The sequence below is a fragment of the Phaenicophaeus curvirostris genome, chromosome 5, assembly GCF_032191515.1.
Source record: "Phaenicophaeus curvirostris isolate KB17595 chromosome 5, BPBGC_Pcur_1.0, whole genome shotgun sequence".
NCBI classification, from domain to species: Eukaryota; Metazoa; Chordata; class Aves; order Cuculiformes; family Cuculidae; genus Phaenicophaeus; species Phaenicophaeus curvirostris.
In genome coordinates, this window is record NC_091396.1 from 2,444,881 (window position 1) to 2,566,776 (window position 121,896).

The following is a 121,896-nucleotide window of genomic DNA, read 5'->3' on the forward strand; positions in this document are numbered from 1 at the left end:
CCTTCCCTAGCTTTGTTGCCCGTCTCTGGACACGCTCCAGCCCCTCCATGTCCTTTTTGGAGTGAGAAGCCCAAAACTCAGCACAGGATTCAAGATGTGGCCTCACTCATGTTTTGGCTTGGGCTGGTTCTACTGGGTCCACAACGGATAGACTAGAACTGACCTCCTTTTCTATTTTGAGGTGGTTATAGAGACGTCGTAGAAAGGAAATTGCTTAAACTCATCCTGATGATGCCTTGCTCTCCTGTGACGTTGGGTTGCATTTTGGTTACATACCTTCACCCAATCAGATATTTAATTCTAGCATTTTGTGCACTTCAGCATGATCAGGAAACAAGAATGAGCGAGGGATTGGAATTGGGATTGGCAGCAGCACCTTCATTTATGTTCACGCTTTTATTTCCAGCCCCACTGGGGGATGGGGGGAAGAGGAGGCGTTGCTGCTTAGGTCCAGTGGAGATCATGGGAATGGCCTCAAGGTCTGTTGACTTGCGAAGGGTGATAATTTCAACTCCAAGTGATTGGTCTGGAGATGCTTATAGGACCAGGCAGCTGGACTGGTTCCAGCTGAGACACCGACAGCATCTTCTGCAGATTCAGAAACCAAACTTTCAGGCTTTATCAGGCATCTGTGAGAAAAGATTTTTTTTTTTAATTCTTTAGCATATTTTTTTTCTGGACTAATTCTAATGGTGATACCATCAGTCTAATTTCTCTGCTACACGTGTTCTTTAGGTCTCAGGTGACCCTTTTACATCTTCATGGGCTGCGACTCCCAAGGTCACTCTCGGATCTCTTCATAGAATCATGGAATGGTTTGGGTTAGAAGGGATCTTAAAGATCATCCAGTTCCACCCCCCTGCCATGGGCAGGGACACCTCCCACTGGATCAGGGTCTCCAAGCCCCATCCAGCCTGGCCTTGAACACCTCCAGGGATGGGGCAGCCGCAGCTTCCCTGGGCAACCTGGGCCAGGGCTTCACCACCCTCATTGTGAAGAATTTCTTTCTAATGTCTAATCTAAATATTACTCTTTCCAATTTAAAACCACCCTCCCCCCATCCTATCACTCCAGGCCCTTGTAAAAAGTCCTTCCCCAGCTTTCTTGTAGCTCCTCCAGGTACTGGAAGCTGCTCTAAGGTCTCCCTGGAGCCTTCTCTTCTCCAGCCTGAACAACCTCAACTCTCTCAGCCTGTCCTCCTAGCAGACGTGCTGCCCCACCACAGGGATGATGCTTTCCTCATCTGGGATGTTGTTTGGCAGCACAGAAGGGCCCTGAAACAATTTCTGAAGCTGCTGTATGGACTCCTGGTAGAAGAAGGGCAGTGAAGCGGCGCAGACAAGGGTTGACGTGAAACCCACGAAGATTCCCGGTGAAGCAGGCTGAACTGGGCTGGATCCAAAGACACTCAGGTATTTTTTGTAAGCAGACCCATGCAAATGGGCTCCGGTGTTGTGCTGGTCACCGAAAACAAGGGGAAAATCACAGAAGAGAAAGTTCCTCTGTTTTACATAAAACAAGTCATGGTTTAATGCAACAGAGGAGCACAGATCGGAGCGCGAAATAATAGAATTAAATGAATCAGACAAGTAAACCCACCACACCCATCCCAACTAGGATGTGTGCAATGGCGAGCAATTACTGTGATTAATCTCCTCATTGCCATTTACAAATTCAGCACCTGGCCAATCAGTTGCATAGCTGTCTAATTGGGCTGAGAACGATGCTTCAGGCAAGGGTTGGGGCTTCTCTGTGAGGTTTCTTCTCATTGACTGTTTTCTCAGTCGTGTCCTGGGATTCTTGAATTTCTACTGACCCTTCCTTGGCTTCTTACGCTTGGTCTGAGTAGCCCGCGCTCAGCGTTCAAACATCAGTCATCTGCAGTGAGTGGAAGAGCTCTGTCCCATCCGCGGAAACATTCCAGGTCAGGTTGGATGGAGCTCTGAGCAACGTGATCTGGTTGAAGATAGAATCATAGAATCACCAGGTTGGAAGAGACCCACCAGATCATCGAGTCCAACCATTCCCATCAATCACTAACCCATGTCCCTCAGCACCTCGGCCACCCGGCCCTTAAACCCCTCAGGGAAGGGGACTCAACCCCCTCCCTGGGCAGCGTCGGACACTGCCCGATCACCCTTTCTGTGAAAAATTTTTTCCTAATGTTCAGTCTGACCCTCCCCTGGTGGAGCTTGAGGCCATTCCCTCTCGTCCTGTCCCTGCTCATTGCAGGGGGGCTGGATTTAGATGACTTTTAAGGGTCCTTCCCACACTGAACCATTCTATGATTTAAGAAAAAGTCATCATTCCCACCAGTGGAGCTCATACTTGTACCCAAGCAACCTCCACAGGAGGTAGAGGGCACTTTTATTTGTAACACAGCTTGATGACGTGGGTGGACTCCCCAGGTACAGCTTGAGAATAATGTCTTTGTCTTGGGATCGGCGCAATGTGTAGGTGTAGCAGGACATTGTCATTTGTGTTAGCATCTTGAGTATCATCGAATCATAGAATGCTCTGGGTTGGAAGAGTCCATCCAGTCCAACCACCCTGCAGGAACAGGGGCATCCTGTGTCCGGTTCTGGAGCCCTCAGCACAGGGAGGACATGGAGTTGTTGGAGTGACTCCAGAGGAGGCCACGGAGATGATCCGAGGGCTGGAGAACCTCCTGTGTGAGGAAAGACTGAAAGTTGGGGTTGTTCAGCCTGGAGAAGAGAAGGCTCCGAGGAGACCTTATAGCGACCTTCCAGTACCCGAAGGGGCTACAAGAAAGCTGGGGAGGGTCTCTTGAGTGCAAGGACAGGATGAGGCGGAACGGTTTGAAGCTGAAAGAGGGCAGATGGAGATGAGATCTCTGTTTACAAGGGGGAAGGGCTTTAAATTGGAGAGGGGCAGTTTTAGACTAGACATAAGGAGGAATTTCTTCATGGTGAGGCCCTGGCACAGGTTGCCCAGAGAAGCTGTGGCTGCCCCATCCCCGGAGGTGTTCAAAGCCAGGTTGGATGGGGCTTGTGCAGCCTGATGCAGGGGGAGGTGTCCCTGCCCATGGCACAGGGGGTGGATTTATATGATCTTTAGGCCCTTCCAACTCAAACCCTTCTCTGATTCTGAAAAGCTGGAATATCTTAATTTTACGGTTCAATATCACGCAGCTGTCTACGCGCAGCACTTGTTACTATACAAGTCAACTTATCAGATCCGTTATCATCCAACTTGCATGACGGTATTTCAGGAAACAGCCTTAATTTTCCATGCACGTCACGAATTAGCCTGCGTAGAAGGTTTTGGTTTTTTTTGCTTTTCATCTTGCTGGTCACTGCTGGGTGTTTGCGGTTTGTTTTTGCTGGAGTGCATTTTAGTCGTCGTTTCCCTTGCCAACAGGCTTGTTTTCTCTGTTCCTATTTCGAGTAGTTAATTTTAGCGTTCAGCGCCGATATTTCTAACGCTGGTTGTTGGCACGGGGCTGAACGTTCTTCTGTTGGGAGCTGGGCTGAGTTTATCCAAAAACCTCATTTCAAATAGCGCCCCGGTCACAGAATCACAGAATCACAGAATAACCAGGTTGGAAGAGACCCACCGGATCACCAAGTCCAACCATTCCTATCAAACACTAAACCATATCCCTCAGCACCTCATCCACCCGTGCCTTAAACACCTCCAGGTCGATAAGGTGCTGGTCACAGGTAGATTTATGTCCTTGTTAATGTAACTGAAATGCTACAGGAATAATTGGAATGACACTTTGGTTGTTTTGCTTCCTCTAAGAAGGACATTGAGGTGCTGGAGCACATCCAGAGAAGGGACACGGAGCTGGTGGAGGGTCAGGAGCACGAGCCTTGTGGGAGGAGGCTGAGGGACCTGGGGTTGTTTAACTGGAGGAAAGGAGGCTGAGGGGAGACCTCATCACTGTCCACAACTGCCTGAAAGGAGAGGTTTTTCCCTCCCATTTTCCTCCTTCTTTCCCCTTGTTTCCCTTTTTCCTTCTTTTCCTCTCCCATTATTTTTCTTCGCTTTTTTCCTTCCCGCTTTTTTCCTCTCCCATTTTTTTCCTCTCCCATTTTTTTCCTCTCCCATTTTTTCCTCTCCCATTTTTTCCTCTCCCATTTTTTCCTCTCCCATTTTTTCCTCTCCCATTTTTTTCCTCTCCCATTTTTTTCCTCTCCCATTTTTTCCCTTCGCTTTTTCCCTTCGCTTTTTTTCCCCTTCGCTTTTTTTCCCCTTCGCTTTTTTTCCCCTTCCCTCTTTTTTCCCCTTCCCTCTTTTTTCCCCTTCCCTCTTTTTTCCCCTTCCCTCTTTTTTCCCCTTCCCTCTTTTTTCCCCTTCCCTCTTTTTTCCCCTTCCCTCTCTCTCTCTTTCTTTTTCTGTCGAGTCAGAATTCTGCAAAATGCTCCTTGTGTGTCTTCTTTGCCCTTCCTGGCTGAGCTCCTGCCTTAGATGGTGACCCCCCCTCAGCTTGAATCACCGGATTCCCGCGGTGGCTGGGGGTGATGATGCTTCTAAAACCACACATTTCCAGTAGAAAGTGACTCCAGATTAACCAGCTGACGTGTCTGGGGATCATGGAGGATCTTAAGGTCTTCCTGGAGAAGAGGAACAACATTGATTCAGACCTTGGGATGCTCGAATGGTGACATTTCTGGGATGCTGGAAGCGTTGTGCAGAGTTTCCTACCAGCACCACCGTGCTACGCAAAGAAAAATCACGTTGCGTGAACTAGATCTGTCCCAGGTCAGTGTTAGGGTTGCCATGGGGGAGCGATTCGCCTCCCAGCTTGCTTTTTAATTCTGTGTGGTTCCCTGAATACTATTTATAACACGGTTTTCCACTGGATGATTCTACGTCTGGAAATGTGAATGAAATGTTTGCCTTCCAAGAGGCAACGTCACCAAAGCCTTTGGTGTAGGAACTGCGGGATTGGCCAGGAGAGGGACAGTATAGGTAGGATGCGCTATGGAAATGTTTCCATAGAATACGTGGGGAATTGAGCGAATCATAGGATCACTGAGGTTGGAAAAGACCTCTAAGCTCATCCAGTCCAACCGTCAGCCCAGTCCCACCGTGCCTGCTGAACCCTGTCCCAAAGTGTCACAGCTACCTGCTTTTTGAACCCCTCCAGGAACGGAGACTCCACCACTGCCCTGGGCAGCCTCTTCCAATGCTTCACTGCTCTTTCAGTAAAGAATTTTCTCCTCATATCCAATCTAAACCTCCTCTGGTGCAACTCGAGGCCATTTCCTTTCATCCTATCCATTGTTCCTTGGGAGAAGAGCCCGGCACCCACCTCACCACAACCTCCTTTCAGGGAGCTGTAGAGATTCTTAAAATACATGGTGATCTGATGTAACCCCAGCCTAAATGCTGAACTAAAAATTGTGTTTCTTCTTCTTATCATTGACTTTTCTGAACAGAATGTGGACAACCTGATCCAGTGGAAGGTGTCACTGCCCACCCCAGAGGGGTTGGAACTGGATGAACTTCACAGTCCCTTCCAACTCGAACCGCTCTATGCTTCTATGAACTTAAAAAAACCTCTTACACAGAAGGAAATATGTGGCAGTGGAACTTCTCTCACTACCTAGGTAAAAATGTTATGGGTGAGCACCACAAACACATTTCTTATAACGATGATGCTATAGTATCTTGCGACACATGCAGTTGCCAAGGAATCTGGAACTGGGTCATTGCAGGGTAAGTAAAACAGATTAATTGTCTTTCAAAGCAATATTGCTCATGGATAACAGCTTCTTTCTAGATCTTGCCACTCATAAATCTCTAGTTTTCTGGCCATTAAATAGCTTAAAATAGAGCTGGAATTGATAATTGATAAGCTCGATGCATGAATCATTAAGAATATTAGGTGTGTTTTATGTTGATTTCGTTCCTTACCATCCCTATGCTAATTCCAATGGAGGGAGGGAATGGAAAAGGGTTAATTGAGGGAAAGTTTAGCTTGTCACAACTTACTGATACCAAAAGTCAGATAAATTAAAGAAAGAAAAGACAACCCAGCCACTTGTATCATTGGTTTCACAGGCAGAATGTTTCCCAAGTGAAGGATGAGATGCTGGCCTCTTCTCCCAAGGGACAGGGGACAGGACGAGAGGGAATGGCCTCAAGCTCCACCAGGGGAGGGTCAGGATGGACAGCAGGAAAAAATTTTTCACAGAAAGGGTGATTGGGCAGTGTCCGAGGCTGCCCAGGGAGGGGGTTGAGTCCCCTTCCCTGGAGGGGTTTAAGGGCCGGGTGGCCGAGGTGCTGAGGGACATGGGTTAGTGATTGATGGGAATGGTTGGACTCCATGATCCGGTGGGTCTCTTCCAACCTGGTGATTCTATGATTCTATGAATGTCAGATAAGCTGAGCTCAAGCTTGTGGATGATAAAACTTGGAAAACTGGCTAGCTTGCCACATTTCAGCTAATGCCTGTGGATTCCCAGGAGAGGTACAAGCCCCATGTAAAAGCAGAAAGGGTTTTAATGTGGCTCTGAGTTGTGGCTGGAGTGCGGACGCCTTAATCCAGTCCCTGAATTCAGAACCATCAGGACCTTGTTCCTCTCCAAGCCGTGCTGGGTTGGGTTGCATGGAGGTCCAAGCCAAGTTACATTAGGATGCTCAGAGGTCCAAGTTGTGTTGTGTTGGGATGCTCGGAAATTCAAGCTGGTTAGCATTGGGATGCTCAGAGGTCCAAGCCATGTTGTGTTGGGATGCTCAGAGGTCCAAGTCCTGTCGTGTTGGGTTGCACAGAGGTTCTGGGAACAGTCGCGCTCTTCCAGGGAAGAAAGCCAGGTGATACATCGATCTGTAACAGTTTATCTTGCTGTAAGAGCTCCCTGTGTTTGCATTAGGGCAATATGTTTATTCTAGGGTCAGATAAAAGTCCTAATAATGGGTCAAGGTAGCGTCATTTTCTGGTTTGAGTTCTCTAGGAGTGCTCTGTGCAGAATGAGTTTACTTATGAAGCAATTAATGTGTACTCTGGAAAATCATAGTATTGATTTAAGGTAAGAGATAACCGTAGACCGGTCTTCCCTGACTATCACTTCGTTGCCTGACAGCCTATGCGCTTCCTACTCAGCCTCCATCCATAGTTGTGTCCTCCTGTATCTGCTGATGCTGTTCAAATGGGTTTATTTGCAAGAGTGGTCTCACAGTTCATTGGTGGCGCTGACCTAAAACCCACTGGTGGCGTTGACCTAAAACCCACTGGTGGCGTTGACCTAAAACCCACTGAAGCTTTGGATTAAGCTGTCGGTTAGAAAAGCTGCTACAAGCTGCTTCCCATACCTCTGGATGATCCATGAATGGGCAGAAAATTGAGTTCTAGACAAATTGTAAGAAGATTGTGTGGACGTTTTCACATCTGTTTTGCTTCCCTGAATGACCTGGAGACTGAGTTTGAATAGCCAGGCAAATCTTCTTGCAGGAAGATCTCTTGTTCTTTGGTGCTTGTTCCAAAGATGAGGGTGAGCAGTGCCAGTGTTCCTGGGCTGATAAAGAAACCTATCCATGCTATAAAAGTCCATACTATAAAAGCAATTTCACCCTGTGAAGTGGAAAAATGACTTTCCATGATCAATAGCTAATAAATCTTCTATAAAAATAACATAATTAGGAAAAACAAGGGAAGCCATAATCAACACATCTGATCCAAAGTACTTTTCTAGAGTTTGCTTCCATATTTTTCTTATATTTCTTGCTCTGGGATCTGATTTTGAACTGATAAGAAGAGCAATTATAAGACTAAAGCTGAAAATCAGACTTGAATCACCCTTTATGCCAAATCCTACCCTGACCCTTTAAGAATTCTGAATTTGAGAGTACGTTCTCGATCTCCGAGCCAGACCTGGACAGTGACATTCATGCCATAGCTGGCTTAGTTGGCTTCTCCAAGTTTTTGTAGGTGTTCCAAGAGGAAACGGATTCTTTGAGCACTGCAGTGACTCTGGATGCGACTGGAAAAACCACAACGAGCATTTTTATGGTCAACAAATAGTTATGAATTTATTGAGTGGTAGAATACACAAGAAAAAAAACCACGTTCTTTTTGAGTTACTGAAATATTTTGTGTTCTTAAAGAAGGAAATAATCCAGAGCTGCCTTATCAGGAATGTGGGTTTGAAGTTTTAACAACTCTTAGAAGACATTTGAAATGTTAGGGCTTTGTTAGGAAGGCTTTTGTAGGAAAGCCTTGACTAGAAGGCCACAGCTAGGACATGGCAGCTTGTTACAGAAAGGATGTCTTCACCTGAATGAAGACCTAACATCCAGCCAGTGTGATCAGCCCCTGTAGCAAGGAGTGGTGGTGCCTGGAGATACATCCTGATGAGGTTCTGCTGGTGCTCTGAGCCTTCCAAGCCCTGTTTCAGTCAGCAGTTGGGATCTTAGACTCCTCAAATTCATGCTTGAAGAAAAATATCTCAATGCAAATACCCTAATTCCCATTGTGCCACTGCTTTGAAATGTGGGGCTAGGTTTCATATTACTTCACAAAGCTGGCACAGACCCATGGCCTTCAGTGGAGTTAATTTTTGCTGCCGAAGGTCTAAGCCACAGCTTTAACCTACTTTCCCCAGAGAGCAGGAGAAGTTCGTGCCTTGCGGGGGACTGAAACGCGCCGTTGAAGGGCACAGGGTCATCCCTATGCTGTCCCTGCTCTCAGAGCTGGGCGAAGGCGAGCTCAATGCAAGATCCACCTCACCACAAGATGTTTTGTGAGGTTGCCAGCCTCTATCATCCCCTTCAAGGCTGTGCTCTGCCCTTTCTTGGCTCGTATCTCCAGCGTGAGCTGTTGCCCAGGCAGATACAAGCAATGAATGGGAGAATAAGGAGCACTTGATTCCAAGTTTCTTCTCTCTCCACCCCTTTGGTACTTTTTCTCCTGCTCTGTCATGCATCCCTCCTCAGCCTGTTCCCTTCCCACATTTCCCCCATGTCTATTCTTCTCCCAAAACACATCCCCACCTCTCTCCTGCCCAGAGGCTTCTCTTTCCAGTTAACGCCTTTCCCAGCCAACTGCCTCTGAATATCCTTATCCTCCAGCTTTTACTCCAGTCCCCACTAAGCGACTGAAGAGAAGCAAAACTAATTCTTTCCTGCCTATTGTTTCATCATCTGCCCTGAAACAAACTCTGTGTTTCCAGCTCGTGGCCTCTCTCTGTTGCCAAGAGCTTGCGTAGCCTCTGATGTGGTTTAGCTGGGTTAAATAAACCCTGGCAGGCTCCCAGCGTGTTTTACAGGTTTTTTATTGTGTGTGTTTCTGTCTCATTACAGAGCAAATGAATGACCTTTATCAAAAGAGAAAGCATACAAGGTTTCACCTCATTATTCTCAAAGAAACTGGTTAGTTATGGTCCTAAGAAAACTGGGCAAAACTGCCCTTAAATGTCTGCATTTGACTATTTTGATGGCTAATTGTAAGCTGCAAAGGGATGTCCCTCAGTCATCAGTCACTGCGATTTGCCCAGCTGGGAGACAAAGCCAAGAAAGGTCACGTGAACTTTATATCCACCCAAGTGTGCAGTTTGACTGAAACTTCTGGAACATCTCCTGTAAACCTAATTTCACTTTAGTGCTACTTAATATTAGAACTGATTGCTCCAGACTTCCAGGGCTCTTTGTCAGGGAGCTGTTAGACCTGCTCCAGTTAAAGGATGGAGAACTTAACCATCAAGGCATGTACGAAACAGCTTGAATTCTGAGATAGAGGACTGGGATTTTTTTTTTTTTTTTGAGGAAGGGGAAGAAATTGTATGCACCAGAGAAGGCTTCGCCTGCAAAATTAGTCAACATCTTATTCTCACCAGACAAGATTTTTTGCACGTGTAAGTACAATAAGAAAAATACACTGCTAGTTACAAAGGGATGATGACCTATTCTTTGCCAACAGACCCTTTTACCTCGGAATAGCCAGGATAATGACACTTGGAAATTGGTTCTGACCATAACATTGCATAGGTTTTATTTCTGCATTTGAGCACCCAAATATTTGTCGTGAAAAGGGAGCTTCTTGAGAGTCTGAAAGAAGCAAGGAGATGGGGAAGTATCAAGATCTCTCCTGTTGCCCCATTTCTTCCCTTTGGTATCGTCTGCTAAGGTCTTAGGGGAAAAAACCTGCCCTTTTGCCTAAGAGCTGGTCTTTTCTTCTGCAGATCATTGCAGCGTGGTTGCTCTTCTTGAATGTTTCATGTTCCTTCAGGCATCACCAGTAGCAGCTGCTGTCTCCTAGGCCAGGCTGTCGTGTTGGCAGTGCTTGGGGTTTGTAGCAGAACAACAATCCTTCCAGCGGGCTGGTCAGTGGCAAAAAGGAAGCCAAGCTTCTAAAAAGCAAGACTGTTTACCTAGGCTGAGCTACTGTTTTCCTGCAGTTTCTCTAGGTGTTAAAAAACAGTTTCTCATGAAGAAAAGTAAGAGAGAAGAGGGGACAGCATTAAGGAGGAAGAGGCATCTGTGTTGAGAAAATGTTTACTCTGGAAATAAGAACTGGAGGAGTGAAAAAAATATGAACTGTTAGAAAAATAAGATGAATATTTAAAAGATTGTACCGGTGTTGCTACTGTGTGCTTGTGGTCCTCCTTGCTGGAGCAGAAACAGTGAGATACATTCAAGGAGTCAGAAAGAGGTGCACATATTAAGGCAGTCTTTGCAATGTTAACCACAATCGCAGGCTGGTCCGTTACTGCCTGCCTGGGAACTTCCAGCATCTAGAAGGACATTATTGTTTATGCTATTAGAAATCGTCTATAAAATTGGCTCGAAATGTGTTCAGACACCCCAGAGACGGTAGCTTTTCATCCTAATTGTTCCTAGTGATATGTGTATGTTGCCATCTTAGGGGTGGGCAAGAACGTCAGAATAAGCCCTTTACAAACCTTAAGGATTACGAAAGAGCTTAAGTTGCAGCCCTGCCTATGAATTTCCTATCTGTAGGCAAGAAACATTCTCATCTTATTCTCCAAAGAGGGAGGGAGGTGGCAGAAAACATTTGGAAGTGGCTGGAGTGGTCTCTGTGCATGAAGAACCTTGCTGATTTTGTGGGATCAAGGATTTTGGAGAGGATCGAGTTTCAGAGCTGAGCGAAGTAATGAGGCGTGCGAAGTCACTGCATGAGAACTCGAGTATCCCTTCTGGGTGTTTTGAGCGAGCAATGAGGCTGCTTTGGAAACCACGGTCCTTTATGATAAACTAACAGGTATATATCTTCGGTTATATTACAACCAAATCGAAAGCCCTTGATTTAGTTGGGGTCAGGTTGCCTGTTACAGAAGCACCTGGAAGTTGTTCAACCATATCTCCTGCTAAACCATTAACGGATTTTGCTCATTAAGCGTTGGGCAGAAAAATAAGAGTTTTAGACAACTTGTAAGAGGTTTCCTATCACCAGCACAGCCTGGTCAGTTGTGTTTTCGACTGCCTCCCTGAAGGAGCAGGGGGGGACAAGTCAAATGGTTGAGCAGCTACTCCTTTCGCAGGGAGAACTCATTTTCTTTGCTGATTGTTCCCACGAGAAGAGTAAACAGTGCCATTGCTCCTGGCCTCTGTGAAGCAGAAAGAGGCTTGGTTTCTGCCAGGCATGTGCAGACAGGCAGAACCGTGTGGTTTTGCAACGCGCTGCCTAACTGCTCTGCTGAAAAGGCCATTTGTGGTTACGCTGGAGCACTCGAGCAATTAGTAAGTTTTGCTTATGTGATTTGATCTTTTGTGTAATTTACTGACAACCATAATGCTACGCCAGACCTGTTGCTCATTAAAGAGAAAAACAGACCCTCTCCTAAAGGAGATATTGTGCTGTTTAAGCCCAAAGATCTTCCACAGACCCCTGGAAATAGGGGCTGGTTATAAAAATACAGCTATGTTAACCCTGCTGAGAGGTGGTTAGACATCAGTTGTGCAGGGTCAGTGTCACAGCTTTTACTAAAGTGATGCTAGGATTAGAAAAAGAAAGGAGGGAGAGAAAGGAGGGAGAGTCCGTGACAGTAAGGCTTTGGGTTGATGCCTCATCACGATACAGGTCCCAGCAGGGTGCGATTCCTGCAGGCAGAGCTGACGGGCATCGCAGCCCAAATGAGCTCCCTGGTGCGACAAGCATCATGGACCACATTATTTTTGCCTTGATAAGAAAATGAAACTCTGTGCTGAGCTCCTCTTTTACACAAATATGGGAAAGAGGAAAGAGGTGTAAGCTGATGGGCATGTCCTCGGATTGTAAATACTCGCTGAAGCCTAACAAGTCTTTCGTGCCTGTGAATCAGGCTTGTGGGGTTTAGGTAGAATCTTATGATGAGAAGGTCAAGGTTGGATTTTAATGCCCCTTTTTTAAACACCGCTCCTCTCCATCCTCTCCCAACCTTCTGCTTTGTGCAATACTGGCATTGTTTTTCATCTTCTGAAGCGCATTTTAAATCTGTCTGGATCACACAGGTTGCCTGAGCCCGTTCCAGTTCACAAGACCCTCCCCCCACTCCAACCGTGCATGTAGCTATAGACTGAAATCTGAGAGTAGAAGACGTATGTGTGATAAACCCCCCCTGCGCACCCCCCAATCCCTCCCTGGCACTCACACCACCCCGTTAAGACTCATGTTCATTTATGGAGGTAAGCATCCAGCCAGAGATCTCCAGATTTCTTTAGGGACCTGTGGAAAGAAAATGAAGAGATGTTTGTTTCACACCTGAATCTTCCCTCTGTTGTTTGTTTGTTGTTTTTTTTTTTTAACTGAATTTGAATATGAATTCTTAGGATGCATTCCTTGCCCAGAGAAGTCATGGATGCCCCATCCTTGGAGGTGCTCTAGGCCAGGTTGGATGGGGCTTTGAGCAGCTTGATCCAGTGGGAGGTGTTCCTGCCCATGGCGAGGGGTTGGAACTGGATGGGCTTTGAGGTCCCTTCTGACTCAAAACCGTTCTATTATTATGACACTGAGTGTCATTCCCCAGTACAGCAGATACAGCATGAAAATCTATCTATTTTGCTCTTTAGACCTCCAAAGTGACCAGCAGGAGCTTCACCTGATGTCCACCGTGATGCTCCCTCTGGCCCTGAATAACCGGCAGAGAAGAATTGACTGGGCTCACCACCTTGCACCTCTGAAGGTGCTTCCTCCCACCTCACCAGGAATTCTCATGTGCAATTTCCTATCTGCATCAGCTCCGCAAATATTATGTGACAGATCTGAGCTGGTTTGCGCTCAGAAGTCCTCCAACAAACAGAATATGGTCTGCAAGCTGGAAATGCAGCTTTATATGGTTTATGGGAGATGATCCGTCTATCGGGAGGGTAAGTAATTGCTGAGATGGTTTCTGAGAACTTGTGTAAGGACACGGGCACTGCGTGGTGGGACGCCAGTCTGAGTGTTGCATATGTTTTCCTGTGCTAACTGGATGAGAGCACCAAAGGAGGTTTTGAACCAGTTTTCAGCCCTTCTGCATGTTGGGGGCCAGTCTGCTTTAATTTTCACTTGCTTTGAATGGTTTGAAAGTGGAGATCCCTGCACCGCAGAATGCTTTCTCATGTTCCTTGTCATGAATTATTCCTCTTGAAGTAACTGAGACAGAAACATTAGCACAGAGTCTGCCTGACAAGGATTATTAGGCTACTCTGCAACTATGCCTAGAGGGAACAGCCCTTTGCTGCTGGCAGGGCTCAAATGGGAAACAGCACGGGCTGTAACCTGACTCATTCCCCTTTGATTCATCTCAATTTGCAGCCTGAAGATAGGTTCTTGAAAACAAGAATCACCAGCTGTCTGAATAGACTTCAAAAAGCTATTATTAAATATAGCGTGTTAAAAAGAACCCTATTAGATCAGGTTAGTTCCCATCTAAATGCTCACAAAGTACTTTGGTGCTTGGGTATAAGAGCTCTGGTTGCAGAAGCTGCTCTAGAGGACAGTTGTTTCTTCCCTATGATGTAGTGAAGCAGCTTCCCATCTGTTGTCACTTGGCGTTAGTTCACTAAATTGGCAGAGCCGTGTCATTTCTACTGTGGGTCAGCATTGCTGCAGATGTTCCTTGGACCATGATATGAAGGTCATTAACCTAGTGACACCAGATTACAACAGAGCAGCATGATATTTGACGGGTCTATCATGCCCTGGATTCCCTGTATCAGCAAAGGCAGTTGGTTGTGTAGCAATGAATTGCGAGCTGCGGATGGTATTAAAAGGACCTTACCCAACAATGTCTACAAATGCTTTTCCAAGAGGTTTCTCTTCATACTGGACTCCATACTTGGCACATAATGACTTCACCAAAGGTTTCACCTTCCAGAAATTGTGCCGTGGCATTGTTGGAAATAGGCTTGAATAGAGAAAGAGAAAACAAAGCTGAGAAAACTCCAGAGACTAAGCCCAAGGGATGAGCATCTCTCTCTGCCTCCTCTTTGGGGCTAATTAGGAATGCCTTCTCCTCAAGCTGTACCAGCAGAGAAAAGAAAGAGAGGCACGGAGAGGTATCTGTGCTTTACAGTCCTCTGTTTCAAGGAGTTTGTGAAAACTAAATGCAGTGATTTCCCATCTCTGGAAGTTCATGGAACAGCAGTGCAGGTAAAGAATAATTTCGGATCACCTTGCCCTGTGCTGTTCACTAGAGCTTTCTAAGTTGACTCCCAAACCAGACAGTTTTACCCTAAATGCTGTCTCCCCTATGTTTTGTGTTGTCACTGGCAGCAAACTGTCCATATGGCCCTGGTTTTAGTATATTTTCTGAAACCGAGTGCCCAGCAGTGTACAAAGCCCACACAGCCATCCCAAGCTATAAAACACTGAAGACAGGGAGAGATTTTTGAAATGGATACTCAAGGTTGAGTAGTTAGCTTAGGATATGAGTCCATAGCCATCATAACTAGGAGATCTGTACCACTGACTCCTAGTTTCTTACCAGTACTTAAAGGGAGCCTATGGGAAAGCTGGGGAGGGCTCTTTCTCAGGGAGTGCAGGGACAGGATGACAGGAACAGTTTTAAGACAAAAGAGGGGAGATTGAGATGAGTTCTTAAGAAGAAATGTTTTCCTGAGAGTGTGACAACCTGGTAATGGCCAACGATTCTGAGTCCATACTCACTGGTGCTCGATTTGAAAATTCAGGTGCCCGGTGAACCAGTCATTGAAAAAGGATTGCTCGATATTGCAAGTGGCTGCCACCTGCGACGGCGAGAAAGCAGCAGTCAAGATTGGTGAAATCTTACCCTAAAATGAGAAAGCAGCTCCTCTTGCCTGTGGCAGGAGGTGGTACATGTCTTGCTGCACTCCTGAGCTGCCAGAGTGCAGAAGATTGCTGAGATAGCTGGGAGCAGCAAGGGGAGCTTTAATCCTCCTCCAGAGCTTACTGCCAACTGCAGGGCTGACCGTGTCTCCACGGGTAAAGGGGATGATATAAGGAGGCAGTTTGTGGGCATTTGGTGACGAGATACATAGTCTAAGTATAGATTCCTAAATCTTAGCCTGTCCTGCTGAAGATCAACAACAACACCAAGATAGAAAACGGGGAGGAAAAATGCCTGGATGCAGAAAGCCTGCTTTTCCCATCCCACCTAGTTATTGCCCAGCTTGCCTTAAGTGCAAGATCTGAATATTCTGGCAATATTTCTTAGATCCTCTTGCTATTGAGGATGGTAAAATGAGGTAGGCTTTCTTAGAACCCTCTGACACTCTGCACTGACTAAGCTGTGAGTGCCAGGAAGTGACCACAGGGGATATATCCTCCTCACACGCATGCACCCCCAAGCGCATCATAAAACCGCATCAGTGCCAAAGAGGCTTACTGCTTCCTCTCTGTCATCCATGCATTTTCTGTCTCTCCCGTCCACCCGACAGATCTCTTTTACAATCCCCCTCCCCACAACTCTCACTCTCAGTCTACCAGTTCCAGTTGCATAAAGTACTTAAGCAAAAGCTTAAGGTGAAGCCCCAAACACCCCCATCACTTCAGCGAATCTATTCACGTGCTTAATTTAAACCAAATGCTTAGGTTTTTTCCTTTCAGCACATGGGAGTGCTTTCAGCACTTTATTTTTAACACTTTGGGGCTTTTAGGGATACAAATTGACTACCAGACTTTGAAATCCCACCTTTAAGGCCCCATTAATAACTACAAATACTGATTATACTAACGAACATGTGAGATAATTTCTTCTCCGGCTCAGCTATACTAAATTCAAATGGCCACTGTCAAAGATACTCTCATAATCCTCTAGGTCTTAACAGGACTTGGACCACTGTAAATAAGAGAGAGCCTTTCAGCAAGGTGGATTTGTCTGACCAGGCATTAAAAAGATCTAGGGAGCAGCTGGTTTTCATTTCAGCCCTTACTGCTAAAATATAAACTCTAGAAATATACTGAGCTCTCTCTTCAGCTTTGATTCTCACTGGGGCTCTTCTATTTGCTCACTTCTCTTCACCAACAAACTATGCCCAGGAAAGCCAAACCATGCTTCTTGAACCTGGTATTTCAAATCTGAAGGAACCTTTTGGTTGCCAAATTCTAGAAGCTTGGAGTTCCATGTCTTGCCTCAGCACTGCTGGCTCTGGGGAGAACATCTTTATGGGAAGAGTCATTGACACAGACGATGGAGTAGCACATGGGGATAGTGGTCATCCATCCACTCTTCCAGTAAATTTTGAGCCTGTTTTGGGGTAAGTCAGGGGTATTCTTTCCCCTCCCCGTTACCTGAGAGCTAAGCCAGTCTCTGTGCTTCTCCCCATCGATTTCCATTGGAATGTGATTCATCTGGGTGACCCACACAAACCAGTGACTCTCCAGAAACCTTCAAAAACAAGCAGGCAAGAAGTGTGACAATTAGTCTCGCAGTTCGAGGTAGGAGGTAAATAGAGGGGAGTTTACAGGGAGCAGAAAGAATTGTACAATCAATAGGTCGGAAAGGACCCACTGGATCGTTGAGTCCACCCATTCCCATCAGACACAACCTGTGAGGAAAGTACTTCTCCAATGTGTTGAAGGAAATATCTCTCTTTCTATGGAAACCAGAGAGTGAAGGATTTCTCTCCCACCTCTGGGACTAACCCTGTTATGATTAAATACAAGCAGGACATCCTACTGGTCTCTCTGTCTCCCTCTTCCTCAGGAGTGGGTTGATCTCACGCTACTTTTTGCCCTGCAGTAAATAATGATCCAATTCCTGAAAAAACACCAAGCCCTCATTTAAAAGTTCTCAGAACTGTTTTCATCTTTCCCATTTCTTGCTGGATATACATTTCAGACTCCAACTGCCCAAAAATATCATTTAGTAGAGGACAGGTACGGTTTGGATGATCTCAAAGGTCTTTTCCAACCAAATGATTTTATGAGTCATTGGTGTTCACTTTCTGGGTGTCAGGCTTAGTATGCTGGAGCTCCCACCTTCCCTTGGCTCCCTCAGTACCTTTGCCATAAATCTCAATTCTGTCCTGGCCTGGGTATCACTTCAGAGCAGCTTATTTATTGTTTCTGGTGTATAACTGCATTTTTAGTGCCTGTACAGTAGTTTGTACTCAAAGTGGTTACTCTACACTGAGACTCAGATGCATGTTGTCAAGGTAGTTATCAAGAAGCATCCTTGTTCTACTCTTTAGGTTTGTTTTCTCTAACAGCAGATCTCAATCTGCAATTTTGCCTTTCTTCTTGCATTTTTAGCTTAATCAAACACAGAAGCTTAAGAGATAACAGATCAGTTTTAAGTTTTTCAGCCTGACTTCAAACCAAAAAGGCTGTTTAATGCACTTACACCAATGTGTGTCTTTTGAATCTCCTGTTTCCCTCAGGTCCAAAGGGTTTTGAAACTATGAAAACCGAAGTCGTGAACGGTGATCTTAAATTTTAGGTAAAAGGTCTGATACTGTGAAGGTTTTCATGCATCTGCTGCTATTTTTTTTTTACTCAAAAAATGAATTTCTTTTTTTAGAACCTGTATTTCACTGTGATGAAATGTTCTCCTAAAATTAATGCTGACTGGGGGACTAAATGTCATCCTTTGGCACTTGCCAGTGTCCATGTTGTGCCATTTTTCACACTGGGAGAACTGGTGAGCATTCCACTGACTGGGAATCATGTACAGTGCTCAGAAGAGCTCATAAATCCCCTTCCTACAGGAAGAGGGTGGCCTTGAGGCACTCTGAAAAGGTCCAGCCTTGACCAAAGTGGAAAAAACGCATAAATCTGTTGGGATCAGGCAGCGTGTGAGAACAGGGAATGAGGAAACGGAGGAGAATCCTGGCTGGATCATCACAAGGGTTAGGGGAAGATGCTGAGCACCAGGACCAGCTCTGCTGGGGGGAAGTCAAAATGAGAGATGATGAGAGGAAAGTGAAGCAGTGGGAATAGCCAAGATAATGCACAGTGAGGTCAATGACTGCAGAGCTCAGCCTTGGTTCACCTGGCACTGGAAGGAGGGGAGAGCAGCACAGAGACCCTTTATCTCCTACCTGACAAAAGTGAGGAGAGATAAGGATCCCAGAACGCCATAGAATGGGATGTAGGTGATGAAGTAACGCATGTAGTAGCTGATGGCCCAGGCTAGGTCCTAGGGGAAGAGAGAAGACATTAGGTGTCACTTTGCCTATCTCATCTAACCTGTCCTTGCTGGGGAATTAATAGAGCAAAGTGAGATCCTTGCCCACTGGCCTCCCTCCCTACTCTTATGAGCCAGTCAGACCCCATAAAGATTGAGGGAACGTTTCACTCACCGCCCAGAACCTGCGCTTGATCATGGTCGAGATGATTTGGATTTGGAAATACACAGGGATGAGCAGAGGTGGGAAGACTGCAAAGCAAAGGGAAAGGTTTTGGCCATCAGAAGGGTGGAAAGGTGTGTGACATGAGAGTGCACAGTGATTTAGGACTGGCTGTAGGGAAAGTCTGCGTCGCACTGGTGAGAGAGGTGAGGTGCTTGTGATGGGGGGTTGTTGCCTTTCTGTGAAGAAAGGAGGCTTCGCTTCATACCCATTCATCTCGACTCAGTAAAGAGCATTGGCTGGCAACATGCATTTTTTCCATGTCAAGGAACCACTTGTGGGATTGGGGGTCAGGATGTAACACTGTGGAGCCTCTCACCCTGGTTGACCCCGTCTCAGTGGTTTGCCTTGCTCTACAGGACCATGCTGTCAATGTTCAAGATGCTTGGATATCTTTGAAAAGATATTGAACTGATTTTGGGACCTACACAGGGATTGATGTTCCTGAGAAAAGGAAGGATGAGTTGAGACTTAAGGAGTTGCTCTGCTAACACAGTAGGAGATGGAAAGGTCAACTGGCATTCAGGGGATAATGAAGAGTGCAGGGCAGATACTCACTGAGGAAGAAGTACTCATGCTGGTGGTTGTAAGGCAGGTACTTCAGCTTCTTCTTGCCATACTGTAGGACACAGAGAAGAAACCTCAGGGCTGGATTATGAGATTCATGTAAAAGAAGATTCTCTACCACGCTTTTTATATATTGACTGGAGAGTTCTGATTAAATTCCCACCACCAGGTACAAAGCGGTTCAGTATGGTTAAATATCTGGAACTGTGCTAGCTGTAAATTCCTTTCTAAAGTCTTCTGGCTTGATATTCAGATAATTTCTATTTACTGATGGCATTTTAATGCATCCTCCACCTTCTGCCATGCCTGTAGTCTAGAAACTGTGGCTGTGCTGAGAGCTGCTATTATCTCCATTATTACCAATACAAATGAGATCAGCATGAAGTCAGACCTTTGGTTAAGTGACTACACGAGATGCCAGTGCAAGACACTGGATCCTTGGGGAGGCTTCCATGCAAAAATGTCCCAACCATTCATCCTTTTTGACTTCTGCAACCATCAGCCCCCGCGAACTCCTGCCACTAGCAGGGTCTTATAAAAGCTCACTTTACCAAGAGTAGAAAAACTAGGGTGGTTCTTAGCTGTTACTCTGGTGAGTCACACAGACAGGCTTAAAGCTATGAAGTTGTGTTATTTGTTTGACATGTAAGTGAGAGGAAATAAAGTGCTGTCACTGAGAGCCATTCTGCACTGATTCCTGTGTTATTATGACCCACCTACAGAAAGCAGATGCAGAGAAGGTTCTCCAAACACAGGTTTGGACCTTGGGTTGTTGCATTTTAGCACATGACCATCTCTTTTCACTGAAAAGAGGAAGCCAAGAGCATGTGGTCTCCTAAACTCATCTCCTCACATCTAAAGCAATACATAAATGTCTTTTTGGAATTCCAGAAGTGTTCACACAAGAAGCCAATGCATGGAGAACCTGGATTCCTGCGAGCTTGCATTTTTGTTTCTAGCACAGCCACTTCCCGATGAAGGTAAGTATTGTAGCACCAATAAACTGGCTACATCATACACTCTGATGTCTACATTCTTAGATTTTTTCCTTGTAAGTAGAATCACAGCCTGCCTTTAAACCTAGTTATCAGGCACAATGGGTTGTACTCACACATTTAAGAGTGTGATACTGATTTACATCATCTAGATAATGGCTTTTCTATACCCCAGGAGGCGGCCTTCATTTCAGTTATATATAAGAACCTTTCTGCCTCTTGAACATTCTGTGTGTGCAAGATGTTCTCTACACACACCCATAAACCAGGATGTATGTGGTGGAGTCACCATCCCTAGAGAGGTTCAAAAACTGTGTGGCCATGGCACTTGGGGACTTTTCCAACCTTAATGATTCTATACACGTGTCTGGAGTTACTCTCCCAGCAGTGTAAAGCTGGCTGAGAAACCGTTAAATTTTTAATGTTGTATTCCCCTGTGCTATACTTGCTGCAGCTGTTTCTTTATAAGACCAAGGATGTTACGTAGTTTATGTCCTTTGTGTAGGTTTTTGCACACTGGATAGTAAATATTTTGGCTCTAGAAGGAACTAAAATGCCTGTCAGCTCATGTGCAGCTTGTCAGTACATGGGTAACATAAGGAAATAGTTCTAGGAGGCAAGTAATCCAGTGTACCAGCTGATGCACAGCTGGTAAGAATCTGGTCTTTGTACAGAATGTCTTTTGCAGGACTAGATGACGTCCAGTGCCTTGGTGAGGCACTAGAACAGGTTGCCCAGGGAAGTTGTGGCTGCCCCATCCCTGGAAGTGTTGAAGGCCAGGTTGGATGGGGCCTTGAGCAGCCTGGTCCAGTGGGAGGTGCCCTTGCCCATGGCAGGGGGGTTGGATTTAGATGATCTTTAAGGTCCCTTCCAACTCAAACCATTCGATGAGTGAAGATTTCTAGAGTGCAACCATTTGTGGTTAGGCTGTACCAGCAAATGGTTTCCATGCTCTTTTAGCTTAGCTTTGCACGCTTATACCCTCCAATCAAGTCAAAATCTCCATAGATTTTGTCTTAACTAGGAAAAAAAAACCCCACAAAACCCAAAATAAAACAGGAGAGAAATTCCATGCTTATGCAAGCAAGCAGTGTCCCATCAATGGCACGGCAAAGGCTCCAGTGGAGAGGACCTTGTACAGGTTGTCTGGAGCACAGCTGAACTAAAACTGGATGATATTTTCTTTGGAAATAGAAGATCAGTTTTGAGATGTTCTTGATGAAGCACTGAAGAACACCATATTTTCCCCTTATGTTGACACTTCCAAGCTAGTAGGATGCCTTTAACAGATTTCTACTTTCTTTCCAGTCCCATCTTCATTGCTTTTCCCAAGCTAGTCCAAAACGCTTTTTCCTGTGGTCAGTATAGGAAATGGATAGGGAATTATACAGTCAGTCTTGGTCTTCAGCCCAAGGTTTGAGAGGGCGTGATGGCAAAACCCCTGTCACACAACACGGACAGATGAAATCCCTGGACAAAGCATTTCCTTTTTCAGCATTCTTGGAAGTCTTGACTGTGTAATTCATGTCTACTGGTCCTAGCCAACTCCTGGGTTTGCACAAGCGTTCTCCAAAGCCTTTTAGGATAATGGTTTTCCACATTTCACCCATTTTACCTTACCTCAACAGGCTGTGTATCTCCAAGGACAAAAATATGCAGCATGTTCACATCTGGGTCCTTCTTGAATATGTTGGGCTTGGCATGGTGTTGGAAGTGACGATGGTTCCACCAGTTTGCAGAGGCACCCTGGGCAGACACAAGAAGTTAATGCATGGAACACAGTTCCTCCGAAGGTAAGTTTTACCCTTCATTTATATAAACCAAAACAGCGCAACTCTGATGATGGCCAAACTGTTCTTTGTTTTTGAAATAGCAATAAGCAAGTCTCTAAGCTTCGGTTGCTATGAGACTGCTGGTTCCAGAGGGAGGATGGTTTGCCCTTGCTAAGGATCATCCATATTGCAAGAACAGGGAATAAATATACTTCGAGTGAGTTGCATGTCACCGTGACTTGCCACATGTAATGCTGGTTACAGTAGTGGAACTGTAGAATCATTTAGGTTGGAAAAGGCCCTTAAGATCATTGAGTCCAACCATTAACCTAACACTAGCAAGTCCACCCCTAAACCCTCTAGCTGCCTTACTGATTGTTATACTGGTTTCCCTCTAATGCCTGTGAGGAACCAGGCAAGACAAAGCATTTGGGAGAACAGGTAAAGCTATGACCCACCCTCTGTGAGTTCCTGCTGTAAGTGGATGCTGAAATGAACGGGCTGCACTGGACCTTGTCCAGGACAGAAGTTCCGAAAGCATCTCAAATGGATGGGATATTTGTAAAATATTATACCTTACAGGAGTACATTGTGAAAATATGACAGAACGTTAAAGTAGGTGTATAAGTAATTTAATAAGCTTTGTCCTCGGCTGCTATAAATTGGTGTGGTTCCACTGAAGCTATGATTACAGCCTCTCATCTCTTATGGAATCATAGAATCTATGGTTAAGGTTGGAAAAGATCTCTAAGATCATCAAGTCCAACCATCAACACAATGTGCAATGGTCACTAACTTCTCCTCTAGGCATCTGTTCACTGTGGAAAGGCTTAGAACTTCAGTTTCCTATTTTGACATAATCAAAGTGACTGCTCCCACAGGACCCTGGGTCCATGACGTCCTTTACCTTCAGGTGTCCAATGACAAACTTGTGGACAATGTGGTTCCAGGAAGACTTCTTAAAGACAGACAGGTGTCCAAAATCATGTTGCAGCCACCCTGCCTGGGCCTGGGATGAAGAAAAATGAAGTAGTTAGGAAGCTGTTCGAAATCAGAGTTAAGAAATATTGATAGAAAGCAAGTTGTGAGCGTAAGGAAGACAGGCAATTGACTGAAGTGAGAAGGTGAAGACGTCTAGTTTGATTCTAGAGGGGAACGTAGAATCATAGCATCATTCAGGTAGGAAAAGACCCTTAAGAACATCAAATCCAGCTACCAACCTATCACTACCAAGTCCACCAACGGGTGGAAGGAAAGGTCAAAGAGGTGAGAAATAAGTGTGAACCACAATCAGCCATGGGTAGGGGTGGTCAAGAGGCACCACAGTGACAGGTATGTTGTGAATATTTTTCACTAGTATGAAAATTCTGTACTAGTAAATAATTTAATATGAAAAGTTCAGTGCATGCTGGCCTTCTCCTTCGTGGCCAGGGTAGCCAGTATGCTCTCTGCCTACTACTTCTCACCTGTGAAGTTGTAAGGATGCAGGAGAGGATGAGAGTTGTGATCCAGCCAGTACCAAAGTATAAAACCATTAACCAAGCCAAAACTTCCATTGCAATTATGTGGCCCAGGTAAAGAGAGAAGAACAAAGGATTTGCTCTGAATAAGTTCATGTCCTCTGCGGTCTTCCTCAGGGTCCGGAAATCCTCCACCAGCTGGGACTGCAAAACAGACATGCAAGACACGGTATGAAGCTTGTAAGTAAATCTGAATGAGTTGAAGGAATCATAGAATCCTTTAGGTTGGAAAAGACCTCTAAGATCATCCAGTACAACCATTAGCCCAACACAATCGTGCCTGCTAAACCATGTCCCCAGGTGCATGTCATAGAATCATAGAATCACTAGGTTGGGAAAGACCCATCGGATCATTGAGTCCAACCATTCCTATCAAATACTAAACCATGTCCCTCAGCACCTCGTCCACCCATCCCTTAAACACCTCCAGCAAAGGGTACTCCACCATTTCCCTGGGCAGCCTCTTCTGATGGTTGACCAAAAGGAAGGAAGGCTAGCTAGGTTCCATACTAAGGACCATGTCTGCTTCTTGCATTGGTTGGCAATGGTCCAGAAGTGCCTCCAAACTCCTCCCACATTCCAGCTTTTCATAGCACTTTCCTATGAATAAACATCCTGACTGGTCTGAGCCCACTTCCTGACCTTTTGCACCTTGAACTAGGAGAGTAATTCAAGCCTGTTGCTGTGAATCAGCAGCACTACCTGGCTCTGCTGAGAGTTACATCAGCTGATGGCTCTCGTTTGAATGAGCTTTACAATAATTAAAGAGGCAGCTGGAAAAAAAAGAGAGAATTCAGTCCTAGTACTTGATGCATAATTCTAGAGCTCTGATGATGAGCACCCAGCATCAGAGCACCCGTCGCCTATTTAATATGTGGGTCAGCTAACGTGCAATCATTCATGAAGAGCATTCCCGGGTTAACGCGGGTTAGCATTGTCTCTCCTATTGTGAGTGATACAGATATATCATAATCATGGCCAGTCACAAACAAAGGGATAGGACTGAGTTCCGTGGCAAGAGCCAGGCATGCCATGCACAGCGCCTGAATAATGAATGAACTGTCTGGGAGGGATGGAGAGCTGCCCCGAGGATGCCAAGAGGGTAGAAAAGGTATTTGCTGGGTTTCTCCTTAACACAGCCACCCAAATGAGATAACCAGTTCACCTCACCCACACGGACCTACTGCTCGTGCCATGCATGGCCCAAATGCAGCTGCTCTCCAGAGCTTTGCTGGTACTGGCCTCAGCAGGATAAGCCAGTTTGAGTCTCAAAGAGGTATTTCCCTAGGAGCTACTCTGCCAAAGGGAGGTGCAGAGCAAACAGTGAAAGCGATTCAGGTCTTGAGGTGGTTGGCAACTCGTTTGAAGTCTTTTCAGACTTCTTTGCCTACTCCCTTTCTTCCCCTGCCCCATAATAGGCAAGTGATGATGTGTATTCGAGCTTGGTCACCAGAGAAGGAATAGCAGGAGGGACACCATTCACAAGAGATGGTGCATGTCTCCCAGTCCACGTCTCAGTTTACGTTTTCCATCAGTAGGTGATCAATCACAGAATCGAGTCGTAGATTCACTGAAGTTGGAAAAGACTTCTAAGACCAAGTCCAGCTGTCAGCCCAACACCACCATGCCTACTAAACCACATCCCAAAGTGCCACGTCTACATGGTTTTTTTTTAAGTTCATCCTGGGCACCTGCTAGAAATGGGACATGACTACCATAGACAGAGCTGTTGGTGGCTCTGTGGGAAAGCAAAGGTTTGTTCAGCCAGTCTGAACGTGTCAGCTCCCTCCTCCACACATGCTCATCTATACTGGGATGTGTACGTTGTTTGAGAAAGGTGTTCAGACACTGAGCACATTTCTCCCTCTTTGAAGCTGCCTGTAGTGAAGAGACCTTTATAATCTACCTCCCTCTAACCTGGAGGACATCCCGACACATAAAAAAATGGTAGAACACAGCCATCATAAGCCCCAGCTCAGAAACAAATACTCACATTTTTATCTCGGTCCTGGCTAGGTTCCCCTGGAGCAAGCTCTCCGATGAGTAACGGCTTGAGAAACTTCTGCACCAAGGTGGGGTTGATATGGAAGGCCCGGAACGCATCCTGGAGTAGAAAAACAGGTAACTGTGTGAGATGCAAGGGTAAGCTGTTGCTTCCTACTCATTGTGTCATTCCCATCCACCTTCAGCACTGTTGGTCATCTCCCCATGTAACTGGGAAAGGCTCGTGCCAGCCTGACTTCCACCTCTGTGGTGACTCTTCAGGGTGGTCCTTCTGCTAAAGGCTCGTGAATTTGCTTCTCTAGTAGGAAGTGAATGGTGAGATCCGGGATGCCAGCTAGACAGATGGTGAAAGGCACCTCAAGAATTTTTTTCTAAGCAACTAAATACCTAAATCCTGTTAATTCGCTTAGAAGGTAGAATGTAGGCAGAGAGGAATTGGTGCAAATCCCCACTAGGATATAAATACCCTTTTGAGAGTCTGCTACCTGGAAGCAATTCAAGAAGAGGGGCCTGCAGACACCTTTAAGTTCTGGAAGGCTACTATAGGGTAGACAAAAACACGTGAAAAGGAGGAGTCCAGAAAATGCAGAGCCAGGTAAACTCATGAATGCTAGGATCAAAAAGATTCTAAAAACAAGGTATTGTCCTTCTTTATTAGCAGAAGCCCTGAAAACATGCAAGCAAAATGTTATTCCATCTGGATTTCCTGCTTTCCCAGCCTCAGGTGTATATGGGATGAGATTTTTTTCACAGGTTTCATCAAGATTGAGTTTCATCCCTCCAGTAGATTCCATTACTGAATCTTAACAAGCTCTTTACGGCTGTTATCACATGTTGGAGAGACATCATTAAAATGTGCCCAAGTTTCAAGGCATGTAGTGAACAGAAAACATGAACCTCTTATAGGGACAAGCAGCCATGTGGCACAGCACAGTAGAAATGACAAGATGTCTACAGGAAAGCTGACGAGGGGCTCTTTATCAGGGAGGGCAGGGACAGGATGGGGCGGATGGTTTGAAGCTGAAAGAAGGAAGATTGAGATTAGATATTAGAAAGAAATGTTTTCCTGTGGGGGTGGGGAGGTCCTGGCCCAGGTTGCCCAGAGAAGCTGTGGTTGCCCCATCCCTGGAGGTGTTCAAGGCCAGGTTGGATGGGGCTTGGAGAAACCTGACCCAGTGGGAGGTGTCCCTGCCCATGGCAGGGGGGTTGGAACTGGATAATCTTTTATAACCATCCCTCCACACAGCATGGCTTGAATTTTAACCCCAAAAGATAGTGGTAGGGACAGGAAGTTGACCCAGGTCAGAAGCTCTTACACTGTCCTTGCTCTTCTCTTGCCCACAAGTGGAGTTAACTCAAGAAATTCACCTACGAGAGCTGTAAAGATGTAGTTCCATGAAGTGCTAAGAGTGCCATAGAATAAAACAATCAAAAAGACATGTCAGGAGAACCATGCTTCAACCTTTCCACCTTTGTCCTATTGCCTAACAACAGAAAGGACCAAGCAAATCTCACTTCTGGCTCTGAACAGAAAGGACAGTCTGGAAAGTGCTCACTGTGTCCAGCTGACCCTTCTGGGAGCTGATCTCCATCAGAAGTCTAGCTCTGGTGTTCAAAAATACCAACCAGCAACCTTGGTCCCAAAGTCTGCCAAAATCAATACAAACTTTCACCCGATTCCAAGCCTTTAGAATAACGCTCTGACCACAGAAATTTTGCTGTGGGAGGCAAAGAAGGAGGGAGAGTGAAAGTTGATCTGAGCCATTTCACTCGAAGTTAAAGAAATGATATATGAGAAGTTAGAGATGCAGCGTGGGGGGTGAAAAAGCTGGCTACAGGTGCAGGAGAGAAACAGAACTCTGTGGAATCATTTAATGGTTATAAAAGCCACAAAATTGTAGAATGTCCTGAGTTGGAAAAGATCCACAAGGATCATCAAGTCCAATTCCTGTCCCTGCATAAGACAACCCCAAAATGTGTCTGAAGGCTTTGTCCAAATGCTTCTTGAGTATCTCTGGGCTTGGCACCCTGACTGCTTCCTGGAGGAGCTGTTCCAGTGCTCCACCACCCTCTGGGTGAAGAACCTTTTCCTAATACCCAGTTTAACCCTCCCCTGGCACATCTTCTGCCGTTCCCTCAGGTCCTAAATGCCAAAGGCTATGGAAAAGAAGTAAGTGTGGAGGGGGCTGTTAGTCATTTCAATGGGGGAGGCAAACCGAAATGCCAGAAATGAAACTGAGGTGCACTTCTGTAAAGTATTAGACTTTCCTACCTTCTCTTAGCTCAACTCTCATGCCAGTACCCAATCTATCCCCTTATGGAACCTGTTTCATGGACAAAGTGATCCCTGTTGCCACAAAGAGAAGTTTGGCTCTATTTGTCCAGCTCCTACATCACTGGCAAAACCCACCCCAGCAAGAGTGCAAGTAGTTGCTTTTCAACTGCATTGGGTTAGCCCTGGTGTTAACCTTATTGGTGCCAAAACGGAGGTAAAAGCCTAGGGCCAGCAAAGCTGTTTCTACATCCCTGTGCTGCAGGCAGTTTGGTGTTTCCCATGCATAGAAATAGTTGTCCTGAATCATCAGCTTCCTTCTCTAAGCTGAGAAATTTAATTTGGTTTGCTATAATTTCCGCATACTTCATCCTCTCAGCCCATCTGAGGTTAAAAAATACACTCCTCTCCCTTCTACAGACAGGGGATGATGCACTAAAGGACCGACTTGCCCAAGGCTACAACCAGCAGCAGACCTTGAGCCTTTTTTTTCACTACCGCTCCAGATATTGTAGCATTTTGGGCTCTTGGACCCATGAGCGTGGCACTGAAATGTTAGTTCTGGTTGCTAGTTTCCTTCCTGTGAAAGAAGAGGGAAAAGCAGAACAAGTGGGGAAGCAAAGACTTGACTCTACCGGCTGCAAGGTTTTGCAACTTTGGGGTGAAAAAAAAAAGGGAAGAAGGGGGTAAAAGAGAGAGGGTGAACACATAAGAAGCATTAACGAATGTTGACTTGATGTTATTTGAACTAATGGGGGGGGGAGGAGGGGGGAAGTCTTTGGGGATGAATAATTTCAGAACATTCTTAAGACCATGCCTTGATGGAACGTGCTCTGAGTGCTGTGGAATGGGAGGTGGAAGGAGGTAGAGTCACAAACCTGTGTCTCAATGTCCTTTGTAAGGATCTGAGATAAATGCAACAGCAGAACCAGCAGGTTTTTAGTAGAGATACTGGAGTTGAATTCTTGGGGTGGGAGTCCAACTCCTCCGTTTTCTGCAGCTGAAAGCAAAACCTGGCCCATCTTATTGAGGGAGGAAGCCTTTTATTCAGAGGATTTATTGGAAGAGGGCAGGAATAGCAAAATGCATTACTTCAAGGAAAAGAACAGAAACCATGGCCCACAGGCAGAAGGAAAGGTTAGTAATTCTTGCCCGTCAATTCTGCCACACACAGAGCCTCCCCCTTGCTAAAGTGCAAAGAGATGTGGGAGACTAAGAGTTAATGCTACAGCTTGGTCTCTCCTGCAGCTTACCATGCACATATTCTGGTCGAAAGGCAGTTTGAATTTTATTAACTATGGGCTAATGCCCTGAGGAGAGGACACCAGCTCTCCGCATGTAATTCTGAAGAAGGCTGTAATTCTGAAGAAGGCGGCTCTGAGGGGAACTGCAGACAACAATCCCTGAAGCAACCTGTTCTTTTTTTTTCAAGGTTTTGGTTTTGTTTGGTCTGGGTTTGTTTTGTTTTTTAATTGTTGGGGGGTTTTTTAAGTTGCTGGAACACCAGAGGTAGCTGAAACCAGCCATGGAGCGCAGGAGCAGCTGTAGCAGAAGCAAATGGTTCCCCTCTTTCTTTCTGTAGAAACCTGTAACTAAATTTTGTGGAGAATTCATTCCTTGGGGGAAAAAAAAAAAAGCTAAAAAGCTCCTTGTGTCAAAGCCTGCAGCTCACCCTCCTCACAGAAGCACCTTTGAAACACAGACTGGCCTCTCATTAACCCTTTCTTATGCTTGGCTGCTGTGCCTCTGCATGTCATACACACTGAAGAAGGGAAGACTTGAACACTTCACCCACAAATTCAGAGCTCCAGGCACAGCACAAACGAGACAGAAGACAAAACAGCAGGACTTAAGCAGAGCTGAGCAATCTCTACCAACCCATCTTCCAGAGGCTACCAATTGCCATGGACCAACAGAGTTGAGGACTTAAGCAGAGCTCAATGGAGTTGAGGATGTAAGCTGAGCCAAGCAACCTCTACCAACCCATCTTCCAGACGCTATCAATCACCATGGACCAACGGAATTGAGGAGTTTAGCAGAGCCAAACAATGTCTACCAACGCATCTTCCAGAAGCTACCAATCGCCATGGCCCTATGGAGTTGAGGACCTAACCAGAGCCAAGCAATCTCTACCATCCCATCTTCCAGAAGCTACCAATCACCATGGCCCAACAGAGTTGAGGACCTAACCAGAGCCAAGCAATCTCTACCACCCCATCTTCCAGAGACTACCAATCACCATGCCTCAACGGAGTTGAGGAGTCCAGCAGAGCCAAGCAACCTCTACCAACCCATCTTCCAGTGGCTACCAATCACCATGGCCCAACGGAGTTGAGGACCTAAGCAGAGCCGAGCAATCTCTACCAACCCAATCTCTACCAACTCATCTTCCAGAGGCTACCAATCACCATGGCCAAACGGAGTTGAGGACCTAAGCAGAGCCGAGCAATCTCTACCAATCCAATCTCTACCAACCCATCTTCCAGAGGCTACCAGTCACCATGGGCCTATGGAGTTGAGGACTTAAGCAGAGCCGAGCAATCTCTACCAACCCATTTTCCAGAGGCTACCAGTCACCATGGCCCAACAGAGTTGAGGACTTAAGCAGAGCCCAGCAATCTCTACCAACCCAATCTCTACCAACCCATCTTCCAGAGGCTATCAGTCACCACGGCCCTATGGAGTTGAGGACTTAAGCAGAGCCGAGCAATCTCTACCAACCCAATCTCTACCAACCCATCTTCAAGAGGCTACCCATCGCCGCGGCTCAACAGGGTTGATGGCCAAGGAGTTGCATCAATTTGGACCAACTTGGACCTTCTGGAACGTCCAACTGGGGACGTTCTATGATTCTATGAAGCTTTTCGCTCCGAGACACAGTGGAAGACGGAGCTGGGCGCGCAGCAGGTGAGAGCCGGGGAGCAAGAGGCTGCACCAAGGGCTGGTGGGCTTCTCGGTGACCCCCGGGAGGCCTCCGCTGGGAGCTGGGATGCAGCCAGCGGGCTTGGCCGTGCGTGGGATCCTTACCGTGGCATCTTCGCCGGCGCAGTGGCTGAGGACTCGGGACCCCCCCGGGTGCCTGTGTGACCACTGGGTGACATTATAAACCTTGCGCTCTATCACCAGCCACTTGTCCGTCCTCAGGTTGTGCTTCTGGATCTCCTCCCAGGTGTAGAAGCGGATTGGCGCCTCCGGCTCCCCGGATTCCCCTCCTTTCTCACCCCCTTTCCCCATGGGGAAAGAAAATCCCTCGCCGCTTTGTCTTCTCGCCCGACCGGGTGGGGAGGAAACCTCTCCCACTCTCCCCCTGGCTCGGTTCGAGCTCAGCTGACGCCCCGCTCTCTCCCCGCGCCTTCTCTCATGTCCTCCCTTCTCTTTGTCTCCCGGCCGCCCCCTCAGCCCCTCGGCTCGCTCCCCCTCGCCTCGAGCCCTCCCTACTGACGCTCTGCCCCCTCGCACCCAGCCCCGTCGTGCGGCAAGCTCGGCCCCTTTCCCCCCCCCCGGCCTCCCCCCCGGCCCTCAAAGCATCCTCCTCCGTTCGGAGCCGCCGGGGCTTCCAGCGGGATCAGCAGAGCCCCGGAGCCAATCCCGGCGCCGCCACCGCCCCCCCGACCGCCGCCATTGGCCCCGGGCGGGTCTGGCGGGGCCGGGGCGGGACCGCGGGCATCCCCGCTCCCAGCCCTCCTTGGTTGACCCCTTTCCTTCTCTTCTCCCCCTCCTGTTCCCCCGTCCTCCCCCTCCTTTTCCTCCCCTTCTCCCCCTCCTTTTCCTCCCCTTCTCCCCCTCCTGTTCCCCCGTCCTCCCCCTCCTTTTCCTCCCCTTCTCCCCCTCCTTTTCCTCCCCTTCTCCCCCCCTTATCCTCCCCTTCTCCCCCCCTTCTCCCCCCCTTCTCCCCTCCTTTCCTCCTTCTCCCCCCTTCTCCCCTCCTTTTCCTCCCCTTCTCCCCCCCTTCTCCCCCCTTCTCCCCTCCTTTTCCTCCTTTTCCCCCCTTCTCCCCTCCTTTCCTCCCCTTCTCCCCCCTTCTCCTCCCCTTCTCCCCCCCTTTTCCTCCCCTTCTCCCCTCCTTTTCCTCCTTCTCCCCCCTTCTCCCCTCCTTTTCCTCCCCTTCTCCCCCCTTTTCCTCCCTTCTCCCCCCCTTCTCCCCCCCTTTTCCTCCCCTTCTCCCCCTCCTTTCCTCCCCTTCTCCCCCCCTTTTCCTCCCCTTCTCCCCCTCCTTTTCCTCCCCTTCTCCCCCCACTTTCCTCCCCTTCTCCCCCTCCTTTTCCTCCCCTTCTCCCCCCCTTTCCTCCCCTTATCCCCCTCCTTTTCCTCCCCTTCTCCCCCCTTTTCCTCCCCTTCTCCCCCTCTTTTCCTCCCCTTCTCCCCCCTCTTTTCCTCCCCTTCTCCCCCGCTTTTCCTCCCCTTCTCCCCCTCCTTTTCCTCCCCTTCTCCCCCTCCTTTTCCCCCCTTCTCCCCCTCCTTTCCTCCCCTTCTCCCCCCACTTTCCTCCCCTTCTCCCCCTCCTTTTCCTCCCCTTCTCCCCCCTTTTCCTCCCCTTCTCCCCTCCTTTTCCCCCCTTCTCCCCCCTCCTTTTCCTCCCCTTCTCCCCCCCTTTCCTCCCCTTATCCCCCTCCTTTTCCTCCCCTTCTCCCCCCTTTTCCTCCCCTTCTTCCCCCTCTTTTCCTCCCCTTCTCCCCCCTCTTTTCCTCCCCTTCTCCCCCTCCTTTTCCTCCCCTTCTCCCCCTCCTTTTCCTCCCCTTCTCCCCCCTTTTCCTCCCCTTCTCCCCCCTCTTTTCCTCCCCTTCTCCCCCCTCTTTTCCTCCCCTTCTCCCCCTCCTTTTCCTCCCCTTCTCCCCCTCCTTTTCCCCCCTTCTCCCCCTCCTTTTCCTCCCCTTCTCCCCCCACTTTCCTCCCCTTCTCCCCCTCCTTTTCCCCCCTTCTCCCCCTCCTTTTCCTCCCCTTCTCCCCCCCTTCTCCCCTCCTTTTCCTCCCCTTCTCCCCCTCCTTTTCCCCCTTTCTCCCCCCCTTTTCCTCCCCTTCTCCCCCTCCTTTTCCTCCCCTTCTCCCCCTCCTTTTCCTCCCCTTCTCCCCTCCTTTTCCTCCCCTTCTCCCCTCCTTTTCCTCCCCTTCTCCCCCTTCTTTTCCTCCCCTTTTCCCCCTCCTTTTCCTCCCCTTCTCCCCTCCTTTTCCTCCCCTTCTCCCCCTTCTTTTCCTCCCCTTCTCCCCCTCCTTTTCCTCCCCTTCTCCCCCCTTCTCCTCCCCTTCTCCCCCCCTTTTCCTGCCCTTCTCCCCCCTTCTCCCCTCCTTTTCCTCCCCTTCTCCCCTCCTTTTCCTCCCCTTCTCCCCTCCTTTTCCTCCCCTTCTCCCCCCTTCTCCCCTCCTTTTCCTCCCCTTCTCCCCCTCCTTTTCCTCCCCTTCTCCTCCTCCTTTTCCTCCCCTTCTCCCCCTCCTTTTCCTCCCCTTCTCCCCCCTTTTCCTCCCCTTCTCCCCCCCCTTTTCCTCCCCTTCTCCCCCCCCTTTTCCTCCCCTTCTCCCCCCCTTTCCTCCCCTTCTCCCTCTCCTTTTCCCCCCTTTCTTTTCTTCGTCCCTCATCGTTTTCTTTTTCCCCTTTTCCTTCCCTCTCCCCTCCTTCCCCCCTTTCCTCTCGTTCCTCTCTTTTTTCCCTTTTCTTTTTTTTGCTCCTTTATTCCCCTTTTCTTTTTTCTTTTCTCCTTATTCCCTTTCATTCTTCTTTTTTCACTCCTTTATTTCCATTTTCTTTTTTCTTTCCTCCTTTTCTTCTTTTTTATCCTTTATTCCCCTTTTATTTTTTCTTTTCTCCTTTTTACCTTTTCTTCTTTTTTTTTTGCTCCTTTATTCCCCTTTTCTTTTTTCCTTCTTTTTCCCTTCTTCTTTCTTTCCGCTCCTTTATTCCCCTTTTATTTTCTCTTCTTTCCTTCTTTTTCCCTCCTTCTTCTTTCTTTCCGCTCCTTTAGTCCCCTTTTATTTTTTCTTTTCTTCTTTTCTTATTCTTCAGTCCCCTTTTCTTTTTCTCTTTACCCCCTTTTTTACTTCTTTTTTCTTCTTTTCTTTCTCTTTTCCTCCTTTTTACTTCTTTTTCCACTTCCCCCCCTTTTCCTCCTTTTCTTTCTCATTTTTTCCCTTTTTAGTGCCTTTTCCCTATTTTCCCTTCTTTACTGTTTTTCTCATTTTTTCCGTTTTTTGATTCTTTTTCCTCATTTTTCCCCAATTTCTCTTTCCACTTCCTTTCTTATTTTTTTCAGTTTTGCATCATTTTTTCTAATTTTTTTCCTCTTTAATTTATTCTCCTTTTTTCCTATTTTCCTTTTTTTAGGGAACATACTTCCTTGTTTCTCATTTATCCCTTTTTATTTTTTTTCTCAATTGTTTTCTCTTTTTTACTTCTCTGTTTTCTCCTTTTTCCCATTCTATTTATTTCACTCTATTTTTCCTTTCTTCTTTTTTCCCTTCTTCTTTTTTCCCCTCTCTTACTCCCCCTCTTTTCTCCTTTTACCCCCCCTTTTCCCTTTTTTACTTATTTTTTCTCCCCTTTTTTCATTTTTTCTTCTTTATTTTTCCTATGTTTCCTTTTTTCCTACATTTTTCTTCTTTTTTTCTTTCTTTTTTTTCCATTTTTCTTTCCTTTTTTTTGTCCTTTCCCTACCTTTTTTTTTCCTTTTTTTACCCCTAAATTTTCACCTTTTTATTTCTCCATGATATACTTATAAAGGAGATTTTGGCCTTCTGCCTGTGGTTATCGTTGCTTTACCCTGTTTTGTCATTCCAACTGACAAACTCGTGGCATTCAGACTTCACAGGTCCCTGTTGTTGCAGAAGAGCAGCTCCTGTTGGCAGCAGGCGCAGCCAGGGCTCTGCTTAGGGCGATGTTTTTCTGAAGAGGTGGGACGGTGCCATCTTTTCTTTGCCGTGGGGCACTTTTAGAATAAAATAATCCCCCGTGAGGTGTGGCGGTGCAAGAGCAAAACCAGCGCAAGAGCATTTTCACCGCTTTCTTGTGTCTGCAGGGATCTGTGGCCGCTCTCCAGAGCAGGGCAGACGTACCTCACAGCTTTTCTGGTGATAAGGATCTTTCTCTGGAATCCTCAACATAAGAAGGAGATGGAGCTGTTGGGACAAGTCCAGAGGAGGCTGCAAAGATGATCAGAGAGCTGGAGCATCTCCCATACGAGGACAGGCTGAGAGAGTTGGGGTCGTTCAGCCTGGAGAAGAGAAGGCTCTGAGGAGACCTTGTAGCGACCTTCCAGTACCTGAAGGGGCTACAAGAAAGCTGGGGAGGGGCTTTCTACAAAGGCTCGGAGTGATAGAATGAGGGGGAATGGGTATAAACTGGAGAGGGGCAAATTTAGACTAGACATAAGGAGGAATTTCTTCACGATGAGGGTTGTGAGGTGCTGGAACAGGTTGCCCAGAGAAGTTGTGGCTGCCCCATCCCTGGATGTTCAAGGCCAGGTTGGATGGGGCTTGAGCAGCCTGATCCAGTGGGAGGTGTCCCTGCCCATGGCAGGGGGGTTGGAACTGGATGATCTTTAAGGCCCCTTCCAACCCAAACTATTCTATGATTCTTGTGTCGATTTTGCATTAATACGTGGAAGCCTTATGAATCCTTTCTATATGGCACTGCCTGAGACTAAGGACATTTAATATACAAGCTATTCAAATGGTTTTGGGTACAGATAGCACTTCCAAAGTTACAGCGTTCTGTTTTATGATTAAGTCTTAAGACTGGAGCAACACTGGTTTCCAGCAGCTCAGCCTTTTGTTTTGCTCATCTTTCAATAGCACCACATTCTGGCCTGGCCTGGAAAAGCAGGGAAAGAAACCCGTATCATTAAAGTTGGAAAAGACCTCCAAGATCATCAAGTCCAACCGTGCCTGCTAAACCATGTCTCAAAGTGCCGCATCTACACATTAACCATCAAATGTTTTAATACATGATGATTGTTAGCTCTCTATCATACCTTGTTGCTGAAGGAGGGAGCTTAATCACGACACCTCCTTCAGTAAAGCAAGAAATGCCTCCAACCTTGGTGCCATCATTGGCGTGAAGGAGCTCACAACACTAAATACATCAATTTTAGACCTGAATACCTCAAAATTTCCTGCTCCTTTCCTTTTCCCTCCCCATGCTCCCTACAAAAGCAACAGGAACAGAGACAGAAGTGACCGAATGTGCATCTACACCAGTGAGAATCACTTTGCACTGCCTATAGGGCATCCTATAGCTTTCTGTCTGGTTTTCTGGCTGTGCAAGGACCTCAACCTATTAAACAGCCTTTTCCTGCAGTGTGGGGTGACGAAATTTCAGAAATGAAAGGAATGTTTTCCTAAGACTTGCTAGTTTCATTTGGTTTGGTTCAAAATAGACCTGTGACAAAGCTAATAAGAAATGTCAGCGAGTCACTACGTTAAGGTGGACGTGAAGCTCTTGGCTTGTGATGTGGGAAAAGTTTTCCGTGACGCTTTCTGCGCTGAGCGTGGGGTTTTTTTGCATTTCAGGGTTTTATAATAACCCTGTAGATGTGCCTGCGCAGCATGTTGGATGCTTTAACCTCTGCAATGTTCTCCGTGCCACCTGCTTTTACCGTGAAACCACATACACTCAGAGGCTGTTGTTGGGGGGGTTTTACTGTGGTACTCAAGTGCCTTTATCCTTGGAGCCTTGCAGAGAGGTGTGTGGTTTTCCATCTGTTATGTCTGGTTTGTCCTAAAAAATGATGACCACAGGTAAGTGAATTCTCCTTTCTTACCCTATTTTTTTTACTCTTTGCCTTGTAGCTTTGAGTTTATAACTTTAGAGCCTACTGGATAATACATACTCCATATATATAACAATACATATATAATAATTCCTATAAAATACATAATAATTACATACAAATCATTTCCATGTCCAATAATTATTACATGTACATGGAGCATGCAACTCCTGCACCTCATCTAGTGTGTTCCATCATGTCAGGTAGGAGCAACCAGTAACGAAGTTAAGTGAAGTCTGATGAGAACTGTTCTGTGGACTCTTTGCACCACTGGAGAGATGTCCAGAACAGGACAGTTGTCTGGAAAACCCGACTGCTTCTGTTCCTGGCTGGTCACTGGGAAGATGGTTTTTATTCTTTCTTTTTCTCTCTCTCTTTCTCTCCTTGTTCTAGTTGTGTTTGTATTTTGGTTTGAGTTGGGTTTCTGGTTGGGTTTTTCTCCCCCTTTTTACTTTGATGTACATGGATGCCATAAATAGAGGATTCAGCTAAATAATAATAATAATAAAAAAAGAAAGGAGTGATGGAATCTGGTGGTTGAAAAGAGAGTGAATGAAAGAGGTAAACAGGCACACCTCAGACGTGTTTATTTTGCATTTAGATGCTATCATATTCAGAATATTCCTGCTCAATAAAAGGAAATACGTCAAATGGAGAAAATGATGTCACAGTAAAGACTTGTAAAAATTTGTGCACATGAACCTGGCCTATGTGCTTTCAGCATAGGCTCTTCTTGAGAGTTAGCAACAGAAATCAGTGGGGAACAGCAGCAGTGATCTGAAGTGTGGGTTTAGGGAATTTCATAGCAGCTTGTTTGAGTCAAAGCCATGACTTCTTTTGATTTGTAGAGATAAAAATATATATTATTGCTAATGGACAGTATTGGCTGATTGTCATAGTCCATCAGGTGCCTGCTCCACTATTGGTGTTAGTGAAATCGGTGGTTATTTTGTATAGAACAAGCTTTACCAGTCAGTCCATGGAGCTTCATACTGCAGAGCTGATGACTTGGGGTTCTTCATCCTAGAGCTGGGGTTGTTTAGCCTGGAGAAGACTCTGGGGAGAGCTTAGAGCACCTTCCAGTACTGAAAAGGGGCTCCAGGAAAGCTGAGAAGAGGGGCTCTTTATCAAGGAGTGCAGGGACAGGATGAGGGGGATGGTTTTAAGCTGAAAGAGGGGAGATTTAGATGAGATATTAAGGAGAAATGTTTTCCTATGAGGGTGAGGAGGCACTGGCGCAGTTTGCCCAGGGAAGTCCTGGCTGCCCCATCCCTGGAGGAGTTCAAGGCCAGGTTGGATGGGGCTTGGAGCCCCTGATCCATCAGGAGGTGTCCCTGCCCATGGCAGGGGGATTGGAACTGGATGATCTTTAAGGTCCTTTCCAACCCAAACCATTCCATGATTCTATATGATTCTATGACTTTAAGCAGTGGATAATCTACACAGGGTTGGCTACATACGCAGACACTGGGCTTGAACGGTGTATTTGCCCTCCCTCCTGAGAAACTAACTGCTAAGGAGATGGGAGCATTTTGGAACTGGCTCTTGTGCCTGTTAGATGGAAAAAGACGTAAAGTCTGCACAGGGAACTTGTCATCAGGATATTTCACACAGATAATTGTGTAATAACTTAATGCCAAATCATTGAAAGACGCCTATCAAAAAAACCCGAGCGCTATCATCTTCTTGCAGCACAGCCTGTAAAGCTCTCAAGGCTTTATGCAGCCGTTGTTGGAGGTTTTGTTTGGCTCCTGGAGCACAAACCAGCCACGCAGTGAGAGAACAGACTCACTCCTGTGGCCAAGTAGGTGAAAGGCTGCATTTGTTGCTTGGTGTAGCTTTAATGGCACAAAGAGCTTGTGTAAGGGACAAAAAAGCCCTGAGTTTAATCGGGTGGTCACGGGATGGGGGGAAAAAAGGTGAGAAACATGACAGGAAAGAAAGCATGGAATACTAGATAGAAAAAGAAGTGCAAAGTGGAAGAGTTTGTGCAGGGGGAAAACACAGAAGGGGTATTTCTGCTCTTCAGGGTAATACAGAAATAGATAAGCTAGTGACTAAGAGAAGAACATCTTGCTGGGATTGTCTGGAATGGGAAACAACCTGGCAAACAGGTTTGTTTTCTCATCATTTTATCGAGTTTTAGGTAGACGTTGGTAAGACCAGCTAAGATTTCTTTAATCTGCTTTTTTAGAAAGGTTTAGGGTCTCTGTTAATACCAGGAGGATGACTTTGATGGCAGTACTGGGAATGCACTGCACCTGCTCAGAAGTGGTCATGGATGTGGGGAAAATTCTCCTTTTCCCCCAGTTTAAAAAGCGTGGAATCCATCCCTGGCCAGTTGGTAAGGCTGGATGACTCCATGGCAGGTGGTGGGAAAAGCAGGTGGCAGGAGAGAGTAGTGAGCAAGGGATGCAAGGGAAGGACAAGGAGAAGGGAGATGGAAGGGAAAAAAAGGACAGACTAAGGCAGAAAGTGGGAACTGAGGAGATTGGGAGAAAAAGAAAGTGAAGATCTGTCAGAGCGAGTCCAGAGGACCATGAAGATGATCCAAGGGCTGAAGCACCTTGCTTCCTCTGCTCACGATCAGATGCTACTGGAAGTGGCTAATTAAGCTGATATATTTAAAATGAAGGCAAAGTGCTATCACAGATGTGTTCAATATTTTCCTCTGACCTATTCCGGCGTCTTGAAGGGATTTGATGATGCTTTTTCTAGTCATGGGAGAGTGGCTGAGAGCAGAGTAACTTCACAAGGCAACCAACCAACAAACAAACAGAAATTCCCATTGTACTGAGATGCTGGCATGGATTTCACATTCCGCAGTGGATCTTGGGTTGGCCGTGTGGGATTATCAGGGTCAGGGCACAAGCCACTCTGGATGCCAAGGAAGCAGAGTACATAAGCGCACTTGTTTAGTATGGAAAGGAGCAGACAGTGCAAGCAGCCATCAGGACAAGATTAAGGAGAGAAAGGCTCTGTTTTTAACCCTGTCTTGTCAGTGTCATTGCATTAGTAATAATTTGTAAGAAAAAGTCCATCCTACTGATGTTCTATTATCGGATTCTTTCCTTTTCTCTTCACTCAGTTTTTCTTTCAAATCAAAAAACTCTATACAATTATTGCCTTACTCTCTTGGTAATTAATTTATGTCTTCCAGAGGACAAAAGATATACTTATTTTTATCTCAGCAACCCTATCTCTTCTGCCTAGTGATTCCTTGTTGCTTCTTCTGGCAAGGTGTAAACCCCTCCCAAATCACCATCTTCCTCTGGTAGCTGTATTGTAATAGATATATTCTTTTGCTCTGTCTTGTGCAATTTTTGCATCTAGATTTTAACAGTCAGTTGTTAGGGCAGAGAACCAGAGCAAATACTGCATGTGGTTAATGTGGGCTGAAGAAACACTGTTTAGAATTGATTGTCAGTAAAAAGAGCTAGCAAGAAGTGTGGTTATGTACAAGGCCAACTGCAAGGTCCTGCATCTGGGTCAGGGCAATTCCAAGCACAAACACAGGCTGGGTGGAGAATGGATTGGGAGCAGGGCTGAGGAGAAGGACTTGGGGTGCTGGGGGAGAAAGAAGCTCAATAGGAGCCGGCAACGTCCGCTCTCAGCCCAGAAACCACCCGTGTCCTGGGTTGCATCCAGAGCAGTGGGAGCAGCAGGGAGGGAGGGGATCCTGCCCCTCTGCTCCGCTCAGGGAGACCCACCTGGAGCCTGCGTCCAGTTCTGGATCCTCAGCACAGGGAGGACATGGAGCTGTTGAGTCCAGAGGAGGCCACAGAGATCATCCGAGGGCTGTTCTATGGGCTCAGACCCCACCATCCATTATTCTAACTCATTTTGGTGAAGTGTCCTTCCCCAGAGGTGTTCAAAAAACATCTAGACGTGGTGCTACATAACATGGTTTAATAGACACAGTGATGCTGGGCAGATGGTTGGACTGAATGAGCTTAGAGGTCTTTTCCAAACGTCATGATTCTATGATTTTTCCACTGCTTCAATACGGTAAAATAGAAGCTGCTGTCCTTTCAGCCCACATCCTCTGTTTCTCTATATTACTGTTTTGGTCACCATCTGCCTGTGTACTTAGTGATCCCTCATCACACAAGGTATCTGAAACTAAGTTCCAGCCAAATCATGGCAGTCACGTAAGAGTTTTAATATATTTTCACTGACTTTTTGTGTTCTCAAGTCATCTAGGCTTTTAGGAATGAATCACAGCCAGATCAGAAGCCTAAATCAAAGAGAATTTCTTACCTCTCCTTGGATTGTCAGTGATACTTGACAGCCTGAGGAGTTGGATTTCACTTAGATCACGACAATAAGGAGAAAGGGAGATGGGAGCAGTGGAGGTAAAACAAGGGATTTTAATACATTTTCACTGACTTTTGTTGTTCTCAAGTCATCTAGGCTGGTAGGAATTAATCAGGCCAGCAGTTGCAGCTGGATGCAGGATGCTAGTGAGTGTATAACGGCAGCTGTTTCCCCTTCTTGACTACAAAGACATCATTCTTGCCTCTGTGAGACCCATTGAGATCCCAAGTGCAGCAACTGCAGGGGATCCAACCACTGCTGACAACTGGCAGCTTGGAGCAGGACACAAAAACCTTGATTGCTGAGAGCCCGACGATTCAAGTAGCCTCCACAATGTCTTATCTTGGGCTGAATGATCTGCTGAGAGAGCCACAGACTTTACATCAGAAGAAGCTTTGAAGGTAAATCCAAGGACTGCTGTATGATTTGTCTGGGAAAATACATTAATACAGTGTTAACATCCCTTATAGCTTCTGGTCCTGATGGAATCAGAGGAGGCCTGCAGGAAAGCTACGGAGGGGAACTTTATCAGGGAGTGCAGGAATGGGATGACAGGGAACAGTTTGAAGCTGAAAGAGGGGAGATTGAGACGAGAACTTAGGCAGAAATGTTCTCCTGTGAGCGTGGGGAGGCCCTGGCCCATGTTGCCCTGAGAAGTGGAGGCTGAAAGTGCTCAAGACAAGGTTGGATGGAGCTTTGAGAAACCTGATCCAGTGGGAGGTGTTGTAATCATGATGAAAAGTCAGACTAAAAATACCAGCTACACTTAGGACAATTGTTCAGGCACTTGGAAGAGGCTGCCCAGGGCAGTGGTGGAGTCTCCATCCCTGGAGGTGTTCAAAGAGCATGTGGATGTGGCACTTTGTGACATGGTTTTGTAGGCACGGCGGTGTTAGGCTGACAGTTGGACTGGGTGATCTCAGGGGTCTTTTCCAACCTCCTATTCTACTCTATCTGTTTGTGCAGCAGATAAACAGAAAAAAAAAAAGAAATGCAAATAATTCCCACACTGTTCTAATTATAATGGTTAAATTCAAAAAGATGCAAAACATTTTTTTGTGAGGTCTTTTATGGCTGCGTTTGTGAGATGGTCAACAGTCAACGTACAAAGCAACTTATTATTTTTGCTGAGACTGGGAGAGAACCTTGCCTTTTTATGACAAATGCAGATGTGTATAAGCGGGGATGCCTTACTCGACGTGTTAGCTGTGGCATTGCTGAAGGCAGGGAAATAAAAGATGTTTGATCCAGTGTGTTTCGGGCATAGAATTCCAAGACAGAAAGATGTGATGTAGCAATCAGGTGATGCTCAGACCAAGAAGGGATGCAGTCTGGCGGTTCTTCGTTTCTATGGTTACGTTCAACTGGAATTGCAGTAACTAGGTCAGATTGGAAGGTGTGAATGAAAACAAAGAAATTTAGTATCGGTAACGAGAGTTCAGAGAGGAGACTGTTACTACGAGGGAAGCAAGAAGGGAGCTGAATGCGGAGACAGATATTTTCAAGTACGTTTGTATGTGTATGTAGGAAGTCCCAAACAGATGAATCTGTTTTAGCATCATTCACTCTTCTATCATTATTCAGTAGTTTATTGTATTGAGAATCATCTGCAGGCCAGCACCAAGCAGGTGCATCAGGCAGCAGCAGCCAAATGCAGCCATGGGAACAGAAGAGACCGCAGCAGCTGAAAGGGAGAGGCAGGAAAAATGGAAGAGCAGGACGGATTTGCTGGAAAGGGGAAGGAAACCCAAGGACAGGGAAGTTGAGTCATTCTCAGCCCAGAAGTGAGGAGAAACAAATGGTCTAAAAAGAAGGAACTTGAGTACAGATTGCATGTTCCTACTGATGGCTCAGGTCCTTGGCTTTTCTGGGTTCTCTAAATCCTATATCTGGTCCACGATATAATTTTTCAAGCTGTGTCTTTACCTGGTATATAACATCAACCTCCAAGCCTCTGTCCTTTCCATCTAGGAAGTCATTTAGGACCAGACACTTGAAATTTTGAAACCTTCTCTTACTCCCTCAGTGCAGGACTTCGCAGCTACTTATGTTAAACTACTTGATGCTCTTGCCAGCTTGCCCATCCTTCTTGCCCTCCACCATATCATGGAATCATAGAATCATTAAGGTTGGAAAAGACCTCTCAGATCATCCAGTCCAACAATCAGATCAATACCACCCTGCCTACTGAACTATGTCCCAAAGTGCCACGTCTACCCGTTTTGAACACCTCCAGCGATAAAAACTCCACCACTTCCCTGGATCAATGTTGATACAATCAGAAAATCTATATAAAGGTGCATTTATCCCATTTCCCTGGTTGGGAGTGAAGACATTTAGCTAGTCCTGGCACCAGCATGGATAACTTTAGGAATATATCTTGTAACCAACTACTTTTTGAGCAAGACAAGATGATGAGGTCTATAGGGTGCCCTCAAATGTGTTTGGAAGCTTGTAAACAACTACTTTTTGAGCAAGACAAGATGACGAGGTCTATAGGGTGTCCTCAAATGTGTTTGGAAGCTTGTAACCAACTACTTTTTGAGCAAGACAAGATGATGAGGTCTATAAGGTGTCCTCAAATGTGTTTGGAAGCTTGTAACCAACTACTTTTTGAGCAAGACAAGATGATGAGGTCTATAGGGTGCCCTCAAGTGTGTTTGGAAGAATTCCATCCTGTGCCTACAGTGTACCCAAGAAGGCCAACAGCATCCTAGCTTGAATCAGCCATGGTCCCCTCAGTACAAGAAGCACATTGAGGGGCTGAAGCACATCCAGAGAAGGGGAAGGGGCTGGAGCTCAAGGGTTCTGGGGGCAGCTGAGGGACCTGGGGTTGTTTAGCCTGGAGAAGAGGAGGCTGAGGGGAGACCTCATTGCTCTAAAGCTCCTGAAAGGAGGTTGTGGTGAGGTGGGTGCTGGGTTCTGCTCCAAATAACGAGTGATAGGATGAGAGGGACTGGCCTGAGATTGTTCCAGGGGAGTTTTAGACTGGATATCAGGAAATACGTCTTTACCGGGAGAGCAGTGAAGGTCTGGAAGAGGCCACTCAGGGCAGCAGGGGAGCTTCCATCCCTGGAAGGGTTCAAGAACCGTGTAAACGTGGCACTCTGGGACAGGGTTTAGCAGGCACGGTGGGGTTGGCCCGATGGTTGGACTGGATGAGCTCAGAGGCCTTTTCCAACCTCAATGATTCTGTGATGCTCCCATCCTACGACCCTACGGCTGCACCAAGGCTAAATTACAGCCTATAACCTACGCCAGCCCGCACAGCCCGAGCCGCCAGGAAGCCGCCTGTCGCAGGGGGGGCCCAAAGTTTCTTCCTCTTCCGCGATTTCCACCCACCAAAGCCCAGCCCCGCAGCCCCTCCGCCCGCAGCCCCCGCGCTGCAGGCGCTGAGCGCCCTGAGGCTGCCCCGGGCCCCTCAGCGGCGGCCATTGGGCGTGGCGGGCCCGGGGGGGCGGGGCTGGGGGCGGGAGAGCCAATGGGAAGCGGGCCCGGAGGAGGGGGAGGGTCCGAGCGCAGCCGAACCGAGCCGAGTCCAGCCGAACGGAGCCGAACGGGAGCTGCCGAACCGAGCCGAGTCCAGCCGAACCGAGCCGAGCCCAGCCGAGAGGAGCCGAAGCGGAGCATGGAGGGCTCGGAGCCCAAACGGGAGCTCCGGCGCTTCACCTGGGAGGAGATCGGGAAGCGGACCGGCCGGGGCCCGGCGCCCCAGGAGCGGTGGCTGGTGATCGAGAGGAAGGTGTACGACATCAGCCACTTCTGCAGGAGGCACCCGGGAGGGTCCCGGGTCATCAGCCACTACGCCGGGCAGGATGCCACGGTGAGAAGGGAGGGATGCTCGGGTGGGTCGCGGAATGGCTTGGGCTGGGAGGATGCTAAACTGGGGTTATGGAGTGGTTAGGGCTGGAAGGATGCTGAACTGGGGCTATGGAGTGGTTTGGGCTGGAAGGATGCTGAACTGGGGCTATGGAGTGGTTTGGGCTGGAAGGATGCTAAACTGGGGCTATGGAGTGGTTTGGGCTGGAAGGATGCTAAACTGGGGTTATGGAGTGGTTTAGGTTGGAAGGATGCTAAACTGGGGTTATGGAGTGGTTTAGGTTGGAAGGATGCTCAGCTTGGTTATGGAATGGTTTGGGTTGTAAGGATGTTCAGCTCGGTTATGGAATGATTTGGGTTGGAAAGATGCTCAGCTGGCATTATAGAACGATTTGGGTTAGAAGGATGCTTGGCTGTTATAGAATGGTTTGGGTTGTAAGGATGCTCAGCTCAGATATGGAATGGTTTGGGTTGTAAGGATGCTCAGCTCGGTTGTGGATGGGTTTGAGTTGTAAAGATGCTCACCTCAGTTATAGAATGGTTTTCGTTGGAAGGGTGCTTAGCTGGCATTGTAGAGTGATTTGGGTTAGAAGAATGCTTGACTGTTATAGAATGGTTTGGGTTGTAAGGATGCTAAACTGGGGTTATGAAATGGTTTGGGTTGGAAAGATGCTCAGCTTGGTTGTGGCATGATTTGGGTTGTAAGGATACTCAGCTTAGTTATGGAATGATTTGGGTTGGAAGGATGCTCAGCTCGGTTGTGGAATGATTTGGGTTGGAAGGATGCTCAGCTTGATTATGGAATGGTTTGAGTTGGAAAGATGCTCAGCTCAGTTATAGAATGGTTTGGGTTGGAAGGATGCTCAGCTCAGTTATAGAATGGTTTGGGTTGGAAGGGTGCTTAGCTGGCATTGTAGAACAATTTGGGTTAGAAGGATGCAAGGATGCTTGACTGTTACAGAATGGTTTGGGTTGTAAGGATGCTCAGCTCGGTTATGGAATGGTTTGGGTTGGAAAGATGCTTACCTCAGTTATAGAATGGTTTGGGTTGTAAGGATGCTCAGCTCAGTTGTGGAATGGTTTGTGTTGGAAGGATGCTCAGCTCGGTTAGGGAATGGTTTGGGCTGGGAAGATGCTCACCTCAGTTATAGAATGGTTTGGGTTGTAAGGATGCTCGGCTCAGTTGTGGAATGGTTTGTGTTGGAAGGATGCTCAGCTCGGTTATGGAATGGTTTGGGTTGGAAAGATGCTCAGCTGGCATTACAGAATGGTTTGGGTTGAAAGGGACCTTAAAGACCATCCAGTTCCAACCCCACGTACGATCCTGTATGCAAAGATGCATTCCAAACTGTACAGATTTTTGAAAGAATGACAAAAATTTGCACAAGTCCAGAACCTGGCATAAATCTGGAGGGAAACCCATTCATTTTCACCCACATGCAGTGAATAAGAATACTCCTGGTTTTATCCATGCCCCCCAAAGGCCAGATATGAACAGAAACACCCGACGTATCCATAGCGACACTGTGTGCACAGGTAGACTGGTGTTTTGCAACTCATTTTCAGCCTCGTTAACTTTGAAAACCCAGCACAATGTTTCCAAGAGATCGCACCCATGCAAAGTAGGACTAAAAGTCAAATTTCAGTAAAAAGAAATCATTCACGTCTGAATGCCAGTGACTCTTGCAAAGCAGGGTAAACATTGTTGGAATTGGCAGCAGCCGGTGGGGTATTTTTGTCAGTGCATTTCCTTCCTTTGTCTGCTTGTGTCTTTCATGAATCATAGAATCATAGAATCATAGAATCATAGAATCACCAGGTTGGAAGAGACCCACTGGATCATCGAGTCCAACCGTTCCTATCAAACACTAAACCATGCCCCTTAGCACCTCGTCCACCTGTGCCTTAGAGACAAAGTATTTCTCCAGATTTAAGTATTTAGACCCAAAGGGTGGTGAAGCTACCTCCAGAGTGGTTTTGATGGGCTGCGTTTCAGTCCTGGACCAGAAAGGATGGGACTTGGGACCTAGTGCTTTCCTTTGCTTGCTGTGAATTTGCACGTACTTGGTGAGGTGTCCCTGCCCATCACCTGGGTTTGGAACTGGATGGGCTTTAAGGTCCCTTCCAACCCAAACTATTCCATGAATTTTGAAGCCCCATTGCTATTGTGTGATCAGAAGTGGGTCGGTCGTGGTGACAAGCACGTTTAGATGGTTTGGATAGTCCGATTACAGCCAGCTGCATTCTCTAAGCGTTATCATCCGTGTCACTGCTGGGTCCGACTGAATTGCTGACTGCTCAGGAACCCGAGCCAAGTCAATTCCAATTTTTCCAATAGTTTTGTCCCACTGATATAAAAAAACAGGCTGCTTAAAACCAGGAAAACACAGAAAGTAAATAAAGAACACTTTTCGTTCGCGGAATGCCCTGAGAGCGTTCTGATTTCTACAAAGTGCAATCAGCTGTCCTTTAACCTCCCGTCAGGGTTGCACTGGCAGCTTTCACAGCCTGCGTGGAAAGGATTGGTCTAAATGTGTGGTACCATCCTCTGATCTGCCCACATACTCCTCCCCGTTTCTTCCCCCCCACTTCCAATGAGAAAATGCAAATATACTTTCCACCCCCACCTCTCTCTCTTTATTCACTTAAACCAGAGCAGAGAGGATATTGCAGCTGGAGCACAACAGGGCTGACCTGAAGCTGGCAACACCAACTGGGTTTTTTAACCCCTTTCTTGACCAGAGATCTTTTAAAAGGATAATTTGTTTTCAGAGCATGCAATGATGAGATAGTGCTGAGCACTGCACGGTGCAGGAAGCTTCCAAACTGATTGTCTCAGAAAAAGCATCTTCAGGCTGAGGGAGAGTGTAAAATACATGCTCAGGTGGACGCTGGGAGAGAAATAAATAAATAGAGGGAAATGAGAGATCTTTAGTAGGAAGTAGATGTCAAACTGCTGTGTATGCTCAGCAGATTTGTACTCATGAAATCATAGAATGGTTTGGGTTGGAAGGGACCTTAAAGATCATCCAGTTCCAACCCCCCTGTGATGCTGTGATGGGCAGGGACACCTTCCACTGGATCAAGGTGCTCAAAGCCTCATCCAACCTGGTCCTGAACACCTCCAAGGATGGAGCGTCCACAGCTTCTAATCTAAACATAGTGGTAGAATCTAGAGTGGTAACAATCACTAGGGATTTCTTTGCCTGGCTGCCTACTTGCCTTGGAGAGCGATGTCACATTTAATTGATAAAGGTAACCGATTTCCTTTACTGGGATCTTCTGAATGGTAAAGAGGGGTAGAAAATGACCTTCAGGAGGGGCAGACAGCAGGAAAACAAAGCTAGGCTAGGAAAATGTGGCAGGTTGGGCATTGGAGATTGTCAAGGAAGCATGTTTGGAACAACCTGGGGCTTTTGAGAGATTGAGGTGGGTCACCAGGAGCTGCCATCACCTGTCTGTGTCCTGCTTGTCCCGTAATTTTTTCCCAGTTCAGCTTGCTGATTCAGTTCTTGTGCTAACATCCCACCTTTCTCTCTAGTCAGACTTTCATTTCAGGATGTGGGGCCTGAGGAGGAAGAAGGTGAAAGATAAAGACAAAATACAGACAGAGGAGTATGTGGTTGAGATGATGCATCTTGAGCTTCAACAGGATATGAAATTTTCACGTTCAGCAGAAAGAGAGTAGCGAGCCCGTATTTCTCGGTGACCTGCATTTAACAGCATCCAGATAGAAAACGATACAGAGAATTCCACTTCAAGAGACCATTGAAGGAAGCAGAAAGATTTGTGGCAGCAAAATCTGGTTCAACCAGCTCCGTTAGTTGAGTTGCTGAGTCCAGGGTATTGTGGGATGTATTTATTTTGCTGCCACCTGAATGATTGTTTTTCTTCATCCTGTTCCTTTATCTGTGTTTCAGGATCCTTTCGTAGCGTTTCATCTGGACAAGACACTGGTAAGAAAATACATGAGCCCGCTATTGATTGGGGAACTGGCACCGGATCAACCCAGCTTTGAGCCGAGCAAGAATGTAAGTATCTTAAAAGTTGATATTTGGGTGGATGTGGTGCTATTTGACTGTTCTTACTGGCAACCAGAATTCCCTGTATGTAAAATGATAGTAGATCCTGGAATTCTTGTGCTAGTCTGTAGCTTCCCCTTCACTTCTAGCAGGAGGTGTCCCTGCCCATGGCAGAGGGGTTGGAGCTGAATGGGTTTTAAGATCCCTTCCAACCCAAATCATTCTAGGATTCTATGATTCTGTTATTCCCATTCACTTCATGTCATTATTAGTCTCCAGGTGACCTTCATCTTTTCTCCATTGCCACAGTAGCTCCTTGAGAGGGGAAACTGAGCTCCTTTTTGTGTCCTTGAGGCATTTTTAGACCAGCAGATACTTTTGGGTCTCCACACAGAAAAAGCTGGTGGAAGATTTCCGTGAACTCCGTGCAACTGTTGAGAAGATGGGACTTCTCAACCCCAACCATGCCTTTTTCATCCTGTATCTCTGCCACATCTTGGTGTTGGATGTTGCAGCTTGGCTCACCATCTGGTATTTTGGAGCATCCACAGTGCCTTTCCTCTTGTCTGCAGTGCTTCTAGGCACAGTCCAGGTAAGTAGGTAGGCAAAAAGAAGCCCCAGAAACACTAAAACCCAACTTTTTTGAGTCTTAGGTGCTCATTGCTATAAGAACAGGAGAAATCTTATCTTTGTGGACTTGCCAAAACTCTGCTTCTTCCTGGGTTCCACCAAAATCGCAGCGCCACAACGTGCCGCTTTGCTAGAACAGGTTTTGCCCTGCTTTTTCCTTCCTGTCGTCGGTCAAAGCCCTCCTTATTCCCAGCCTTCTCCATACAATGAAAGCCACACTGCGCTTCTGAGGTCCCTTGTGCCAGAGCTCCAAGGCGCTGTGCAGGAGCCAAGCCACCGTGTTCCCATGGGAACTTGCAGGGAGTTAGAGGAGAGGGCAGAGCAGCTCTCAAAGCCCCAGCTATTTCTCCTGTGGCCAGCTGATCCCCTTGGAATTATAAGTACTCGGAGGAGGCAGCAGCAAGCTACTCCTTAAAGGAGACTTTGTTGCTGATTTCAGTGCAGTTTTGTGAGAGAATAAATGCAGTTTCTGAGCTCCATGACCGTTTTTTTTTTCATTTTTTTTTTCTCCTTCCTCATGAAAACAACTATCTGGGACTAAAAGCCATCAGGCAAAGTCTGAGCTGCACTGGTAAATAGTAAAAGAGAAGTGTTTGGTTTGGGTCTTAGGAGTGGAAGTGCTCTCACTGCCCAGACTTATGTTGTGAGGAGCGTGGGAATGGGTGAAGAGAAAGCTCTTTGCAGATACAGACCCTCCCGACTCTTCTTGTTGCCCAGCAGGACTGTTTATTTGTTTAATTCCAGGCCCAGGCTGGCTGGCTCCAGCATGATTTTGGACACCTTTCAGTCTTCAGCAAGTCCAGATGGAACCACTGGGTGCACAAGTTTGTCATCGGCCACCTCAAGGTGGGCATTCGGTGCTGAGAGGAATTGGATGCTCTGCAGGCGAAACCTGTCTCAGTAGAAGAAAGGAAATGCAAGGAACTGCTGGGGAGGGAGGAGGCAGAAGATACAACTTCTTTGTGACTCTCTCTTCTCATCCTTTCTTGCAGGGAGCACCAGCCAGCTGGTGGAATCACCTCCACTTCCAACACCACGCTAAACCCAACTGCTTCCGAAAGGATCCTGATGTTAACATGCACCCCTTATTTTTTGCTTTGGGAAAAACACTCTCCGTAGAGGTGAGACCTGGTGAAGGCTGGGAGGTTACAGCCTGGGGATTCCAGTCTGGGAAACTGCAGAGAGCTTGGAGACACCAGTTGCTTTGGTCATTGAGCTGTCTCAGCACTTAGAGAATTTGGAGAAGGTGCAGCTTGGCATTAATGGCCTTTGAAAAACAAGGAGGACAAACATCCTGATGCATCACTAGCTTCCATATACTTAAATGCAACTATTTTTTTATGAGTTTTGTCCTAATACAGTCTGGCTATAGGTTGGACTTTTCCAAATTTTTCCTGAACGTTGAAAAACCTCACCAACACGACTCTAAAATGAGAAGTATATCCAGAACATTGTTTCAATTGACCAGATTGGATGAGACTTTGAGCAACCTGATCCAGTGGAAAGTGTTCCTACCTGTGGCAGGGGGTTGGAACTGGGTGATCTTGAAGGTCCCTTCCAACCCAGACTGTTCAACGATTTGTCACAATGACAAGTTTATATTTCTCTGGTGAGAGACTTGCAGTTGTATGAAGATAAGATTGCAAGTTGTTCTTTTTACCAAGATCAGCTTTGACTACTTGTAGTGTATCGGGCAATGAAGCAGAGGGTGGCAAGCAAGGAACTGTCTGGAATATTTACAATTCCTCATCAAAGAAGCTATTTCTGTGGTTTTAATCTGACAGTGGGTGTCAGATCAGGGTCCATCTGGAGTCCAGCTCTATTTCTGGTACAACTCTGAAAATAATTGAATGACTTCAGCATTTTCTGATCCTTTAAAAACATAGGTGCATAAATTCGTAGTGTCACCTGGCTTAAATGCTCTCATTTGCACTGAAATTCAGGGAGGACTTCTACTCAGAATTGCTTTGGGCACATACAGGAGTACAACGGAGTTCCTTCAGGGACTCGGTGGTGTGATCTATTGTGTTTATATAGTGAACGCTGCAAAATTAGCAGTCTCAGAGGGAGGATAATCTGTTTACCCTCGTTCCCATGGACACAGTTTGATGTCTAGATGCTCGTTTCTCTGCTTTGGAGATTAAATACAAGTAGGTGGGAGTTCTACATGGTTTTACTTACAGGAAGCTGTTCTCAGTGCCTGCTGTGGTTTTTGGTTGAAGTGCTGTAGGGAAGAGGGCTTCCAGTATACGTTGCTGTTCCTAGTGCAAGGGACCACCCATCCTTTTCTACATGCAAGGCAGGGATGAAAACTTATCATAGCAATCATAGATTTGAGGTTCCAGAGAACGATGAAGCGTGGTGGATGTTGGCATGTTTAATCTTTCAAAGGTTAGGAGGTATCTAACCTTTGAGAGCGTGGGTAGGGCTGTGTACACAGATGTCTTCTGCTGAGTAATTTGTTTATTTTAACAGCTTGGTGCACAAAAGAAGAAATTCATGCCTTATAACCACCAGCACAAGTACTTCTTCATCAGTGAGTAACCCTACGCTTTTGCAGTTCTATGGGCAGCCTTCGTTCCACCCCTGCCTTCTCCAGTTCATCTCACTGGAGTATAAGGACACAATTAATGTCTCTGCAATCTATTTCTCCACTCTAGTTGGTCCTCCAGCTCTGGTGCCTCTTTACTTCCAGTGGTACATATTCTACTTTGTGGTGCAGCGGAAACAGTGGGTGGTAAGTCAGCTCCACTTTGCCAGCAGTGACTTCTTTTATCGATACGTTTCAGTGCAAGAAATTACTGGAAGGAGTTCTGAGCTATGTATGTTTGTGGCAAGGGCTGTGGGTGTATGATTGAGGGTATTTGCTGGGGGAGAGAGGGTAGCTTCCACACAGCCCTTCTCCTCTGTAAAAGATCCATTCACAGTTGGATAACAAGAGATGTTCTCAGATGTTCTGGCTCAGTTCAGAATGCTGTGTTGCGTCTTGAATATTGTGTTCAGTTCTGGGTCCCTCACTACAAGAAGGACATTGAGGCGTTGGAGTGTCCAGAGAAGGACAGCGGAGCTGGGAAAGGGGCTGGAGAACAAGTTTTATGAGAGGCAGCTGAGGGACCTGGTGTTGTTTAGCCTGAAGGAAAGGAGGCTGAAGGGAGATCTCATCACTTTCTCCTGAAAGGAGGTTGTAGCAAGGTGGGTGTTGGTCTCTTCTCCAAGGTAGCAAGGGATAGGATGAGAGAAAATGGTCTCAAGTTGCACCAGGGGAAGGTTACGTTGGATATTAAGGAAAATTTCTTCACTGAAAGGGTTCTCAGGCACGGGAGGAGGCTGCCCATGGGAGTAATTGAGTTCCCATCCCTGGAGGTGATGGTTAAAAGATGGGCCAACGAGGTGCTCAGAGATACGGTTTAGTAGTGGATAGGTGTGGTTGGACTCGATGATCTCAAAGGTCTTTTCCAACCAAATGATTCTGATTCTAGGGTGTGTGACTGTCTGGCAGCATTCCTTCTTCCACTGGGCTGATGCTCATACAGAACTTCTTCAGGTAGCCGGAGAGTCAAGTTTAAGGTCAAAGTGGTCATTCTGGCCACTTTTTTATTTTCTAAAACCAATAAAATAAAAACTTGTGGGCATGGAAAAGGGGAGAAAGTAGCAGAAATCATGGGGATTTGGAAGAGGAGTCATGCAAAATGATGTGTTAAAACCAGAGTAGCTTCGAGGGAGCCTAAATCCAAATCCTTACAGTTCAGCGTGAAGTGGAACAGGGGGTGTGTAGTAGACTTCAGAGCTGTTAGGAAGGTAGTTTTTTAGGGGAAAATCTAGGACCCTGAGAAATGACATGGATCTTAGACTTTAGAATAAATGTAGAAAAGAGATAGCTCTTCTCTGAGATGTGGGGCTTAGAGATGAGGCGCCTGGTTTATTCTTGCCTGGGAGGTGGGACAGTCAGGAGAAAATGAACATGAGGGAAATATGAGACTGCGAGAAATGTGAAGAGGAGCAAAAAAAGGATGAGATGGAGGTAAACCAGAGCTCTTCATTCTTTTAATTGGCTAGGTTTTTGGTTTTCTCACTGCTTTCTTTCTCTTTAGATCTAGAAAAAAATGTGATGCTTTAGAGCATGTCCTTCCTAGGGTTTGCTATGTGCTGGTCTCCTAACACCAGGATAATTCTGGAGCACAGGAACGGCTGGGATGTGGCTGCAGGTCAGCCTGCTTTCTGATGGGGCCAGGGAGGAGAAATCTGTCCATGGAAGTTATTCTGTGAGATTTTAAAGACAGTGCCAGATAGAATGGTTAGTAAATTCAGAAGCCAGTAATTCTTCCTCTTAATGAAGTTTTATCTGTTCCCTATGCTACAGGACCTGGCCTGGATGCTGACCTTCTACATCCGATTCTTTCTTACCTACTTGCCCTTGCTGGGGGTGAAAGGTGTCCTGGGGCTCCACCTGTTAGTGAGGTATCACTCAACTTATAATTATCCATTTTCTTTATTGAGTTTCTATCGATACTTCGTGTCAGCTTTTCTTTGGCATCCTGGTTATCTTTCCCATCTGCTCCCAATTCTTCTGTCTCCTTCTGCCTTTCAGCAAGGCAGAGGTTGGTGTCTGTCAGGTGCTTGTCTTTAGAAAGTGTGTGGAAGATAAAAGGTGTGAGTAGGTCTGATCTGCTGATCAGCTGTTTGGCATCTCCAGTATTTGTTTTATCAAGCAACGAGTAGCTCTGTGCGTGCAAGTGTTTTGTACAGGCTTGTTACGGCATCAGTGAGATCAGTGACGGGTTTTTGTCTGTGTTTTTATTCACAGGTTTATAGAGAGTAACTGGTTTGTCTGGGTTACACAAATGAATCACATCCCCATGCACATTGATTATGATAAGAACGTGGACTGGTTCTCTACCCAGGTAAGACCTTCTTTCCAGAGACCTGGGGCTTTGAAAGTGAGAAGTTATAGTTCTGGGTACATAGGACCCAAGAGAGCTGATCACAGAAATGATGGGAACCGAGAGAGGAAAACATAAGGACCTTGTCCTCACTGTGTGAAGTGATTATAGAAAATAGAGATGCTGAAACACTCTTCAGACAGAAAGCTTTCCATGCATGAAGGATGCAGATCTCTCTTTTGCTCTGTCTGGTTTTAGTTCTGAAGCCATTACAGAGCTTTTTTAAGTGAGAAAGGTGGATTTTATGGTTGTTACGGCTCATTTCACTGGGGAAGTCAAGTCCGTTCTCCTAAATGATATCCCTAACAACTGGATATCCTAGCATGGTCATCTCATGGTGGCTGGAGATAGCTTGAGTTGCTGTGTTCAGCCAGAAGGCATGTGATGATAAGGAGTTTGTACTGGTTTACTGTTAAGTTTGGCATATGTAGGAGAAGGGCCATTCCGAAAACAACAGTTCAATGTTACGTTTTTTTCTCTCAGCTCCAGGCAACCTGTAATGTTCATCAGTCCTTTTTCAATGACTGGTTTAGCGGACACCTGAACTTCCAAATCGAGCACCAGTGAGTTGAAGCATGGGTTGGGGATGTGAGGGAATTTCAAGAAGTGGTAGTTACACTAGGGCTGAAGAGCCTACAAGGTGCCTGTCTCTCTTGTCAGCTCACACAAGAAATGCGGGTAGATTTTGTGCTCTTTATATGGGGATGGAATGGGAACTCCAAGCGATGGGTCAAAAGAAATGGGTTTCTTCAGAAACGAGTAGCATGGCATTAAAGTGAGAATTCCCAGCCTCCTGATTAGTGCAGATACTGACTGACGTGACACGAGAGGGATCACTACAGAGACTAAGGGCTGTGAGCACAAGGGGAGGTTGAGGCACTCCCAGGCTTAGACGCCAACGAGGGGTAAGAATTCTGTGAGGTGATGATGGATGCCCTTGATTCACCGCATTCTCTTTCCACAGCCTTTTCCCTACAATGCCTCGACACAACTACTGGAAGGTGGCCCCTTTGGTGAAGTCCTTGTGTGCCAAACATGGTATTGAGTACCAGTGCAAGCCATTGCTCACCGCCTTTGCGGACATAGTGCAGTATGTATCAACCCCACAAATTCCTTGGGGGAAGGGTTGTCCAGTTGTGGAGTGAACAAGTGAGGGACATGGGTAGAGGAGAGGCAGCCAGCTTGCATCTCAGAAGTTCTGTGAGGAGCTGTAGGTAGTACAGATGACTATGAAAGGGACTGGAAAACTGTTCAGCCAAGTTGGTGGCTTCAGTGGCGGCGGAGGGAAGGTGTCAGTAGCAATGACCAAACGAAATGCTCCTTTTCTTCAGCTCTGAAGAGTCAGAGGTCAGTAGGATGCCAGATCTGGTGCCTGGAAAGAGGTGTTTTCATAAAGATGATTTTGAACTGTCATTCTTTCTTCTTTTTCTTCCTTTCTTCCCCTCCTTGCTCCCTACATATTTCTTATTCTGTTGTAAAGGCATAGCCTTCTTCTGTGTGCTCGCAACTTTTGCTTTCTTTCTACTTTAAGGTGTTTACTTTAGCCTTCTGCTCTTTGCTGTAGCCCCAGTGGTTTAGATCTTCATCTTTCCAGTGAACTGTAGTGTACATGGTGAATGATGAAGGGTCTGGAAAACAAGTCTTCTGAGGAGGGGCTGAGGGAACTGGGATTGTTTAGTCTGGAGAAGAGGAGGCTGAGGGGAGACCTCATCACTCTCTGCAGCTTCCTGAAAGGAGGTTGTAGCGAGGCAGGTGCTGGTCTCTTCTCCCAAGCAGCAAGTGATAGGATGAGAGGAAATGGCCTCAAGTTGCACCAGGAGGGGTTTAGAATGGATATTAGGAAAAATTTCTTTACCGAAAGAGTAGTGAAGCATTGGAAGAGGATGCTCAGGGCAGTGGTGGAGTCTCCTTCCTTAGAGGTGTTCAAAAAGTGTGTGGACATGGCACTTTGGGACATGGTTTAGTCAGCACAGTCGGGTAGGGCTGATGGTTGGATTGGATGATCTTAGAGGTCTTATCCAAGCTTAAAGATTCTATGATTCTACTCCGTGATTCTACATTGTGTTGCCTCTGAAGATCTCTGTTCCATGGATGCTGTATTTCATTACCAATTTCTAAGGAAACATTATTCTTCCTTGGCAGCTCTTTGAAAGATTCCGGGGAGCTCTGGCTTGATGCCTATCTACATAAATAAGAAGCAGGGGCTCCTTACAGAGGAATTCCCCACCCTTGTTGCCTCCTGTGGTGGTCACCATGAAGATGCTGCACAGAAGAGACTGTCTAAGCCAGAGGTGGGGAGGTGGTGCAGCTTAATTCCATTGATGAATGTAATTAATATGATTTTTAAAAGGTGTGTTCTTATTTCTTTTTGTGCTTCTTTCATTCTTCTTATCTGGTGCTGAGTTTTGGGGAAAAGGTGAATGGAGGAGGTTACCGGAGGCAGCTTTGGGACTGGGAACAAATTCCTTTATCTGCTGATACTTCATTTGCTGAGTATATAGGAGGGAATTCTCTTATCTAACATAGGCTTTTGTGAGGTGGCTCTCCTGAACGTAGGAAGAAAGTTGATGCAGTATGAACGCAAAGAACATGGGAGTTATTGAAATGTGGAAGCAGTAAGGAATTGTGTAGGTGCAGTATTTTCAAATACCTCTATGTATTATAATTAATACAATAGAAGTGCCCAGCCAAGGGCACAGTGGGGACCATGTGGGAGCCCAGACTGATTTGCATGTACGTGAGTGAGATGGAGATGGTGCAGACAGCAGTTCTAAGGGAATAAGCATGAGGAAAAGGATCTAATTAGAACCCTAATGGAGGCAGGGAAACAGGAAAGTGGAGGGTATTCCCCTTGCATGTAGACGTGAGAGCTCGGCATGCCCTATTCTAGGAGAATGCTGCACTCCATCTCTTCTGTGGTGAAGGTCTCTGGGTTATTTGCCCAGTTGTCACCTCCCATGGATTCTCCGCAAGTGCCGTACTTCTGAGTGTTATTGAACCTGTTACTGCAAGTCAGAAGGGACAGAAATATGGCACATCCACGCTCGGGACCCCTGCAAGGGTGACTAAGGAAGCAAAACGGTCCTGGGTCCATGGTCACCTGAAGCTTTGCTCTTTTTGGAGAGTTAAGCAGAGAGAACTGTCGGCTTCTGGCCCAGGGAGTAGGATCATGTTCCTGTCTGAGTTGCAGTCAAGTTTAATGAAGATGTAAAAGCATTAGAGGTTGGGCTACTGTTCACATGCACGTAACTTTTCAAGCAGCAGAAGTCAGCAGGCTGCGTACCTGTAGGCACACGTCAGCTGATCTTTCTCTGCTGGATGATGTGCCTTCAAATCTCACCTCCAGAGAGCATGTGTGATGTTCAGGGGCATGAATTAGCCTTACCACATTTCCTGGGGTCTTTTCATTTACAACATCGATGTTACATGTGCCAAAGCAGGATACGGCACCTGGCACAGCACTAAGGAGAACGGCTCCATCACCCTGGTCCCTCAGTGACGGGTGGTTTAGCCTCCAGAAGAGATGGGTTGATTTTGAGGGAAAAGATGGTGCTTTTTCTGATCAACATCCAAAAAGAGGATGTTTTGTGAGGGGATGGAAGAAATTTATCTCCGTAGGCCAAGAGTGTTGGTAAGCACAGAATAAAATTGTGATGGAAATAATAAAATAATCATTCAGTCATTGATACCTGTTGATAAAGACCATAAAGAAAACGGGCCTTAGTTACTCTTTTTACCTTGTTTTTCCTGCTCCATTTCTTTCCCTCTTATTACTAGAACTGTTGATGGAGGAAAGCCTAATAATAAAATACCTTATCTTACCAATCATTGCTGTCATCGGAGTAAAATATGTCTGCGCAAGAGTCTGCACTTTCTGAAATGTGGAAGGATTGCCTGTCCACAGCTGCAGGGAGACCTGTTATAAACCTCAGCGTCTGCATTTCAGAGGAAGGGGATCGGCTTGCGTGAAGTATGCAGTATAAATGATTTACCAAAATGAAGCTTAAAACAAAGCCGTACACCAGTTCTTCCTCCGGAATGAGGAGGAAAGGGAAAAAAATGAACTACCCCTGGTTGATTCACCTTCCCTGGAGGAGTTTAAGGCAGGGGTGGACGAGGTGCTGAGGGACATGGGTTAGTGATTGATGGGAATGGTTGGACTCGATGATCCGGTGGGTCTCTTCCAACCTGGTTATTCTATGATTCTATTCTATGATTCTAAGATGACTACTTCAGTTTCTATGTTTACTCTGGGTTGTTCACAGTCACAGCGACAGATGAACCTGACACTTCTAATATTGAAATTTCGCAACAATATTCAAATACAAGATCAAAAATCCCTTTCAGACTCTCTGAACGTGCATTGAACCTTGTTGGAACAACACTGGCCCCACGTTTACTGTTTAGTGGAAGTCCTTTGGCTTAAAGTTCAGCCTTAAAACACAGAACCTGAACATTGTGAAATAGCCACAGGATGGCAGTCAAGCATCAGAAGGGAAGAAGGACATCCCAGCCTCACTGGGAACTGAAACATGAATGTTTAAAGGCTTTGGTCTTGCTGTTATCCTACCTTTCTGTTCAATTAAAGGAAGTAAATATGAAATTAATACACAGCTCTGAGCAACTTTTGGCTGCTGTGAGAATGGAACTCCTAAAATTCACTACTATATCCTGATTTCACTCTGTAGTAGGTAAGATTGTGTTAAAATAACCTTTGTCTGTAAACAGAAACACCTTGTTGGTCCTTTTGCCTTGGGGTCTTTATTTTAGTCCAGTCTAAACTCTGGGGAAAGAAAGATAAGCTGAATATCTAGTGCAGACTTAGAAAAATAGATCTCTCTTAAGATCTCTGTGATGGATCAGATCATACAATCATAGAATGGTTTGAGTCAGAAGAGACCTTAACAATTATCCAGTTCCAACCCCTCTGCCATGGGCAGGGACACCTCCCACTGGATCAGGGGCTCCAAGCCCCATCCAACCTGGCCTTGAACCCCTCCAGGGATGGGGCAGGTGAGGAGAACATTTCTTCCCAAGATCTCATCTCCATCTCCCCTCTTTCAGCTTCAAACTGTTTCCCCTCATCCTACCCCTGCCCTCCCTGATCCAGAGCCCCTCCCCAGCTTTCCTGCAGCCCCCTTCAGTACTCAAAGCTCCTCTAAGATCTCCCTGTAGCCTTCTCTTCTTCACACTGGAAAATCCCAACTTTCTCAGCCAGTCCTTGTACGGGAGGTTCTCTGTCCCTCGGATCGTGTCCATGACCTCCTCTGGACTCACTCCAACAGATCCACGTCCTTCCTGCGCTGCAGACTCCAGAACTGAATGCAGGGCTCCAGATGAGTGCTCCTTCATGAGGGAGGGGACACTCGTTAATCTGCTGCGGGTAATTTTCAAAGCCAAGTGACCACTAAGATGATAGATGTGAATTTTGCGTGTTGCATTCACATAGCCTGTACTTACATGCTCTTTTTTTCCAGTTGTGGCTGGTTAAGCAATGAAATGTTTGGATTACATGATGTAAGGAGAGTTTTAATGAACAGGGTAATTGTTAAAAAACCCCTGGCACTGCTTATTTAGGGATGAAGACAGCAGTTACACCCAGGGTGAAGCTTGTTCTCTGCAGCCTCTTCGTGGGATTTGGATGTTGGGAGAGGAGATACAGACCCCAAGGATGTTCCAAAGAGAAAAAATATATCAAGCATTTGTATGGGGGCTTAAAAACTGCAGTCTAATGTTCATAAGACTTTGAAGATTATCCAGTTAAGTGGAGTATTATTGGAGAAACAGGTGATATCAGCCCAGAATAAATCGCTTTCTTCAAATCAGGGAGGAACAGGTTCAGAATGGAGTAGCTGGAATTATAAATATGTTAGAATGGTCTTAAAATGCTTAAAGGTGATGCTTAAGAGGAAAATGCTGTAGGTTTCTCCTTCCCAACAACCGCTTGTTTTGACTCGTTTGGAATCCTTGCCCAACCCATGTGTGGTTTTGCTTCCATTATCCTGAATTCCTGAAGAGGTGACCAGTGTTGTTTGTGAGAATTTCTCTAGCTTTAGAAAAGAAGGAGAAACAAAGATGATTTTAGGTCCTTAAAGGACACATAATGGATGCAGCTAAGCCTCTTGGAAACAGGAAGATTTGCAGCTTCCCAAGGTAGGTTCTTTTATAAGGAATATAAAGAGATTTTTAAACAGGTCAGGTGTAAAAGACTCTATTAATGCAACACTACTCATGGGTGAGGAAAGAAAGGATTACATTACATTGGAAGAGGATTTGTTGGCACGAATGTGGTTTCTATGCGATTTGCGTCTGCTACGGAGACTCATATTATGTGTTCAGAAACTGGGGAGGAATTTCTGCAAGGAAAGTTTTGAAACAGCAATAAAAAATAATGCGCCAACGAGCGCTTACGTGAAAGGCTGACTATGATGATATCCTTTAGGCAAAATAGTTTGCTTCTGTGAGAAGCAGTTTTGTGGAGTTGGAGGATCAAGTGGCACAATGCTTTTATTTTCAGCTTATAAAGACGCCACAATAAATAAGTATCACTTAGCAGTGCAGTTTTAATTACTGGATTGCCTATCTAAAGATAAAAGAGTCTTTAGAACATCAAGTTTATATGTGTGTGTGACTCCTCCACTAGATATTTTAGGAATATTGTGGAGACAGCAGTCATGGTGAAGATTACCCTCCTGTTTCGGTTGCAGAAGGCTTTTTTTTCATGGGTTTTGCAATGCAAAGGTTGCAAATGCATGATGATTGACAGGTGACGTCTTTCAGGTCTCTTTGAGATGGGACAACTGGAAAAGGTCTCGCAAAAACTGGAAAATGTCTCACACGTTGCATGCAAACCAACATTTGGGGCCTACAAGAAAGCTGGGGAGGGGCTCTTAATCTGGGAGTACAGGGATGGGATGAGGGGGAATCAATTAATCAATTTAAGCTGAAAGAGGGAGATTTAGATGAGGTCTTAGGAAGATTTCTTCTTGGGAAGTTTCCCTGTGATGGTGGTGAGGCAGTGGCACAGTTTGCCCAGAGAAATCGTGGATGCCTCATCTCTGGAGATGATCAAGGCCAGGTTGGATGGTGCTTTGAGCAACCTGATGCAGTAGAAGGTGGAAAGCTGCCCAGGGAATTGGTGGAGTCTCCATCCCTGGAGGTGTTAATAGCAACATGTAGACGTGGCACTGCAGGACATGGTTTAGTAGGCACAGTGGTGTTGGGCTGATGGTTGGACTGGATGATCTTAGAGGTCATTTCCAACCTCACTGAGTCTATTATTTTAAAAGATAGAAGGATAAGAACAGAGCCATTCCAATGGGTGTCTTAAACTCCCTTCAAAGAGAACCAAGCACTGCTGAGAAATCTGATCCCTTTTGCTTTTCTGGCCTTTCCTAATTGTCTCTGAGATAATCAGGAGAACAGAAAAAGACATGGAAGTCATTGTATGTTGTCATGAGATCCCAGCCGAATGATGCTTTCTGAAATATGTAAAAAACAGTCTGTGTGTAAAAAGGCTAAAAAGGGATGGAGAAGAGTTCCTGCCTTCTACATGAGTACAGCTGCTATCAGGATTTTTTATTTACGTGTCCTGCCCTCAATGCAAAAACATTGTTGAAGAGCTGAAGAGGATACAGGGTAGAGCTGCAGAGAAAAATTAAAGCCTTAGGAAAGATCTTAATTGTAGAAGAACAAAATTTTCAGAGCTCCCTGTGCCAAATAAAAGAAAAGGCAGTGATTTTATGATAAAATGAGAGATTTTAGAGCAGGGAGCGATATAGTAGCTGAAATGTGAATCAATAGCAGTTCAACCAAGCAGAAGGTGCAAATTCTTAGTGCAGAGGTTAAGTGTCCCCATGTTCAGTACAGCAGGAGCAGTGATAGGTTGTACACTAAGTGAATAACTTAATTTTCTAGAGGACAATTCCTTGTGAACTGTGGCTGTTGTTTGCATCGACTCGGAAAGCGATCAGGCCAGTCTTGTGGCCAATATTAACATAATTAGGTCACCTCCTGCATATTAGACCTTTTGGAATGAACACGGGTGCTTCTAAAACAATCATTTAGATACATACCCTGATAGAATTGTGTCTTCTGCTGGCAAGAAAATGTGCAAATGTCCTAACAAGTGAGTTTGAACTCCTGCCCAATATCATCTCACAATTGGTTACGAAAAAGGAACAAGATGAAGTAATAAATGCTGTACATTGCCCAAGTGAAAGAAAAGGTGAATGAAGATGTTGCTAGCGAGCTCAGGTTGTTTCTTAGGCATTTTGAGGTTCTCTTTATTTTACTCACTCTTCTCCCCTTGTCCAAGAAGAAGATCAGAAACATGACTTCATTCCGAACTAGAAGGCTACAAATATTTCTGTCTCAAGTAAATATTCCACCGTTACCAAACTAGAGGAATAAATAAGGGAGAAAAGCCTTCTGGGGTATAATTCAGAGACAAGAACAGACTTTCTGAGCAGCCAGTTCATGTTATGGTCTGTGTATTAGAAACAACTTCTAGTTCTTGAAGAAAACTTCTTCTGAGGGAACATTGCTTTAACAAAGATTGCCACCACCCAGAACTGCTGTGAGGCAGAACATGTCGGGACAGGGATGGACTAGGATAGTTTCCTAAATTTCATGTCATCAGATGCAAGAGAAGAGGTAGAACATGTGGAAAGGAGGAACTAGAGCCCTGATCTACTCCAGCCTGTTGTACCTGTCAATGAGGAACTTGTTAGAGAGAACCAGGACACTGTCTGGCCTAGGACTAGAAGGACTTTGGACTTCATGTGATACAGGAGGAAAGCAGAATTGCCTTGGCGATGCCTTGGCCCTCAAAAGCCATCTTGGGGGCACTGGGATAAATTTCTTCCTCATGCTTTTGAAGCAGGAATAAGACTTATGTTGGCTCAGACCATTTCAAAGAATCATAGAATGGTTTGAGTTGGAAGAGACCTTAAAGACCATCCAGTTCCAACCCCCCTGCCATGGGCAGGGACACCTTCCACTGGGTCAATTTGCTCAAAGTCTCACCCAGCCTAGTTTTTAACACCTCCAGGGATGGGGCTGTAAAATTAACTGTACTTGGGAAGCTGACTGCTTGACAGACAGGTGCTCTAGTCTCAGAGTTAAAATGAGATCTAGCGTGATGTCTTCTTGATTAAAATGGATAGAGGCATCTAAAAAGCCATGCAACTACTCCATGCTGCCTCAGATGTTAGGGTAACAATGAAGCCTTAGTTCTCCCAGGGATGAAGAGGTCTGTGCAGCTATATTCACTGAATGTGGCGTGCTCCCCCAGGAGACTATCTACTTCATGGGAAATCTGGATGGAGAAAGTGGAAATAGGTTGACAGCTTCCCTGGGCAACATGTTCTAGTGTCTCACCGCCCTTATCATGAAGAATTTCTTCCTAATGTCTAACCTAAATCTTCCCCTTTCCAATTTAAAGCCATTCCCCCTCATCCTATCACTACATGCTCTTGTAAAAAGTCCCTTCCCAGCTTTCTTGGAGGACCCCTCAGGTCCTGGGAGGCCACAATAAGGTCTCCTTGGAGTCTTCTCTTCTTAAGGCTGAACAACCCCAACTTTCTCAGCCTGTCCTTGGAGCAGAGGTGGCCCAGTCATCTGATCATCTTCGCAGCCCTCCTCTGGACCTGTTCCAGCAGTTCAATATCCTTATGTTGGGGATTCCAGAACTGGATATCTGACCACGTCCATGCAAAATTTGATTTCCGTAGAGAAGTTGGTCAAGAGAACCATAGGTGGCAACCTGTACGACAAAATTGTTCGGAACTTAAAGGACTTCTGTGGAGCAAGATATTGTCTCAGAAACAAGATGCTTCAGTGTTCCACAGTACTAGATTTTCTTCTGGACCAGTCCGCACTGTACCGGTTGAACTCCAGTGGATTATGCAAACTGCAAGCATTCACATGATACTGGATAAAGATGTTGATGCAATAACTACCAGTTGAGCAGTCACACGCTGGCTTTATGGCAGTCTGGAAAACCATGTCAAATGCCAGTGCAAGGAGACTCTTAGTCACAAAAGCAGGGACATAGAATAGCTCTGGGCACGTGTAGCTCCCAGGTGATACAACATGGGGTTTGGTAGGCGTGTGGGCAGTTGTTGCAGAAGACAGTGGGGTGTAAATTCACTGTATTGGATTTCTCAATAGTTTCTCTGGGTGAGCACGACTACGACTTCCACTCTGTCTCTTGGCTTTTCCATGCAGCTCTGAAATTTGTTTGGTGACCTGGACAGTACAGATAGAATCACAGAATCGTCGAATCATAGAATCACCACGTTGGAAGAGACCCACCGGATCATCAAGTCCAACCATTCTTACCAAACACTAAACCATGTCCCTTAGCACCACGTCCACCCGGCCCTTAAACCCCTCCAGGGAAGGTGACTCAACCCCCTCCCTGGGCAGCCTCTGCCACTGCCCAATGACCCTTTCTATGAAAAGTTTTTCCTAATGTTCAGTCTGAACCTCCCCTGGCAGAGCTTGAGGCCATTCCCTCTCGTCCTGCCCCTGTCACTTGGAAGAAGAGGCCAGCACCCTCCTCTCCACAACCTCCTCTCAGGTAGTTGCAGAGAGCAATGAGGTCTCCCCTCAGCCTCCTCTTCTCCAGGCTAAACACCCCCAGCTCTTTGAGGCTTTTTAAAATAATGCAATATTGAAGGGCATTACAGGACCCTCTGTCCACAACAGTGGTTTGGTGGACACTGGCACCTGCAATGTGTGATAACAGTGAAAGACATGGTTACCATCCATGTGTGTCTAGGCAGAGTCATCCCATATTCATTCACTCTAATATGTTCCTGGTTCTGTGTTCTCCAGGTCATAGAATCATAGAATCATTAGGTTGGAAAAGACCTAAGAGATCATCAGCTCTAACCGTACCTGTCTACTACTAAATCATGTCCCCCAAGCACCTCACCTAACTGCCTTTTAAACACTTCCAGGGAAGGTGACTCAACCACCTCCCTGGGCAGCCTCTGCTGGTACCTGAGAACCCTTTCTGCGAAGAAATTTTTCCTAATATCCAATCTAAACTTCCCCTGATGCTGCTTGAGGCCTCTTGTCATATCACCTATCACTTGGGAGAAGACACCAACGCCTGCGTCTCTGCAACCTCTTTTCAGGTGAGTGATGAGATCTCCCCTCGACCTCCTCTTCTCCAAGCTAAACAACCCCAGTTCCCTCAGCTGCTCTTCGTAAGACTTCTTTTCCAGCCCCTTCACCAGCTTCATTGTCCTCTAGACACGCTCCAGGACCTCAATGTCTTCCTTATAGTAAGAGTCCCAAAACTGAACACAGTATTCGAGGTGCAGCATCACCAGTGCTGAGTGCAGGGGCACAATCACTTCCCTGGTCCTGCTGGCCACGCCATTTGTGATATAAGCCAAGATGCTGTTGTCCCTCTTGGCCACCTGAGCACAATGTTGGCTCATGTTCAGTTGGCTGTTGACCAACAACCCCAGGCAGCTTTCAAGCCGTTCTTCCCCAAGCCTGGAGCTCTGCACGGGGGTTTCGTGTCCCAAGTGCAGGACTCGGCACTTGCCCTTGTTAAACCTCACGCCATTATTCTCATCCCATCAATCCAGCCTGTTCAGATCCCTCTGCAGAGCCTCCAATGCGTCCTCCCAGTTTAGTGTCATCCGCAAACTTGCTAAGGGTGCACTCGATCCACTCATCCAGGTCATTGGTAAAGAAATTGAGTAGGATCGGACCCAGCACCGGGTCCTTGCAGTCCAGAATCTGAACCTATATTTTGGGCAATACAGACATTTTTTGTACTTTCAGCCAGCTATGGTAGAGCTTGAAATTTTTTTGCATATATATAGAAAGAAACATTTAAATGTTTAAATGTTTAAATTTGCAACAACAGCTGCATATTTTTATTACCACTGAGCACTATTTATGTAAGACACTACACATATTCCACACTAGGACATGAACACATCATTAGCATGAACACACATAACTTTTATTTAGAGCAAGATAAGGGGTTGCAAAACAGAATTTGACAGCACAATAGAAATTATTCCTCCCACTTTATCAGTGCCTTCTAATGAATACCAACACCTTTCTCTCTTACCTAGGGTGGCTCAACCATTGCCACATGTCAGGAACTTTTAAATGATTGGTTTGCTCTTGCTTGATTAATTTGCAAGATGCTACAGGATTTAAAGAATCCGAATTGCCCAATTTCCAGTTCTGTGCCAGCCACAACACTGCCCACCCCGTGCCGGGCTGAGGGCAAGGCAGGTGTCTACGTGAAATTTCGATTGTCTCTATCCAACAGGGTTTGGGCTACCGTTAATTTGCTGGGAAACACAAGGAAGACAGGAATCAGGACTTCACAACTGCTACTGTGTTAGCTGTCCGAGACTTACACAGAGTTTGCTAAGGAAGAGAATTATAAGCTGAGAAGCTTCATGGTCACTTATATCACAAATATCCTGCAAACTCCTAATCTTAGAATCACCAGGTTGGAAAAGACCCACCGGATCATCGAGTCCAACCAACTAACCCATGTCCCTCAGCACCTCGTCCACCCGTCCCTTAAACCCCTCCAGGGAAGGGGACCCAACCCCATCCCTGGGCAGCCTCGGGCACTGCCCAATCACCCTTTCTGGGAAGAATTTAAATGAGGATACTGTCCCATGCTACACCTAGTGTTGCACCTTCCTCAAAAGCAACCAAGAGTTTTAATTTTGGATTTTAAAAAATACAAGACTGAGAGTATCCTAAATCTCAAGCAGGGCAATATTTCATACATGCAGGCTTCTTTTTTTCTGGGTCACCTGCAATATTGATGTGACTTCCTAGGAAACATGGCATTGCCCTGTTTTTTGTTATTTATTACAGCTGCAAACTCCACTGCATAGTAAATCTGCTCTGAACATGAGAGGTATTTAGGCTTTGGCTCTACAAGGCTAATATTTTAATGAGGTTAATTATGTAAGCAGTGGCACCAAACATAGTTCTAGAAACTCCTAATCTAAAATGAAACTTGGTGTTGACAGCTATTGTTTATTCACAACCACAAAATTTGCTTCTGTTTGTTGTTCACTTATTAATTAACTACTCAGACAATGAGATGATTGAGTGACTGGAGTATATACAGACAGGAGATATGGAAAACAGCTGTATGCAAAATATTGTCAGTGTGCAAGCTAAATTAACTGGAGATATATAATGTTTTCTTAATGCGTTCTTTCTTTACTCTGATCTGGTGGTGTTTTGATCGACAATGCTTTTTGTTAAGGCAGACACATTAATTTAGCATGTCAGGGTCAACATGGAAAATTTCAAAGACCAAGGCTGGTGATGACACCGTTAAGAGATACCTTGAGGAGAGATTGCAGACCTTGGGGCATTCTCCTGTTTTCACTATGTTAGTGTACAAATTGGCTCCATGCCTTGAAGGCAGGAATTACAGCTGAATCAGAGATGTCAACAAACACGTTTAATAACAGCTTTGGCTTTCCACACAGCCTCCTCTACAGCTTTACGTTTTGGGGCTCTATGACACGATGGAGCTCCACTGTGGGGCAAAAGCAGGATTTCCTGACTTTAAGAACGGATGAAAGGATTACAGGATGTTGACAGTGCTTCAGTTTTTAAGAAGGTCTCTGAATATTTGCTGCAGAAGAGCTGCCCACAGCCTCCCTCAGATTCCTCTTCTGGCTAACGCCTCTATTGACTCAGCAGCACAGTAGCAAGTTACCAGCTTACTTCATCAAATTCCAAATGCTCTACGATGGTGTTCACTTAATAGTCCTTTCTGTCATTTTGCCATCTCGTTTAATGAAATAACAAATAATCTTCCTAAGCCTTTCTATTTATGTACTTCAGTGAGGTAGTCTACGGTCCTCGTGAGTAATCAGACCTTCCAAATGCAACTCAGAAAAGACAAGACGGAGCAGGGCTTTTATTCAAGGGTGTGTCAAAGCGTCTGGTGTGAACATGGAAGAGGAGGGAGCTATGGAAGGGTGTGTTTGGGCAAGGGGAGCCAACCAGCCCTAGAAGCAGAGGGAGTGGCTTGGGGTGGGACTGTATAATGGGCAGGTTGAGATGGTTCACCATCTGCCTGGACGCAGTGCTGCAAAGCTTAGACTAGTGAATCCCAGCGCTGACGACACATCTACCAGTACAGATGGCTCCACAGACTGGCTCCACTGGAAAGGAGACGCGACCTGTCCCAGCTTTTCCACAGCTTTTCACTTGGGAAGAGATCAGAATCCACAATGGCCGTAGCCAAGGTCAGGAGCAGTGGCTGGTGATTGACAGGAAGGTTTACGATGTCAGCGAGTTTTCCAAACGACACCCTGGAGGCAGACGAGTTATTAGCCACTATGCTGGGCAAGATGCTACGGTAAGATCTAGCAGGACAGTGGAGGAACGTGGTTCTATTGTCAAGGCAGGATGACATGGTGGGACTCCAGTGGAGAGTGCTTGTGGTAGTTGGGACCGTGCTTGATGAGATAATGCAGCGGACGTGTCTATGCTGTCTGTAGAACCCTTCTGGTTACCTTCAAGGTCAGAACTACCTGCTATGCCAGTTTTAAAGGTCTATCTATGTTCCTTATACCCTGCAGCGAACAGCAATACCCATGCAGGTTGTCTTCCCGCTAGGCATGATCCGACAAGCTATCTTCTAGGTGCCTGAAAAGTCTCTCTGTGCCACAGTGAGAAAGAGAAAAGGGTAGGAAGCAACATGCTTACTGTGTGGTTTTACTTTAAAAGCTGCTCTTTCAGAGTAACATGGATGTTATCAGTGATAAGCAAGTGGTAATCAAAGAGGGAGCAAGGGTAGATAGGTAGATGAGATAGATAAGGAGGAGGTAAGATCCAACCATGAAGGAATTTTGAGGGCAGTGAAGCAAAAGAAGAGGGTACTCAAGGAGATAAGACTAATTTGCGCGGGCAAGTGAAGGATAACAGGGTCTTGAACAAAAAGGCTGTTTCAAAGAGAAGGGAAAAGGAAATTAAATAGAGGAAAAATGCGTGAGAAAGCAGCAGAATGACATTGAGGGAAAATATTACAAATAACCACTTATTTGAAAACAGTTTTTTCCAGAGAGTCCTGCAGAATTCTTTGATTTAGAGGATTTCTCTGAGATAATTTGTTGCTTGTTGACAGAAATCATAAGTTCCAAGCAGATCTCACAGAGTAGATTCTGAGATCCTGAATAGTCGGAAATATGTACCTTACAAACATAACCAAGATCAGGGCATAAACTTGTGATATGGGAGACCCAGATTCGTTCTTGTCATGACAAGTCTTTTTGACTTCAAGGAACCTGCTTATCCTGTCTCATTCCTCAGGTTTCTGTTTGAAAAATGGGATAGCGCATCTGCACTCATGGCCCCAAATGGATCAGACCAGTTGTTTTACTCATTTCATTCCTTTCACCCTACTTGAAACTGAGACAGAAAACACCTTGTGTCCTCAAATGAAGAAAAAGAAAGCTGACCAAGACCTAACCACAGAAAGGACCCTAATCCTGCCCACCAACCACTGCCAGCTCTCTCACCAACCTGTTATCTTCCTAGTAATTCCTAGGATAGAATCATAGAATCATGAAATGGTTTGGGTTGGAAAGGACTTTAAAGATCATCCAGTTCCAACCCCTCTGCCATGGGCATGGACACCTCTCACTGAATCAGGTTGCTCAAAGTCTCATCCAACCTGGTCTTGAACACCTCCAGGGATGGGGCAGCCACAACTTCTTTGGGCAACCTGTGCCTCCCTCCCAAGAAAACTTTTCTTCCTAAGATCTCGTCTCAATCTACCATCTTTCAACTGAATTCTGTTCCAGTAAACCTCCCCATGTGCTAATTCACTCTAGTCTCCTCTAAAGATGACTTAAGCATGCTAAAGATCTTTTGTTTGGTTTTTTTTTTAATGAGAACTGTGTTACTTAAAGATGCATTTGCCAATTTTAAGTCAACACAGCCCTTTCAGGTGGTGTTTTGTGCTGTGTTGTAATGAGCTTAATGCAGCAGTAGAGACAAATGTGAAGGCTGCCACTCTTGAGAGCATAAGACCAAGCCAGTCTAGGGATCCCTGCAGCTTCTGTCACTGGGCTTTTACAAAAGGATTCAAGGAATACACACTACATGGAATGATTTTTCCCCAAGCTATGTCCTCCCAGGTTCTGCAGCCACCAGTGTAAGGACTTGTATTTACATTATTATGATTTATAGACACCCACGAGGCTTAACCACAGTTAATTTGTCTGGTATGTGTGAGTTTAAAGGATTACCTTTGATCACCCTACTTGTATTTATTATTACAATAATAATACAATCTGTTTTCCCTCATTATTGCTTTTGTACATCTTAAACCTATCTCCTGGGAATTTCATTCTCATGTAATGAAAACAGTGAATAAATTTTCATAATGTTGCTTACAGGGTTTTAAAACACTTCTAGCTTCTTACCTCTTTACCAATGCAGTATGAAACCTGTTCCAGAACTCTCTTTTTTTGCTATGTATTGTTGTACTACATCCCATTGAAGAGAGAATCATAGAACAGTTTGGGTTGGAAAGGATCCCAAAGATCATCCAGTTCCAGGGACACCTCCCACTGGATCAGGGGCTCCAAGCCCCATCCAACCTGGCCTTGAACCCCTCCAGGGATGGGGCAGCCAGGACTTCTCTGGGCAACCTGGGCCAGGGTCTCCCCACCCTCTTTGTGAAGAATTTCTTCCTAATGTATAATCTAAGTCTTCCCTCTCCCAATTTAAAGCCATTTCCCCTCATCCTATCACTCCATGGTCTTATAAAAAGTCCCTCCCCAGCTTTCTGTAGCTCCTCTTCATGTGCTAGAAGGTTGTTATGAGGTCTCCCCAGAGTCATCTTCTCTTCTCCAGCCTGAACAACCCAAACTCTCTGCCTGTCCTCATAGCAGAGGTGCTCCAGCCCTCTGATCATCTTCTGACTTTGCCTACAACCAGGACCCAGGGCTTTTTTCCAAGTGCTTTTGACTACTCTAGAGCTCATAACTTGATATAAATGGTGAGAATTATCTTCCTCTAAAACTCATAATTATATACACATGGCGAGAATTTTCTTCCTCTGTATGGATTGCATCAACCTTGCATTGCTGACAAATGTTGTAGGTTAGGTGTGTTGCAGATGATAGCCCTTAAGGTTAGTCTCTTATTAGATACTAATCAGGGCCAGAGAGCAGGAAGGAGAAAGAACAGGTTGCAAGACTGAAAGGTTTGCATTTCAGTGGTAGGAATCTGTGATCACGATGTCGTGGATAGGAAATTCTGCTTGAAAGGCTTCTGGTTCCCGTTTCCAAGCTGCAGCAGGGATGCTTACAGCTTGACCCACTATAATTTTTTTTTCTTTACCCTAGCATAATAAAGACAGGATTTCAAAATATCTTTGTTTTCTCTGAAGCACAGCAAAGAGACACCTCATTCATTGACGTTTTCCTGCTCCTGGGTCCCATCCATAGGGCAGGGCTGCTGGCTGGAGCCTTCTAGGGAAGGACTGTGCTGAAACAAGCAGATGAAAGAGCAGGTTTCCCTCTGCAAAGAGGTTTTCATCAAACACTTTCATGTTTATTACCAGCCTCGCCCAGGTACTTTTATGATATCTAGTTTCTTGAAACTTTTCCAGCTTCCTTGGGCCAAGCTCCAGCTGATGGCAAAACTACAGGAGCAACCACAGGGATAAAACGGAGGAAGGAAACTGGATTGTGTATTTTATCAAAGACCTGGGAAAAGGAGAGGCTCAGCATCTAGTGTTCAGTCACGGATCCTTTCTCACTCCCTTCTTTTTTGTGTTTCTCAGGATGCCTTTGTAGCATTTCACAACGACAAGTCTCTGGTGAAAAAATACTTGAAATCTCTGCTGATCGGGGAGTTGGCGCCGGATCAACCCAGCTTTGAGTCTAATAAAAAAGTGAGTGTCCTAGAATCCGGCTGTGGGAACGGCTTGGGGTTGAGTATGGGAGGAGGAGGAAAATAAGAGAGCTGAGAGAAACAATTTGTGAAGCAGCACGCCTGCCGTAGGCTGATTGGTGGTGGGGCAGCTGGCAGTACTCGCACACGGAGACGTGCGCTGTCCCACAAACACTTAATCTACATCTAGGTGAGAGGAATGAGCCTCAGAGCCTCCAATTCTGCCCAGAGCAGCATCTCAGAGACCCATCAGCAACCTGCTTTCTAGTGTCAAAGCAAAATCAAGATCTGTTCATCTTGTGCTCATTTTTACAGAGGCCCCGCTTGCAGAACATCTCCTCTGACTTCCATGGCTGCTTTGGGGTTCCTGGGTCTGCTATGCTCCGTTTTCAAAGTAAACAGTGCATTAATCCTTGCTTTTCCCACAGAAATCACTCTTAGAGGATTTTCGTGAGCTACGCTGCACTGTTGAGAAGATGGGACTTCTGAGACCAAACTACACCTTTTTCTTCTTGATTTTCCTTCACTTCCTAATGCTGGATGCTGCATCCTGGCTTGTGGTCTGGTACTTTGGGATATCCTTAGTGCCTTTCGTCATCGGCATGATGCTCTTCACCACAGCTCAGGTAAAGTACTGAGAGCTGTTCAACTTTACAGGCGTGTTTGGTGCTTCCAGATGGAGAGGATTAATGAAGCGTCCATATCCCAGTCACAGAATCATAGAATAGTTTGCGTTGGAAGGAACCTTAAAAATCATCCAGTTCCAACCCCCCTTGCCATGGACAGGGACACCTCCCGCTGGATCAGGGGCTCCAAGCTCCATCCAACCTGGCCTTGAACACCTCCAGGGATGAGGCAGCCACAACTTCCCCAGGAAACCTGTTCCAGCACCTCATCACCCTCATCATGAAGAAATTCCTCCTTATGCCTAGTCTAAATCTGCTCCTCTCCAGTTTATACCCATTTCCCCTCATCCTATCACTCCAAGCCTTTGTGAGCATTCCCTCCCCAGCTTTCTTGTAGCCCCTTCAGGTACTGGATGATCACTCTGAGGTCTCCTTAGAGCTTTCTCTTCTCCAGGCTGAGCAACCCCAACTCTCTCAGCCTGTCCTCCTATGGGAGATGCTCCAGCCCTCTGATCATCCTTGTAGCCTCCTCTGGACCCAGTCATTGCTTTACTCTCTTTTTATATTATCTGGCTGAAGACAACAAACATGTTCTACATCACAACTCTTTTTGCCACCAGCAAATCTCGTTTTGCTGGCAAGCTGCTCGCTAGGGTTGGTGGGGTGTTGGTGGCGGTTTCACAAGATGAGGTGAGCTGATCTAATTGCTTGTCCCAGCGAAAGAGGGAATGTTGAAATCTCAGCTTCACTTTTGGCTCCGCGTTCCCGTCTGATGGCTCTGGTGTTTGCTGGGCCCTTTATGAGCCAATTACACTCATTAGCTCTGAACAGGTCTCTGCTGGGTTAGTCAACTGAATCATAGAAGGGCACGATACATATCAGGGTTGGTGTAGGGAAAGAGGGAACAGGACTTTGTGGCCTTAGATGGGAGAAAATGGAGAGTGAGGGGAAGAAAGAAACCAAGATTTTCTTCCTAGCGCTGAAACCTTAGGTTTGCTCAGGCATCCGTGGAACGAGCACAAAGTAACTCATTTTCTTTGAATAATCTGTTCTGTTTGGCTAATATCTGCTAAGGTAGATATTCCTCAAAAAGCATTCATGCATGTCCACGGGAATATGAAATACAACAGAGCTGGGGATTTGGAAATTCTTACCTTTTTTAGCTGGTTCCTTGGAAATCATGTCACAACGGGAGCGAAATAATTCCACTCTGTAGCAGGTAAATGAATTGCAGGAATTCTTTGCTTCATTCCCTTTAGCTGCTACAATAAAATCAGTATCTGACATCAAGCAGCTTTAGTGGACAGTGGCCTGAAAGGAAGTTCTTAGACTCCAGAGAGACCTTGGAGCAGCCTTCTAGTATTTAAGGAGCCTGTAAGAAAGCTGGGGTGGGGCTCTTAATCAAGGAGTACAGGGATTGGATGAGGGGAAATGGTTTCCAGCTGAAAGAGGAGAGATTTAGATGAGATCTTAGGATTTTTTCTTGTGAGGGTGGGGGGGTATTGGCCGTGGTTGCCCATGAGCCTTCTCTGAAGCTGTTCAAGGCCAAGCTCGATGAGGCTTTGAACAAACAGATCCAGTGGGAGATGTTCCTGTCCATGACAGCGGGTTGGAACTGGATGGGCTTTAAGATACCTTCCAACTCAAACCATGCTATGACTCTATGACAGCAGATAGGGTTTGTTCCCCAAACGAGAAGGAAGATGCTCTCACGCTATGAAGTTGCAGAAACTCTTGAGGCAAATTAACCCAACACTGCTGTGATTCTGTATCTTCAGTGACCCTCTTGTCTCCCAGATCCAGATGGGCTGGTTCCAACATGATCTGGGGCACTGCTCTGTCTTTAGGAAGCCTAAATGGAATCGACTTCTGCAGATCGTCGTGATAAATGTTCTGAAGGTAAGTGCCTCATGGTGGGAATATTCTCTGAAGCTAATCAGGGCTAAGCAATGGGTGGGAGTGTCCTAATATTCAGGAAAATCATCTGTGAGGGAAATGTAGTTCAGCCACCAACAACAGGCAGGTAAATAGTGATGGTGTTGTTAATATTGTTCTAGTTTGAATCCCAGGTCTTCAGCTTTTCCTTTTCTGCAGGGGTTACCAGCCAGCTGGTGGAATCACCTGCACAACCAGCATCACGCCAAACCCAACTGCTTCCGCAAAGACCCTGACCTCAACATGCACCCTCTCCTCTTCAGCTTGGGAAAGACTCTATCCATAGAGGTGAGTCTGGGGATGTCTGGAGAAGCAAAGATGTTAAAAGACAGAGAGCTATTTAATTAGGTATAATAGTAAAACAGGTTGTGCCTTTCTGCATGAGCTCATGATAAGAACCATAGAATGGTTTGGGTTGGAAGCAACTTTAAAGCCCACCCAGTTCCACCCCCTGCCACGGGAAGGGACACCTCCTGCTGGATCAATTTGCTCAAAGCCTCATCCAACCTGGTCTTGAACACCTCCAGGGATGGGGCAGCCACAGCTGATTAAGAGTTAGTGTTTGATGTGTGCATTAGACAAGAATAAGAAATACCTTATGAAGTTTCTCAGGTCTCTAACTCTCCCTTTGCAATGTCCTTTCATTTTTCAGCTTGGAAAAGAGAAGAAGAAGTTCATGCCTTACAATTATCAGCATAAGTATTTCACCTGTGAGTATCTCTGCTTCCTTGCAATACTGTAGGAACTTCACCTAAAAACTATGACTGCTCCTCCTCCCTGAAATAACAGTTTAAAAGAAACTCCCATTGAAGTCACAGCTTCAGGAAGCTTCCTTCATATTAAAGAAGGTTCATGTGAGGAGGAACTGCCCCATATGTCTGTTAGGATCACGTTATGTTTGGTACTAGATGGGGTGAATTGTGTGTGAGGGAGAAAGGGATGGGAAGAAATGAAGAAGTGGTGGGGTTAAAAGAGGAAGAGATTAAGTGAATGTGTGAAAATTGGTGTAAATGAAAGACAGCAATTTTTCTTCTGCTGGAAAGAAGAATCTTTCTTCTTATAAAAGAATATTCTGTAAGATCTACGATGCAGAGGACTTATAAATGTCTCTCCCTTCTTTCCTTCAGTATTGGCCCCACTTGCAATTATACCCTTCTTCCAGCTGTCCATCTTCTACTTTGCAATCAAGAGGAAAAAGTGGTTGGTAAGCACTGCTTGCATTGTCTAGAAGACTTTCCAGAAATGTCGCCATTCTGTGGCTTTATTAACCTCCATCTCGGGCAATTGTGGGGCTTAAGTTAGAAAAAGCTGACTCAAGACTTGCTACAGCAGGAATCATAGAATCATTAAGGTTGGGAAAGACCTCTAAGATCATCCAGTCCCACAATCAGCCCTGCGCCATCGTGTCTACTAAACCACATCACAAAGTTCCGTGTCTACGCATTTTTTTGAACACCTCCAGGTATGAAGACTTCCCTGGGCAGCCTCTGCCAGGGCTTCAACACTCTTTTGGTAAAGAAATTCTTTCTAATATCCAGTTTAAACTTCCCCTGGTGCACCTTGAGGCCATTTCCTTTTGTCCTATTGCTTGTTCCTCTGGAGAAGAGCCCAGGCAGCCAGCGGGTCCAGAGAGAATTTTTTAGGAGAGGCTTTTTAGCCTCTTAACAGCTGAATAAGACTGAACAGGGCTGTTTTGTGGTCTTCAGTTATTGATGGGAAAGTTGGTGCTAAGGGAATATTTCAGGGGTACACTCTACTTGAGGCAGAAATGGTGGTATGAACCTTTCCCTTGATAAGATCCCAGGAAGAACATTTTTTACGCCGCACTTTCAATAAAGAGGAGTGGAGGGGTTTTATCAACAAAGTCTCATTTTAAATGTTTGGGGGTTTGTTTCTGTTTTATTATTTTACAGGACCTGTTTTTGATTGTGTTTTTCAACATCCGAGTCTGCCTCATGTATGTTCCTTTGATGGGATTTAACAATTTCATGGTGTACTACTGGCTGTCCAGGTAACACACAGCATACCTGGAGTCCCCAGGACCAGTATTTGTAAACAATATTGAGCTTCAACGGGAATAAATGAAAATTAGCTGTAGTCACTATGATTTTCTCAGAAATAAATAGCCAGCCAAGAAGGAAGAGTATAACTTGATGAGCAGGATGGGGATGGTGGCTGCTTGGGAACTACAAATTAAGTGGTTCTCAAAAGAAACTCCAAAAGTTAGGAGGCAAAGAAATGGAACAGAATACCCTGAAATACATAGAAGTTCTCTTTTGCTTAAGATGAGACTCAGGAATGTGTTTTAACAATAAATTTGGATGGGATTTGAGATATGACAAGTGTTTCTGCATTTATCTGCCCAGGTACCTAGAGAGTAACTGGTTTATTTGGGTCACACAGATGAATCACATCCCAATGGACATTGATTATGATAAGAACGAAGACTGGGTGTCTACTCAGGTAAGAATTTCGTTTCTCCTGAAACAGCTGGTCTGCAGTTCTGAATTACAGGAAAGAGACAATGTTATTCTCTTAGCTTCAATGCTGTGTTAACGACATTTATCCTTACTTTTCATTAAACAGGAATGCATTTCTGTACCAGTCAAAACACTTAAAACTTTAGCTGAAAAATGGGATATCCAGATAAAAAAAAACCCTTATTTTTTCACCAAAAGTTTTTATATATTTTTCACATTTTTCCAGTACTATTAGGAAAAAGTAGTAATGGTAAAACAGTCAATCCCCTTCTAAGGCCAATTAAAGAGAAGCAAATTTGGACTGCATACCTTCAGTTTTTACCCTATGGGTTACAAGTTTGCAAGATAAATCTGTCAAAATTTAAGTATGAAAACAATGAATATGTAAATACAACTGTACTCACATCTGCATTACCTCCAGCAGTATAAACTCACATAGCGGGTTCTAAGCATTTTTCTCTATACTAGCATCTAGACTTTCAATCTAGACTTCTTTTAATCCTTCAGGGCAATAATGGCTGTCATCCTAGACACTAAATTGTCTTTTATGCTAGATTCCTTATGCTAGATTCCTTATGCTAGAGGGGTTTAAGGCACAGGTGGACGAGGTGCTGAGGGACATGGTTTAGTGTTTGATAGGAATGGTTGGACTCAATGATCCGGTGGGTCTCTTCCAGCCTGGTGATTCTATGATTCGGGTGGCGAACGATTGTTGAGGTTCTCAGTTATTAGACTACCAAAAAAAAAAAAAAAGCTAATATTATGTATTTCTTTGGTCTTCTTTTCCTCCTAGGTCCACGCAACATGTAATGTGAAGCAATCTTTGTTCAATGACTGGTTTACTGGGCATTTGAACTTCCAAATCGAGCACCAGTGAGTATGATCATGAGAAGAAGGGTAGGAATAATATGCAGCACTTAAAAGTGAGAAAAGCTGTGTAGTCTCACATTAAACCATATCAGCAGACCCTTTGCTCTCCTCGTGGAGGAGGACAGGAAAGTATTTTGGACAGAAGGATTAATGGGTGGGGCAAGGAAGGTCTTAGAATAACTCTCTCTCTTTCAATTCTCCAGCCTCTTCCCCACAATGCCTCGACACAACTACTGGAAAGCAGCTCCTCTGGTGAAAGCCCTTTGTGACAAGCACGGCATCGAGTACAAAACCAAGACTTTGCTGACAGCCTTTGTAGATATTTTGAAGTATGTATCAATTAACAAGGCAGTTTTGCTCTGTAATAGTGTTCAGAGGAGGGTCATGGGCAACCATTTCAAATCAGCACCCGTGGAGACATCAGCCCTAGAGTTTATTTACATTTTTCAAAAGGCATTTCTAATTTGCAAAATTTTTCACAGTTTCAAAGATGTTTTTTCTCTTCCTTGAATCCTCTCGACTCGTTCACCATAGTCAGATTTTGCTATGCGATATCCACGCGGTTTTCAATCTATTTTCCCATTTGCTTCTTTTTACACCTAAACTACAGTTTCCTTCTCATGAAGTTGAATATTGTGTCCCCATAAGCAATTTTTTTACTTTCTATTCTTGCAGTTCACTGAAGGATTCTGGGGAGCACTGGCTGGAAGCGTATCTGCATGGATAGAAACTGGCACCTCTCCAAAGGAACCTCTTCACCATCAACTGCTGCAAAGAGTCAGCACAGACCAACTGTGTGTGTTGGGTGGGCTGGCATAGGACCTTGGGAGCTGGGCAAAGCTAATTTCAGTAAGACTGGGGGGAAAGTGGGTTAAAGATATGGTTTTTTTTCCTTGTTCCAGACCATGAATCTTTTTTTCCTGCTCTTAAATTCAGCATTTAGATCCATGATGATCTGGGCCTTTAAAGTGGGGAGAAGTAGCTCTTGAATCAGCTTTGTTGGAGGTGCCAGCTCATTGCTCATGGAAAAAGCTTGAAAGGAACTTCTTCACAGAGTCAAAGACTCATAGAATGGGTTGGGTTGGAAGGGACCTTTGAGGACCATCCAACCCCCCTGCCATGGGCAGGGACATCTTTCACTCAAAGATCAGGTTGCTCAGAGCCCTATAAAACCTAAACTTGAACGCTTCTAGGGATGAGGCATCCACAACTGTCCTGGATAACCTGTTCCAGTGCCTCACCACCCTCATAGTAAAGAATTTCTTCCTTGTATTTTATCTAAATCTACCCTGTTCCCATTTAAAACCATTGCCCCTTGTGCTGTCACTACAAACCCTGTTAGAATGTCTCTCTCCATCTTTCTTGTAAGCCCTATTTCAGCAGCGAAAGTGTGCAATAATGTCTCCTTCTCATTGGTTTTGACTCAGTGGATCAGTGAAAACATGATAGGACAAAGCAAACTGCAGGAGAGCCTTTAAGGGGTGTTGCAGAATAGATGAAATCAGTATGCAAAGTAGAAGATGGCCTTGGATACATCCCATCGCTAGTGATTATATGTACACTGATTGCTGTAACTACTTAGGTGTTACGAACAGTCCTGGTCATGGATTGCATAAGGAAGCATGTCACTAGGTGCCAAGTTTTATACCTGTAATAGCTTGTTTGAATACAGTGCAAAGAATCTGTACAGAATGTATTATTTATATGCATAAATACATGTATATATTTTAATAGAGTGGTGACTGTGTTGTGTTGGATTAACTCTCTGATGTAGATCAGTTTTGAATACGACTGAGGAGTAGGTCCAGATTGCAAAGGTATTTAGGCCAATCCTGCCTTTATCGCGTTTCATATATATAAATTTTTATCTAAATGCTTACTTCTCGGTGGGTCCAAAGACCTGTGGATGTCTACATTGTTTTTCAGACAACTAAATGTCTTTTGTGTAGCTATATCCCTAAAAGGAATGAAAACATTCCTAATTCTGTCATTCCATGCACTTGTCTTTGGGCCTTGCACACTTCTCTTCTTTTTCATCATCACCAAGAACCATCTCCTTTCCTGTAACTCTCTCTTACCAGCTTTGTAGCTGGTACTTAGCTGTTTGGCCCCAAGAAGGACCTAGTCCCTCTTTGCTGTGTCCACAGCTTCTGCTAGTGGAAAATACAATGACCAGTTGTAGAGAGGCACAGTAGCTCTCCAAGAATATGAAACAGCTGAGAGTGAGCCTATAGAATCATTAAGGTTGGAAAAGACCTCTGAAGTCATCCAGTCCAACCATTAGCCAAACACCACCATGGCTACTAAATCAGTGGAATAGTGGAATCCCTTCACTGAAAGTGTTTTAAACCTTCTGGGAAAGATAAAATGTAAATTAGGAGAGATGAGCATCGAATAGCAGACAAAAGAAATAGAGGATGCTTGAAGGAACAAGGAGCTGTGTAGGTATCAATTAATAGCAGGAAAAAAAGTGGTAATAATACGATTATTTGGAAAAGCTAGAATACAGGAAAAAGATACATTCTAAATATATCAATAAAGCTCCTCTTCATGGTTTTTAGATTGAAAGTCAATACTTGCTTTAGAAAGAGCACATCATCTCTGGTTTATCTTGCTGATTTTGCAAAGGAATGATGATACAGTGATGACGTTTTCTAATATGATTTCTATCTAATGTACTTCATTATGAGACAATTGAGCCATACTGGCAAAACCTGTACTGCACTATGTTCACCTAACTGATCTAAACCCTTTAAGCACATCTCCATTTATTCTTTTAATTTGTATTTTTGTGTGCCTATGTGCACGTATTAATAACACTGTTATGGTTCTTTCTTAGTAACTGCTGACAGAGGTCATTGTAAAGGATTAAAAAAGTAGTTGCTAAAACACTGCTGTGGATGTAATTTGGAAATCCCTTCTGACTAATACAAAGAACAATTCTGTGTTCCCAAGTGCAAGGTTGGTTAGGGTGGTGGTATCCACAAATAAATCCATTAAGAGAGGGTCAGTCAGAAATAGAGATGATCTCTCCAATGAAGTTTGATGACAGAGGATATCCCATTTTACCACCTAAGATGCCATTTCTTCAGGTGTTGCCTATAGCTGGCTCGGTAGGTGCGTTGTGCTATTACTCTAAAGCTCTTTAAATGCTGAGCTGTGCTCCTGTGCATGTACAGAACTGCCTTGATTGGAGCAATTTTCATCTTATCACCCACCTAAGGGTGGGGCATACTCAGTTTTCCTCTCTGTCACATCCCCTGAGGGACCTGATCCCATAGGCATGTCCAGAACATGCTTGACATAGTGGCAGGACTATGCTTTTCAAATGATGTTTATTTTCTTTCTAAAATGGAGCTGTGTAACCATTGCTTTTCCATAATACAGTGGTTATACAGTTATTATAGCAGTATAATTACACAGGTTTGGTGCTCTCCCTAGCAATAGTTGTTCAAAGCCCTAATGCTCACCTTTTACCTGTGTACGGAATGGCTGGTGACACACTCCCCTCTCTTTGAAAGGTGCAAAAAAGAGCTCAAGACTGGCAGAAGTGGCCTTTCATTTACGGCATTTCTTGTCTGGTGCATTCTACACCTTAGATTCAATGGCTACTGGTACTTGCAAGAATAATTTCTGTCCTTTGTAACTGCATTCATAAGAGTGATATGGTATCTAAGCTGTTATCTTAGGCAGCTTGGGTCCTTGGGTTGTACTTCTGAGCTCCTCCTTGCTCATACTCCACAAGGAACTAGAAAATGTTGTCTCAGGACTGAGTCAATTGTTCAAATTTGGGGTTTTACATCCTTCTTTTGGAAACTGCTACCAAGAAACATGCCCTGTGCACACACTGCAGTCTGGGAAGCACCTTGAGGAGTCTCTGGTGTCAAGAAGAAGCAAATTAAAGTCAGGACAATGCCTCTCCTGCCCCTCCTTCTGCACTCATTACTGCTGTTCGGAATAAGACAACAATGTGCTACTAAAGCACATTGGCTACTAAAGCATCAATAGTTGTACGCAGAAATCCAGAACGAGCTCGGAGTGAGAAACAGAGATTACTGGAAAGCCTTCAGAAGCTTGTGCAAGATGAAGAGGTAATTTTTTAGGGTGCTGTTGTAAGACTTAATTGGAAACAACTGTTATGGTACGTGATGTCTTCTGTTACACTGTGCTGGCAGAATCAGCTACAAGTTAAGAGTCTGAATGAAGTCAGCTTGCTAATCCCAAGCTCTCAACAATGTGTTTGGTGCCCAACATGCAAAATTCACCTTGCACTCTTTTCAAGAGGCAGTAACAGGCTCTTTAACAAACTGTTGAGTTCAAGTTGTCACCTGGACGCAGGAAAATAAGGTGGAGAAGAGGCCAGTGTGGTGATTCCACGTTAACATGATACATCATGCAACATCAGCTTTCCTTTAGGATGGGAAAGGTTGTTGCATTGACGATGTGTATAGGGGTGTTGCCAAATGCAACTCCATGAGAACAGTGTAATTTCTGTTCTTAATGTATGTAACTACAACAAGAACTAAAGATAAAGTCAGATAAGCTCTCTTTAAGATCTGAAATTGTAGGTAGCTTTTATTTCCTGAACACATTAACGCGAACTTAGAAAATCATCTAAATAGCAATGGATAGTAAACGATGTTGTTCATCTCTTTCAAATTAAAACTTACCTTCACCAATAGGATTTTTTTTATGTCAAAGAAACCATCAAATATTGCTAAAATAAAGATGAAAAAAAGAGTCAGTTGTTGCTTTTCAGAAGGTGCCTGCATGCTTGAATTCTCTGGGTTTCATATCAAGAACTATTCAGGTGCTTAGGAGGGAGAAATAATCAAAGATGATCTTTCCTCATGAATAAGCCAAGCAGGGTACTAATCTACAGCAGTACTCGGGCCTTTATGAAGTCCAACATCAGCTGCCCCTGCTCCGAAGTTTATTTTTTGGAGAAATCAAATAGGATTATTATGAGAATAAGATGATGGAAAGACATGTTCGTTCAGAATTCTCTCAGTAATAGTGTAATAACTATTGAATTAAAAAAATAAATTAATAACTACAACATAGGTAGAGATAACTAGATGTAAGGAAGAATCCTAGACATTAGGAAGAATTTCTTCACTATGAGAGTGGTGAGGCACTGGAACAGGTTTCCCGGGGAAGTTGTGGCTGCCCCATCCCTCGAGGTGTTGAAGGCCAGGTTGGATGGGGCTTGGAGCCCCTGATCTAGTGGGAGGTGTCCCTGCCCATGGCAGGGGTGTGGAACTGCATGGTCTTCAAGGTCCCTTCCAACCCAAACTATTCTATGATTCTATGATAAGAAATGATGAAGCAATTCTTAACAAGGAAGAGTTTGCTGCATATTTTTAGACTGAAGCTGAATCTTAACCAGCAGAACATTTCCAGCTGGTAGCCAGCCTGATGAACTTCTGCTGCTCCTAGTTAGACACTATAGAATGTTTCTCAGTATACTTATAATTTCCTCCATGGACTGAAGGTTTCCACTGAGTCGGTTTTGCATCCAAACATGAATTCTATCACCATGCTCCAAGTATTCCTTTTTGATGAACTGTGATGATGGCCCTCATTTGGATCCCCTGGCTCCTTAAGGGCATTTCTAGCTTATCAGAAAAGTTGTATGCCTATTACAGCTAAGGATATATGAGGAAAAATGAGAATCCAGTGAAATAATCTTTATTGATTTGACTGGCCACTAAACTGAATCTAGTACACAAGCTCTGAAAAAAATCATTCTCTCCTGAAGGACCCACATTCCTTCTTGAAAGCAACAATTAACGTAGAATCATAGGTTGTTCTGAGTCCAAAGGGAACCACGAGGATCATCAAGTCCAGCTCCTGTCTGGGCATAAGACAACCCCAGAATGTGAAAATTATAGAATCATAGAATCATAGAATAACCAGGTTGGAAGAGACCCACCGGATCACCGAGTCCAACCATTCCTATCAGACACTAAACCATGTCCCTTAGCACCTCATCCACCCGTGCCTTAAACACCTCCAGGGAAGGTGAATCAAACACCTCCCTGGGCAGCCTGTTCCAGTGCCCAATGACCCTTTCTGTGAAACAGATCTCTTCAGGGTAGTTTAGTTTCCTAGGGAATCTAGATCTCTCCCTGTTGGCTGCCCTAGCCTTAAATATATTCACCACTCAAGTAATACTTGAAATATATTCACCTAGGTAATACTTACACTATATGTATATTTTATCAGCAGGGTAACTATGCTTGGCTGAAGCAACTATGCTTATATTTAAGGTTTTGTATTTGTGATATGTTGGAAGCTTTCTAGTGGAAACATGCACAGTGAACCATAAAATCTTGTTGTGCCAATTAATTAAGTTTATTGATTCAAGGGCATTGACACAAGGGTGTCCGCAAGAGCTGTTGTTCTGATCTACAATGGGTTAGAAGAGAGTCACTCTACATATATTAGTGAAATAAAAATAAGGGCAGTTTTTAAAGCACTATTCCTTCCCTTTTGGGATATTAATTGCATATAATGCCCAAGAAATCTACCACGAACATCTAGAATCTCCAGCATCAGAGTTCAGTCTGAATTAACCTTAGATTTGTTTGATAAGCCAAATCTCTTCTGGAAGCCACCCCTGTTTGGTGACTGCTGCTTGTCGGGTTCTCTCATGTTTGCTGGTCTGTATTGAAGTTGATGGGAGAACAGCAGCATCAACAATTGCTGTCTTCAAAAATGTGTGAGAATTGCCAGTTGAGACCAAAAGAGATGTGTAAATCCTTGTGTAATGAAAAGTGCCAACAGGTACTTTGTTTCTTACACCGTGTGGTATCAGAGGGTCTCTCTGAGACAGCAGCTTCACTCTGCTTTGGTTTAAATACCTAGTGTAAAAAATGTAGTATATTTTAGAATTACCTATTTATCACTGTAGTTTTGTGCCAAAACATGGTGTGCTGATCCACACAGTTTATACAAGCACAGTATGGAGAATGTTGAGTAAGAGGAAGGTAATTATGCAAATAAAGCCTATATTCTCTGCCAGAATTGCAACACAGAGAAATCTCTGTGACCATATTTTTCTCTAGTAAGAGAGACCATGTTAGATCAGAGCAATATGCCAGCCAGCTCACCGTCCAAAAAGTGGATGCCTCGAGAAGGATGTAAAACCAGATTTAGTAGGGATTAATTCCAATGTCTATTGTATTATCATACACGGGGCAGATAATTGTGAGTTATCCAGTGTGGGAAGGAAAATAATAGCATCTCTGGCCACTGAGTCTGCTGCTGGCATCGTTGGAACAAGCTGCCCAGAGCAGTGGTGGAGTCTCCATCCCTGGAGGTGTCCAAAAAATGTGCACCCATGGCACTCTGGGACATGGTTTAGTAGGTACGGTGGTGCTGGTCTGACGGTTAGAACAGATGATCTTACAGGTCTTTTCCAACCTTAATGATTCTATAGTTCTATGATTCTTCTCAGGAATTCCTCATTCCACTCCTGCTGACCTCCCAGGACCTCATGCTAGTGCCCCAAGTACCAGCTTAGCCTCCTTCTAGTCCTCCTGGATTATGAAATAGCTGAAGACACTTTGCCCTGCTGCAATACAAGTGGATTTATTCGTCCACGACTCCTCATGAAGCTGACAAAGGGTTTATTTTTGGTTTTTAACATTTGTTGGAGTGGGCACTAGAGCTATACAGACAAGGCGAAAAAAAAAGATGGTAATAATATACATAAAAAATCATCAGTGCTTTTTTCCTGTGTATTTCATTCTTCCTGCATGTTTGGAGAATGCATACTCTTAGCTATAACATCTTAGCTATATATTTATGGCTGGACTCGATGATCTGGTGGGTCTCTTCCAAGCTAGTGGTTCTATGATTCTATGATCACAGCAGGGACTTACATAAAAATAGAGAGCTACACCATTAAAAAAGTGATTTCAAACTCAAATTCCATATATTGTGCCTGTTCTGTCAGGGTGAACAGAGTCAACCTGTTCTGGAATGTGATGCCTTGCTTTGAGATTTCTGATGCGTTGTTTCAACACACCATTCTGAAGCCTTAATTTGCTGAATCAGAAACGCTTCTATACATCAGCCACACACATGAATGAGCAAAGCAAAGCAAAGCAGGCACGTACTACCTATTAAAACACACGTTATAATAGCTTTAAATGTCAGCTGTGGGACATGATCTAGTGGGACAGTGTCCCTGCCCATCACAGAGGGCTTGGAACTAGATGATCTTTAAGGTCCCTTCCAACCCAAACCATTCCATGATTCTATGAGCCAGAAGTTTGACGTTGCGGCTTATGAAATTTGCTCAATATATGGGCGATGACATAAGCTTCTTAACCCCATGAATAAAGCAGCAAGGTGTGGGCGTGTGAAAATGAGAGTGAGGTTCTCAAGGTACTTTTAAATCCTTTTTGAACTCACCACTTCTTTTCACTACTCTAACCGGCTTTTAAATGAAAAGATACCCTGAGGAAGAAGCTGTGACAAGCTGACAGCTAGGGAGATAAAACTCAGCCTTCAATCATCACAAGACCACCCAGACAATTTCTTTTTTCCCACTGTAGCTGATCTGATACAAATGCTGGTGGCATATCAACTATAAAGCCTGGATTTAAGCAGTTGGACTATTTCTGTGCGAGTTGCCCTTCTCTATAAGAGCCCGTTGTTATTTCTGACCACAAGCACACCCAGTATGCAGCAGAGAAGAACAACTCCTACCTATTTCTTGCAGATCTATTGAAAGTACACAAGAAGTAGACATAATGGCAACAAATCTAAGTTGTTGGTTCTTCCAGGGAGCTGTACAAGAGCCATGTTCTCTGTCCTTGCATTACGATGCATTGTAGACCTTGATAAGCATTGATTGCAGTCCTTTTATGCTGTCTTCTTCACTCAAGTGGCTCTTCTCATTCACCTGCTTGTTGCAGCAGGAGAGAGAAACCCAGGTTTGGTTCTACAAGGGTGGCTTCTCCTTTCCCACCAGCCTTCTCCTGAAGTGGTTGTTTCCCTCATCATGCTTCCTAGCTCTATATTGTCATGGCCTTTTTGTACCCACCTCAGAGATTCTGTTACCTCCTTTGCTCTCTCACAATTCTGACCTGATTCCCTCCAGCTCCAGTCCTCCTTCTAGCTCTGCTAACAGCTTGTGACCAGCACACACTGGAACTCACTTTACCCTGGCACGGAACGCTTGACCAGTGCCAGTGTTGTTAGGATGGGCCATGGGAATAAAAGCTTGCCTTACATTTATTCCCTAATAAGTGTATGACTTCGGAAAAATCTGTGGAATATAATTTCCTTTGCTGCTTCTTCTTCAGAGCTGCGATTTTTGTGGAGCAGAAGATTCCTGGAAAAGGTATATGCTTTTAATAAGGAAGTCTTTAAATAAGACCTCAGTTAATGAAAGCAAGATTAAGGCATTGCTGCCGTGTTTATATAGACAATATTATTGTCTTCCATGAGTGTGTTGTCACTGTTTAGTTGCATGAACCAAGGTGTGTTGTGTGTTCTTCTTGCTCTGGTGTCTGAATCTGCTGACAATGATATAATTCCTTTTGTCCCTAAGAAAAAAATCCCTCTTAACATAATTCCCGCTGATAGAGCTACCCTGAGGACAGGGCAAGGTTGCACGGATTTCAAATAAAATCTATGGCACTGAAATCAGGGTTTGTCTCTGACCATAGAATGGTCAGGTTGGTTTAGGAAGAATGGTTTAGGTTGGAAGAGACCTTTGAAGATCATCTAGTACAACCTCTCTGACTTGGGCAGGGACATTTTTCACTAGACCAGGTTGCTCAATCTGACCTCGAGCACTTCTAGTGATGGGGCAGCTGGAGGACTGTTACTCCTTTTTGTGCCCAGGCAGCCGACTTTGGTTGGTCAATATGAGGGTTTTTAAGAGAAGAGTCCTACAGATGAAGAGAAGAATTAAGCACTGACCAGAAGCTTCCATAACTCCACAACAGCAGTACCTGATCATCCCGCGTGTCCTTCTCACTAACTGATCTTCATAATCCTTTTGAGAGCTGGGAAAATGGTTTCTCCATTTTAGGGAGAGAAGTCTTGACATCTGCCTCTGTTTGAGAGTGCAATGAGTCCTCTGTTTTTATAAGACAACTGTGGTGAAGGTGACTAAGCCCCAGTTTCTTGCATCACTGGACCTTTTATGAAAGCAAAGAGCTATATATATTTGTGCCTCTTGATATGAATGGAGGAGATTCAGGTGTAAAAAAAATGAAAGAGAAATGCAGAATGGCAAGTTAGAAACAGGTCAGAGACCTCTGAAGATGAATGTTTGCACTAGTAAGAAATGGGCTCAATCTCTTTGTGTTTGGCTCTATTGTCTTGTGTCTCAGCCTACCACGTGGTACTTCTATCATCTACTTTCTCCATATGCATTCCAACATCCTATCATAACATTTCATTGTAGTATTAGTGCTGATAAAAGAGTACATGAACTTGGGGTTCACTGGTGAAATGGCACCTGATAAGCCCAGCTCTGAGCCCCTACAAATTAAATAATTGTCTTAATGAGTGCTCGCGTAGTGGGGCTGATGAGGGAAGACAGTAAGACCTCGTGTATTTATTGACAACTAGATCTTCCCATTTACATTGCCCTGTAGCCTGGATGCACTCTCCACTGAACTCGTGTCCAAGCTGAGCGTGTCGTTTGGGTCATTGCCTCATATTTTTCCATCATCCCCATCTGGAACTGGGAGCAAGACCTGCCTCCTCCAGATGCTGCCTAGTTCATGTGCCCTCTAAAACCCAGTGGCAGCCGTGGCAATGAGCTCCCCCCAGCGGAGTAAATACATCAAAATGAAAATGAAATGCATGCCTGGATTCTAGTTTACATTTCCTAACACCAAAAAACAATCCTTATTTAAGAAATGAAGAAGTCGGAACACTTAATAATTGCAACACAGTTGTCCATGTGGTCTCATTTTCTTGGTAGGGATCTAGTGTGCTCCTGGGAGAAAGATTGCTCCTCTCTTAGATGTTCAGGTGCAAATTTCCAGGCCCTGTTTGAGGGGAATATTTCTAGACAATATGGTCTGGAGAGTATGGACAACATAGTTTTCAGCATGAAACTACCTCATTTTGGAGTGCAATCCTCTGCTACTGACTGCATTTTACTTCTGCTTAGGAGTTAACTTGGACTTGAAGCCAACCCAAGATTTTTGTATTTAGAAAGTGTTTTCAAAGGAGTGTTTGACTGCACCCAGACCTGAGGAAAACAATAGTGTCTTTCTTCATTCATTAGGGAGAAACATCTGAGTTTATAATTTATTGATGTTGGGACAATTAATGAGAGGAAGGCTAGAGACCCTCAAGAATTTGATCAGAAAGCTGGAGGGATTGGGAAGGTCAGGGTAGTATTTGATAGGAATGGTTGGACTCAATGATCTGATGGGTCTTTTCCAACCTGGTGATTCTATGATTCTATGATTCTATGATTCTGAATGTGTTTTAGTAGCATAGTCTTACTACAAATAGCATATAAAGAGGGACATAGTTTGGCACATTCTTTTCTCCCAAGTGGTAGAGCATAAAATGATACATCCACCAGGGCTGATTATGGTCTTTGCATGAGATCAACTCTTACTCATTGGATTGAATCTTGAAGTGGTAGCCTACAGTATTTCTATTTGTTTGGTCTTTCTTTGGTTCAATTCATCTTGCACCATTTGCTGCACGATGACAGCCTTGCTAGTAGGGAGTGAAGGATTTCTTTCTTTTAGTTTGGAAGTAAGTGGGCTGAAAGGGGAGGAGATAGCTTTGAGAAAGTAATTTATCCATCTATCATGGAATCATAGAATCATAGAATCATAGAATCATAGAATCATAGAATCATAGAATCATAGAATCATAGAATCATAGAATCATAGAATCATAGAATCATAGAACGGTTTGTGTGTGAAGAGATCCTTAAAGGTCACCCAGTCTGTACAACTAAGAGCATCATCTCGATGCTCCTTAAACTGTGTCAGGCGTGGTGTTATGATTTCTTTGCTTGTTGAAGTGCTAGAAGAGGTGGAAGATACTGGCATGATTTCCAATCCACTAGTTTAGAGGTACTGCCTCTCAAGGAGAAATACAGAAAAGGATTATGAAAAATAGTCCAAGCTTGCCTCCTTGTGGTACTGTCCCACCGTTACACCTAGAAATGGACTCTTTTTTTTTTCCTTTTCCTCCCTGTTTGCTGCCAAGACTGGAACAGCTTTGTCCAGAACAGATTATTTAGAGCATCCCTGGTCTTTCAGCACTCAGTTGTGATTTTGGAGACTCTCAATACCAGCCAGCGTTGTTCAGGTAGGACAAAGACAGGATGCAGGTACCTTGTAATACCCAATACTATGATATCTAATATCATAGTATCTAGTATATGCTCTTACAGTGATGTCCTGAGTGCCTAACACAGAAATGTTACCCAAAGAAGTGCAATAACAATATAAAAATAACTTAATAACTTAATAATTTAATAATTTCTCCTGGATTACTACTAATAGCATCTATATTAAGTGTGTTTGAATATTAAAAGGGTGGTGTGATTGCAATAATTAATTTATAGCACACAGTTATGCAGCTGGAACTATCCTGTGGGTAGAAGAACCCAAATCGTCTTCAGCAAGAGAATTGGGTAGTGTTTGAGAGAGCAGGAAGCCAAAAAACATTAAAAATATGGTTGAAATATAAAGACTGAAGGGAAATAAAAAGAATGTAAGAAATATAAAGAAAAGGGCCTAGAAGAAAGCTGAGATGGGGCTCACTATAATGAAGGGCAGGAATAGGACAAGGGGAATGGTTTTAAGCTAAAAGAGGAGAGATTAGGATTAGACAGTAGGAAAAAATTCTTCTCTGTGAGGGTGAGGAGGCCCTGGCCCAGGTTGCCCAGAGAAGTTGTGGCTGAAGTTGTGTTCAGGACCAGGTTGGATGGCTCTGAGTGAGCAGGGACACATTCCACTGGATCAGGTTGCTCAACCCCATCCAACCTGGCCTTGAACTCCTCCAGGTATGGGGCAGCCACCATTTCTCTGGGCAACCTGTGCCTTACCACCCTCACTGGAAAATATTTACCTCTAAGATCTAATCTAAATGTCCCCTCTTTCAGCTGAAAATCGTTCCCCCTCACCCTATCCCTGCATTCCCTGAAAAAGAGCCCCTTCTCAGCTTTCCTGGAGCCCCTTTAAGTACTTGAAGGCCACTATAAAGCCTCTTCAGAGCCTTCTTCAGGCTGAAAAAACCCCAAATCTCTCAGCCTGTCTTGGTAAGGGAGGTGTTCCAGCTCTCAGATTGTCTTTGTGGGCACCTCTGGACTTGCTCCAACAGCTCCGCGCCCTTTCTGCTGAGGGCTCCAGAACTGAAGGCAGGGCTCCATGTGAGGTCTCACCTGAGAAGAGTAGAGGAGGAGAATCCCCTCCCTGGCCCTGCTGGTCCCATTGCTTTGGATGCTGCCCTACACCTAGAGGCAGGTTATGGAGAGAAGGGATGTGGCGTCACAGCCTGGGATCACTTTCGCTTCTCCTTTGCTTGTTCCATGTAATACCCTGTGGAGCACGAGTACTGGTTGGGACTGACTCCAACAGCCTGGGCTAACGAAGCTCGTTCCTTTGCTTCAGTTTGCAGTTCACAAAGCCCTTGTACACCTCCTACAATAGGAAATTGTGTTATGTCCCTGAGAGACTCCCTTTAGTTTCAATTTAATTTAACTATGTTGCTCTTAGCCTTTTTTTTTTCCAGGATGCTGGGAGATCCTGCTGTATAGAAGGTGGTGTTTCAGGATCCAGAGCTCCGAGGTAGAATCCCAGCTGCTGTCAAGCGTTATGCTATTTTCCCTCTGTATTCGGCCCTGGGGAGAGCGCTCCTCGAATCCTGGGGTCAGTGCTGGGCCCCTCCCCACCAGAAGGATGTTGAGGCTCTGGAGTGAGTGCAGAGAAGAGAACGGAGCTGGGGAAGGGGCTGGAGAAGAAGAGGAGCGGCTGAGAGAGCTGGGGGGGTTCAGCCTGGAGAAGAGGAGGCTGAGGGGAGACCTCCTTGCTCTCTGCAACTCCCTGAGAGGAGGTTGTGGAGAGGAGGGAGCTGGGCTCTTCTCCCAAGGGACAGGGGACAGGACGAGAGGGAATGGCCTCAAGCTCCACCAGGGGTGGCTTAGGCTGGACATTAGGAGGAAATTTTTCACAGAAAGGGTGATTGGGCAGTGTCCGAGGCTGCCCAGGGAGGTGGTTGAGTCCCCTTCCCTGGAGGGGTTTAAGGGCCGGGTGGACGAGGTGCTGAGGGACATGGGTTAGTGTTTGATAGGAATGGTTGGACTTGATGATCCGGTGGGTCTCTTCCAACCTGGTGATTCTATGATTCTATGTCCAAAAGATGGCACTTGCAGCACTGGGCCAGCCATCGCAGAGTGGTTTCTGTGTCTGGCAACGCTGCCTCCTTAGGTTTATAATCTGTGAGGGTTCGGTATAATCAACTGGTGGCTGCTCAGGGCTAAGATTAAACAATTAGTACTCCACTTGAATCTTCAGAAGTATCCCCACAGGCGTCGTTGAAGGCCTCTGTTGGTATAACCAAGGATTAGGAGCAACTAAGACAAGTAAATTGCAACCTCAAAAGATGGACAGGAGCCAGTAATGTGCGCTCGAAGCCCAGAAAGCCAAACATGGCCTGGATCGCATCCAAGGAATCACGGCCAGCAGGGCGAGGGAGGGGATTCTGCCCCTCTGCTCCACTCTTGTGAGACCTCACCTGGAACCCTGCGTTCAGCTCTGGAGTTCTCAGCACAGGGAGGGCGTGGAGCTGCTGGAATGGGTCCAGAGGAGGCCACGGGGACGATGCGAGGGCTGGAGCACGTCCCGTATGACACCAGTCTGAGAGCGTTGGGGTTGTTCAGCCTGGAGAAGAGAAGGCTCCAAGGAGACCTTATAAGCAGCTTCCAGGAGTGAATGGGGCTCTAGGAAGGATGAGGAGGGGCTTTTTAGCAAGGCCTGTTGACAGGACAAGGAGTGATGGTTTTAAACTAAGAGGGGCTATTGAAACCTGATATAAGAAATTTTTTTAGAGTGAAGGTGGGAAAACACTGGCACAGGTTGCCCAGGGTTGTAGTGGATGCTCCATCCCTGGAAACACTCAATGTCACATCGGATGAGGTTCTGAGCAACCTGAATTTGTTAAAGATGTCCCTGTACCTGCAGGGAGTTTGGAACTGGATAACCCATAATCCCTTCCAACCAGAAGCATTCTCTGATTCTAGGATATACAAAAAATTCATCATGCTGGGCTTGCACAAAACTCTCAGGAAATGTGTTTTTAAAAGACAATCCATTTCCTCCCAAGGTAAATCATGATCCATCTATAGAAAATACCATACTGGAACCTCGTGTCTGTCAACACAGAAAAAAAAGCATTCTATGTAGCTAACCTGTGTAATTCACAAATATAAATAAATAACTTGTGTCTGTGCCTCAATGAGCTCATTTCAGACAGGATCCTTCTGTCTCCATATGGCAGCTATCCAGGGAATCTCAGGGCAGCCTCATCTAGTGGGAGGTGTCCCTGCCCCTGGCACGGGGGTTGGAACTGGATGATTCTTAAGGTCCCTTCCAACCCAAACTATTCTATGATTCTGTAACTGGGAAATGGGATACTTCAGATGCACAGGAAAATTCACCATTCAGCCCACATTAGTCGCCTGGTCTTTATTCTCATCAGGTATTTATTATAATTCTCCCAGCTCCTTTTGAGGCTGGCAATAGTTTTCCCTATCTCAGTAACTGCTTTGCCTGCCTCAGTTGTCACATTTCTTTATCTCTTAGGGGTGCATTTTATTTTTTTTTTTTGCTTTAAACTATATACACTCTGAATAAACCCCTACAAACAGTTTCTCTTTGTTGTTCTTCGCTGACTTGTAATTTGTAAAAGCCAAAGTAAGAATCAGCAAGGAATAGTTAGTCATAGAATCATAGACTAGTTTGGGTTGGAAGGGACCTTAAATCCCAACCAGTTCCAACCCCCCTGCCTTGGAGGGGACACCTCCCACTGGATCAGGGGCTCCAAGCACCATCCAACTTGGCCTTGGACACCTCCAGGGATGGGGCAGCCACGACTTCCCTGGGCAGCCTGTGGTTTTGCCAGTTCTCCTTCAATAATCTGGGTCAGCTGTGAATGAAGAGCGTAAAATAATCTTCTAACAAAATAAGCAAGCATGAAGTAATCTGGTAAGCATAAATAATAAGTGACAATGGGTTCTTAGGCTTTGAGCAACTGAGAATCTAGTAAATAAACAGATTTGTGACCTAACTGCTGTGACAACATCAGAAAATGCAAATACCGTGCAGCTGTTCCATGGATGCTATGCAAGGATTGTGCAAGCAAATATGAAAGTATTTGTTGTAACTTATGAATATTTTTTTCTAATGACTGTTTGAGACCTGTCAAACTTTCCATCCCATGTTCCTTACGCTAAGCATAAGCTGTGCATAGAATAGCTTACATTTAAGGTTTATCATAAGGGCCCTGGCAGCACATCCGTGAAATAAAACTTGAACATAAGAGGTGTTCAATTACACTTCCAGATTAAATGAATTATTTTAACCTCATAGATTCTTTAAACATTGATTTTGGAGATGACAATTCAAGTCAATTGATGACAATTGGAGATGACAATTAAAAGTTCTGTTTGAAAGAAAGGAAACTTCATCAATAGGTCAGTTGGACACAGAAAACTTTGAGCTTATCTGAACAATGTGCAACTGCCTGGTTTGTCTCTGAGGGTGAGCAATAAGCTATGACCATTTCCTGCACTTGGATGAAGTTGTTCCTAATAAAAGAATAAAAGAAATAAAAGAGGTACGACAATGGAGCATTCACTTAAATACACTCAACTACTTAACAACACTTGTATTGATTTATTGAATTATATTATCTGGTTTTTGCATGTTGGACCATTAGACTGGTCCTGTAAAGGAGTTATATAGAACAGAGATGATCTTAAAAGAAAAGATGAGTTGTGATGAAATATAGATCCAACCACTTCAGGTGAAATAAGGCAATTAGGTAACCTGGGCATAAGTTGTGCAAGGAACCGGTCTGGTTACAAAATATAGATCCTCCCTTCTAATCTTGATAATGATTCCTGACAGAATGAGTTATATGGCCCTGCTTCGCTCCCCCTCCTTTCCCTCAAATATAAGGGACTAGATTGCTCTCACAGAGCGAGTGGGTGCCTAGGGTTTTGTAAGACAATTCTGAGCATGCAATGCACCAGTTCTCGGTTGAGATTGGCTGAATAACTTGTCTGTGATTTTATTATTCTGCCTCCTTTGAGGAGAATAAAGGAGAATAATGCAGACTCACCACTAAAGGTGAGGGATGATGAACGCGCATTGGTAATTGTAAGAGAGTAATTCTGCAAAAGGTTAATTGTTTGATTTTCCATTTTATAGAATCATAGAATAGTTTGGCTTGGAAGAATGAACATTACTTTCAGTATAAATTTTGAGATAATTTGACCCCATTATTTAGTGACAAGACCTGTTTATTTTTAACCATGTAGTGAACAGAGCTCCCCAGTATTGGAAGCTTCTCTCTATGGTCGTGCAGATACAGAAAGTTCTCCATGTCACCTCTTTGTCTCTACAAGGATGATGTAAACATCTCAGATGCAATGAAAAAATTCCTTCACTTCACTTTAGCTGCCTAAAAATGCATAATCTAAATGATTTATTTATTCTTTCTCTACAATCATTTGAGAAAATGGACAGTGAGATTACATCTAGAAGTGATTATCTTGCTTCACTGACAAGAGAACCTAGACACTAGCTTGGACCAGATGCTTAACATCATAAAGCTAAACAAGGTGAATTCTATTTAATGAGTCCTTTAATGTTAGGGCTGATAACACACTTTCTCTAAGCATTCATTGCTGGAGGCAGCACAAGTTTAAGATTTGAAGAAAACCGAAGCGCTTGAGATCTACTCAAATTTTCTTTGTGTTCCTTGCCTTTGTTATCAACAATGACCAACTTACCTCTTCATCTTCTCTCTCATAAATGAAGTAACAGAGCTCTTAAGGAACTGTACTTTCAGCTCTTATCAGCCCTTTTTCTCTTTTTTTTTTTTTTTGAACAATTGAAAGAAACTTCAGGAAAAGTCTGAAGAAGCAATTGAAATATTTGTTGGATCTGTTAGAGCAAGTCCAGAGGAGGGCCATGAAGATGATCTGAGGGCTGGAGCACCTCCCGTCTGAAAACAAGCTGAGAGACTTGAGGTTGTTCAGCCTGGAGAAGGCTCCAGGGAGACCTTAGAGCAGCTTCCAGTACTTAAAGGGGGCTACAGGAAAGCTGGGGAGGGGCTCTTTCTCAGGGACTGCAGGGATAGGATTAAGGAGAATGGGTTTAATCTGAAAGAGGGGAGATTGAGATGAGATATTAGGAAGAAATGTTTTGCTGTGAAGGTGGGGAGGCACTGGGACAAGTTGCCCAGAGAAGTTGTGGCTGCCCCATCCCTGGAGGTGTCCAAGACCAGGTTGGATGGGGCTTGGAGCTCCTGATCCAGTGGGAGGTGTCCCTGCCCATGGCGAGGGGTTTGGAATTGGATGGACTTTAAGGTCTCTTCCGACTCAAACCATTCTGCGATTGTATGAAATTTTCATGTGACATTTCCAGTATTTTTCTCCAAATGAAAAATCAAGAACCAATATAACAGTAATTTATAGATTTATACATATATACAATTTTTTAGAACAAGGTGATTTTCACATGTTTTTGTAGGAGGCTGGTAGGTGCAAAGAAACACTAGATTTGCTCTCACTAACATAGAGCTTAAAGAGAGGAAGCACCTTTCATGAGATCTAGTGAAAGAAGCACGTTATGTCCATCTTGTTATAGAATTGACTTCCCAAGAAGATGATTTATACTGTTGTGCAAGGTGTTTTCAGCTACTATTTGAAGTGACTTGTCTGTACCTGCTGACATTCCTCAGATGGGAAGACTGGGTGGATCTTTGTCTTATACAAATTGTAATAACCAGTTTTCTCCAAATGTTAATGCAGACAAAGCTTTCTACAAAAGATACCTGTGAGACTACGCAGAGCGTGGACACGGTCTATAAACTCCATGTGCAGGAAGTCATTACTGTTGCTTCACCTCTTGAAATCCACAGTTCCTGTCCTGTATAGGAAAAAGAGAGGATGCACTGGCATCTACGTGAAGAATACCCTTCTCTTTGTCTTTCTTTCCAAGGAATACGTGTAGTCACTGTGGACGCTGTCACAAGTTTATCTCAAGATTTTCTTTAAGGACGTGAGGGATTTCAGGTTTTCTCTGCACTTCCCCATCCTTGCCACTGGTGTGATTGCAGCATAATTACTACCCATACAAAGTTGGCTCATGTTGACGATGAGCCAGCAATATGCCCTCATGGCCAAGAAGGCCAAGAAAAGCGTAGCAAGTAGGTCAAGGGAGGTTCTCCTCCCTCTCTACTCTGCCCTAGTGAGACCCCATCTGGAGTATTGTGTCCAGTTCTGTGTTCCCCAGCTCAAGAAAAATAAGGAATTGCCAGAGAGAGTCTAGCGGAGGCTACAGAGATGATGTGCGGGCTGGAGCATCTCTCTTAGGAGGAGAGGCAGAGATACCTGGGTCTGTTTAGCCTGGAAAAGAGAAGATTGAGAGGGGACCTTACCAACGCTGATAAATATCTAAGCGGCTTGAGTCGAGAGGATGGGGCTGGACTCATCTCTGTGGTGTCCAGTGACAGGACAATGGGCAACAGGCACAAACTGGAGCATGGGAAGTTCCACCTGAACATGAGGAAAAACTTTTTTATTATGAGGGTGACAGAGCTGGAACAGGCTGCCCAGGGAGGTTGGGGAATTTCCCTATCTGGAGATATTTAAAACCTGCATGGATGCATTCCTGTGCTGTAGGGCCCCTTCCAAACCCCACCATCCTGGGATTCTCTGAAACCTCTGTGGTGACTTTTCATCACCAGTGAGAGCTATGTGTCGCTTTCTATTCCATATTGCTTGAGATTGCTTTTGTTCCGTTCCTTTCATAATTCCAAAGTCTTCTGCTGCTCTTGCTAGAACATATTTAGACTTGCTAGGCTGTTCCTTCAGCCTTTTCCCAATACTGTCTTCATCAGAGCACCACTTCCTGAAGGTTAAGAAAGAAAGTAGTTATGGTTGTGACACATTTCTGAAAAACAACGACCAAGAAATCAGGAAGCATGCAATAATAATCTCTCTCGCCCTCAAAGATTGACAGTGTTAAGTCAAAATCAGTTGAGGATAATCCAGGTATGCCAACTTGTAAAGCAGTTAATGAACTGGATGTAGAGAGATTAGTTTAGCAATAGTTCTGATAAAGGAACATCTGGAAGAGCCAACACTTTCCATGGGATTTCAGCCTCCCCCTGACCCTTTTGAGTACAGAGGACAGCGCTACATGTACCTTTTCAAATACTCAGCCATAATTCATACCCATACTGGTTTACACAGAATCGTAGAATTATTAAGGTTGGAAAAGACCTCTAAGATGATCAGGCGGAGAGAGTTGGGGTTGTTGAGGGTGGAGAAGAGATAGCTCCAAGGAGACCTTCTAGCGACCTTCCAGTACCTGAAGGGGCTACAGGAAAGCTGGGGAGGGACTTTTTACAAGGCATGTAAACAGTTGGGTTAAAAGGGACCTTTACATGTGCTCAGATGATGGGGGATGTCTTTGAACTGGAAGGGGGTAGATTTATATTAGAAATAAGGAGGAATTTCTTCACAAAGCCAGTGGAGAAGCACTGGAACAGGTTGCCCGGGGAAGTGGTGGCTGCCCCATCCCTGGAGGTGTTCAAAGCCAGGTTGGATGGGCCTTGGACAGCCTGATCCAGTGGGAGGTGTCCCTACACATGGCAGGGGGTTAGAACTGGATGATCTTTAAGGTCCCTTCCAACCCAAACTATTCTATGATTCCACATTCAACTGTCAGCCCAACATCATTGTGCCTATAAACCATGTCCTGAAGTGCCATGTCTACACATTTTTTTAACACCTCTAGGGAAGAGGACTCCACCACTTCCCTGCGCAGCCTGTTCCTATGCTAGATTACATCAAGTAGCAGAAAACAGTGATCCTCTTGCTCTGGAAACTACTTGGAGTAAAGTAGTTTTTGTTTGGTTTTGGTAATTGATGGTAGCGAGGTGAAAGTGTAGTGCCAGAATCCTGCCTAGGAGACTAAAATGATCCAAATTTTGAGAAACTAGTAATCTCTATGAGGTACGTTATGGCCACATAAAATGGAATCACCTACTCAAAGCAAACATCTGATTGCACTGGCCAGGGATAGTCTAACTCTTAGCACAGGCAGTTAATTAACATTAGACACTCAAAGTTACGTATGGTAAGTTTAGACTTAAATATTTTGCCTTGAAGGGAAAATACAGACAAATTCTGCTCACTGCAATTCTAAAATAAAGTAAAAACATCTGTGTACGCAAAGAGAGAGGGAGGAAAAAAGGGACTGGTAGATTAGGACATCATTCAGTCAATGTAAAGGTCTGGGTATAAGATTAACTCCGTTCTCAATTCTTCCCATGACTGAGTTTGAAATACTTTTAACTGTACCCTGATTTTGAGGTGTTTAGGTTGGTAGAACGCTGGCTCTTTAAATGGGACAGGATAACACAAGGAAAAGTTATGTAAACTGGTGGAGCTTTCCTCTGGTGAAATTCCTACTTGCAGTTCTAATAAGAGAGTGATGCTTCCTGTGGGAGTAAATGATTACGAACTTAATTTTATAGGTAGGTTTTATTAGAGGCGGTATGTGATTCTTTATAAAGTCTTCCCCCTCTTTCTTCTGTTCTAGGAGCAAGGTAATTGCCCTCGTGTGTCATAAAGTTCATAAGTTCCCCATCAAAACGCAGCAACCTTAAGCATAAGAGTACAAAGGTCTCCACAACTTTTGTACCCAGCATCTTTCTCAGCTTATCTTCCATTTATCCTGTTGACAGTAAGAGAAGTTATTCCATGTGAACACATCCTGGGAAGTAGAGTGATGAGTAAATGCCTGTTTTCTTTGCTGTATTTCTTGAGTTAGAGAGATTCTTAAAAAATTAAGTCAATTTGAGTACTGAATGAGCTATTCTTCCCCACTTGCAACATGGGGTAGTAGTTCCCACCAACTACTGTGCCACAAAGAACGTACAGTCTTTGTATATAGAATCATAGAATAGTTTGGGTTGGAAAGGACCTTAAAGATCATGTCGTTCCACCTCCTGCCTTGGGCAGGGACACCTCCCACTAGACCAGGCTGCTCAAGCCCCATCCAACCTGGCCTTGAACACCTCCAGAGATGGGGCATACTTTGTTTTTCTCTTCCCTATTCTCGTGACATAGAATTCATAGCTTGGCTCAAATGACTTTCAAACACATTTTGAGTTTCCGTGGCTCTGCGAAGCTTTTCCTTCACCTTGACATTCTTGCCTGCCTTGTTCAGACACGCAGAGACACATACTCCGTGCCTCTTCTGTGCTGAATTTGTGACAGAGAACTTGTGGTCTGATTTAGATCGAAGTATGATCATCTTCTGCTTTGAAAAGCGATTTGGAATGAAATGAATAGGAACAACGCAAGGTTTCTTAAAAGTTTCACTTGTTAAAAGTGAGGAAAAGCTGGTGGGAGAACGTTTCTATATGCTTCCAGAATTTCTTCAAGGGGTTAAGGCAGCCACCCTACGATTGTGGGTGCAGTTATCAGCAAAACAGGCCATAATCAGCTGTCCTAGCCAAAAAGGGTGTAACACGGTATGACAGGAAAAAAGATTTTATCGGTCATTCTATTCAGCAAGTCTGTGCTGCAAATGTTGAGTCATACACTGCTGCTTTTGAGGGGGCAATAGATAAGATTTGTTGTTATGAAAGGAGACATTACATCACATGAAGATGCAAGGATACCATTCTGTCAGCGATGGGGACAGACTTTTTAGCAAGGCCTGTTGTGACAGGACAAGGCAAACGGTTTTAAGCTAAGAGAGGGAAGATTTAAAGTGGATATAAGGAAGGCATTTTTTATGCTGAGGGTGGTGAAACACCTTCAGGTGAAACACCTTCAGGCTGCCCAGGGAGGGGGTTGAGTCCCCTTCCCTGGAGGGGTTTAAGGCACGGGTGGATGAGGTGCTGAGGGACATGGGTTAGTGATTGATAGGAATGGTTGGACTTGATGATCCGGTGGGTCTCTTCCAACCTGGTTATTCTACGATTCTACGATTCTATGAACACTGGCACAGGTTGCCCAGGGAGGCAGTGGAGGCCCCAGCCCTGGAAATATTCAAGGCTGGATGAGGCTCTAAGCAACCTGATCTGGTTAAAGATGTCCCTGCTCCTGCAGGGGGCTTGGACTGGGTGACCTCTAAATGTCCCTTCCATCCCAAAGCATTCGATGATTCTGTGCCACCCTTTCACTTGTGCAGTACAACCCTACAGCTGTGTTTCAGCATAGGTATCTCTGCAAACACAGCAGCCATAGCACAACTCCTTCCGTGACCATCATGAGTGGTGAGCAGCACCAAGTTCCAAATCCTGAGCATAAGAAATCTTTCAGTCACAATACAGCGAGTTTTTCCCCCTGAACTTCCCACTTTTCTTTGTTTCTTTACTGACCTCCATGGGGTTATGTATTTAATCTTCCAGAAATGTCTGTGGAGGACCACAAAGACCTTTGCTGTGTCAATATCAAGACGACCTCTCAACACAATTCTACTTAATTAGTGGAACACTAATTAGTGGAACACTAATTAAGAGGTGCTGGAGCACCTCTTCTTCGAGGATAGGCTGAGAGAGTTGGCGTTCTTCAGCCTAGAGAAGAGAAGGCTCTGGGGAGACCTTAGAGCAGCTACCAGTACTGAAAGGGGCTCCAGGAAATCCAGGGAGGGGCTTTTTATCAGGGAGTGCAGGGGTAAGATGAAGGGAAATGGTTTTAAACTAAGGGAGAGTAGATTTAGGCTGGACATGAGGAAGAAATGTTTTAAAAGGAGAGTGGTGAAACACTGGAACAGGTTCCCCAGGGAGGTGGTGGATGCCCCACCCCTGGAAACATTCACAGTGAGGTTGGACGGGGCTTTGAGTGAGTTAAAGATGTCCCTGCTTCTGTAGCAGGGTTGAGCTAGGAGACCTATAAAAGTTCCTTTCAACAAAAAAACATTCTATGATTCTATAAATAACGGGAAACACCTGGAGGGAATGTAGTCAGCATCAGCTCTGTCCTACATCAGCTGCTCTACTGAAACACTCTTTATCAGAGCCTTGCCCAGCTGCATCTTTCCTAGACCAGCATTCAGGACCATGAATAAAGTGCAGTGGAGAATATCTAACAATTTACTCAAGGTCCTCACCAGCAGTGTTACTGCTCCAACGATGTGACCCTGCTGTGCGGCTCTAGAGAAAGCATTTGTGTTAAGGTGCGTGCCACTGGTCATCTCTTCAATAAAACATGATCTTGAATTCTTTGCAGAAAATGGAGAGTTTGTGGTCATAAGTAGTTCTAGGAATCAACAACAATTGCAATGCTTTGAACTGGAGAGGAATACGGATCAGCATGCTCTGATTTATTTTTTACGTAATCCATCTCAAGGATTCTTGCAGTGCTCCTGTTAACAACATCCATGAAAGCTGTGAAGAATTTCAGAGATGCTCTCTTACACTTTTACATGAGCCCATTGCTATTCACATTTATCAACTTGACCAAGGAAAATGATGGGGCATTTAGCATTTGTCTGGGCAACCAGTTCCACTGTGTCTCCACTCTTATAGTTTAAAAATTCTCTTTTGCTCAATATAAATCCATTTATTTTTAGTTTAAAACTGTTGTTCCTTGTCCTGTCGCCACAGGTGTTGGTAAAATGTCTCACTGCATCTTTCTTACAAGCCCCCTTTATGTATTGAAAGGCTATGGACAACATCCTGGTGCTCTTGCTGACAGATCCCAACCTTGGGTTCATAACACAGTGAAATGGATTCAGCAGAGGAGCAGAAAGACTAAAGCACATTTTGGGTGTAAGCATCTAGCATGAAGCTGTACAGGTGCATTAGGAGACCCCAAAATCCTTTCAGACCCGTGGAAAGGACAATATTTCATCCACAGCACCAGTGTGGCCAATCAGTACCACATCCAAAGTCCTCACTAAAACATTAGGACCTTTCCAAGTCCCTGCCATGGCAATCTTCCCTGCTTGCCACTGTAAACTCCAAGATGATGATCCTACTTCTCATTCCTCTAACGTCTTGCACCACACAAGCAAAAAAGGATCAGAAAAGAAAAAGAACAGGAGTCACAGGTTGCAAGTAATTATTTATGGATCCAACTTGCATTCTCCTCCTACATGTTGCATTTTCCAGAAATCATGCTTTATTTTGCTAATTTATATTTTGTTCTTGCTTACTGAGCTTAATCAGCACTTCTGTTCGGGTTTGTGTGTGTGTGTGTGCGGTTTCCAGAGGTCCCTCGTTATGGAGATTTTGGGGTTGGCTGCTCTGATGACATCCTCCAGCCACCTGTGTTGTTGAAACTCATAGCATCATCCATTACTGAAATTGTTCCTGCTGCCCACACAGCTGTAGTGGAGGAGGAACCCACTATAAATATTTCACTGGCCTGCAGTAAAAAGGAAACAGCCTAAGCAACCCACTGAATTGTTTTTCTACTATAGGCAGGGACATCTCCCATTTGATCAGGGGCTCCAAGCTCCATCCAACCTGGCCTTGGACACCTCCAGGGATGGGGCAGCCACCCCTGCTCTGGGCAACCTGGGGCAGGGCCTCCTCACCCTCACCAGAAAACATTTCTGCTTAATGCCTCATCTACATCTCCCCTCCTTCTGCTTAAAACAGTTCCCCCTCATCCTATCCCTGCGTTCCCTGATCAAGAGAACAACATCACAGCGGAGACTTGTCGTACTGGAAATGCCTAATGGGGGTTCCAGTTAAAGATTGACTAGCTGGCAATTTGATGTAATAGCTGTGGTTCAGAATAATGAACTCCTTGTTACCAAATTAATTGCTCCATTGTAAACACTGGCTGATAAAATTGCAATTATCATTATCATCAGCACTTCTATTAAAGTGATGCCTACAAGCTGATACAACTGTACTGCCACAAGTGCCGCACAACCCATGTAACACAGATTCGTCTCTGAACAGGTTTTGTGGCTCATTCACAAGTAATTAAAGCTTCAGTTATCCAAAGGTTTGACCTACATCCATGAAGGTTTGACATATATCCATACATTCATAGCCTGGCTACCAGTTTAGGTGACTGAGGGCAATTCTTAAAAGCAAAACTCCAGCTGAGCTGTTGTGTATCTCCCCAAATCATCAGGTTCTCCATGCTGTGTGATACCTCTCCACAAAGTTTTCCAAACACCACTTTCTGAATCATGTACAGAAGAAGTTTTGGGGTGGTTTTAGCCTCCCCTTTAGCAGCCTGAGGGCACACACATGTCCGTCCCCACCCCCCCCAGTCAAGCAGCTTACTGGGGGCAGCCAAGTGGCTGAGTGCTTAGGGTACTAAAAATCTTGGGGGAGAAAAACCCCTTTTCCCTGCCTATTTTACTGATCCAGAGGCAGCTGCAGCTTTACATCAAAGATGGCAGGAAAAGAAGGTTGTTTTATCTTTTACTCAGCAACTTCTGAATCACTGAAAACTGAAATACCAAGGGCTTTGGAACTTATTCCTCTTGTAATTGCTTGATTGCCCTGAGGATCCTCAGAAAGGTGGAGAACAAGATGAAATGAATCTCTTGGTGATGCTGAAGCTACTTAACTTCGTGGAGGATATCAGGGTCAGAAAAAGCAGCCAAGGAGGGATGAACGTAGGACAAGGGAGGCTGAAGTCTTCCTCTGAATATTCAGTGTTGAGTTTTCAGTGTAGGAGGGGAGCTAAAAGGAACAAGTTTTGCTGTACTCCCAAAGGTGTGGAGTGGTGCCCTGGAGATGGCTTATCTCAAACATGATGAAAACAGTCTATTAAAACGCAGCAAACATGAGCCTAAGGGATGGCAAAGCCCAGGGAGGAGAAGGAAAAGATGTCTTCAAACTGCCTACTCTGATGGGAGAGAAACAAAGAAACAGATTGATGGCAATGACTATTCAACTTCTTTTTAAGGCTTCTTATTTCATTGTGAGCTGGGCTGAGAAATCAGTCTTTTCACACATTCTTATAAAGAGAGAGAATTATAAACACTATTTAAACATCTTATCCATGATAACTATATGAGATTTCTCCTGGTTCTTTGGATCAGCATTTCTAGCTTGAAACATAGACTGCGGAATTATTATCAAGTGAGAACTTCACTGGCCCAAGCAGCCTTAAAAGCAAAGGGGTACTGAGGGAAAAAAAAGAAGCAAGTAGATGTGGGAGAAATATTACAAGCGTATAGGAACTGATTTAAATTAAATGCTGTGAACCATTAAGAGCAAATTAACTTCAGCTCTGATCACATGCTTTGAGTCACATCCTAATTGTGTGCTTCTCCATCTGGGTAGATGACAAGTGTGTTTATATGGAATAAAGAAATTTATTCATTCATGGTTTTGTATTTTCAAGGCTGTATGGTCTGTTTTGAAAAGAGAAACCTATGTGAATGCCGTGTCTGCTTTAGGAAGGTAGGAAAAGCTGAGTTGAGTTGCAATGCATACTACTTTCCTGGAGTTCTCAATTCAATAGGTTATCTAATAAATTTGCAAACAGCAAGGGGATAGGAAGAAAAAGCAATTTCACGACCTACCATCAGAACATGGTATAACATTTGTGCCACCCCAAGCTTACCCAGTAACAGAAGAAGAAGATTCTTCCTGTGGAAACCTCCCCCTCCTTGTTCTGTTCTTGCTGTGAATGCTGCAGAACTGGAAATACAGAAATAAGAGGTTTCATCAGGTTCTAAATATAATACTGAGTTCTTAGGAAATGGGCATTTTGTTTTAATCAGGCATAAGAATGTGCCTAACTCATGTTTCTTCCAGAAGGGTCCATGGACTGTAACATCTAGGCTAGAAAACACTGAGGTTAGAAAAGACCTCAAGGATCATCAAGACCAACCATCAGCCCAACACCTACTAAACCATGTCCCAAAGTACCATGGCCACAGGCTTTTTGAACCCCTCCAGGGATGGTGACTCCACCACTTCCCTGGGCAGCCTCTTCCCAATGTTTCACCTCACTTTTAGCAAAGATTTTTTAACAAGTATCCAATCTAAACCTCCCCTTGGTGCAACCTGAAGACATTTCCTCTCATCCTGTGACTTGTTACTTAGGAGAAGAGCCCAGCATCCACCTCGCTACAACCTCCTTTCAGGCAGTTGTAGAGGGTGATGAGTTCTCCCGTCAGCCTCCTCTTCTCCAGGCTAAACGATCCCAACTAGGCTGTGGGGTGATGGTATTTTTCTGGCTAATAACAGGTTAATCAAAGGCATATCTTAAGTCAAGTTTTCCCTGACTGCCAGAGCTCAGAAAGCTGCTCTTGGGGACAGAATGAGCTCTCTGAGAAAAACCCTAAGCGGCCAGACACCCTTTAGTGTAATTACTGCTGCTTTGCCTGCTTGGATCCCACTGCAGCTGTGGCAGCAAAGGACTCATAGAACCACTAAGGCTGGAAAAGACCCCTAAACTCACCCAGTCCAATCATCAGACCAACCCCCCTGTGCCTACTAAACCATGTCCCAAAGCACCACGTCTACGTGCTTTTTGAACCCTTCCAAGGATGATGACTCCACCACTGCCTCTTCAATGCTTCATCACTCTTCCAGTAAAGAAATTTATCCTAACAGCCAATCTAAACCTCCCCTGGTGCAACTTAAGCAGCGCGGGGGAGCAGGAGAATGGAGCCGAGAGCAGCTGGAGGTCGTGCAGGAGCTCTGCCTGCATCCCAGGGGCTCTGCCTGCATCCCAGGGGCTCTGCCTGCATCCCAGGGGCTCTGCCCTCTCCCGAAGCCTCTCTGCCCACTCCCAGGGATGGGGAAAAAGAGGAGGGCGGGGATGCAGGGAGGGCTGGGCGTGCCTCAGCTTTATATCCCCTGGCCGGAGCAGGGCGCTGGGAAGCAGGAGGGAGGGATGGCACCGCCGCAGGGGGCTGGGGAGCTGGGCGAGGAGCGGGATGGGGACCCCGCGGGCGGCCGGGCGCTGCGCCGCTTCACCTGGGAGGAGGTCGGGGAGCGGAGCTGGGGGGGACCGAGACCCCAGGAGCTGTGGCTGGTGATCGAGAGGAAGGTGTACGACGTCAGCCGCTTCTGCAGGAGGCACCCGGGAGGGACTCGGCTCATCGCCAGCCACGCCGGGCAGGATGCCACGGTGAGCGGCGGGGATGGGGACCCGCTGCTCCTCTTGGGATGCAGGGCGGGGAGGGGGCTGGTACCCGGGCAGCATCACCCAGAGGGAGTTTGGGAGGTGACTTCGAGGAGAACTGGGGTCTCAGGAGCGTGGAGCAGCCTTAAGTGGGATGCAGGGTCACTGCTCCGGTGAGCGGCTTGGCTGGGGACCGGCTCCTGTTGGGATGCAGGGCGAGGAGGAGGCTGGTACCCGGGCAGCATCACCCAGAGGGAGTTTAGGAGGTGACTTTGAGGAGAACTGGGGTCTCACAAGCTGCAGAGCAGCCTTAGAGGGGATGTAGGGTCACTGAACCGGTGAGCGGTGGGGCTAGGGACCGGCTTCTCCTGGGATGCAGGGCGGGGAGGAGGCTGGTACCCAGGCAGCATCACCCCGAGGGAGCTTGGGAGATGAATTCGAGGAGAATTGGAGTCTCAGGGATGCGGAGCAGCCTTAGCGGGGATGTAAGGTCACTGCTTCTCACAAGCTTTCCAGCCCCATGCACTTTAAACGGGCAAATGAGGAGGCTTAGCCCACTGGGGATGTGTTTATCCAGCTAAAGTCAGCGCTTAAAGGGACTACGGGAAAGCTGGGGAGGGGCTCGTTATCAGGGAGTGCAGGGATGGGACTAGAAGACGACTTCAGAACTTCTCAGTATGGAGAGGATTTCACATAAAAGCACATTGATACTTTCTTAATGGGACAGAAGGAAAAGTGAAGGGAACAGAAGATTTGCAGGTACCTTAAACAGCTATTTGTGAGATGATGGGACAGCAAGATTATAAAGGACTTCAGATCTCAGTCTGGATTCAAGAACAAATTGAGAATTGATTACTGACAGGCTGAGAAAGTTGGGGTTTTTCAGCCTGGAGAAGAGAAGGCTGCAGCAAGACCTTAGAGCAGCTTCCAGGACTGAAAGGGGCTCCAGGAAAGTTGGGGAGGGTCTCTGGATCAGGGAATGTAGGGATAGGATGAGAGGAAGTGGTTTGAAGCTGAAAGAGCAGAGATTTAAATGAGATATCAGGAAGAAATGTTTTCCTGTGAGGGAGGTGAGTCATTTGCACAGGTTGCCCAGAGAGGTTGTGGCTGCCCCGTCCCTGGAGGGGTTCAAGGCCAGGTTGGATGGGGCTTGGAGCCCCTGATCCAGTGGGAGGTGTGCCCCCCCACCATGGCAGGGGGTTGGAACTGGTTGGGATTTAAGGTCCCTTCCAACCCAAACCATTTTATGATTTTATCATTACTCTTATTTCCAGATCTTGCTTTTGCAGCTGCTGTAGCTGCAGGGATTGCTTACAGGCAGGGGAAGGTTGGGAAGCTGCCATAAGCAGTTTATCAGCCCTATGGCAAGGGGAGTAGTTGCTTCCAGATTCCAGAAACGTACCTTTGGGAAAGGTATCTCTCCTTAATGCCAGCTGGTATAGCTTGGAGGGAGAGCAAAGACAGCATGTTTTCCCAAGCAGCCTTCCAGAAAGGTTTCTGTAGGTGTTTCTGTAGGTCTTTCTGACCCTTGAGATGGGTAAAATGGAAAGAATCAGCCAGACAGCAAGTGTCTGACTGCTGGTGAGTTAGTTTGTGGGCCAAAAGACTTCTCATCATGTTTCCTTATCTGAGTTATCTGCTTATTTTAAAGCCATGGAAACCTGTGGGGACACATACCAAAATGTTGAGCAAATTCTCCAGAGTTCTTGTTTACTGGTATATGCAGGAAAGTAGAAAATAGTGGTAAATTATTTCTATACAAAGACTTGATAAATGTGATTGCATCCTTGCTAAGTATTTCTGAAATATGTACAATGGATGTTTGAGGCTCATGGAAATCAAACGAGTTTTCAGTTCACTAAATTTAAATTTCAAATTCTGTATTAGTTACACTTTGCATTCTATATTTTTAATCACTTATTTCTCTAGTTAGTCAGATTTCTTTTATTTTACCATGTTGGAATAACCTGGATAATGGATGAACTTGGAAAACACAGATATTTTATTTCTGGGATCAGAGCTGGTTCTCATAGGTTGGGTCCACATCCACGTCTTTAAGCCCTGCAAGACTTCAGCCACTTTTGGGTGACACCAGCTTAGCTGTCCTTGCACGCAAGTGAGAAGCACAGTAAATAGGATCTGCTCCAAAGTGGAAAAATGCCTGGAAATTTCTCCTCTCTCTTTTTAAGCACATGTGGTGAAACTCCAGCTCCACAGCTCTGAGTGAAATTAATAGGAGCATTTTTACTTTGACCCAGAGACGCTGGAGAACACATAGATCTCCATCGACTCAGCATTTTTGGATAATAGCAGCATCATATCTGACAAGGCATTATATTTGGAATATGAATTTATTGCAAGGCAAATTGATATATGTGATACTGGAGTATTTGAGGATATGGAATCCTCAACATAAGAAGGAGATGGAGCTGTTGGGGAAGAAGGAAGCTGTTGCACAATGAAGAACAATCCAGTCTGCTGATAAGGAAGGTGTTTTAGGCACCGGGATGTTCAATAAGGTGGAAAAGTCACTAATATGGGGGTTGAGAAGAGAGGGAAGAAGGAAGCAAAGGGAACCAGACTCTGTTTTAGGCATACAATAGAGTCTCTTTAAATTTAATATTATGGAGCTTAGTAATTGCAGTAGTTAAGTCAGTCCTCTTCCATTTGGCAGCTGAAATGTCTCATTTAAGGACACAGGACAAACATGAGAAGAAAAAGCTCAACAAAAGCTTGAGGAGATACAAAAGTAAAGCTGCTGTCTTTGCTGTTGTGCTTCTTTCACAGTGAATGTCTTGCTGTGCACAGCAGATTGAGGTTAGTAACACAGAATCTGGTTTTCTTACCTCCTTTACTCTTGTCCTCGTGCAGGATGCCTTTGCAGCATTCCATGTTGACAAGGCGCTCGTGAGCAAGTACTTGAAACCTCTGCAGATCGGGGAGCTGGCACCAGATCAGCCTAGCACTGAGCCCACTAAAAACGTAAGTCTACCTTCCTAAATCAGATCGAAGGTAGATTAAAGGGAAACATTCTGAGATTAAGCCTTGTTCTTCTCTATCAATGTAGCTCCTGGAACAGTGAAATCCGGGTTCTTCACAGTTTTTTGTGCTACTACTTTGAAACATGATTTTTTTCCCCCCCACATTATTGGGAAAGTAGGATGGCAAGATCCTTTGTGGGTTGGGTTGAATGAAAATGGGAATCGGTCTTGGGGAGGTATCTGTGGTGCTGGCAACAACGAAGGTGGGTTGGTCTAGCACCTTGTGCTGAGCTTATTTCTTCTCCCATTCTTCTTCCTCAGTGCTCACCAGCTTGAGGCCATGTGGGCTGTAGGTGATACTTTCCATATAGGCATTTAACCCTTCCTGTTAATCCTGAAGGGTGAAGGGATGTATTATCTATTGGAACTGGTGACAGAAGAGGAATAATTTTATCCAAAAGGCCTACCATGAGATGTTATGCTATATTCATGCATATCGAATCCAACTTCCATCTGAGCTCTATGCTACCTGCCAACAAGATGATGGAATGAGCCCTAAAGATACAGTCTTAGGGCTTGGGGGCACAGGGATTGTGTTCTTTCATGGCTGTTGCTTGCTCCTTATCAGGAGAAGACAAAGAGAAGCTGTGTGGGAGCAATGAGAACATTTACTAGTGTGCAAGCCCAGCTCTTGCCCCTTTGCTCTTTCTTTCCTCCATTAAAGTGGTCCTTGGCTTTTTGAGGCTGCAATCTAGAAACAGAAAACATCTAACACTGGTGCTTCCCACAGAAAATGCTGGTGGAAGACTTCCGTGATTTGCGTGCTACTGTGGAGAAAATGGGACTTCTGAAGCCAAATCAACTCTTCTTCTTCCTGCACCTCGCTCACATCCTCCTGTTGGATATCGCTGCTTGGCTCATTCTCTTCTACTTTGGAACATCCTTAGTGCCCTTTCTTGTCTCTCTGTTGGTGCTGACCATTTCCCAGGTAAGCAACCAAGTCCACAGCATGGACTTGCACTGCAGTTTTCTAGTCCTCCATTTCATTACTTGGCGTAGTTCTTCTTCATCATAGTGTCAGGAGAGGTTTAGATTGGATATTAGGAAAAATTTCTTTACCAAAAGAGTGGTGAAGCATTGGAAGAGGCTTCCCAGGGAAGTGGTGGAGTCACCATCCCTGGAGGTGCTCAAAATGCTTCTAGACGTGGTACTTCAGGACATCATTTAGTAGGCACAGTGGTGTTGGGCTGATGGTTGAACTTGATCATCTTAGAGGTCTTTTCCAAATGTAATGATTCTGATTCTAAGAAGACAACCGCTATACGACGTGTTTACAGAACAGGTAGAGAAGAAATTCTGCCTGTGGAGAGTTCCTGCTAAACCTAGTCTAGGATTCTTTCAGCAAGATGTATTCTGGGGGAAGTCTTAAGACTGTCAGGATTTCATAGCTCCTTTCCAACTGTCACTTCAAAGCAGTGTCTGCAAAATCAATTTTGATATTTCAAATGAAAGGAAGAGCACAATTACTGTCCTGGTCTTGATTTCTGTTTTTTCTCCCCTCCTAATGTTTTCTTTTTCCTCTTCCAGGTCCAGGCTTCATGGTTACAACATGATTTTGGACATCTTTCAGTATTCAAGAAGGTCAAGTGGAACCACTTGCTGCATAAGTTCGTGATGTGCCATTTGCTTGTAAGCACCTGACCCTGCAAAACTTCTTAGATGTGACAGCTTTTCTATAAAAGTGTGTGTTTAGAAGACTCCGTGGAGGTTAACGTGTTCGGCATTGGGAGAAGGAGGGGAACTGGACAGAATCTGGCTTTAAAAGCATTGTACTTTTTACATTTTGTTCTTCATTAAAACAGGGGGCATCAGCCAAGTGGTGGACTCTTCTGCACTCCCAGCACCATGCCAAACCCAACTGCTTCCAGAAAGACCCTGACCTTGATATACAACCTTTCTTGTTCACTTTGGGGAAGAAATTCTCAGTGGAGGTCAGTGTGTGTGTGTGCTCCTGTACCAGAAACTGCGAAGAACGCGCTAGTCAACATGCTGTACCATAAAGATCTAAAGCTAAGATCATAGAATCATAGAATCACCAGGTTGGAAGAGACCCACCATATCATTGAGTCCAACCATTCCCATCAATCACTAAACCATGTCCCTCAGCACCTCGTCCACCCGGCCCTTAAACCCCTCCAGGGAAGGGGACTCAACCATCTCTCTGGGCAGCCTCAGACACTGCCCAATCACCCTTTCTGTGAAAATTTTTTTCCTAATGTTCAGCCTAAAAGATGTGAAGGAAGTTTCTATAAAACGATGGTTTTCATCCATGTCTGCTTTCTTCAGCCTTTGCAAGGTCACAGCTCACATGAGGTTCCTCTACAAGTTTCTTGAACAGCTGACAAGTAGTTGTAAAGAAATTAGACATGATGTACGTGCATCACATACAGGGAGGCAACTCTAGCAGCAAAAAGACTATTAATGGTTATAGCAACTTAATGACCTTGTAGAATAACTTGGTAATTAATGTTGATTAGATAACTTGTAAACATTAATGTAAAGCATATCTGCAGTTGGCCTGGGGCTATTCGTAGAATCATAGAATGGTTAAGGTTGGAAGGGATTTGACAGGTCACCCAGTCCAGCCCCCTTGCAGGAGCAGGGATGTCTTTAACCAGACAAGGTTGCTCAGAGCCCCATCCAACGTGACCTGGAATGTTCCCAGGGATGGGGCTTCCACTGCCTCCCTGGGTGACCTGTGCCAGTGTTTCACCACTCTCACTGTAAAATGTTTCTTTATATCTAGTCTGAATCTCCCCTCCCTTAGTTTTAAACCATTCCCCCTTGTCCTGCCCCTGCAGTCCCTGATCAAGGGCCCCTCCACAGCTTTCTTGGAGCCCCTTTTAGTCCTGGGAGCTGCTCTAAGGTCTCCCCAGAACCTTCTCCAGGTTGAACAACCCCAACTCTCTCAGCCTGTCCTTGTACGGGATGCACTTCAGCCCTCGGAGCATCTTCAGGCCTCCTCTGGACCTGCTCCAACAGCTCCATGTCCTTCTTGTGCAGAGTATTAATATTTAATATTTATTGTTACTTTAATACGAACATCCAAGACTCAGATACAGGTGCCTTTGGCAAATCTATGCCTTCTAGGAGAAGAAAGGCAAAAGGCAGGTAGCACAGCAGGACTGAATAACCAAGAGCTGCTCCTGGAGCTCTGCAACTGGTTGTTGACAGGTCCCTCTAGTGGGCAGAAGTCTGAGCACAAAGCATGTTCTCAGCCCTTGCTGCTGGGTGGATTCTAACATAAGACAATGATGGAGACCTTCTGCTGTACAACTTCATCAGTCAGTGGTTGAGACCCTTCAGAAGTAGCTACAGCACTGGAATATTTTTCTCCTTGGAAGACCTTTGCCATCATAGATAAGGATGGTTGGACTCGATGAGCCGGTGGGTCTTTTCCAACCTGGTGATTCTATGATTCTATGATCCTGGAATTGTCATTTAATTGTAGAGAATCAGAGAAAAAGTAGGGGAGGGAATGAAAGAAAATACGTGACTACTTTTGATCACAGAACTTCACCTTGAAATATCTAATATTTCACCAAGTGAACTAAGAATGCGGTAAAAACACAAACCCCAGGAAATCCACCAATCAAAATTCACCTCTATCTACCATCCAAACTGGTTTTATCATAACTTAGGAATACATAACATAGGAATACATAACATAGGAATGGTTGGACTCGATGATCCGGTGGGTCTCTTCCAACCTGGTTATTCTATGATTCTATGATTCTATAACTTACAGATCACACCATCTTTTTAACGGATGAAATGTTCTGGTATATTTTTTACTACATCATTCTCTTCCAACCCAGATAAAGGTGGTGTCTGTGACAGCAGGTTCCTTCCCAACAATGTGGATTTTTGTGATGGGCTGTCACCTCTGGTTTGGCTTGTCATAAGTACATCTAGGACTACTTCTCATCAATCACTTAATTTATTATTTTCCCTTACTGGAGAGAAATCACACGCTTGCTTAACAGTTCGTCTCTGAAGGACTTCACAAAGCTGAAAGGCACTAAAGTCTTACATTAATGGAATAAGGATTTATAGAAGAGGTCTATTATTACGCAAACTAATAGGACAGGTACACAAGAGGGAGAGAGCAGAGGGAACCATGCAAGAAGTGGTTCTCTGGGGAAGAGAGAATGCAAACCAGCAAGTTACCTGTGCAAATTGCTCAAGTTTTCACTTGGTATTTTTTTGCTATTTCTTCTTTCAGCTTGGGATCAAAAAGACAAAATATATGCCGTACAATCACCAACACAAATACTTCTTCATCAGTGAGTATCTCCATTCTCCTGCAATACCATGAGTCTCTTCCAACCTGGTTATTCTATGATTCTATGAGGGGCTTGTAGATCTTCTTTTTGGCCTGTAGAACTTGAGTAGAACTAAGGTGCCTGCATCAAAGAACATAATAATCAGTCTGCATCTAATTTTTCGAGGAGAGAAAGAACTGACTGGATAAAAAGCCTGAGTAACCTGATCTGACCTCATAGCTGATGCTGCTCTGAGATGCTAAGATCCTTTCCAGCCTGAATTATCATATGATCCTGTGTAAGATGAGGTTTCTGTGTCCTTCTTGACTTGAAAGAAGTTAATGTCATTTCAGAATTTTTAACCAAATGGCTTAAGTTTGTTCCAAGGTAGAAGAAGCAGGGGGGTGCACTTACTACTGGTCATCTTAAAGCTGAAATGGTTTGCAGAAATAAATCTACATCTATTAGGAAAGAGAAAAGGAGGGACTCTTCACTCACTACTTGAGGAAATTACTTGGAAGAGCAAGATGAGGGCTCCAGGGACTGTTTATGTGAGCTGTATAATGAATGGCTAATAACATGTGTAAACAGAGCAGAGGAAATACAAAGAATTTCACTGCTGAAATGATCTCTAGGTGCCCTGATCTCTAGGTTCTCGCTCCTGCTCCCCTCTTCCCATCTTACTGAAGCTTTATTTCTTTTGCAAAGCAGCACAATTTCAACACGGGACAAGTAGGCATCACTTCTGCATCTCTCTAGAATAGTCTGGTCTGTTGTTTAGGATACTTGCCTGAAGACAGAATGAATTTGAACCATAAACAGGCATTTCCAAGGTGTGATTCATTTGATCTGTGTTTTCTGTTGACCTCTGAGAGTTAATGAAGGTGACCCTATCGCAGCTCTTCCATGTCCTCCACAAAGGCTCTGAATTACAACGTCAACCACATCAGTCAGCAGCATTCAAATTTAAAGAATAGTCTGTGCGGGTGTGTTTGTTTCGGTTTGTTTTTTAAGTACAAGTGAAATGGCCATTAGGAAGGTGGAGTTTGAGTTCTTGCAACCCGAAATCCATAGCAGACAAGGAATTTCATACGTATTCCTTTTATTTCCCTGCTTTGAACAACTGAATGAGGAGCCAGACAAGCCTTTGGGCTGTGGAAGACACTTCTCAAAATGCTCTTTTGTAGCTGTTTTTGGTTTTCTGCAACTGGTTTTGATGCTTTCTTGCAAAGTGGTTGCTTGCTGTGACACTCAAAAGGACCAGAGGTGTTCAAGGCCAGGCTGGATGAAGCTTTGAGTGACTTGATCCAGTGGGAGGTGTCCCAGCCTGTGGGAAGGGGTTAGATCTGGATGATCTTTAAGGTCCCTTCCAAACCAAACCATCCTGATTATTAAGGTTCTGGGGCCTTGTCCTTCCTGATCCTGAAGATCAGGAATTGTCATCAATGAAGCTCCAGAGAGCTTCTTGTCTTACCTTTGTTTTGCCTCTTGAGGTCAGCAGGCTCCCAGTTTGCTTACTGTTTGTGTTGATGCGTACGGATATCCAGAAAACCCTGCAGCCCTAAAACTTCTCAGAATGTCCTGCGTATTGAGTATAATCCAGTTATTCAGGGATTCTTTGCTTCCAGTTTGCTTGTGTGTCATTCAGTCCATGACATTCCCGGTGATAATGAATTTTCCTCTTGCAGCTCTTCCTCCGTTCCTGTTTCCCACCTTCTTCCAATGGCACACTTTTTATGTCGCATACACGAAAAGGTATTGGGGGGTAAGTATTGCTGCTCGTGCAGCCTTGAAGGGCTCAGTTGTGGGTCTTCAGCCTTTCTTCTTAACACGAGCCAGCGCTCAGTCCCTGCTGTGTGACACTATGCCATTCAGTTGGTGACACGACAGTTTGCTGCAGCATTTCTGGGAGCTCTACCTGCCTTCTGCTAAACCCACGATGTCCCCCAGGCTGTTTGTGGCTCTGTAAATGAGGCAAAGAAGGAGAAGCCAAAGTACGCTGTCCCTTTTGGGCTGGGAAGCCAATGGGAAGGTCCATAGCGGTCAGGAATTTATAGGAACTGCTGTAGTTGATTTGTTAGCAGACTGGATACTTAGCACTGCTTCCTATGCCAGGCAGCTGGGATTAATGCTTCTTTCTTCCATCTCTTGCCTGTGTGATGCACACAGGAGGACAAGAGCAACTTCCATCCAAAATGAGACCATTGGTCTTAGTTTGCTATGGAGTCCTGGGCGATGACTGGATACAAAGCTTCAATTTATGTTTCTGCACATATTTTCATATTAATATATTAATTTACTTACTTACATGAGTTCTCCAATTCATCTCTATTATACCAAGCCATGAAAAAATGTAGTATTAATTTATGTTAACTCGGATTGCTCAAGGTGATTCCACTTAGAAGCTACAGAAGCTGAAAGTAGATGGTTTTCTTGTACGTATAACACAAAGCTTAGAAAAAGATTTCAGTGGAAGTAATTTATATCTATATTATTTTTTTGTTATCTCTGGTTTTGGTAGGACTTGGCCTGGATGCTGACCTTCTATATCCGATTATTTTTTACTTACGGAGCGTTATTAGGAACAAAGAGTCTCCTGGCGTATTTTTTTATATTCAGGTGATGTCTCTTTAGAAGGTTCTTCAGCCTTCCTTGACATATTCTTTCCATCTCTGCCTGCCTTTCTCTGCCTTTGCTTATCCTTCCCTGTTCTCCTTTACTTTCTCATTTTTCGCTTAGTTTTTTAATTCTGTAAAGTTAAACCAAGCTGCTCAATTGCCAGTTTGAGTTTTGTGTCATTGGCTCTGGCAGCAAAGAGACTTCACTGGGTGAATTGAGAAATGGTCACCTTGCATAACATTCAGTGCTTTGGGTGTTGGGTTTGCTCGTGATTAAAGAGAATATTGAACAGGAACAGCTTAGCCTGGGCTTGCAAATGCCCAAACATTATTCAACAGCGTTGGCTCGAATGGACAATACGCTCTCCAGTTGGATTATTTTACTGATTCTAATCAGTTTGATCCTTGGCTACAGATAAAATAAGATGAATAACAGGCTACATCGGTTTCTTAAGAAAAACATCTTAAATAATCATAAGGAAGTATGAAACTTCCTGGTCTTGGAAGTTCTTCCAGATGCTGAATTAGCGAGGCTGGTGTTCAGCTGTGTTTGTAGTTCTGGCTATGCTGATATATTCACGGCTCATCATTAATTTGCTTACCTGTTACTGAATTCTGGCCTCTTGTCTGATTGCACAGGATGCTGGAGAGCAGCTGGTTTGTCTGGGTGTCACAGATGAATCATATCCCTATGGATATTGACTATGACAAAAATTTGGACTGGATGTCTACTCAGGTAAAATATTTTCCATTCTTAAAAACTGTGGCCATACAGGTACGAATTCCAACCATAGGACAAGCAAGGGCTCTGTTGCATTAAGGATGAAAACCTGTTGGTAACTGGGAAGTGAAGGTTAATAGGCTAACGGGAAGGACAAGCATCTGTGAGTCCAGAGGAGGCCACGAAGATGATCTGAGGGCTGGAGCACTTCCAATACAAGGTCAGGCTGGGAGAGTTGAGGTTGTTCAGATTGAAGGAGAGAAGGCTCCAAGGAGACCTTAGAGCAGCTTCCAGGACTGAAAGGGGCTCCAGAAAAGCTGGGGAGGGAGCCTTTACAAGGGCATGTGGTGATAGGACAAGGGGTTCTGTTTTTTAAACTGAAAGAGAGGAGATTTAGATGAGATCTTAGGAAGAAATGTTTTCCTATGAGGGTGATGAGGCACTGGCACAGGTTGCCCAGAGAAGTCACGGCTGCCCCATCCCTGGAGGTGTTCAAGAACAGGTTGGATGAGGCTTTGATCCAGTGGGAGGTGCCCCTACCCATGGCAGGGGGGTTGGAGCTGGATGATCTTTAAGGTTCCCTCCAACCCACACCTTTGATTGTATGATTCTATGATTCAGTTATGGCAGCAGTAGAGGAGGACAGCAATAACAAGTTTGTAGGCAACCGAAAAATCAAAGCCAGGACCCAGCTAGGTCTACATACATCTGCTGGTCCATAAAGCTGAAGGAGGATTATGATCCCTGGCTTGAGGTAGCTCAGCTTGGGCTAAAAGAAAGCAATAGAACAGACCAGCACAGCATACTGTGCTCTTTAGATAAATGAGAAAGGCTGCGATCACCAATCTGCACTGATTTTGCTTTCCTTTCCTTTCCCCTCCTCTAGCTCAAGGCAACGTGCAACGTTGAGCAGTCTCTGTTCAATGACTGGTTTACTGGGCATCTGAACTTCCAGATTGAACATCAGTGAGTAAGCACCCTGAGAGAGAATTTCCTTCCTTTCTTTTTTAATAACCTTTTTTTCTCCTTTTTTTCTTTTCCATATTCTTCTTTGCTCTGAATTAGAAGATCTTTAAGGTCCCTTCCAACCCAAGCCATTCTATGATTCTACCTCTACTGACTACTTACACTGTTACTGTAGAGACAGATACCGTCACAGTTTACTGCTTCCTCACGAGGGAAGGAGGAGAAGAAATTGCTTATCTCTTCTCTCTGGAGGGAAAGGCAGAAAGATGTGCCAGGGAGGGTTAGGTTGGATATTAGGAAAAGGTTCTTCACCCAGAGAGTGTTGGAGCAGTGGAACAGAGAGCCCAAGGAAGCAGTCATGGTGCCAAGCCTGACAATACTCAAGAAGCATTTGGACAATGCCCTCAGGCACATGATGTGAATGTTGGGGTTGTCCTTTGCAGGGACAGGAGTTGGGCTCGATGATCCTTGTGGGTCCCTTCCAACTCAGGACATTCTATGACTCTATGATATGAAACTGAAGGATGGGCTTGTACCCTTTTCTGTGCTATGGAGACGGCTACTTCTGGGGAAAGAGGGGCCGAGGGAAAAGTAGGTTCTTCCAGTTTTTAGCATGACTTGATTTGGAGAAATGTCACTGCAGAGATGCTTTGACAGCTGTGAAAAACAATAGAGGGGGAAAACAGAAAAGTCTTGGGAGTTACTAGGGCTAAAATCACTCTGAGGCGGGGAAAAAAGGGACAGGAGCAGCTAAAGACTCAACTCAATGCGAGCTGTGTGACTCCTGGGAAGTTAAAAATGAATGTGAACGTGTGAAAGGTAATATTTCTTCTGGGGCACTGGAAAAGACTTTGTCTGTCTCCTGTTCGCAGCCTATTCCCTACAATGCCAAGACACAACTACTGGAAGGTGGCTCCTCTAGTGAAGTCGTTGTGTGCCAAGCACGGCATTGAGTACCAATGCAAGCCGTTGCTCACGGCTTTTGCAGACATCGTGCAGTAAGTAACAACTGGTGAAACATTGCAGAAGGATGTAGAGGTGACCGGAATCCTAAGAACAAGAGTTGGCTTGTTCTTCTCTTAGAAATCAACACGTAGAAACCCTCATTTCCCTTGTCTCCATTCCCCTAAGCCATCCTGCATAATATTGCCTCTTGGCCTCTGTCTTTCAGCTCTCTGAAGAGTTCAGGAGAGCTCTGGCTTGATGCCTACCTACACAAGTAAGAAGATGTGAATGTTGGTACCATTCACAGCCTGCCACGTCTTTGCGTGCTCAGCGAGCTGAAGAGCAGGGACCACCAGGGACTCTGGCAGAAGACGATGTGTGAGAACTGAAGGGTATGACTCCCATAGATATGAAGTTACCTGCATTTTTCACTTTTGGTCTTTCCTGGTGTTTTCGTTCAGATAGGTTAAGAATGGATGGGGTGAGCAGGAAATGAATAGCTTGAACACAGAGAACGTCTTTGCGGTTTGTGTCTGAGTAAATATGGTCAAGAAGAATTCTGAGCCTGAATAGGTGTTCAAGTTGGACTGTGGACAGGTGCAGCGGCACACGCTTATCTTCGTGTTGGACCATGTATTTAGTTGCTCCTCATTTGGAGGGTTTAATGCTTTATATAATGTTTGCTTACTTGAAGTAACTTGAAATTGTACAGTAATGTCCATAAGTCATAATAAATTATAATAAACTACTTATCAAACAGAGTACAGCGATCGCAATATGCAGTTGAATAACAGCATAAGTGTGTTTCCAGTTGCTGTTCTCTAGAGCATCCTCACTGTCACAATGCTGGGCAGCCCCAGTTGTCAGGAAGAAACACTCGGGTTGAAACCAGCTTTTGAAGCCTGGTGCTCTCTTCAAAGTTTCTTTATTCATTGTTTGGTTTAATTGTACTTTATGCTGGGCTGAGCCATGTGTGTATGCCCCATGCTGATCTGGTGGAGTTGTTTAGAACTATGAAGGAGCAGTTATCAAGTCTATAACCTGAAGGTAGTGTTCAACTGCCCTGAGCAGCACAGAAATGTAGATGGATACTCCTCCTTGCCCTTTAGATGGTTCTGAGTGATGCTGCAACGTACCAAAAGCCATGGTGCACAGCTGAGGGCCCTCATAGACCACTGCAGGTCAAATAACTCTAGAGTTAATGTTGAGATAAGGATTAAAATAACTTTAGGGTAGGATTCCAGAGTTAGCGTGAGATGTAGAGTTAGCTAGAGCCCAGGTCCAAAGACACCTGTCAACTAGGGCTCCCGCACAGAAGGAGAGGGGAAAGGTATAAAGTAACACTTGCTCAAAAAGTTTTTGAAGCAGATCCAAAAGCAGCTGGACTGCTGAGGTTTTCCTGCCTCCTGGTGTGATACGTGAGCTGACACAGGGGACTCCAGCCCACAGGGATGGAGGAGGAAGGATAAGCACTGTCACTGTTGGCTAAGGAATGAATTAAGAGTTGTGGGTTATAAATGGTGAAGTCTTATGACCTAAGTTAGGAGTAAGTAAATTTACATGATGGACCAGTCTAGCAACAGGAGATTGAGACCCAGTTTGTCATGTTTTTTTGTTTGCTTTCTTAATAAGCTCATGAAATAAAGTTTAAATCACAGAGTACGTTGTCCTGTAACTTTGAGAAATCCAAATGGACCGTAAGAAGCACTAACCCTAACCAAAAATCTAACCCTAACTGAAAATCTAATCCTAACGGAGCGAACTCAAACCCTAATTACATACTGGGTGAAGAACAGATTGAGAGTAGCGCTGAAGAGCAGCTGTGGAGGGGCTCTCAATCAGGGAGT

The 121,896-nt window shown here is 45.0% G+C and overlaps 4 protein-coding genes across 4 annotated transcripts; 3 read left to right on the top strand and 1 right to left on the bottom strand.

Annotated features, from left to right (window-relative positions):
* Positions 1-9,247: 9,247 nt before the first annotated feature.
* On the bottom strand, positions 9,248-31,106 carry LOC138720936 (acyl-CoA 6-desaturase-like). The gene is made up of 12 exons (XM_069857378.1): positions 30,878-31,106; positions 25,568-25,678; positions 23,521-23,718; positions 22,962-23,063; positions 21,903-22,028; positions 19,279-19,339; positions 18,673-18,749; positions 18,412-18,509; positions 16,661-16,757; positions 15,056-15,135; positions 14,169-14,294; positions 9,248-12,631 (listed from the first exon to the last, which is right to left on the bottom strand). Exons 1-12 carry the CDS (start codon positions 31,082-31,084, stop codon positions 12,580-12,582), a joined length of 1,335 nt encoding a protein of 444 aa, XP_069713479.1. The 5' UTR covers positions 31,085-31,106; the 3' UTR covers positions 9,248-12,579.
* A 13,383-nt stretch (positions 31,107-44,489) lies between these two features.
* Positions 44,490-58,153, top strand: LOC138720937 (acyl-CoA (8-3)-desaturase-like). The gene is made up of 12 exons (XM_069857379.1): positions 44,490-44,746; positions 48,663-48,773; positions 49,159-49,356; positions 50,139-50,240; positions 50,387-50,515; positions 51,870-51,930; positions 52,055-52,131; positions 53,755-53,852; positions 54,199-54,295; positions 54,818-54,897; positions 55,299-55,424; positions 56,477-58,153. The coding sequence occupies exons 1-12, from the start codon at positions 44,552-44,554 to the stop codon at positions 56,526-56,528; spliced, it is 1,326 nt and encodes a 441-aa protein (XP_069713480.1). The 5' UTR covers positions 44,490-44,551; the 3' UTR covers positions 56,529-58,153.
* Positions 58,154-68,424: 10,271 nt separating this feature from the next.
* LOC138720935 (acyl-CoA (8-3)-desaturase-like) lies at positions 68,425-79,169 on the top strand. Its single transcript, XM_069857377.1, has 12 exons — positions 68,425-68,720; positions 72,159-72,269; positions 72,697-72,894; positions 74,692-74,793; positions 74,989-75,117; positions 75,482-75,539; positions 75,957-76,033; positions 76,743-76,840; positions 77,196-77,292; positions 78,103-78,182; positions 78,383-78,508; positions 78,855-79,169. The coding sequence occupies exons 1-12, from the start codon at positions 68,502-68,504 to the stop codon at positions 78,904-78,906; spliced, it is 1,347 nt and encodes a 448-aa protein (XP_069713478.1). The 5' UTR covers positions 68,425-68,501; the 3' UTR covers positions 78,907-79,169.
* Positions 79,170-107,247: 28,078 nt separating this feature from the next.
* LOC138720934 (acyl-CoA (8-3)-desaturase-like) lies at positions 107,248-120,761 on the top strand. The gene is made up of 12 exons (XM_069857375.1): positions 107,248-107,499; positions 110,365-110,475; positions 111,265-111,462; positions 112,062-112,163; positions 112,337-112,465; positions 114,760-114,820; positions 116,488-116,564; positions 117,321-117,418; positions 118,057-118,153; positions 119,025-119,104; positions 119,977-120,102; positions 120,276-120,761. Exons 1-12 carry the CDS (start codon positions 107,263-107,265, stop codon positions 120,325-120,327), a joined length of 1,368 nt encoding a protein of 455 aa, XP_069713476.1. The 5' UTR covers positions 107,248-107,262; the 3' UTR covers positions 120,328-120,761.
* Positions 120,762-121,896: the final 1,135 nt, after the last annotated feature.

Coding starts and splice junctions, on each gene's coding strand:
- LOC138720935 (XM_069857377.1), top strand. CDS start 68,502: ATGGCTCCACAGACTGGCTCCACTGGAAAGGAGACGCGACCTGTCCCA. Junction 76,034..76,742: donor TCAAGAGGAAAAAGTGGTTG/GTAAGCACTGCT, acceptor ATTATTTTACAG/GACCTGTTTTTGATTGTGTT. Junction 76,841..77,195: donor GTGTACTACTGGCTGTCCAG/GTAACACACAGC, acceptor TTATCTGCCCAG/GTACCTAGAGAGTAACTGGT.
- LOC138720934 (XM_069857375.1), top strand. CDS start 107,263: ATGGCACCGCCGCAGGGGGCTGGGGAGCTGGGCGAGGAGCGGGATGGG. Junction 110,476..111,264: donor GCACTGAGCCCACTAAAAAC/GTAAGTCTACCT, acceptor TGCTTCCCACAG/AAAATGCTGGTGGAAGACTT. Junction 112,466..114,759: donor GGAAGAAATTCTCAGTGGAG/GTCAGTGTGTGT, acceptor TTCTTCTTTCAG/CTTGGGATCAAAAAGACAAA.
- LOC138720937 (XM_069857379.1), top strand. CDS start 44,552: ATGGAGGGCTCGGAGCCCAAACGGGAGCTCCGGCGCTTCACCTGGGAG. Junction 53,853..54,198: donor GGGCTCCACCTGTTAGTGAG/GTATCACTCAAC, acceptor TTTTATTCACAG/GTTTATAGAGAGTAACTGGT. Junction 55,425..56,476: donor GCCTTTGCGGACATAGTGCA/GTATGTATCAAC, acceptor CTTCCTTGGCAG/CTCTTTGAAAGATTCCGGGG.
- LOC138720936 (XM_069857378.1), bottom strand. CDS start 31,084: ATGGGGAAAGGGGGTGAGAAAGGAGGGGAATCCGGGGAGCCGGAGGCG. Junction 19,340..21,902: donor GAGATACACAGCCTGTTGAG/GTAAGGTAAAAT, acceptor TGTGTCCTACAG/TATGGCAAGAAGAAGCTGAA. Junction 14,295..15,055: donor AATTTTCAAATCGAGCACCA/GTGAGTATGGAC, acceptor TCTCTATTCAAG/CCTATTTCCAACAATGCCAC.